The 130161-nt window shown below is 32.7% G+C and overlaps 3 protein-coding genes across 5 annotated transcripts; 2 read left to right on the top strand and 1 right to left on the bottom strand.

Moving 5' to 3' along the window:
* The first annotated feature begins 18125 nt into the window (after positions 1 to 18125).
* LOC114324895 (lipase member H-like) lies at positions 18126 to 39930 on the top strand. Its single transcript, XM_028272801.2, has 7 exons — positions 18126 to 18455; positions 20841 to 20952; positions 23014 to 23162; positions 30466 to 30714; positions 32033 to 32242; positions 38029 to 38185; positions 39675 to 39930. Exons 1-7 carry the CDS (start codon positions 18398 to 18400, stop codon positions 39724 to 39726), a joined length of 987 nt encoding a protein of 328 aa, XP_028128602.2. The 5' UTR covers positions 18126 to 18397; the 3' UTR covers positions 39727 to 39930.
* A 10486-nt stretch (positions 39931 to 50416) lies between these two features.
* On the top strand, positions 50417 to 73295 carry LOC114324894 (lipase member H-like). Of its 2 annotated transcripts, none has more exons than XM_028272799.2 (8): positions 50417 to 50522; positions 51993 to 52098; positions 55010 to 55123; positions 55181 to 55329; positions 59566 to 59808; positions 61514 to 61732; positions 71964 to 72120; positions 73179 to 73295. In XM_028272799.2, exons 4-8 carry the CDS (start codon positions 55287 to 55289, stop codon positions 73243 to 73245), a joined length of 729 nt encoding a protein of 242 aa, XP_028128600.2. In that variant the 5' UTR covers positions 50417 to 50522; positions 51993 to 52098; positions 55010 to 55123; positions 55181 to 55286; the 3' UTR covers positions 73246 to 73295. The 2 variants fall into 2 exon arrangements, with proteins under 2 accessions (XP_028128600.2, XP_028128601.2); XM_028272800.2 differs by having other exon boundaries at positions 50418 to 50517.
* Positions 73296 to 80565: 7270 nt separating this feature from the next.
* On the bottom strand, positions 80566 to 129723 carry LOC114324893 (pyrokinin-1 receptor-like). Of its 2 annotated transcripts, XM_028272797.2 has the most exons (5): positions 128900 to 129723; positions 90615 to 90835; positions 87319 to 87432; positions 86393 to 86610; positions 80566 to 80688 (listed from the first exon to the last, which is right to left on the bottom strand). In XM_028272797.2, exons 1-5 carry the CDS (start codon positions 129600 to 129602, stop codon positions 80643 to 80645), a joined length of 1302 nt encoding a protein of 433 aa, XP_028128598.2. In that variant the 5' UTR covers positions 129603 to 129723; the 3' UTR covers positions 80566 to 80642. The 2 variants fall into 2 exon arrangements, with proteins under 2 accessions (XP_028128598.2, XP_028128599.2); XM_028272798.2 differs by lacking the exon at positions 87319 to 87432.
* Positions 129724 to 130161: the final 438 nt, after the last annotated feature.

Here is a 130161-nt window from a genome sequence, read left to right as displayed (position 1 = left end):
AACAAACCATTCCTTTTTCTGTTTTAAATTGGCTGGAACGGTAATAAAAATCTTGTCAGAACTGTTTTTTGATGTATTTACACACCCAGGAACCAAACACCACTTATTTGGCTTTATTTTTAATAATTAACTACATAAAAAATTGCGCACATTCAAATACACTGAGTAAATAAGTATACAAAACTAGTCATCGATCAAAGACGCTACGACTGCTGACGTCACAGACCGTAGCCTCGCTGCAGGGTACCGTTTTTCTAGCCTCCAAGAAAATCAACATTATGAACTCATTTATCTTAAAAAATATACATTTTTAAACAGTTTTATGATTGTTACGTTTTTATATACCTTGTAATCTATTGAATTTAACTATATTTAAAAATTAGTGAACATCCCTATTATTTTAATTGCTACTTATGGAAACAAAACCAAAAAATTTAATAAAACTTTCAAATAAAAATATTCTCAGGGCTAATTAATTTTAATGTATCACCTTTAGTTTGTGGTTTCTAGTATTTCTCGTTACTTACTTCATCCATGACAAAACAGGGAAAATAAATATATTCAAAATCATATAAATTTTATAAATATTATTTATTTATATACTATACCATAAATATAAGATTCAAACTGTATGCTAAAACTTTATTCTCTTGTCAAAATTTCTTATCTAATAAAAATAATCTTTAATTCTACTATCTCCTTTTTCTTTTAACAAATTTGCATTTAAATGATTCTTTAGACTGTTGTTATTATTATAAAAAAAAACAATATTTGAATGAATAAATTATGCTGTAAAAAACTGTTAAATTGACAAAAAACAAATATGGTATGTAATATACAATAACTCTCTCCTTTTCACAAATAATCTGACTAACCTTTTTTTATCTTCTTTAGTTCTTCTCATGGATTGTGTTGTCCTCGGTTCTCCCACCCGTGCTCCTCGGATGCTGCTACGTTCTTTCTCTTCCAAATTGTTTCATAAACAAAAAACAGCACACGCTCGAAAACTCTCCTCTATTTAGTCTCTGACTCGATACAAACAATATTAATCTTTATAATTCCAAGATTTTTTCTCTCAGCTCAATATTTTGTGCAAAATTGATACAAACCGACTACTCGTTCCAGACAGAAAACTGGAATCTATTCGAACACGAGGAGATTGTACTTCTCGACTCGATCACGATTTCGTCTCAACAGGAATCTACTTACACGGCCACCAAATTCACCACTTTACACAAAATTACTCTTTTTCAAACTGGACTGCTCCTTTCCGATCTTAATTACACAGTAAATATTTTTCCTTTATCAATCTGAGACTCAACCACTCTGTTCTCCCTCCTTCAATCTCTTCACCAATCACAAGCATTCTCTCTATACATTACATCCCTACTTTCCTTTCTTAATAACAAATAGTGTTGTATACAAATTTTCTGTCTTGTCAAATTTCCAGGAGATATTAAAATTAAATGTTTTCTTATATCCTAGAAAAACCCTATATCCTGAAACTAAAAAAATTGTTTACCGTCGTTTTCTTTCTAGGAACCCATTTAGAAACATTCTTTTGTCTATTCCAAAGCGGCACATTAACTTTCTAAAACCGACCGTAATTTAGTTCATTGTTTGAATTGCATAAATCCGTACGTAGAATCTTTATCACTAACGTTTTTCTCTTTCCACGAAAACACTGCTTACGGCTAAATCATATTATGTACAAATTTTGGCTATATACAGGGCGATGAAAATGTATGATCTCCTGGTCTTTGACATAAAATTAATTCTCTAAATTTTCCCCATAAAAATTATTTAACAATACTAAGGTGAATCTACGAGAGAATCCTCAAAAGTTCATAGACATCGCATATGCCAAACGAAGAAGTGCTGCATAGGCAAGGAAAGACATTCAACAAAGTGAAAGTTAGAAAAACATCATACCTAGGCCACATACTGAGAAATATTAAGTACCAATATGCTCAACTTATACTGAAAGAAGATCGAGGGAAAGAGAGTACTAGAAAGAAAAAGACTATCGTGGCTCAAAAATATTCGACAATGGACATGGCTAAGTTTTGAACAGCTATTAAGAACAGCTGAAGACAGAGAAAATTTGCAAATCTAGTAGCCAACCTAGATTGAGGAGAGAGTACTTTAGGAAGAAGGAAAAGAAGGATTTCCACAGTTTTCACTATATTTCTTCACTCAACCATTCTCTCCAGTTCTTTCTGTTTGTCAATCTCCTTTCTGAATATTTCTTCTCTCCATTGCTTCATCCACTTCATCTCTGAAGGATCTTTGGGTCTGCCTCTCTTCCTTCTTCCTATGGGGCTCCACTCTGTTATTCTGTTTATCCAACGATTTTTTTCTGCTCTTCTGACATGTCCGTACCAGGTTAATCTCTTCTGTTGTTTGTAGTCTATTATATCTGAGTTCATTCTCATTATTTTCTTAATCTCTATGTTATGTATTCTATCTCTTCTTGTTATTTGCAGCTTCTCCTTAAGAATTTCATCTTTGTTTTTCTTGTTTTGGTTTTGGTTTTGGTTTTCTTATTTATTGTCAAATTTTCACACCCATAAGTGACGATACTTCTTGTCATGGTGTTCTATAGTTTTCTTTTTGTTTTTATATTTATGTTCTTATCCCACTGTACCGGGTTCAATTTTCGTATGCAGGTTCTTGTTTATTCTAGTCAATTTATTATATCTACTTCTGTTGTTCCTTTGTTTGATATTATGAAACCTAAATACTTGTCTTTTCTGCTCCTTCAATTTGTTTACCTTCTTCTATTTCCGGCTGTTTTATTTATGTATTCCCCGTGGTTAGGTATTAAGTTTTTTTTAGGTTTATTTCCAGTTTGGTATATTCCTGTCCCAGTTTTTTCATCATAAATCTGAGGTCATCTTCATCTTGTGCGAATCAGCTTTTAATTATTGTTAAAGTTTTCGAAAGCTTTTGACAACCGTAATAACCTAAGGGATTAGCAAATACTGTTTTTATAACAAGAAGTGATAGCATTCAAGCTGCATGTTTAAACGTTTAACATTTGATTCAAATCTTGTTATTTTTGCATTGAAACGAGTTAAGTGATGGACTAACCCAGCTAATTGAAATAATATTCGAAAATATTACCTCAATCATCTAAGATAGCCATCGTTACACCCTTAGCTTAGCTCAGTCACTCAGGTGTGTGTTCGTCTTGTCCTAATCTTAGAAATGAACTCTGAAAATTTAGAATGGAAGCAAACAAAACAGTATTTTTAACTAATCATGTTTATTGTTCATAAAAATATAATAAAAATATGACTTGTAAAATTGCATTAACAAATATATTCAAATTCTTGCCAAAAACTAAAATTCTGGATTATACTTATGGCTTTTGGGTATTGATGGTAACTTCTTGATGTTAAATGGTACTGCTGTAGACTTCTTGTAGGCCTGGGCGGATGTTCGGCCCTAGGCCCCTGCATCTGAAGATGTTGGGTGCTGTAGTCTAGACGATCTATCCATGAAGTCCTGCCTTTGTAGTTCCATCACCGGTGATGAGGATGGCTTGAAGCCCACGAAGGGAGAGAGGTTGATCTTTATCCCAAAAACTGTAACAGTAAAACACATATCAACAATCAAGAAGAAAAACCAAAATGTACCTTTGCCAAATAGTATTCAGAAACCAGTAGATGGCTAGGGTAAATTAAATGGAATTTAGATGAGGAGAATAGTTAAAATTTTGATTACTAAACGTGCATACACGTAACTTAGAAAGAAATATTTAAAACTAAAATATCAGAACACATGGTTTGACATTGGGGTTAGGTTAGATATAACAAAAACATTAGAAAAACTGTAAGATGTAAAAATGTAATTAAAATATGGTACGTAATACTCTTACCCCAAGAGAGTTGATTGTTGAAATAAAAATGTTTTAATTTTCAAATTACATGCCTATTTAAGAAATAATTTTTCCCTTCCATTTTGTGTCTTCTGGTAGGGAGCAAGTGACACTTTCATGACAGTGCGACTTTTGAAATGACAACCAATTACTAGTTCAGTACAAGCATGTTCCGTATTGAAAGACAGATACTTACAGAGTAAGAACGTATGGGGTACGTTCAGTATGTTCAATCGATGATTTAAATGAAAAGAGATATATTAAATAGAAGATAATAAAAGAGGGTAATAAAAGAGGATAATAAAAGAGGATAATAAAAGAAAATAATCAAAGAGAATAATCAAAGAGGGCGCCAACGAGTTTTTAACGAAGAAAACTGGTAAAACAAATAGAAGAAAATAATTACTAATGAAATATTAAAGTAAATAAAGTAAAATAATTATTTAAAAATAAAATATGTTAAATAAAGCATGTTAAATGTTATTTTTTTTAAATAAAATGGTGGATGCTCTGGCTCCTTCGCCAAATATTTAAAAATAATGTTTTGATTAAATAAAACATTCCAATTACATTAGTCAAAGTTACATAGTAACAACAAAAAAAGTAATCAGTAAAAAAGTGGTTTAAAGACCTAACTAACGAGTTGTAAGACCAAGGTTAAGGCATTTTGGCTACGCAATAATAAAAAAGTTGATTTGATCTAAAAAAATGCATTCATTTCCCATTGTATTACCTCATCGATTCAATATATTGATATTCTATTCAAGGTTTTTTAGTAATTATTTAACTGAATTATAATTTTTAATGAGAGACTCGCAAATAATGAGAAATAACAGAAATACTAGAAGAAGAATAGAAAAATACAGCAAAACTACTATGTGAAACCAAAAGAAATAATAGACAAGAGAAACGAACATTATGGGGGAACACTGTATTACTTGTAATTAACAGGAAATTTTGTCTGAACTGTGTAAAATCCACAAATATGATATATTATGTATACAAGAGATTCACCGTGGCATATTATAGCACATAGACCTAGCGTTGAGGGAATCCAGCTTATCATTGAACATCCAAGTGCAAAACATGGAAGCGACATATTGGTGAGGAGAGATGTTGATGTAACACCTGCTGAAAAAACATGCTACAACGACAATGAAATTCCGACCGTTGAAATAGGAGCCTACACAGTGACATTTGTATATAAACCACCCTGGAGAGACTTTGTTTTCTCCCTCCAAAAAATTTTCGCTTCTCAAAACCCAGATTTATTCTTGGGGATTTTAATAGTCATAATGTTCATTGGGGCTATGCTTCAACGGATAAAAATGGAGATCTTGTGGAATCTTGGGCTGAACAAATCAACCTGGCACTGCTACATGACCCAAAACTGCCCTATTCGTTCCATAGCAAAATATGAAAGCAAAGTTACAACCCGGATCTCACCTTCTTCATGCATATCTTTCGAGGACCGTTGCTTTAGAAAGGTATATAAGCCTATACCATAGACACAACATAGGCCCGTGGGAATAACCGTATACAGTGCTATAAAAGCTCTCAAAATATCTTTCAAACGAAGGTTTAATTTCAAAAAAGCCAACTAGAAAAATATACTGGTGAAGTGGAAACACAAGTGAAAAACATAGTCCCGATCCCCAAAAAATTTGATGCGTTGTGTCTCCCAAATTAAAATGCATCTTTTGGAAGACGCCCTCTGTAGGGGTCAAAAACAACTAAAAATACCATTTTTTTAGTATATCTCAAAACCTGAACAATTAAAAAAATTATAAGTATAATAGTCTTTTCTTTAAAATATCTCAAAATTGTCTTTTTTCAATTTAGGAAGTAAGTCTCCTTAATTTCTATTTTCTTTATTGGTATTTTTCCTTCTTCATTTAAAACTAATTTTAGTTCTAAGTCTAAATCTAGTATATTTTAAAGTTAATTTCTTAATATTATTTCAAAACAATTGTATAGAATCTACATTATTAGTGCAGTCAGTGAAGGTTTTCACCTCTGATTTCGTTGAACCTCCATAGATCTTTATGAAAATTGGTGAGTAGTTAGAAGATACCTCAAGAAAGAAAGGTGACATGGTACCAATTTGCGCTTTTACCTTGAGGGGGGATGTCCCCCTTTTTGTGGGTGGAAATTATTTTAGTAAAAATACCCCCAGAAATCTATAGAAGGCTCAATTTTAAGTAAAATTTGTGATATAAAGTTATTTAAATAAACCAATAATTTTTGTGTTGTTAAAGTAAAATAAAGTTAAAAATCAAAGAAATGCATATTTTAACACGGTTTTTCGTAAATAACTCAAAAACAGTAAGTTTTTTCAGAAAAGTCGTCATTACCAAAATTGAAGCCAATAAAAAAACAAATAAACATATTATTATAAAAACGTTTTAATATATACATAAAGTGAGTTATAGATAATTGTATGAATGTTTTTTATCGGCTAGTACTTAAATCTAAGTATTTAAGCTTAAACAACAGGAAAACAATGCATTTTCATAACTATAGCTACTAAACTTTTTTTTAAAGTACATAGAAATACCTATCAAAAAAGCTGTAGAACAAGTCGATAGCGTTAAAATAAACAAGTTATGATGAAAATAAGAGGACCCTTTCGAATGTTTTAGGAAAAAATGAAAAGTAAAGCATACGTCATTTCAACAAAAATTAAAAGTTATAGTAATCCATATTAAACTTTTAGACCGGGCAGTATCGTCGCCTCCGCTAGCGAAATTATTCCGATTCGATTTTTTTGCGCAAACTTACTCAAAAAGACATATCCACAGGGTGCCGGGCGGTGCCGTGGTCGAAAACTTGTTTAAATAATTTTTTTTAAACAAATTCACAAAAATAATTTTTTTATTTCGAACATAATTTTTTTAGATAAATTGGCTTATTCTTAGCAAAAAAGGTTTCTTGTCATTTTTTTCTAAAATTGATCGTTGTCGAGTTATATGCGGTTAAAAATTTGAAAAATGCGAAAATAGCCATTTTCAAGGCTTAATAACTCGATTAAACATTATTATTATGAAATTCAAAAAGTCACCAAATCAAGTTTCAAATCCCTTCTTCAAGGTCCTGAAGAGGTTTTTGTCATTATTTTATTAGAAAGCTGATATTTTTAATTATTAACAATTAGCGCTATAGTCCAGAATTTATCGTCGCCCCCGTTAGTGAAATTATTCCGATTCCATTTTTTTGCAGAAACTTACTCAAAACGAGGTCCTTATAACATATCCACAGGGTGCCGGGCGGTGACGTGGTCGAAAAATTGTTTAAACAATTTTTTTTAAACAAATTCACAAAAATAATTTTTTCACTTCGAACAAATTTTTCTTAGATAATTTTGGACATTCTAAGCAAACAATGTCTCTTGTGATTTTTTTCTTAAATTGATTGTTGTCGAATTATACGCGATTTATAATTTGAAAAATGCGAAAATGGCCATATAACTCGACAACAATCAATTTTAGAGAAAAATCACAAGAGACCTTTTTTGCTCAGAATAACCCAAATCTTCTAAAAAAAATCGTTCGCAATAAAAAAAATATTTTTGTGAATTTGTTTTAAAAAAAATTGTTTAAACAATTTTTCGACCACGGCATCGCCCGGCACCCTGTGGATATGTTATAAGGACCACGTTTTGAGTAAGTTTCTGCAAAAAAATGGAATCGGAATAATTTCACTAACGGGGCGACGATGCATCCTGGACTATAGCACTAATTGTTAATAATTAAAAATAACAGCTTTCTAATAAAATAATGACAAAAATCTCTTCAGGACCTTGAAGAAGGGATTTGAAACTTGATTTGGTGACTTTTTGAATTTCATAATAATAATGTTTAATCGAGTTATTAAGCCTTGAAAATGGCCATTTTCGCATTTTTCAAATTTTTAATCGCATATAACTCGACAACAATCAATTTAAGAAAAAAATGACAAGAGACCTTTTTGGCTCAGAATAAGCCAATTTATCTAAAAAAATTTTGTTCGAAATGAAAAAATTATTTTTGTGAATTTGTTTAAAAAAAATTTTTAAACAATTTTTCGACCACGGCACCGCCCGGCACCCTGTGAATATGTTATAAGGACCTCTTTTTGAGTAAGTTTGTGCAAAAAAATCGAATCGGAATAATTTCGCCAGCGGGGGCGACGATACTGCCCGGTCTATTTCCTTATTTTAACATGTGTAATAACCTCAAAATTTTTAACTGGTTTAGAATGCATATTATTGAAAAAAAATATGATTTAAAAAAATCATAATTTTTCAAATTTTTGTAAATTTCATTTATTTTGATAATAACAAAAAATACTCGATATGCGTAAAAAATAATACAGAACTAAATATTAGTTTTTTGTTTGATAAATCTTTTCGTATGTATGTACTTATCTTTTAATTTTTGTATGATAAAAAATATCCGAGATAGAAACGTTTAAAATCGAAATTTTACTGTTAGAAGCATGTAACCGGAGCCGTTTAACCTTTTGTCTTTTAAAAAATAATGTATTTAAAAGATTAAGTTTGATACGATGTTATAGCCCTTGCAAATTTATTTGAAATGGTTGTCGGATAAACTTGATATCGTAAAAATTAACGGAGTAATTGTAAAAAAACCAATAACATTTTTTTGGGAAAATTTATGTAGCAGAGATTTTGTATGTATAAAGAGTGCGGAGAAGTCCAATTACTCGTTTGTAGTAAAATATATGAAAAAAAAAATATTTAAATAAGATTGGGGCACAGATAGGATCAGAATTTAAAAATATTTCCAAATATACATGGTCACCCGTATTAAAAGGTTGTAAAAAACTTTTTTTTCAATGAAACACCCTGTATATTTTTACATTTTTGGATTCTCCTCACTATTTTCTCTCTTAAATTATAGGGTTTTTCAATGTTATACGATGTAGTTTAGAAGACAACGTTTTCTTTGTTAATTTCATAGCAATATTCACATCTTGTATTCCAGATACATATTCCACATACCTAACGGCTATTATTTGTGAGATATTGTGGAGGGCGGAGGTAAATTCCTCACCAACCAGTAAAAACATATAATCCGACAGGTATTTTCCTCACCAAATTTAAGGGTTCCTATTAATCCGGTAGGTATTTTCCTCACCAACTCACTCAGGTAATAAAATAAAAAATATAGATGTAATTTAAGAATGATCATTATGAAAGCATCCGAAATCCGAATAAAAGACATTCATTTCCTTACGTTGTAATAATAGTTTATAATATAGATAATGTGCAAAACGTATAACTTATTATTTATTATTTACTATAATAAGAAACACAATTTACAAAATCCATTATAGTCATTTGATTAGACTGATAAGGTATTATTATTTTATTATTATAATACCCGTGATGCCTTCAACGTTTAATGTCCTACTAAATTATTCTTTATATGCAAAACATTTGAATAAATTTTGAATTAATTAGTTTTCGAATAAGTACATTTACCAGAAAGAGTCATAACGTAATTGTGGTAACCGTAGTTTTACTTAGAGTTTTATTTGTCAACTTGACAGTATTTAACTGGTTATTTAAATTTAATAGGCGCTAGGGCGTTATGGACACGCGCCAACTCGTAACTCTTAATGACAAATTTTTTCAAATCAAAATGTACACCGGCCAATTCGTAACTTTTCTACTACCTGGCCCTCCCAACTCACAAATTTATACAGGTGAATTTGAAACCATTGTTTACTTCTAATACTCCAGGTAGATAGGTTAAAATGTAAGAAATAAATTTGAACAGTAACGGATTAAGCCAACACGGGGCATATAGCATATTATGTAAGCGAATGGTTCTTGGTTTGCTCAAAAACATGTTGTGTATTATATCGATACATTTTTGGCAAAGTAACGTAAGTGACATTTTTGAAAATCATGTTTTTCCATTATGAGGCTACAGTAGCGATCAACAGGTAGCAACAAACGCGTTCCAAGATTGCGGCTCTAATTTTGAATATTTTGTCGAGATATTTGGCACACATATTCGTAATATAATAAAGAATGGCGGTACAGAGCCCAATTTCAGAAATATGTTAGTACGTGGAAATTACTCTATAACTAAATAAAATATTGAAAAAAAGAGCCTGTACCGCCATTAAGAAGAAAAAAAAATAAACTTTCTTCAAATAAAATTTTTTATCCCATGCCTAAATTTTGTGTAATCTTGGAACTACTAAAATTTTTTATTTCTAACAAGAAATCGAACATATTATAACTAAATAACTAATTAGGCAACATAGAGAAATTATCACTGTCATTTTGACAAACCTGCGTCAGATTTTCTCTAATCAGCTGTCATCTTTATCGATATCTATTCAGTGCAGTAGTGTGTTAATTTAAGAATTCGTTTTTGTTGTTTCATAGGAACGTAGTGTTTATTGATAGTTAATTTATTATATATTTGTTGTTGTTGTATAAGTTGTTGGCCTCTTTGAAAGAATAGATTGGTGTTAATTGTGAGTTTTAGTTATATGTAGGTAGGTAAGTATATTTTACGTAAAAATCTTTCGAATTCTAATGCGAGTTTATAAACTTTTAGGAGGATTTTTTATTCTAAAAATATTATCAATAGTTTAACAAAATGGAAAAATAAATTAAACGAAAAATAAAGTGAAACCTTCCAAGAAAAAGTCCATTAAAAACCGTGCCAAAATTATGCGAAAAAATCGAAATTTGTTTCGCTTCACAACAAAAAATTATTATTTATTATTGTTTTATTATTAGATATTTCATGCAAATACCTTTCTAAATACCTATCTTAACATAAAATTTTCACCCATGTTGGTTTATTTTTATAAATATCTATTTATTAATAATAGAATCGTTTTCTATTACTTCAATTTAGCCCGACTATGATATTGTCAAAATATTAATCTTAGATAATGTCAAAGATTACCACTGTCGCCAAAGTTTATGATACTATCTCCCGAAGTTATATTTTGTTGCTACCTGTTGATCGCTACTGTTTACTCTTAAGAGGAAACAGTAGCGATCAACAGGTAGCGAAAACGCGTTCCAAGATTGCGGCTGTAATTTTAAATATTTTTTCGAGATATTTGGCACACGTATTCGTAATATAATAAAGAATGGCGGTACAGAGCCCAATTTGAAAAATATATTAATATGTGGAAATTACTCTGTAATTAAATACAATATTAAAAAATGAGCCTGTACCGCCATTAAGAAGAACAAAAAAATACACTTTCTTCAAATAAACTTTTTTATCCGATGCCTAGATTTTGTGTCATTTTGGAACTACTAAAATTTTTTATTTCATTAGTAGTTCCAAAATGACACAAAAATTAATCATCGGATAAAAAAGTTTATTTGAAGAAAGTGTATTTTTTTGTTCTTCTTATTGGCGGTACAGGCTCGTTTTTTTAATATTGTATTTAATTACAGAGTAATTTCCACATATTAATATATTTTTCAAATTGGGCTCTGTACCGCCATTCTTTATTATATTACGAATACGGGTGCCAAATATCTCGAAAAAATATTCAAAATTATAGCCGCAATCATGGAACGCGTTTTGGCTACCTGTTGATCGCTACTGTATCACCTTAAACTAACGCTATTGTTGTTCAGAAGGCACTGCCAAAGTGTAGTAAGCCTATACATATATTATGTTTAAAGTAATTCTAGGCTTACTACACTTTGGCAGTACCTTCTAAACAATAATAGTGTTAGTTTAATGGAAAAACATGATTTTCGAAAAAAATGTTACTTACATTACTTTGCCAAAAATGTATCGATAACATTTCGATAACATCGATAACATATCGATTATTAAAAAATAACAAAAATTGAAATCTCTTAATAAAATAATAGAAACAATATGATATGTATATTAGGTCTGGATCCCGCGTATGAAAAAAAAGTTGATTAATAGCAAGCTGAAAATTTGTTAATAGCTTAAGGGTGTCTAGTCGAATAAACTTTGATATGTGTGAACACTGGAACAGGGGTAGTTTTAATTGTGGAACAGGTTAAAAATTTGGAACGGTCACAGCACGAAAACGGCACATTTATTTTGTCCGACAGAACAGACTTAAACTCTCCGAATAGAGATTAAACTCTCATGAAAAAATCAGACTGCTATTTATTACCTGTCATAATTCCTGTCATTTGACATATTCTACATGTTTCACTCATTAAAACGCCCATTTGGTGATAAATAGCAGTCTGATTTTTGCATGAGAGTTTAATCTCTGTTCAAAGAGTTTAAGTCTGTTCTGTCGGACAAAATAAATGTACCGTTTTCGTGCTGTGACCGTTCCAAATTTTTAACCTGTTCCACAATTAAAACTACCCCTGTTCCAGTGTTCACACATATCAAAGTTTATTCGACTAGACACCCTTAAGCTATTAACAAATTTTCAGCTTGCTATTAATCAACTTTTTTTTCATACGCCGGATCCAGACCTATATAGACCACGGCGGATCTGTAAAAAACGTCTATTTGCGGATGTGCGAGTGGCAAAGTTAGGTGACAACTTCAATAATAATAATTGACTTATGCTCCTTCTCAAATATGCCCGGAACATTAATAAATAAAAAAATTAAAATATTTAGAAATTTCGAAAAACATTGATTTTTTTCTGCTTTCTTTGCTTATAACTTTAAAACGATTCATTTTGGAGCAAAGTCGTAGGGAAATAAAATAAAGATAATTGAATTTTGTATGATATACGACTAGTTAAAAATGTCTTAAATTATTACCCTTTCTGTAAAATATCAATAAATACAAAATAAGGGGGCAAAATAAGCCTCTTCAGTGTTTTTCAACAACATATGTACTTAAATCGTCCACCAAATTTCATTAAAATCGACCTGATAGATTTTGCATAATAATTTTGCAATCTAAATTTTTTAAAAAACGTTTAAATTTTTTTAAAACTTTCTGAACAAAAAGTAGATCATTTAGAAGTTTGCTAATTTTTTTACATATAAAGAGGCACTCTACCTATCCAATACACTTTACATAATTAAAATCGGATTATCTAAGCGGCCTCAGCACTGTTTCAAAGTTATAAACAATTCTTTGGCATCCACGTTCACTCATTACGAAATCTGTTACAACTATTTCAGCCATTTTAACAAAATTTATTTCGACTTTCTCATGTAACTCGTCTAAGAGACAATACATAAATGATGAATAACTTTTACACCACCTTCAAAGAGGGTAATTTATACAAGTACATACCTGGAATACCAGTATTAGATTATCAACATCGTTAGTAATTACTAAGAAAAGAAAGTTACAAATTCACCGGTACTTGGTGGGTTACCGAATAATTAACTGCGCGCCAGAGTTACCAATTGGCCTGTAATTAGGATGGGGGATTAAAATAGTTACGAATTCACCGGGACCCGGCGTTATTTTTCTAAAACATTTCCTTGGGCGTTATATCGTACTTAATTGACTTCGAAATAATGTCATTATTTGTCAAATAATAGACCAGTCGTACGTAAATTTTCTACATTTTTCTCAGCTTACTTGCAGACTGCAGTAATAAAAAAAATTCATTTTATAGTTTGCATGACATTAAATCAAACACAAAACAATCTGATACGTCTTCCGGTTTTATATAATGTAAGGCCAAAAGTATGTTTGAGCCTACTTCAGAATCATTTTTATATTCTGATGTTAAATCAAGAGACTGAATTTTCTAATAAGTTTGGTGTACTTAGGTGAAATCTTCAATAATGTATTTCAGTGTTTGGACACATTTGAATGATTGCATTATGTATAAATATAGCCTTTTCAAAATCTACAAAAACTTTACTAGGATTAAACTCAATTTAGAGAGCTTTAAAAATTTCTGATTTTAACAAATAAAAAACATTGTTTTAAGTTTCTGTTTTTTTCTTGTTTGACAGTAAACAGTATAATAATAGTATATTATTCAACGAGCATGTAATGATGAATTACGACACTCGCCTACGGCTCGTGTCGCAAACTTCATCATCGTGAGTAATAGCCATTACATGCGAGTAAAATACGATACTTTTTCTACGACCTTTTTTTAAATGTAATTAGTAAAAAATGTAGTTATCAACTACTTGAGATTTAAATTATAATAATTTACAAAAATACCTAAATGCTATTTACCCCTATTACGTGGCTGAATAATTGGTTGCCTACTATTACCAAATTATTATTTATTGTAAAAATACAACTAGAAATAGTCAATATAAGTTCTATTCGTTTCCGAAAAATTATAAGCTTAAATTTGTACCTACTGTCAGTGAATCTACTAAATAGGAAATGGCTGTTGTCGGTGGTCATATAAAAGGTAGTTATATTGTATATTTACATTTAACTATAATATATAATATAATAATATAACTATACTAATATGTTATAACATATTTAACACAATATAACTTGAAAAATAAACACAATATTAGTTATAAAGTCCAATTAACATAAACAAAATGTGCTAATGTCACTGTCACTAAAATAAATGATAAACGTCAAAATTTGTAGTAAACAAGATATAAACGTAAAAAATATACTGACATTGCTACAGTTAAAATTATTTTAAAAATTTTTTGAAGTTAATTATTGATATAAATTACAATAATTATTGTATTAAATAAACAAGTTTAAGTAATTTTATTTGCAGTTTATATACGACTAATATTAAAAGTGGCATGCGCCCTTAAATCTAACTTCAGCCCGTGAGTAATGAATTATTACTCACGGGTACAGTAATGGGTGCTATTATCTATGAAAAAATAGCGAATAAAGAGCATGTTATTAAACGGTCGTAGAAAAAGAAATATAATGCCCATTAATTGGCCCATGAATAGTGAATAATTGCTAATAATATGTGGTACGATAATTGTGCCATACATATAATATACGAGAGGGGCAAAATTATGTAATAAATTAATTTTCTCTAAAACGGACGATTTTGGAGAAAAACCCCGAAACAGGTCGATTTTTATTTTTAAATTACAATTTTTTGGCCTATATTTTCATAGTAGTAACGTCATCTAACTGTGCGTGATCACGTAATCAATGATTTTTTTAAATGGGAGTAGGGGTCGTGTGGTAGCTTATTTGAAAGGGTGTTATATTCCCTATTTAGTAATATAAACATTAATGTAATTATTGATTGATTGATTGATTGATGACGTCACTAATATGAAATATAGATATACCAAAAAATTGTGATTTAAAAATAAAAATCGACGTGGTTCGGGATTTTTTGTCCAAAATCGTCCATTTTAGAGAAAATGAATATGTTCCATAATTTTGCCCCTCTCTATATAAAATTCAATGTTGCTAAAAATCTTATATTTGTTTCACATTCACAACTAAATACAGTTATCTTACTTTTGACACAGTTTATGAAGAGAAAATTTTCCTCCTTGGTTGTTTTTTGAGCACAGCTTTTCACAAATTCTTGAACCTCATAAATATTGGAAGAAAGTCGACCAGGCATCATTTTCGTCGATAACTATATTATATTTTTTCTTATGTAACAGACATCAATCGTAGTAATTGTTTCAGGCAAATTAGCTGCAAGCTCTTGGCGAATGATTTTTGGCGGGTTTTCAGTATATTCTCTTCGGCTTTACGTTTACAAGAGTTAGAAACAATTTTTCGATCTATCTTCTGCAGATCTGGTTCATGATTATGTTGTAGGCTACTTCTAGTTATTGTAAAATTTGCCCCAATAGTATTCAATTTCGCACTAAAAGTTATTTTATTGCCTCCAGAACACTTCTTCACTTTCTAAAACTTTCACCTTATAAAAAATAAAATTTTCAAATACCGTGATTACTTTCTATTAAACATGCCATTTTTGTCAAAATTCCAATTATGACTAAAAAATAAAATATTATAAAATAATTAATTAATTATTATAGGTACCTACTGTAATTTTATAGTAGATAAATAATTTCCTTGAATGATTTTTAGTAAAATCTACCTGAAACAACCATTTCAGTTTTGGTGAGGAAAATACCTGTCGGATTATGACATACCCCTCCAAACTCAGGTATAAGATTATTTTGGTGAGAAAATTACACCCGCCGTTTGTGGATTCTTGCCAAACATTAATTGCAACAACAATATATTACGTGAAATTTTATTAGATTGCCTGCGAAAATATTCAATCAAAAATATTTTTTTCATGATTTTCGATTACAGGGGTGGTTGCTAAAAGGGCTGAAAAATGAATTAAAATTATAAATTATGCATATAAATGTTAAAAATATTTATTTTGTTCAATTAAACGAGATTACTTCCGATAAAGAGCTGAGATCTGCATTTTTACCATTAAAAAAAGCGTGTAATTCACCCCTAAAATGCAAAAAGCGCAAGTTGGCACCATATCACTTTTGTTTTTGGAGGTATCATCTAACTACTCACTAATTTTCATGAAAATCGATGGAGGTTCAATGAAATCGGAGGTAGAAACCTTCATTGACTGCACTTTCAGAAATATAAAAAACAATTAAAAAGATGGTGGATTTCACTCCTAAAATGCAAAAAACGAAAGTTAGCCCTATATCACTTTTGTTTTTTGAGGTATTCTCTAACTCGTCACCAATATTCATGAAAATCGATGGAGGTTCAGTGAAATTGGAGGTGAAAATACTTAACTGACTGCACTATCAGAAATATAAAAAATAATAAAAAGGGTGAATTTCTCCCCTAAAATGATGAAAGCGCAAGTTTTCACCATATAAATTTTGTTTCTTGAGGTATCTTCTAACTACTCATCAATTTTCATGAACATCGATGAAGGTTCAACGAAATCTGAGGTAAAAACCTTCAGTGATTGCACTTTCAGAAATATAACAAATAATTAAAAAAAGGGGTGGATTTCACCCTTAAAATGTAAAAAGCGCAAGTTGGCACTACGTCACCTTTGTTCTTTAAGGCATCCTTTAACCACTCACCAACTTTTATAAAAATCGATGGAGGTTCAACGAAATCGGAGGTAATAGTTCATAACTACCTCCGCCGACTGCACTATATATTAAAAATAATACATATAGTCCGTCCGCTATAACTTTTCCCATGCGGTACGATTCATTTTCAATCAAATTAAGTCAAAACAGAAAGTGAAACGTACGCCGATGTGTGTAGTATATAGTATACAGTATACAAAATGTATACAGGGTGGTGAATTGCAAAACGGGCCATAGGAAACTCAATATAAAATTCGAAACTGTTGAATTCCTGCTTCCCTAATTATTCTACATCAAAAGACATGAGAAACTATTTGTAGAGGATTGAAATCTTTATTGAAAACAATTGTTAAAATTGTTCTACGAATTAAACACATTCCAAAATTTTGTAAAATATAATAAATTTTATCAAAGTATTTGCCAAATTTAGGCCACACACAGTGCAAGAATGTGCACTTAAGGTTGCCTTCAGTCACAATGAAATTATTGTATTAACAATGTTTTGAACTGTCAGTATTTTTATTTTATCGTTTTTATTGTTTAAAAAACAATAAAGTCGAAAAGATGTCCTCAGTTGAGGAGAAAGTAGTAATAATAAATATGTTTTATTCAGTCAAACGTTTGCGTACTGTCAGAAATAGTAACGTGTGGCCTTACTTTTACGCACTTACTTAGGTATGGCAAATGTATCCTATTTTTCAAAATTTTGGACTCTGTTTAAATCGTAAAACAATTTTAACTTTTGTTTTTAATACAGATTTTAATCCTCTACAAATATTTTAATCCTCTACAAAATAATTAGGGAAGCAGGATTTCAACAATTTAGAATTTTACATTGAGTTTCCTATGGCCCGTTTTCTAATTCACCACCCGGTATAAACATCGACGTTCGTTTCAATTTATGTTTTGTTTTAATTTGATTGAAAATGAATCGTACCGCATGGGAAAAGTTATAGCAGACGGACTATACCTACCATTGCCTCATTAGAAAATTTTAAGTTTCAAAATTGCGTTATTTTTTGCCATAACAGGTTACTTTGTTTTGATTGGAATTATATCCCGAAATATTTTTTAAATCATTTTATTTGAGTTAAGTATATTGATCTCGTTTGGATTCCCCGTGTTTTTAAAATAAATAAAATAAATATGCAAATTAGCTACAAAATGTATTAAATTTTTCAATGAATTGGTACGCTGACCCCAGAAGAATTGGTATATAAAGCGTTACAAAAATCTTAACCGAAATTTCTTAATATAAATTCAAAGCAATTGTACAGTACCTACTACTCACTCATACTTGAAAGTCCAAGAATTTTTTCTGTGATACTTTTTGAAGTGTTCTATTATTTTCCTCCTTAAATTGAAGTTGTGTCAAGATTTTTGTCTCTGTACCCAGATAAGGTCATGGAGAAACAACTCTGGGTTTGTATATGGTAGACTTGTATATATGTAAGATTTCAGGTCCTTCTCCTGATTTTAAGTGTAATTGATTCGGTAAGAAAAAATTAAGAAAACGGAAATACCTTTTAAAAAATTTCAAAATGTTTATGCGAGGAATGTTAAATGTCACCACCCTTTGTGCACTTTACGCACTTCCAGGTAAGATTTTTTAAAATTCTGGCATTATTTAATATTGTTAATAATATAGTACTAACTTATTTTATTACTAAGTTTGCTAGCGAGCTCATTTTCTACGATTATATTTGAGGTAGATTTTTCTAGGTTTTCTTTTATATTTTCACTTATAACCTGCCCTTACATGCTATATGACTAATGCTCCTGTACTTTTTACATTTCTTTCCATCTCCCTTTTTACCTCTCTCTTTAATCCTTACCACTGGAGGGAGTGTAGTGGAAGTGATGTCATGTATTGTCCGTCTCCAAAGATCTTTGTCACTGGTCATTTCTTCTTAAATCATGCATAGGTCTTTTGCATATTCCAGTAATTTGATCGATCCATCTTGTTAGAGATCTTCATTGTGATTTTCGACCTTTTACCTTTCCTTGTATAATGAGTCTTTCCATGTTTTCTGTGTTTGCTCTCATAACATGTTTAAAGTATTTTATTTGTTGGAGATGGACTTTACTGGAGAGTCGTTGGCTAACTTTTAGTTCTCTTAAAATTAAATTATTTGACTTACGGTCGAAAGGTCCAAGAAAGAATCATGTAGTAACCCTGTGTGTGTGTGATCAATGATCTCAGATATAAGTATTAGCTCACAACCTCAAACCTATTATGATGATTGTTATATAGTCTATCCACTATCATGATTTTTGTCTTTGATATGTTTAATTGCAGACCAAATATTTGACTTTCATTTTCAACCAATCGTATAAGATCAATCAGCTCTGCTTGACAATTTGCAAGAAGGGCTGTGCCATCTTCGAAACGTAGTTTGTTTATTTTATGACCGTTTATTGAGATGCTTATTCCCATCCTTCAAGTGCTCTTCTCATAAAATGCTCCCAATATATGATATGTATATTGAATAATTGTGGAGATAGTATACATCCTTGTCTGACACCCCGTTCTGGATTAAATTCGTTTGAAAGTGTCAAGTACTTTAACTGATCCAGTAGTGTGCTCGTATAGTTCAGTTATAAGTGAAATAAGGTATTGTGGTGCGCCTATTTCTTTTAGTATTCACCATAAGTATCTCCACTTGACCCTGTCGAACGCTTTACGATAATCTATAAAGCATATATGTACAGTGGATTATTGACTTCACAGGGTGGTCAGAAACTCTACCGACAAACAAAGACAGGAGATTCCTCAAATAATTTTAAGACAATTTAACCCAATGCATCTGGTCCGAAAATGCTTCCTAAAGGAGCTAGAGCTATTTGAAGATGGCGTCTGGTAATTAGTTTTTCTTAAATATCTTCAGAACTCTTCTATTTAGAAAAACTAAAATTGGTACACGTATTTATCTTCCAAAGATAAATTGATTCCATCTATTGGAAATTTCTAGTACTGGTCATAGGCATCCGTTTTGGGTAGGGCAACAGTTATGTTATCGCATAACTTTTTTGTTTTTTATTTTTAAGCATTTTTGAGCCTGGATTATTAAAATGTAAGGTATTATAGTACTAAAAGGTACTCTTACTTTAAGTCGATAGGATACATCGTTTTCTACAAAAATCGATTTGAAAATTTTTCGTTTTTTGAATATCAAAAAAAATTTCAAAAAACACTATTTAGAAAAACGAAAATTGGTACGTTTATTTATATTCCAGAGATGAATCGATTTCATTAATTGCTAATTTCTTAGTACCGGTCGTATGCGTCCGTTTTCGGTAGGTCAACGGTTATTTTTTCGCATAACTTTTTTGTCTTTAAGTTTTAAGATTTTTTGACACTAGATTATTAAATTTTGAGGTATTCTAGTACTAAAAGTTACTCTTTCTGTAAGTTGGTAAAATAGACCGTTTTTTAATTTGAAATTTTTTTTCATTTTTTTTTCAAATTTAGGCAACGAAAAATTTTCAAATCGATTTTTTTAAGAAACGGTGTATCCTACCGACTTAAAGCAAAAGTACCTTTTAGTACTAGAATACCTCATAATTTGATAATCCAGTATCAACAATGCTTAAAAGGTAAATAAAAAAAAGTTATGTGATAAAATAACCGTTGCTCCACCCAAAACGGACGCCTATATCTGGTACTAGACATTCACAATGGATGGAATCGATTTATCTCCGGAAGATAAATATGTGTACCAATTTTCGCTTTTCTAACTAGAAACATTCTGGACGTATTTAAGAAAAACTAATTACAAGACGCCATCTCCAAAGAGCTCTAGCTTCCTTAGGAAGCATTTTCGGGCTAGTTGAATTTGGTTAAATTGTCCTAAAATTATCTGAGGAATCTCCTGTCTTCGTTTGTGGGTAGAGTTTCTGGACACCCTGTATACAATCTTCTAAGATAAATTTAAATTTTACCTAAAATAATGGATTTTTGTTATTGTTGAACTATTTTTTAAGGTCCAGCAAAAATTAAAATAGAAAACAAAACATTCCAATCGTATTCTATAAATAGAAGACTCTGTCCTGAAATAGATCCTTTTAGGGATACAATCTTTGAACTGTATACAAGGTAATGTTTTGTTTTTATATTATGTATATGTTACAGTTCAAGTTGATTCTCAGTTAGAGTTGACTTTTCCTAGTTCGAGTCAACTCCAACTGAAACGAGCAGTAAAAGTTGATTTGAAAAATTTAAATCAACTTTTACTAGTTGCAGTTGACTCTTCCTAACTCTTGTTAGTAAAAGTAGATTATACAATTTATACGAGTATAATCTCACGTGCATTTTTGATGAGTTTGCGTCTCTTTGTTTTGACCGTTTCAACTACTTATTAGTCCAGGCTGTAACGTCGCCCCCGTTAGGTAAATTATTCTGATTCGATTTTTTTGCACAAACTTACTCAAACAAATACATCCTTATAACAAATACACAGTGCCAGGCGGTACCGCGGTCGAAAAATTGTTTAACCAATTTTTGTTAACCAAATCACAAAAATAATTCTTATCTACTCTACCTCATATTTTGCATAAGTTTTTATTGTGTGAAAATTGTAAATATAGGTAGCAGTTCATGAAGGGTTTAAAGTGTGCCTGAAGTAATAATGTATTTTAAATGGGATTTATTTTTTCGCAGTGTTTTTTAGCACACTTTCATATAATCAAATATCCTTAACTTTCGCCTTGTCATGGTGATGACATGTGAGTAATAAATTCCAAAAAAGATTTTGACAGTTTTGTGGTTTGACAGAAGTTTGAATTTTTAAATGTCAAAGTTCTAAAAAATTGTAAAATAGGAATGTATTCCAGTGACGAAGAGTTGCAGTGTTTTTATTTGTTTTTTGGTAGATAAAATATTATATGAAACTGTGCGTGAAGTACTTTTTGAGCACTTAGGCGATGTATAGCACTCGGCCCGCTCGTGCTCTAAACATCTCGTGCGTGCGCAAAAAGCATACTTCACGAACTGTTTTATAAATAACTGAGTATCTCACTCCGGACAAATTTTTTTAGATTATTTTGGTCATTCGAAGCAAAAAAGGTCTCTTGTGATTTTTCTCTAAAATTGATAGTTTTCGAGTTATACGCGATTTAAAGTTTGAAAAATGCGAAATAACCATTCTTAAGGCTTAATAACTCGATTAAAAACTATTATTATGAAAGTCAGAAAGTCACCTAATCAATGTTTAAAGCCCCCCAACAAGATCCTGAAGAAGTTTTTGTCATTATTTTATTACTAAGCTGTTATTTTTAATTATCAACAATGAGCGCTAAAAGCGCATTGAAGCGGCCGTCAATGTGAGTGCGAGTAAGATCCTCCATTCCGACCGTCCAATGGTGTATCTCAGTCGCACTCACATTGACAGCCGCCTCAATACGCTCCTAGCGCTCATTGTTAATAATTAAAAATAACAGCTTAGTAATACAATAATGACAAATATTTCTTCAGTACCTTGTAGGGGGGTCGTTACGATTTGATTTGGTGACTTTCTGACTTTCATAATAATAATTTTTAACTGAGTTATTAAGCCTTGAAAATGGTCATTTTCGCATTTTTCAAATTTTAAATCGCGTATAACTCGAGAACCATAAATTTTACAGAAAAATCACAAAAGACCTCTTTTGCTCCGAATGACGATGTAAAAAAAATGTGCGAAGTGAATTTTTTTTGTGAATTTGTTTAAAAAAACGTATTTAAACAATTTTTCGATTACGGTACCACCTGACACCCTGTGGATTCGTTATAAGGACCTCTTTTTGAGTAAGTTTGTGCAAAAAAATCGAACTGGAATAATTTACCTAACGGGGGCAACGATACAGCCTGGACTATAAATATCACGATTTGAACATAATATACAGTAACATTTAATTTCTAGAATCGGTTGTTTGTGTGAATCAACTTTTACTAAATGGCATTGGGAAGAGTATACTTTAACTAGTTAAAGTCTACTTTTACTAGTAAATGTTGAATAAAAATCTTCATTTTATATGTATAATCAACTTTTACTAAAACCAGCCGTTTGAGTCGACTCGAACTAGGAAAAGTTAACTCCAACTGGATAATCAACTTGAACTGTAACATATACATGTATATGGAGAGCAGAACAATATTATAGACATGTATTAATTGTAGAACAAATCGTAAAGAAGCACAGATTCTACGTACTAATAATATTGCAGCATTAAAAAAATCAAATATTGATTATAGTCGATCTACAGTTATCTTCTTCCACGGGTTTATGGATTCTTCACATTCCAATAATGCAATAACATTCAAAGATGGTAAGTATATCTCTATATGGTAAATATATCTAAAGTTTCTATTAAGCGTGGTGTCAGACAGGGATGTGTTACGTCACCGACATTGTTCAATGCTTACAATGAATGAATTTTTGATAAAGCGTTAGATAATCGTCGCGAAGGTGTTAAAATCAGTGTTGAAATCATTAATAAGATCAGATACGCAGATGACACCACCATAATGGCAGAGTGTAGAAGAATGTACTGCAAAGGTCTCAACAATCAGCGCAAAGAAAATAAACTGGATGGTGGTCTAAGCACTAAAATTAAATAACAAAATCTTGGAAAGAGTGGAAGACTTTGAGTATCTGGGTAGATGGATTGACTGCGGTGTTGAAAGTGATGTGAAGTGAAGATTGCGACCTGAATAGAACTTGCACGAAAGAACTTTATTAGCTGGAGTTCTTTATTATTGACAACACGTCTATGAGTATTGAAGTGCTATGTCTGTCTGTTTTGTTCTATGAAGGTGAAACCTGGACAACAATAATAAAAAAAAATTAGAAGCGTTTGAGTTTAGGTGTTATTATACCTTCGAATGCTCGGAATCCCGTAGGCAGTATAAATATCTAAAGAACGTGTGCTGGAGACCATGCACAAAGACCGACAATTGATCAACATAATAAAAATAAAATAAATACCTAGGCATCACACTATCTAGCTACGGAAAGCTCGAAACAGAAGTGGAAGATCAAGCGAATAGAGCAAACAGAGCCGCAGGTTGCCTGAATGACACAATATGGAGAAATAAAAATATCGGAAAAGAAATGAAAGACAGAATTTACCAAACAGTCATCAGACCAATAATGACATACGTGGCAGAAACACGACCCGACACAGAGAGGACAAGAAGATTGCTCTAAACAGCGGTGATGAAAACCCTTCGAAAAATCGATGGTAAGACTCTAAGGGACAGAGCTGGAAGTACAAATATACGACGGAGATACAAGGTGTATAACATTAATAACTGGGTAAGAAACAGAAGAATATAATGGAATGGAAACCACATCAGCCGAATGACAACAAATAGGATAGTCAGGACAGCGAGAGGCGGTTCCCCAATAGGAAAACGATCAGTGGGAAGACCACGAAAACGATGGAACTACAACTTACTAGAGGCACATTGAAAAAACAGACAGAATATGTATAGACATATCTATACAAAAAGAAGAAGAAGAATAAAAATAAGAAAGGTTCAATACTTCGGTCATATAATGAGAGGACCTAAATATCGCTTACTTTAGTTGATCATTCAGTGAAAAATCGAAGGAAAACGCTGGGTTGGAAGAAAACAACTGATCTAGGTAATATTAGAGAATGGGCAGGTGGAATGGTCTAGGAATTGCTTCATCTAGCTGCCGATCGAGAAACATTTGATCAACTTGTTAATGCTACAATAACCAACGTCTCAAAACAAGCACCACACACAAAAAAAGAAGAAGTATATCTCTTTTTAGTATCCTAAACAACTATAGTCCACAGTACATCGTCCTTTTTGAAGTTGTTTTCTTCTTCTTCATGTACCACGTTTTTTCAGAACGTTGGTTACCATCATAGCTATCTTAATTTTATTCACTGCCACCCTAAATAGCATGCTTTTATCAACACCATACCAATCTCGCAAGTTCTTCAACCATGAGGTTCTTCTTCGTCCTGGACTGCGTTTGCCTGCTATTTTTCCTTGCATGATATTTTGTAGCAACCTATATTTGGGACCTCTCATTATATGTCCGAAATACTCCAGCTTTCTCTGCTTGGTGCTTTTTATGATCTCAGTGGTCTTGCTGAGACGTTCTAGTATTGTGGAGTTTCGAATCTACTCCACCCAGTAAACTTTTAAAATTCTTCTATTCTATAGCACCACATTTCGAAAGCCTCCAGGCGGTTTAGATCGAGTGTATTCACAGTCCAGGACTCGACACCGTAAAGTAAGACCGAGAACACGTAGCAGAGAAGTAGACGGATCCTCAATGCCAATTTTAGGTCTCTGTTACATAACACCTTGAACATCCTTCTAAAAGCGGCTCTAGCCTGCTCTATCCTAGATCTAATTTCGCCGTGACATTCTGCGTTACAATTTAATTGCTGTCCAAGGTAAACGATTTTATCAACTTGCTCAAGTTTGGTATTATTTACATATATAAACGGTTTTATATGCTGTTGTTTACTTTTAACGAGTATTTTGGATTTTCGTATGTTCAGATCCAGACCAGCCTCCCTACAACTCTCAACGACACTATCAAGTAGTGTTTGCAGATCTTCTTGAGTAGAAGCTAGGAGTACTGTATCGTCTGCATATCGCAAATTATTGATGACTTCACCGTTCACAAGTATTCCGTCTTGTTTTTCAGAAAGTGCTTTGAAGACGATTACCAAAGTCTTAAAAATGGTCTTAACTGCTTTGTTTGAGCGAGTCTACCTACCACTTTCTGAAAAATTTCAGTGCAGGTTGGACGCGTTTCCGCGTCCCGTGTCATTAACATATTTACGTTGTCGGACTAACGAAACGCGGCTGTAAATTTGTCGGACAAAAGATCGGCAATCTTTGTTAATTAAATATACAGTCGGAAAAATGAAAGATTAATTACCCATGAACGATCACATCAATCACTCATTTTGTATTTGCTGTCTTTTTCTATAAATAACAAACCTTTGTTATAGAAAAAGACAGCAAATACAAAATAAGTGATTGATGTGATCGTTCATGGGCAATCTTTCATTTTTCCGACTATAAGTACTTTAAACTGAAAATTAAGAGTTTTGTAATAACAAAATCGTAGAGTCCTACGATCGAACAAAATCGTAGTTTTGTTATTACAAAACTCTTAATTTTCAATTTAAAGTATTTATATTTAATTAATAAAGATTGTCGATCCCTTGTCCGACAAGTTTACAGCCGCGTTTCATTAGTCCGACAACGTAAGTGTGTTAATGACGTGGGACGCGGAAACGCGTCCAACCTGCACTCTAAAATTGTTCAGAAAGTGGTTGACTCGCTCAAACGAAGCAGTTTAGACAATTTTTAAGACTTTTTTAATCATCTTTCAAAAATGATAATGTACTGTGGACTACTAGACTACTAGACGATAGTTATGTAAATACTTCCCACAAGTTCACGCTAAATAGATATAGGTCATTAATATTTATTGCAAAATTGGTTCACAGACAACAACAAAAAAATAATCTTTCTAAATTAATCTCTTTCAAATGTAAATAAATATGTTTGTTTAAGTCAACTTTAATTTTAGCTATTATAGGAGTGCAATTAGAACGAAAACATGCATTGTTTCGGAAAAATTCAAACAAGCTTATATTTTTCTAAAACTTTTTTGTTAGTATATATTAATGTTAAAGTAAAAAGTTCTACTCGCAGATTTGGCCGCTAATTGTTTATTAATTGTTTAAACAATAACAATTGTTTTGTATTATTAATTTTAAAAATATCGTTAAATTCATCATTTCACTTTGATCAAATATGTTGATATTTTGTTTTTGATTATGCTGAATCCGAATATGGCATTGCAATTTGAAAATTCTTATACAGAATTCTTATCGGTCACTATACATGCGTAGCTACGAACCACATGGAAAACTTTTTTATTATCAATTTTACGAAAAAAAGTTATTCTTAATAAAATGCTCTGGATATTTAAACATCTAAAGCTCAACCATCAGATATCAAATTTTATCAATTTTATACGAGTTATGACAAAAATATGAAGTTCATTAAAGAGTAAAGTACCTTTATATTCCAGAATATCAAAAAATGCTATTATGAAAACTTGTTTGAAATTAGAAACTATGTCTAAATACACAATTACTTCATTCTCATCGAAAAAAAAAAATTCAATTTTTTCTCAAATTACGGATACTCATCATCATTTCATTACAATTATGATAACTATTTTATTTTTACGAAAAAAAGTTATTCTTTATAAAATGCTCTCCCTGGTCTGAAATCTAAGATACAAGCATCAGATATCAAACTTTTTTAATTTTATACGAGGTATGTAAAAAATATGAATTTTCCTTAAGAGTAAAGTGCCTTTTTTATTCACAATATTTTAATTAGAAGGATGTAATTGAACACTAAAACAAATTTTTAATTCCAAACAACTTTTCTTAATAACAATTTTCGATATTGTGAAATGTAAAGGTACTTTACTCTTGAGTGAAATTCATATTTTTTGACATACCTCGTATATCATTAATTAAATTTGATATTTGATGATTGCATCTTAGATTATATACGATGCAGAGTATTTTATAAGGAATAACTTTTCTTCGTAAAACTGATTATAAAAAAGTTACCAATAGGTTCCAAGTTACGCAGACTTACTACATAAGAGCTAAAAAAAATTTTTTTGCTGAACATTTATTATTGTTGAAGCTTATATTAAATGTATTTTAGGTAAGTTTTACAGAAAAAAGTTTTGATCACTTTGTATAAACATTTTTTAGCTGGTAATTTTCGGTTTTTTATTACATTTTTGTTATCTTTCTTAATTTTCTTAACAAGAAATAGTTTATTTTATTTCTAAAGTAAAATAATTTAGTGCATTTTAAATTTTACATCCTATGCGTTAAAAAAGCACTTATAAAACTGTAATAGATCTGTTCAAACTTGAGTAATACCGTCTTCAATTGGTGGTAATTCTATGAAACTACGAAGATTTCAAACATTACATTTTTTGAGACATCATATCATTTGAATTAAATTTTTGAGATTTCTTTTGAATAAAACATCATCTAGTAAGATGCTTGAAAGGTAAGTTGTGCAAAATTGAGAGTTTTATAAGAAAAATTGTGTTAGTTACAGATTTTTAAATCATTTTTAAACAAAATTTATGTAAGGCTCATTTTCCGCCCACACCGTACTTATGCCCATACATTGATCCATACATTGATCCATGAACCATAAGATAGCTTAACTATTCTTCTTTAATGTTCAATTTGTAAAATTTCATTTGACCTATTGGTTAAAGAATTACATTAAAATAACTCAACCCTGCTCTTCGCTGTACGTTAGTTTGCAGTGAGCAAATGTTTGTGAGAAGGGTGACTTTAGCGTTATAAATAAAAAATTATAGAAGAAAGATACAGATTTAATTTTAGAAAATTCTTTATATAAGGTTTTTTTGTAAAATTTTCTGAATTTTTCAATGGTCAAGTCAGTTTTTTCTAAAATTTATATTTTCGGAGTTATTAAAAAACATCTAATTTCGTAGTTCATTCGTTTAATAAAAAATGAAGCACCCACTTCTCGAGTAGAACTTTTTGATATGTTGTTTATTAAACATTTCTTAAAGAAATCACAAAAAGTTCTATCTTGTTTGATTTTTTCCGAAGTGAAAATCTAAATGCACTCCCCTATATGAACAACTGTTTTTATAATAATTATCAATATTAGCAAAATGTGCAGAGAAATATTGCAAAAATATACCTATTATCCAAAAATTTGATATACACAACTTTTTAAGAAAAATGATTTTCTGATACTTTACTATGGAAAGAAATTCATATTTTTTGACATACCTCGTATAACATTGATACAATTTGATATCTAATGGTTGCATATTAGATTTTAGACAATGCAGAGCAGCATTTTACAGAGAATAACTTTTCTTTGTAAATAAACAATAATTAAAAGTTTCCCATATTGGTTCCAACTTACGCAGACACACTATACAGAGTCAGTCTGTAATTTGGAATAAATTCAATAGTTCAAATACTGTATAGTTCAAATAATGTATACAGGGTGTCCCAATTTAGAGATATGACGTCATCGTTGATTTTCTTAAATGGACATACTGTCATTTTGATAGCTATTTTGATAGGGTGTGTAAAGATATACATAACTGCAAACTATCAAATTTTTATTGTCTACCATTTACAAGATAATGAAAAATAACAAAGTTATCAAAAACAACAGTCTGTAATTTGGATTAAATTCAATAGTTTAAATACTAATTGTTTTTTTTGAAAAATGCTCAGACCCGTCGATTACTACTTCAAATCGAAATTTTGACATAATAATAATGGATACAGAATGTTCCAATTTCCAGATATGACGTCATCGTTGATTTTCTTAAATGGCAACACTGTCATTTTGATAGCTATTTTGATAGGGTGTGCGAAATTATACATAACTGAAAAATATTAAATTTTTATTCCCTACCATTTACAAGATAATAAAAATTAACAAAGTTATGAAAAACAAGTAATCAAATTGAATTTAATTATTTCAATTAAGGAAATGCCCATAATGTTCAAAACGATTTCGATCGTGTTTAGGATATTGTCAAATAGTCAATGGGCAACATTATGAGCATTTGCTTAATTGAAATAACTAAATTCAATTATTTGACTACTTTTTTCATAACTTTGTTATCTTTTATTATCTTGTAAATGGTAGGGAATAAAAATTTGATATTTTGCCGTTATATATAACTTTACACACCATATCAAAATAGCTATCAAAATGACAGTGTTGCCATTTAAGAAAATCAACGATGACGTCTTATCTCTAAATTGGGACACCCTGTATACATTATTATTGTAAGTAAAAATGTCGATTTGAAATACTAATCGACAGGTTTAAGCATTTTACAAAAAAAATAGTTAGTATTTGAATTATTGAATTTATTCCAAATTACAGACTCACTCTGTAGATACTTTGAATCAGTAAAGAGGCAGTAAACGCGGTATAAATAACGTGTTCTGATTCTGGCCTTTGCTTACTAGTTTATATTTCATGCTCTCCCATATAATTTTCCTTTCGATTGAATCGAATGATTGTGTTTCATTTGTTTCATTTTTCATCAGTGTTTTCCTCTGATCCTCCATCAATTACGTTGCTTTCAGTTCCCTTTGCTCCTCCTTGGGCTCCGTTTAATATTTATTCAAAATGTTGCCTCCATGTTTCCATTCTATATTCGTCGTCGGTTCTTATTGTTCCGAGTTTAGTTATTATTTTTCTCCGTGTATTTTTTTGTTGTTTCGTAGGTTTTTCAGTGTACCATAAAATAATTTTACACTTTTTTACCCTTTTCTTAAATTTTTTCTTCCAGGTTGTCCCTGCTTCCCCTTTTCTCATTTTTAAGTATTTCTTCCACCATTGCATCCTTTTCTCTGGTCTATTATTTCTTCTGTTCTCACATAGTAGTTTAGCTGTACTTATCTTAGCATTTCTAAATTTTCCTCATTCTTCTTCTCCCATTTTTGTAAGACATGCCCTGTCTATAAGACACGTCAAATGATGTAATAATATTTTTTTTAACTTCAGCTTATCTGCATAGGGGTGATTACAACATTATCCTAGTAAACAACGAAAGATTGTTAGCAGGTATGGATTATGTAACAGCAGTTCAAAATTGCAAACCGATAGGCCAGTTTTCCGCAAAATTTATAGATTTTTTATTAATCCAAGGTTTAAGACTGTCTTCATTGCATCTTATTGGGATGAGCTTGGGGGCTCAGATAGCTGGTTTGACGAGCAAAAGTATGAAATCTGGAAAGCCTCAACGAGTGACTGGTAAGTAGGTATACATATCGTTGATGAAACAGTTTGTTCTTAAAAGTTCTTGAATGAAATTTCTTTCAAAATGTTTCGTTATTTTCCACTTTATTTTCGTTTATTCCTTTCTGACTCTATCCGTTGCCATGATCTACATCTAGTTTACTCTTAGCTTATCTTTTCAAAAAAAAAATAAATGTTGTTCTGAAGCTATTTTCTTGTGGCATTTTTGTAATTAACTATTTTTATTGGGATATAAGCCACAATTTTACTAAAAAAATGATTTTATTAACGTTTTGGCGTACAAATCGGATGCCGTTGTCAAAATACAAAAAATATTAATGAATTAACCAAAAATGTTGTTGCTTAGTAAAAAATTCTTCTAATAATTAATTTAATCTGACTCATTTATATCAGCAATTCAGACATATATTATACATTTTAAAGTAGAAGACTTTAAAATGAGATTGCCAATATTTATGAATTGCGCTCCTGGGACGACTTTACCGAAAGATAGTTCATTAGATTACATGAAATCAATCCCAACTCAAGAATTACCATCACAAAAAAATCATAGCATGTGATCTGTCTTTAAAAAGACAACCACATGCAACGGTGACAGTAAAATTCTCGCGTTAGAGATTCCATAGTAAATCACGACGGAAAACCAGAAAAAAACCTCGTAAGTATAATTTATATTAGGTCTTACTTTAGCTTACTCTCAAAACTAATACCAAATTCTAAATTAAATTAGTAAGTCAATAACATATAGAGTTAGTACATATTTTATATTTTAGTATTATTTTTATATCTATGTATTATTAATATTATTTAGAATTTTAAATAACATATGTACATACATTAAGGTAGAATTTGGTATTAGTTTTGAGACTAAATAGAGAAAAGCTTGGTCATTTGAAATTCGCAGATGACGTCGTCCTTATAGCCGATCGTATGGATGATGCAATAATAATGTTGAACAAAAAATTATATCACGCTTTCTTAGAGGCCGGACTAAAGATTAACATGAACAAGACGCAAATAATGACTAATCTGGTGCTAAATCGTGATATTGTTGTTAATGGAAGGGATATTGAGCAAACTGCATCTTATAAGTACTTGGGATATAATCGCTAATATTTATCACGAATAGGCACATCCAAAAGGTGAAGAATTTGGCTTTTGATGTGTGTTCCTTTTTATGATTATGATTCTTTTTTTTAATGCTCAGGCTTATCGTTTTGTTATTCTTAGTGCTCAAGAATATCTCTACACAATGTTTATGTATATGTATATAAAATAAAAAATATGTCAGTCAAAAAACAAATTCTTTTAGGTCTAGACCCAGCTGGACTGCTTTTTAATTCTCTCCCAAAATCCGAAAGAATTAGTGTTGGAGATGGTAAATTTGTTGATATTATACACACCAACGCTGGTTTTATTGGAGACGACAGAGCTGTTGGAGATTTGGATATATGGGTTAATGGTGGAATGAAACAACCTGGTTGTTTCAAGCAATCGGCAAATGCTCCTTTACTTAAGTATGGTAAGTGTGGTTTTCATCATCATCATCATAATCATCATTATCATCATCATCATTCAGCTTCTTTTCTTGTCCACTGCAGGATATAAGCCTTAACACGTCTCCAGGAAGTTCAATCTTATGCTAATTGCATCCATCTACCATCTATTCTTTTTATTTCGGGTGTCCAGAGTGTTGGTGGTCTACCCCTGCTTCTCTTATCCCTGCGAGATCTCTATTCTAACAGTATTTTTGTCCATCTGTCATCCTGCAGTCTCGCTATATGTCCATCGAAACTCCATTTTAATCTGGTAATTCTTTCTACGATATTTTGCCCACCCGTTGTTTACCTTATTTCTAAATTTCTCACTAGATCCACAAGTCTTACTCCTAGAATAGATCTTTCCATTTTTCGCTGTGCTATTCTAAGTTTTGACATCCTTGTACCTGCTAACGCTTCAAGTATGTACTACATTTTTGAAGATTTTAGTACACTTACAAAGCATTACTATACTTACAAATGCTTTTTGGTTAATGTTTGTGTTTCAGCTCTGTACGTAATGACTAGAAGAACACATTGAGGTATCATTTCCTTTTAAGGCTTAAAGGAATTTCACTGCTGAATATGTCTTTCAATCTGTCGTGTTCATATTGATAATGATATATCGAATTCATCTCCAAATGCCAACATTGGACCAAGAAACAAATTCGACATAACATCACCAACACCAACACGGCGAGCATGAGACTTTATGTGGGTCCTTGTATTCTACTCCTCTACATTCCCCAGGCATACGGTACACTACCTTCTTTGGTTATAATTCAGGATCTACATTATAGCCATTGTGAAGTTACTTTATATAAAAAACTGTCTCTGCTGACAGGCAAATACGATTCAATTAAAAACTTAGCTTGTGGTGTGAAGGCTTCTTCCGGTGCTGTCCTAGGTTATCTACAGCTCCAGATCTTCTTCGGGAGGCGTCAGGTGGAAATTTGATGAACGGGGTTGCCTCCGGAGCTAATTAACTGTTCGTCGAACCCATGGGTGACTGTCTTGAGGAACTGGTACTCTACTATTCACGAGGTTACTTATCTGGGGAACATACTAATCTCTGGTCCAAAACGGACGTGTTAAGGCTAGGGCCACGCCCTTCTCCTGGGTGCCATTTAGGTCTGTAGTTACTTGATGCTACCTACTTGGCCGATATTATAGAAATCAACCAAGAAGGAACCAGCATGGTATTTATGAAAGTAAAAAAAAATTAATTGAAGGTCAGTATTAACTGATAACGAAAAAGACACTCTTATTGAAACTGGAAAAGTTGAACGTTTTAAAATTACAAAAAATTAATGGCTTGATAAATAATTTTGCTTCGGAATAAAATATTTAGAAAGAACGACTACTGGACATAATTAAAGGGTTTAAAATAGTGTTGCCAGGTTCGATTTGTTTTTAATCGGTACATAAGCAAAAACAAATCGGGATTTAGGGTTGTAGATCGGGACAAATAAACAACAATAGCTCAGTAAATGGCCGTTTTGGAGTGTAATTTTCAGAGTCAATTCCGAATTGCATGAAAATCTGGTTTTAGGTTCTACTTACTGTCTACTTCAAAGTTGAATTTGTACCGTTGGTTGCTTTTACTTGGGGGGTGACAGTTCCAGTTACCCCTTCTCGGGGGTAAGAAAAACGCGCGTTTAAAGTAAGTCCCAAAATGGATTAACTGACTAACTCTAAAAAACTTTTGTTCTATATAATTTTTAAACTAAGTCAATACTTTTCGAGTAATTTTATCGAAAAAAATATTCTTAGCAAAAATGTAGTAGCTTTTAAAAAAGTAAAATAAATTGTATGTTCAGAAAGTCTATAAAACCAGTAAAAGCAAAGTTGTAGCTCATCAAAAATACGTTCTTTTTCGTCAAATTTCAAATCGAATTTTTCAACTTGAAATAACCAAAAAATTAAGCAATTTTCGAGCAAAATTTTTTTAAAACTTTTTAAAGTGTTAATGTAAAATCTTTAATCTTGTTTTATATAAAAGTCTCTAGCATTAAAACTAAGCGAGTTACGCTCAAAATAAAGTTGGCTCCTTTTTTTGGTAAAAAAAATTGTGAAAATCTCTCCCTATTTATGTAGCACCGTAAATAAAATTAATCGTTATCGCTGTACCATTTACTTTATATGTGTATTGTTTATACGATCTGTAAGGTTTACCGGTTGGGAGTGCTTAGTTTTGAAAAAAAAATGGTTTTATAGTAAAAAAAATTTTCCTAAAATATTGGAAACTGCCCTTTTTTCAAACTAACTTAAAAAGTATTAGGGATACTAAAAATCTCAAGGAATAAAAACTAGGTAGGTTTTGCTTTTATAAATATGATAGATTCATTTTGTTTTTCTGTGAGACAAAAATTGGTTCAAATATGGCTGTTCATATTTTGCATAGGTACACTCGTGATTAGTAACTCGTTCAGGCCCTTTCAATCATGTAAAAAATACATAAGTAAAGTAAATTGTTTGTAAAGCAGTAAGAATTAATTTCATTTGGGGTGCTAAGTAGGGGGATATTTTGACGATTTTTTTACCACAAAAAAGGAATCAACTTGATTTTGAGCATAACCTTCTTAGTTTACATAACATAACATAACATAAAAATAAATTTATAAATAAAAATAAATAAATTTATTAAGTAGAAAAGTTTAAATTGTTTTTTCCCGAAAAGTGCTTCATTTATTGGATATTTCACGTTGAAATATTTAATTTGGAATTTGACGAATAAGAACGTATTTTTCATGAGTTACAACTTTGCATTTGCTGGATCTATAGACTTTACGTGTTCACAATTTTTTTCATTTTTTTATGTTATGCTACATTTTTGCTAAGAATATTTTTTTCGATCAAATACTTACTATTTGAGATATTTGTGAAAATCGCCTGAAAACGTGATTTTTTTGTCAAAAAATAAACATTTTCAATCGTAAATATCTCGAACAGTATTAACTAGGTTAAAATTCTATAGAACTAAAATTGCTTAGAATTAGTCAATTTATACGTCTCAGACCTTATTTTAAACGCGCGGTTCCCCCCCCCCCTAAGAAGGGGCGAATGTCACCTCCCTAGTAAAAGCAACCAACGGCGCAAGCCGTCCAAATTTTTATGCAATTCGGAGTTGATCCTGAAAATTACACGGTATCGCCGTATTTTCAGTTCATTTACTGGACTACAAGGTGTTTCTATAATCTGTATTTAATTCTACATAATAATACATATTAATCAGACGAAATTACAAAAAAAATCGTAGATTAAGTAAATTATTTATTTTTTATTAAAATTATATTTTTCGTTCGATTTTGCCGCTTTTTGGAGTGCCTTGTTTTTATAACATATATATAATATTCACTGCAAGTCCTCCTGAAATTGGTTTTCGTGGGTGAAAATCGGGACATTTAGTGTCCCGATCAGGTACAAATCGGTACGCGTCCCCAGACCCTGAAAATCGGGACATCCCGCGCAAATCGGGACACCTGGTAACGCTAGTTTAAAATGAAAATGACAATAATATTTTCTCAATAAATACTATTCGAGATAATGGAAATAACTTTTGTAATTTAAATCAGGCATCACTAATTTCATTATAGAATTGAAAATGTATATAAAGGGTGCACAAGAAGAATATAAATGGACCGACTAATAAATATTTGCTAAAAATGAAGATCAACAGCTATCTGAGAGGACCTCCTCTAAATGCAGAGTGGGTCTTATTAAAATAAATTCTACAAAGTAGCGGGTTTGCACGCTACAAATCTACCTATGATGCCTAGCCGAGACCAATCCTTCTATCTCTCTTGGGTCTGATTGTCTCTAGAAATTTTGATGTCGTGTCCGAGATATTGATATTGATTTAAAAATGAATAACCATTTTCAATTTCGTTGCAAAACGAAAATACAGCCGAACCATATTCCAGTCCAATCAGAGAGTGCTGCAAGCACCTCTACCGGTTTCGAAACTTATTAGTCTCTCATCAGGAGGCACATATGCTGCTCTCCCTGATCCAACCAAAACATACCCCAGCGTGCAGTCCCGAATTGCAACGAACGAAATGGCATAGATGCCCTAGTAGGTCTGGATCCCGCGTATGAAAAAAAAGTTGATTAATAGCAAGCTGGAAATTTGTTAATAGCTTAAGGGTGTCTAATCGGATAAACTTTGATATATGGGAACACTGGAACAGGGGCAGTTTTAATTGTGGAACAGGTTAAAAATTTGAAACGGTCACACCACGAAAACGGCACATTTATTTTGTCCGACAGAACAGACTTAAACTCTACGAACAGAGATTAAACCCTCGTGAAAAAATCAGACTGCTATTTATAATCTGTCATAATTCCTGTCATTTGACATATTCTACCTGTTCCACTCATTTAAACGCCCATTTGGTGATAAATAGCAGTCTGATTTTTGCATGAGAGTTTAATCTCTGTTCGTAGAGTTTAAGTCTGTTCTGTCGGACAAAATACATGTGCCGTTTTCGTGGTCTGACCGTTTCAAATTTTTAACCTGTTCCACAATTAAATCTTCCCCTGTTCCAGTGTTCCCATATATCAAAGTTTGTCCGACTAGACCCCCTTAAGCTATTAACAAATTTTCAGCTTGCTATTAATCAACTTTTTTTTCATACGCGGGATCCAGACCTATAGCGGCAACTGCTAGCAAAAGACTAAGTTTTCACTCTAATGGCACATAACATATCCCACCAGAATGAAAACAATGGGAACCTTCTCTGGTTACACCTCCGAGGCTTCTACAATTTGCAAGCCATACGGATGCTGAGACTAAGGAAGATGAGGGAATTCTACAATTTACAATTCACGTCACATCTGCTCAGCGCGGTAAAGTTCCAACGAGATTGAAAATGGTTATTCATTTTTGATTTACATTTACTCTGTGTGGAGTATGAAGGGAACCAGTCTCGTTGGAACTTTACCGCGCTGAGCAGATGTGACGTGAATTGTAAATTGTAGAATTCCCTCATCTTCCTTAGTCTCAGCATCCGTATGGCTTGCAAATTGTAGAAGCCTCGGAGGTGTAACCAGAGAAGGTTCCCATTGTTTTCATTCTGGTGGGATATGTTATGTGCCATTAGAGTGAAAACTTAGTCTGATATTGATTTATTTCTTCTATGATATTGTCTTCGAGTGTTATTGATCCTCCTAACACCAAGTTAGTCATCACTTTGGTTTTGTCTTTATTTATTTGGAAACCAACCTCTTCAACTGTTTTCGCATTCTTAAGCTTTCACTTTCTTGATTTTTATTATGGATTACACATACACACATCAATAAAAGTATAATTCTTCTTCTTCTTGTAATTCCTTCTCCTATCGGAGGATGGCTATCCTCACAGCTATCCGTACCTTGTTGGCGGCTGCTATGAAAAGATTTATTGAGCTGCAACTATACCACTATCTTAAGTTTCTTAGGGTGGAATTTCTTCGGCTTCCTATGGGTCTTTTACCCTTAATTACCTTACGTTATGAGTCTTAATATCTCATATTTCGCACGTCTGGTAATTTTAATTAAATATGTTTTAATATTCTTTATGACCTCGCAATTATTTTGTATTCTTTTGTTCTTGACACTTCTGCATTTGTAACTCGTTGCATTCATGGCATTTTTATAATCCTTCTATAGCACCACATCTCAAATGCTTCCAACTTCTTTATACTATTCTTTTAGTGTCCAGTTTTCCATTTCATACAACAAAGTCGAGAAGTTGAGTATAATTATATTTGTGTTTTATGACTTTTTTTAGTATTTTGTAGTCATTCAACGTCATTCAGGATTTATATAAAATCACTCTATGAACCAAAACGCTTTTTAATAACAAAATGCAGGAACTATCCTGCATATATTAGTGGAGCCTGTTCGAATGGAAATACAACCTACATTGGTGAATATATCAACCAAACGTAAGTTTACAAAAAAATCTGCAGTATGTGTAAAAATATAAAATGTTTTACTGTCATTTTACAAATTTTTACATTTGCCTCTTGATTAAGGATTACAATATTTTCACGTTTTCATAATCAAACTGTTGTTTAGGTTGCCAGGGATGTTATATTGGACAAATCGATCAGTGGTTGAAACAGCGTATCACTCAGAACAAAAGTAATTGCAACAGAAGAAATAACACATACGCTGTTATTGAATACTTTATAAAAACATGTCACCACTTTGATTACGAAAACGTGAAAATATTGCGATTATTAACTAATTAAAAAATATGTTGTTTCTCGAGATGTGTCATATCAATTGAACTAAAAATGCCATTAAGAATAAAACTGAGACTAGTAATTTAGTAATATAGATTATGATATTTTAAACACTTTATAGTAACAACTAAAATAATATAAGGTTATCTCTCTGTGTAATTTAAGCTTTAATATCTAAGCAAAAAGTTAATGTATTTTAAAAATCGTATCAGTAATTATTTTAGTGTAATTTAGAACGTCTTTTGATGTGTTGTTTTAATTTTTAATGAATCCACTCTGTGAGTTTTTATTTGTTTGCAAGTATGTTCTATTTATTAATTGTTTTTAATTAAAATTTTTGGTCACTCCTTATTAAGCCATAACTCCCTCTTAAAATCCATTGTAGTAATTCCGTCTTTAAATGAACATTCCAAATACTCTGTTTTTGTTCTATTTAAGTTTTATATATTTTTCTTCAAGAGCTTGTGTCCACTGTTACAGTTTTTGTTCTAAGTCGTTTTCACTATTTCCTACTAACAATATATCATCAGCATACATTAAGCACCAAGTAGTGTTACTCCAAGTAAAGAATAAAAAAATACAACAATACTTAAAAACAAGAGTGTTTGATCAGTGCATACTCTCAATTCTCACATACTCATTTCAACATGGACCTTGACCAAATCAAACATGGATAAAATAATGATCTCTCTATGTATTTCCGGTAATTCTTCACAGTACTCTTATTTCTACCGTTTCCAGTAGTATTTGTGTTGTGGCTGTATCGGATCTTGTTTCTAATGCATATTATGTCATTATTGGTATTACACTGGCTTTAAAAATTCTTGACTTTATCTCAGAGTTAATATGTCGGGTTCGCCATATTTAGCGTTATTAAGGCACCCTATTATAAGTCTATTTGCTTTTTGTACTTGATTTCTCACTTCTTTGTCCAGGTCTTCGTAACTTGACAATGTAATTCCAAGGTATTTTATTTTCATTACCTACTTGTTCAATACTGATGCCATCAAATTCTACGTGTCTCCCACAGTCTTTACATATTCACTGGGGACTTCTTTCTGCTTGAGTGTTTTTTTATTTTGATATTAACTTATTTAGATTAACATTAGAGATACATAAAACACAAAATAAAATTGTATATAAATTTTCATAAATACAACAAACTATTGATATTTTTTTCTTTCAGATTAAGAGGAAACTTCTTCATAAATACTATGGATACATCTCTAACTGTTTAATAACAGTTTTGCACAACAATTTAACAACAATTGAACAACAATTTGTCTCATACTTTGGTAAACTTACATCTAATTTACTAATTTATTTAAACAAAAAAAAAATCAAGCCCGGCCTTAAAAATGAGTTTGTTTTGTTCATGTAAAAAATTTCACCCTGTATATAGTTTTAGAAAACACTAATAAGGCTGTTATAAAGTACACAAATAGACAACAAAAATTGCTTATTTATTTTTTCTCCAAGACGCAAACTAATCTTTGATTGATAGGGCAGTCACTGAAGGTTTTCACCTCCGATTTCGTTGAACCTCCATAGATTTTCGTGAAAATTGGTGAATAATTAGAGGATACCTCAAGGAACAAAGGTGACATAATGCCAACCTGCGCTTTTACCCTGGGGGTGGATGTCACCCCTTCTCGGGAGTGAAAATTATTTTATTAAAAATAATACCGTAAGTCGATAGAGGGACAAATTATAAGCAAAATTTGTTATATAAATTTATTAAAATAAATCAACACTTTTTGAGTTATTAAAGACCAAAGATTTTATTTTTTTCGTAAAAAAAATGCATGTTTTAAATCGGTTTTTCACGTATAAATCAAAAACTATAAGCTTTTACAAAAAAGTTGTTATTACTGAAATTAAAGATAATAAAAAATTGAATTCATTCCTCACATAAAGAACTAAAGTAATGTTAGTTCAAAGTGTGTTATTGGCAATTGAATGTGTATTTTTTTCGACGAGTACTCAAATCTAAGTATTCAAGCTTAAATTACGGGAAAACGATGCAATATATAAAATATTCCTGCTAAACATTTGTCAAAGTACTTCGGAATATCTATCAAATGAGCTTCAGTACAAGGTAATAGCGTCAAAATTAAGTAAGTTATAATGAAAATAAAAGAACCGTTTCGAATTTTTTAGGAAAAAGTGAAAAATAAAACATACGCCATTTCCACAAAAATTAAAATTTATAGTAATCCTTACAAGAACTTCTTTATATTAGCATAAGTAAGGTTTTCGATAATTTTGACCGGTTTAGAATGCATATTTTTGAAAAAAGATATAATTTAAAAAAATCATATTTTAAAATTATTGTAATTCTCATATTCTTTTGATAATACTCAAAAAATACTCAATACACGTAAAAAATTATATATAACGAACTTTTAGTTTTTTCTGTGCCAGATATTTTACCTGTTTTACTATTTCTATAGGGTAAAAAATAACCGAGATAGAAACGTTTAAATTTTAAATTTTTGCTGTGGGAACCATGCAACCGGGGCCATTTAACCTTTTATTTTTAAAAAAGTAAGGGGTTTAGAAGATTAGGTTCAATGTGCTTAAATAGCACTTGAAATTTGCTTTCAAACAATTTTTAGATGAACCTGATATCGTAAACACGAACGGAGTTATTAAAAAAAACAATAACATTTTTTGGAAAAATTATTAAAAGATAAATTTTGAAAAAATTTTGGAGCATAAATTTTAACGCTATCACTATGTTCGGGGGCTCATTTGATAGATATTTTTAAGTACTTTGACAAATGTTTAATAAGTTTATGTTATAATTTGCATCAATGTCCCGTTATTTCAGCTTGAATACTTAAAGTTTTTTACTCGCCGAAAAAAATATACATTCAATTATCTACAACTCACTTTTAGTTAACATTAAAAGGTTTTTCTAGTAAGAGGTTTATTTAATGTTTTTATTAGCTTCAATTTTGATAATAATAAGTTTTTTGTAAAAACTTACATTTTTTGAGTTATTGATGAAAAATTGGTTAAAAACATGCATTTTTCTTAAGAAAAATTAAAATCTTTGACCTTTAATAACTTAAAAGTTTTGATTTATTTTAATAACTTTATAACAAATTTTGCTTGAAATTTGTCCCTCTACCGAATTATGGGGTTATTTTTAATAAAATAATTTTCACCCCCGAGAAGGGGTGGCATCCACCCCCAGGGTAAAAACGCAAGTTGGCACCATGTCACCTTTGGTCCTTGAGATATCCTCTAACTACTCACCAACTTTCATGCAAATCGGTGGAGGTTCAACGAAATCGGAGGTAATAGCTCATATTCACCTTCAGTGACTCCACTATGAGAAACGCCTAATTGTCTGCTTATCCTCCTGGTACTTATTTCTACATCTGCTTGTCTCTTAATTCTTCTAAGACATTTTTAACCATCCTTCGAACGCTGGTAATATTATCTCTAAGTAATCTTAAAATGGCAGTTCAAGGCAAACATTTTGCTTTAAGTAACCACACAAGAAAAAAAAAGTGTGTGTACTTTATACGCACGTAATATTATATGATTTCAACGAAATAAATATACTTTCGAACAGTATATTTATATTTTATTTAAGGATTAAACTAATTTTTACTTAGTACTTTCCAATAATTTTTATTAAAACAATACCAAAAATAAAAAAAGAATAGAGACCACCCGGACTCAAACCGGGGACCTCTTGATCTCCAGTCGAACGCTCCACCACTGAGCTATACTCCTTTTGTTTGTGCGGTTGCGGACTACAATATTTCTCAGACATAGTCTCAAATAGGCCAAGTGAAGTACCTATAAAAATACTAGTACCTATAAAATACTTTAAGTATTACTTATTATCTTATTTCCGAGCTAGACAAAATCAAAGATACAAAAATTATAATAAATATATTTACTGAAACACTAATATATTCTTTCCACACCTTTTTTGGACTACTACATACATAACTTAAAACATTTAGCAACGAACTCACTCCCGAAAAATTCACTCCCAATCGTGCCTTAAGAAGTATAACTTCAAAAATCGAACCCGTTTAAATCTGGAGATTGCGGAGGCCAAGGAATTTCCCAGATGCTATAAAAAACTCTTCCGTACATCCAATCTGCTGTGTCAATTGCTGAATCGTTCTATTTACAACAGAATACAAATCATCTATTATTATTTTATAAAAGAAACCAATGTGACCAACTCTACATAACAGAATAAGAAGTGAAGACATCAGACAAAACTGTGGAATACAGGACATAGGAAGGTGGGTGAGAGACAATGATATTGGAACAAACATATAAAGAAAATGGAGGACAGCAAACTTGCAAAAACAAATAACCCAGTAGGTAAAAAACACAGGGTTGACCACAAAAACGATCGCGATAATGCTGGACCTCATCGTCCGGAGAAGACTTGAGGGCAATGAACAGGCCGTAGCCTACTAGCATGATCGATCATGCTACAAAGAAGAAAAAGAAGAAGAAAAACCAATGTATAATGGGTCAACAAAAATGCACATTTTGGAACTATGATTAACTCCACAAATGATTTCTTGCAGGAAATCAAAATAGACCAGGGCGCATCTGTAAAAATATTAGTACATTTGGACGTTGAGAGGTGACTCAAATTTTTTTGCAGAAATTGCTTGAAAATAACTCAAATAACAATATTTAAAATGAATTCAAAATTCATTTCGCTTATTCCCCGTTAGAAGGCGTTCTAACCACACTTCTATATAAATTATTTTAATTTATATCGAGAATCTACGGTCGTGATGCTAAAAATCTGTCTTCCTCAGAGCCTCCTTGACAACAGGTAGACCTAGAAATAGTACTATCGGGTGATGGAGAAAGACATATTTTAATCAAAACGATACCGTAGATTTTTTTATTTTAATAATATTTGAGTTATCCTCCCTCTCAAAAAGGTCCGGAACATAGTTTAAATAACCAAAATGTCAAAAAATAAAGGAAAAATTCGATTTTTTTCTTCGTTTTTTTGATTATAACTTTAAAAGTATTCATTTTCGAGAAAAGTTGTACTAATATAAAAGTTGCGTAATTAAATTTACTACAATATAGAATTGGTTAAAAATTTAAATAATAGTCACCCTTGTTGAAAAATAGAAATAATTGCGAAAAAACCATACAAAAACAAGTATTGGCATTTTACGCTTTTCAACCATTTATGCTACACTTAGGACCTTCATATTTCACCCAGAAAAACTTTATGATACAGTAAAACAATACTGTAAATTTCATTAAGATCAGTTCAATAAATTTTGCAATCCAGCTTTTGCAAAAAAAATTTATTTTTTCAAAATGTAACAGGACTGAAAATAAAGCAGATAGCAAGTTGAATTTTTGTTTTGCTTATAGAAGTGTACTGTACCTTTTATTTCCAATTTACAAAACTAAAATCGATTACTTCCACGGCGTCAGGAATTTTTTTAAATAAACAATAATTATTGGTGCTACGCGCAGGACAGCGGATAGTTTGCTCTGATTGGACATTCCATTGACCTTTGATAATGATTAATACATTTTAATTTTTATTACATTTCGACCTAAATAAATAAATTTGTTTATTGCAAAATAAAAACACATACTCTATCCTTTGAAATAACACTTTTTTTAGCAAAAACTTTTTTGTTCATATATTTTAACTTAGTGAATAAAAGTTTATTATTTTTAAACATATGCAATTGTTTAAATAATATTTTACAAACATAAATAAAATTAGTTTGATTTTTGTGAAATTAAAATATTAAAATACAACAAAATATAGAGTAAGAAAACAATATATTAGATAAAGATTGGAAGAAATTTTAGTGGAAATCAACTTGTGTGAATCGAACACCGCTGTCCTGCGCGTAGCACCAAAAATTAATGTTTATTTAAAAAATTTCCTGACGCCGTGGTAATTAATCGATTTTAATTTTGCAAATTTCAAATGAAAGGTACAGTACACTTCTATAAGCAAAAAAAATTCAACTTGCTATCTGCTTTATTTTCAGTCCTGCAACATTAAAAAATTTTTTTTTTTGCGAAAGCTGGATTGCAAAATTTATTTTGCAAAATCTATTGAACCGATCTTAATGAAATTTACAGTATTGTTTTACTACATCATAAAGTTTTTGTGGGTAAAATATGAAGGTCCTAAGTGTACCATAAATGGTTGAAAAACGTAAAATGCCAATACTTGTTTTTGTATGGTTTTTTCGCAATTATTGCTATTTTGCAACAAGGGTGACTATTTTTTAAATGTTTAACTCATTCTATATTGTAGGAAATTTAATTATGCAACTTTTATGTTAAAACAACTTTTTTCAGAAATAAATAGTTTTAAAGTTATAATCAAAGAACCAATAAAACAATCGAATTTTTCCTTCATATTTTGACATTTTGATTATTTAAACAATGTTCAGGACCATTTTGTGTGGGAGGATAACTCAAATATTATTATTTGAGTTATTTTCAAGCAATTTTTGCAAAAAAATTTGAGTCACCTCTCAACGTCCATCTCAAAACAGATGCGCCTTGGACTAAAATCAGTGTACACAAAATGCTAGAGAAAATGTCATCAAAATGAGACAATAACTCTGCACAAGAGATTTAAGGTTGGGCCTAAGAGTCAGGTTGGCGAGGTGCTACGTTTTCTCGACTTTGTTTTACGGAATGCCCCATCAATGAAAAAACTGGAATCATTTGAATTATGGGTGTATCATAACTATAATAAAAACAAGAAAATTAGAATATCTGATATTAGTCCTGTCGCCAGTGGGGGTACAACGGCCTCCTTAATTGAGATGGACTTACCCAAGTTTTTTTTACGTATTTTGACCCGTAGAACACGAATTTTTTGGGTAACAGTCGATCCGGATGTCGATAAGATTGTTATAAACAAAGAACTTGAGGAATCACATAACAGCGATTTTTTGCAAAACAAAACATTTTTTTGTATTTTTTGGGTCATTCTAAGCAAAAAATGTTTTTACAAGTTTTTTCGTAGTATGCATAGTTTTCGACATAAACGCGGTTGAACTTCCAAAAAATCGAAAAATTTCAATTTTTGAATCCGAATAACTTTTGATTGATAAATAAAATAGCAATTATGCTTACCGCATTTGAAATTTCAAGTCAAATTCTATCGGGTTTGATTACTTTCATTGCTAAAAATTAATTTTTTTATTGTTAAACAAAGCTATAAATACATAGTGATTGAATGATGTTTTCAATGCATTTCTCATTTGAAATCGAACGAGTAGGCGCGCATATAAGCTAAACTCAAACAAAACTGGCTAGTGATTTTAGTAAGTAATTTTGCCAATTTAGTCAAATTGGTAAAAAAATCATTACTAAATATTTAATAATTACTAAATAATTAGTAATTTTGACAATTTTTGGCAAAATTGGCCAAAAACAAAAAATTACCTACTAAGATCACTAGCCAGTTGTGTCTGAGTTAACCGACTATAAACACAATTTCTACGTAGATTACGTACATTAAAACGCATGCATTGGGTACGGGAAACACTATGTGTTTATGGCTTTGTTTAACAAATAAGAACTTAATTTTTAGCAATGCAAATAATCAAAACTGATAGAATTTGACTTGAACTTTCAAATGCAGTAAGCAGAATTGCTATTATATTTTTTAGTCAAAAGTTATTCGGGTTCAAAAATTGCACTTTTTTGATTTTTTTTAAGTTAAACCGCATTTATCTCGAAAACTATGCACCCTACGGAAAAACTTGTAGGACCATTTTTTGCTGAGAATCACCCAAAAAATACAAAAAATGTTTTGTTTTGCGAAAAATCGCTGTTATGTAATTCCTCAAGTTCTTTGTTTATAACAATCTTATCGACATCCGGATCAATTGTTACCCAAAAAATTCATGTTCTACGGGTCAAAATACATAAAAAAAACTTGGGTAAGTCCATCTGAATTAAGGAGGCCGTTGTGCCCCCCTGGCGACAGGACTATCTATTACACGTGGAGAGAGATACAACTTGGTCCAACTGATTATACTTGCTCCAACTAAGAAAAGACGTAGAATATCATCGCATATTAAGATGTATGGCTATGATGATTGCCGACCTTGGTCTTGGAGATGGTACTTGAAGAAGAAGATCACTATCTTCTGGTCTTAAAGAGTGAACTTTTAGGTTTGTAACTGTGATTTTAGTGGTTTTTACTTTATCGTACTACATACGTAGTATGAGTATAATAGATAAAGTTATAGGATCGTGCAAAAAATTTTTTACAGATTTCACTTTTTTTTGACGTTTTGAGTCCCCCTCAGTGTAAAAAGCAAATAAAAAAATCATGTCGGAAGTATGTACGTATGTCTGTACGTATGTCTGTACGTACGTATGTACGTACGTATGTCGCCACCGCCCAGCAAAAACTACCGGACCGATTTCGATAATTTTTTTGAGAAGCTAAGCTTTTGAAAAAAACCTCTCAAAGGGGGGCCGAAATAGGGGGGTTATTTGGGGCCCATTTTTGCAAATTTTGACCGAAACGAATGAAATTTAACTTAAAGTTAGCTCATCGATAGGTGAATAGAAATACGGAATTTGACATTTCCAAATCCAAAATGGCGGCCAGCATGGCCGACCTCCCACCCGATACATTTCCCTACCAATCTAAAAACTTGTTTAAGATAAATTTAATTTGAAAAAACATTTATATAGCCTAAAGATGGGCCTATAACAAGAATATTATCGTTTTTCAGAAAAAGTTATGGGTTGCCTATATTTAAGGGGTCAAAATTTGACATAACTTTGAACTAGATTTTCTCAAAAATGGCTCCAAGGAATTTTTTTATTTTTTGATATATTTTTGATATCTTATCGGTTAATTCAATAACATTAGTCAGATTTCTTATCTCCTCATAGGAGGGGAGTTATAAATTTTTTATAAAAAAATATTCGAGTGCCCGTAACTTCCTCTGTAATAGAAACTATAATTTGAAATTTGGCAGACATATGGAGTACTTTATTATCTATCAGTTCAATAAATTTTATCCACAATATGGCTTCCGGTTGAACCGGAAATGAAAAAAAAATCTTAATTTTTTAGATACACCCTGTATATTTTTACATATTTTAAAAGAATACAAAAAATTACCTTTCCAATGTCATAAAACTCGTTACTGTAGCTCAAAAACTCGAAAATTTACAGAAAATAGAAATTTTGCTAGAATCTTGTGTATGTCCCCTCTCACGCGATCATAGCAGAGCATTATTATAGGGCAGTCAATGAGGGTATTTGGCTCCGAATTCCATCCTACTACATCGATGTACTTGATATTTTCACAGTAAGTAGGGAATAGCTCAAGAAACAAAATCTACCCTATATAATATGGCGCTTTTATCTTGGGGCAATTCACACCCCTTCAAGGGGGTGGAAAATTTGTTGGTCAAAATAAGCATGGAGGTGGCTAGAGAACCTATTTTTAAGCAAAAACTGATCTATACTTTTTTTTGAGAACTCAATACTTTTTGAGTTATGTAGTTGAAAATTGGCCATTTTCATTTAAAAATGACACGTTTTCGGACGGTTTTTTGTGAATACCTTAAAAACTATGCATCAAACTAAAAACAGTATATAAATTTTTTTAGATTATAAATAATAAAGAGATTCGTTCCTTCGTAAATTTTCTATTTATAATACAAAAAGAGATATTGTAGGTAAAAAGAGTTTGTTTTTTTGGTGCATGCCCAAAGTACTCATGCTTTTGTAGTGTTTGAAAAGGCATTTAAAACGAGCACCGTTAAAATGTCGGTTACATTCAAACTAAGCGAGATATGGTGCAAAAGAATATATGACTAATGTACTTTAAGGAAAAATGAGAAGTACATACATTTAACCCATCATCCACCAGAATTTAAATGCATTGTTTTTCTTTTGCAATACCTCTTAATATAGTGTTATTTCTATTTTCAAACAGTTGGACGGGTGAAAAAAATAAGATCAAATTATAGAGAGCATTTTTAACTTTTCTTAAAATTCTTCCTTTTGCTCCATGCAGTTCGAAAATAAAAATGTTCTATCCCCGAGAAGTGGTGGGAACCGCCCCCATGATAAAAGCGCCATAGTATATAGGATAGACTTTGAATTAGGAGATTGGGCTTTGGGCTACTCCCAAAATCTCATTAAAATCCATGCAGTAAAATGCAAATATTGTAAACTATTAATTTCTCAGAAAAATGAACTAATTTGAAATGAAAGTATGGCTAATAGTCTATTGATTTAGGTATGCAATAATCTATAGTGTGTCCCCGAACATTCTCTCAAATGCAGGAATTAATGATGCGTAGAACCATAAAATATTTTCAAGTATACAAGGTGTTTCTAAAATATCAAAATAACGAGTAACTTTGTTATTTTTATAGAATGCCAGTATCTAGTACGATAAAGATAATAGATCGGTACGATAAAGTTCTCGGGCGGCCCTTCCGTCCAGCGTTTTTAGAATCTTTTAAAGCTCTATATATTTTTATATCATTTGGTAATGAAGTTCCACTTTTTCGCAAAGAATAGTCAGGATGTTCAATTGTAGAGACCACTATTTGCAAGGCAGGGTCGATATAGTCTACGACGTTTTGATGTTTTTGGCTCAATTTATTATACATATACTTACATCTTCAGAAGTCTCCATCTTACAATTTCATTGTGAATATGTTTACCTGTATATTATCTACTAGAGTGTCATGTCATACAAGTCCTGAAAAATATAGATATTGATCACAAAATATACAGATTTTAAAATATTTACCAAACAAGTCACAGGCCATTTGGACGATATTTTGCAATAACCAATCAACCAATAAAATTACATTTTGAGAAAATTGCAAATGAACGTGTCAGTTACATTATAATCGATTACACTTTTTTAAAACAATATATCCTGTAAGTCTTTTGATAGTATTGATGTAAAATATGTTTCCCTATGGTTCTAAATAAAAAAAAACTATTTAAATTTGCCGTTTATTTCACAAAATATAAAAAATTAGAAATAACAAAATATTATATGGCACATTAAAATTTGTAACAACAGATCAAGGCACTTAACACATTCTTGCTTATTAACAAAACTAAGGAACTTTGCACATTGGGCATGTGTTATGGAACTTAATATATTATTGCAAATAGTCACAATATAGTTTTACCGAAAAAAGAACAGTTTATGTTACTGAAATATCGAAGTCCTTTACAATAAAATTAATATATTACGATCATGTTTGCGAATTTAGTTAGGTAAGCACAGTATTCGCTATTATCAATAGAATAATACACATCATAAATATTTGTAGGACATTTTAGGAACTTTAGGAATGTTTTAGAAATTTTAAGAAGTTTAGTTTTCTTATAATACTAAGTTAAAGTCTGCATTTTTAAATCTATAGGTATAATAAGTATTCACTCTTCTTCCAGTTCAAAATCAATATTTTCACCGAATCCTTCTGCATCGTCAATAAAATCTCTTGATTCGGTATTTTTCAAAAAATTATAAAACAGCTTTGAGTCGGATGGAATCAGCTTCATCATTTCCTTTAAGTCTGTGACCTTTGCTGGAGATAATTATTTTCCATTGGGCCAAAGACGGGGCAACTCGGTATCAAAATCCGGTTTTACTTTTCTACCCTTCACCCTTTTTGTAAATTTTAGAAGAGAAAGACAACAGACCATGAAATGATAAAACTTTAAAATACTTTTTATTATTCATCTTATTCCTTTTAAAACTATAATTTTTGTCAACTATTCAAAAATATATTTGAACTATTTAAATCAATACAATTTTGATATGTATGTATTATACATAAAAGATTTTGCAAGTTATCTACATTATTAAAATTTTGCAGTGAAGTGAAACGATGACGATGAAACTACCTATATATTCAGAAAACTCCAAATATTTTAACTAGATCAACTCACATTCAAAATAAAAAAAGTAGTACTAAGTACCAAGAAGTTTTGTGATTTTCCTTGAATTTTCCTCTGCTAGGTAACGTATGTACTAAATCCACAAATAAACATATTTTCTAATCTTAAACTAAATATTCAACTAAAATGCATATGAATCAATTATTTCTTAAAGGGACTAAGTGATATTAGGAAGTTTTGAGAAAAACAGAAAAATGTTTATTTTTTAACCTCCTGATATTTTAAAATTTTTATTTTTTTTTATTAGTATGGTTCGGATAAAGGTGTGTATTAATCAAATCAATCTAGAATTTTGGATTTTCTTTATTGAACAGATTTTTCAAAAAAATTAACTTAGGTTCTTTTAGAAATATACATTTTATAAAACAGATTTAATATTTTGGGTTTTGTTGTGCAAGTTTTCTGTACATTGCTATTTCGGTAGTAAACTGATGGGTCTATAATTTTCCAATTTGGTTTTATCTCCCTTTTTATGTAAAGGTTTCACTAGGTTTCAACTTTAGTTTGTTAGGGAAAATGCCATACTTAAAAGAGTTATTAATAATGTGTCACAATGGTTCTGCAATCTCTTCTCCACAATGTTTCAACAGATTCGCTGAGATCCCATCATAACCTGCACTCTTTTTATTTTTTAGCTTTGATATGATATTAAGAATTTCAGAAATAGTTACTGGTATAAGAAAAAAAGATTTATTGTTATATGGAATACTGCATGAAAAAGTGGCTTGAGGTTGAGTTTTTATTAAATTAGGACCTGCATGAAGTACAAATTTGTTAAAGTTATTACAAATATCCTCAGGCTTACCACTAATATTCGAAGTTTGATCGACATATTCTGTAACTGTACCATTAATTTCCCTAACAATCTGCCAAACACATTTTTATTTGCTTTCACTGTTATTTATACGTTCTTCATAATGAGCACTTTTTGCATCGCTCAGGAGACGATTGTATTCCTGCTTCTTTGTTTTGTAAGCCTCACTATACACTCTGTCAGACCTACTAAGCACTAGAAGGATGTCTAGCTCATTCTTACATGCAACAACCTGCTGATTAGGTTTTGGTATTTTTTTGCCGTACATTTTTGCTGAACTGAGACTATAGGAAAGCAATAATCAAAGGTAGACCCAACAATGCCGACAAAAGCATCCCATTGCTCATTTACCAGTGATTCAGGGGTCCATTATTCCTCTTGTCCTCCTCTAGCAAAGTGCCCTGCCCAGTTCCACTTAAGCGTCGTAGCTCTTTCGATCTTGAACTCCTGATCTTTGCATGATTTGTTGGTTTGTTATGTGGTCTCGAAGGCTCACGTTCAGCATTGCACGTTCCATGGCTCGTTGTGTAACTCGCGGTTTATTCATGGATTTTTGCGTCAGTGTTAAAGTCTCTGCTCTACGGGCAAAACACATTTGTTCTAAACCTTCCTCTTGAGACACATGGGAATTTAACTTTTTAGAAAAAGATGTAATTGATCCTCTAAAATTTTATTTATCTAACAAAATATGTAATTTATTATCTACTATTAAAATCTTTTAGGTCAAGAAATTCAAATAAAGAATTTTGGAAAAGAAATATTAAAAAATGAGTGCGTTGATACCATTACAATTCCTGAATATTATTTCTCCTTATTATTGCACAATAGGTAAGATTTTATATTTTTAAATCTGGATTTTTTCTGACTAATTTGTTAAATATTTAAAACTTTTGATAGACAGGATTATCAGTTTGGCTTAAGAAGGGTGGGAGAAGCGTAGGCAAGAAGTGCAAGAAGAGAAAGAGACACGTGGACAAGAAGAGAAAGGAGCGAAGGAGAAGCGTAAAAAGGAAGAACAAAATCGTAGATAAAATGACAAGAAGCGTAGGAAAGAAGAAAAAGAGGAAAAAGAGAAACGTAGGCAAGAAGAACAAGAAGATAAAGAGAAACGTAAACAAGAAGAGAAAGAGGCAAAGGAGAAGTGTAGACATGAAGACAAGAGGGGTGGGAGAAGTGTAGAAAAAAGAGAAAGAGGAGGTGTAGCTCAAGCTTCCTAGTACCGAATCATGACAAAATAACTCGATATGGATGCCGTGGCGATATCTGCCTAAAACAATTGGAATTTTTCCACTCTGAATAGGCAGGAAATGAGGTGGAAATTATAGACCTCCCCGTACTTTCTTTTATTTAGCATTCGTTTTGTTTGCAAGTAATAGAAACCGTAAAGGCGTGTCCAGAAGCTTGGTCTCATTAGAAGTTTTATTTCTCCGGAAATAATTCGAATTGAAACATTTTGAACATAGTACGTTCTTTAAAGGTAAAATATTGCAAAAACTCTAAATTTTAAAGAACCGCTTGGATTGACATGAAATTTGGCATACACATAGCTAACAAGTCAAAGAAAAAAAGTGATATTGTGCCGATGTGTGCTTTTGCCCTAGGGGTAACTTTCACCCCCTTTCGTGGGTGAAAAATATATGTTTGAAATAAGTCCGGAAATGGGTAAAATGACTAATTCTAAGCAAATTTCGTTCTATAAAGTTTTTTCACGAAGTTAATACTTTTCCAGTTATTTGCGAGTGAATATGTTCATTTTTCTACAAAATAGCCACGTTCTCAAACAGTTTTTCGCAAATAACTCAAAAAGTAAGTATTTGGTCGAAAAAAAAATTCTTATCAAAAATATAGCACGTAAAAAAGTGAAAAACATGGTGTATATGTTAGGTCACTTTACCTAGTAGAAGCAGTTATAGCTAATGAAAAATAGGTTCATATTCATAACCAAGAAACGAAGCACTATTTTGAGGAAAACTCGATTTAACTTTTTTAACGTGTTTAAAAATGCCTATTTTTGTTTAAAAAAAAAATAGCATCAAAAGTAAACAAGTTACGCTCAAAATAAAGTTGGTCCCTTTTTTGGTAAGAACTTGGGAAAATCACCCCCTAATTAGCATTTCTAATGAACTTAATTGTTACCACTTCACAAGTTTTTTACTCGCGTATGTATTGATAATATGATCTGTAAGTTTCATCGGTTCAAAGTCCTTATTTTTGAAAGAGCTGTAATTAAAAGGGCTTGAACGAGTCACTTATCACGAGTGTATGAAAATTTAGAAACACCGAATCTTAACCAATTTTTGTCTTACAGAAAAACAAAAAACACAAAATATTCAGAAAAGTAAAGCCGACTTTTCTTATTGTTTAAGATTTTTGGTACCTCTAACAATTTTTAAGTTATTTAAAAAAAAACATTTTTTCAAAATTAAAATTTTTAAAAAATTTACTTTAAAACCAAATTTTTTCAAAACTAAGCACTTTAAATCAATGAAACTTACAGATTATATAAACACAACATAAGGAAAGGAACTTGTGAAGCGGTAACGATTAATTTCATTTAAGTTGCTAATTGGGGGGTGATCTTCCTGATTTTTTTGTCAAAACAAAAGGACTAACTTTATTTTGAGCGTAACTTGCTTACATTTGATGCTAGAATTTTTTTTATAAAAACAGAAATAAACCTTTTTTTAAACACTTTAAAAAAGTTGTAATGTATTTTCCCCAAGAATGCTTCATTATTTGGATATTTCACATTGAATTATTCTATTTGGAATTTTTCGAATATGAACCTATTTTTTATTAGTTATAACTCTGCTTTTGCTAGGGATAGAGACCGAATATATACACCGTTTTTTTTCACTTTTTTATAGGCTATAGTTTTGCTAAGAATATTTTTTTCGAAAAAAATGCTTACGTTTTGAGTTATTTGCGAAAAACCATTTAAAAACGTGGTTATTTTGTTAAAAAATGAACATATTCACTTGCAAATAACTCGAAAAGTATTCATTTGGTGGAAAAACTCTATTGAACAAAAATTGCTTAAAATTAGTCAGTTTATTCATTTCGGGACTTATCTTGGACATATATTTTTTCACCCCCGAGATGGGGTGAAGCTCACCCTCAGGGCAAAAGCACACATCGGCACCATATCACTTTTTTCTTTGACATGTTAGCTATGCGTATGCCGAATTTTATGTCAATCCAAGCGGTTCTTTAAAATATACAGCAAAAACCGTGAAAATATGTACTAACAATTTAACAAGCGTTTCATCGTTGAGTTTATCACATACCGCTTTTGCTTATAATGAATTAAGGGGGAAGGCGCAAAATCTTGGTCCAATGCCATTTAAATGCATTTATTTTTCACGAATCCTGAGAAAACTAATAAGTATTTTTGAAAAATTTAAACGCAATCTGAAAGATTACATTATTACCGAGGGCTGAAAGTCTCTGAAAATTTCTCTAATGTTTATTTTAATAAGTTACACGGTTACAGGGGTGAAAAAAAGAGAAAATTTAGTGTGATTTTAATTTTAAATATTTCACTCATACGTTTTGTTTATTATAAGGGACTCGGCCCTCGGTAATAACGTAATATTTCATTCTGCTTTTAAATTTTTCAAAAATACTTATTAGTTTTCTCAGATTTCGAAAAAAAAAATGAATTCCTTTAAAATAGCATTGGACCAAGAATTTGCGTCTACCTTCCTTAAAAATATTATTGTTTAAATATTATTTTAAGATCCAACTACGATGCAATATAATGTTCAAAATCTCGTACTTCAACCATTTAATCAAAATAAGATTTATGCCCAATAAACCCAAACAAGGATACAATATTTAGAGCATATACCAGGTAATGTTGTTTCTACACATAAATATAGGAAAACAATCTCAAATGCATTACTTTTAGTGCCAATCCTGATACACCTACAATTCTGCGTACTGGGGATGTTGCAGCGTTACAACAGTCGGGTATAACGAATAGTAAATGTCTAGTTGTTTACTTGCATGGATTTATGGCATCGCCAGATTCTCCTAATTCACAAAATTTTAAAAATGGTAAGTATTCTGTTGTTTACGGCGTTTTAGGTTGAAACGGTGCCAAAGATACGATAATTTCACCTCTTATTTTTTATTATATCTGAGTTTAAAAGACTTTATTAGTAGATTTCGTTTGTTTATAAGGCTCCGCCAAGATCTAATATACCGTAAACTCTTATTTTCGTATTTTAAAACCGCTAGTTTTCTCACACTCAAAGAAAAGTAAATATGAGTTAAGTTTTTTCTTGTGAATTACAACGTGTTAAAATGTGTATTAAAATGTATGAAAATCGTCACTGTTTACTTTAACATTTAAATTGTATGTTTAATTGGCTCATTTCCTTCCAATGCGTTTATGTGGAATATCCTTTCTAAGGTTTGCCGAAAAGAGATAATATGAGATCGCACTCAAGTGTCGCAGCGATAAAGTCTGTGCAGCTGCTGTATTATTTTGTGTTGAGTTAATGTTGAGCTTTTAAGAAGGCAGATCTGAACGTATATGGCATTAACATAAATGAAGAGAAGCTTAGTCATTTGAGATTCGCAGATAGTATCGGCCTTATAGCAGATCGTATGAATGATGCAATAATAATGTTAAATAAGTCACGCTTCCTTAGAGGTCGAACTAAAGATTAACATCAATAAGAGGTAAATAATGACTAATCTGTTATTAAAGTGTAGTATTGTTGTTGATGGAATGGATATTGAGCAGACTGCATATTTAAAGTACTTGGAACATGAAATTCGGTTGGGAAGAGAAAACCAGACATGCTAACTCCCACGTCGCATAGACGAAGAAATACATCGTAGAACGTCAGTAATACGTCAGTAGTTTATTTTGCAGCTGAATCATCATGATTCGATCATTGAAGGGGAAGAAATTTCGGATACAGTTACGAATTTCTTCTTTGATAATGATTGCGACTCCGTTACGTCTGGGTCCTTCTGCCTTTCCCGAGTGGTATAGGGCCGTCCATTAATCACGTGATGTTTTTTTTGGCATTTTTTAACCCCCCACCCCCTTGGTGATACATAGTGAGGTTTAAGGCTAACCACCCCCACCCCTATATCACGTGTATTTTTTAGTATCTACAAAAAATCTATTCTTAGGTATTTATAAAATACACGTATCTATAAGTATCATCTAATTTTAGTATACAAAATTAAAACTACTGAAGAATTAAAACTGACCTAGCAACCCTGTTTGCCCATGTATTCAGTGCTAAAACAACAGAATAACTGACAAGACTACCAATTCATCAGATATAAAGAGGAAAACTGACAGAGCGTGTTGCGACATTATGAGTGAAATAAAAAAATGTAACAGAAAAAGATAAAAACTGAAGACGGAATTCAACCCAACGTGAAAAAGATTAAACGTAAGAAGAGATAGAGAAATTTCTGTCAAAATTTGGTATTTATGACCCTTAAAATAACACCAAATGCTAAAATTTATTAGCCTGTAGATAGTGTGGATGTCTCGTCAGCCGAGGGTATGATCAGTGGCGTGGTAATTTTATGGTCAAACTACGTTTCGTTCTAATTTTTATCATTGTGAGAATTAAAAAAACCAACTAATATTTTTATCTCCACCACTGAGAGCGGTCAACTTTTTGGTTGCCTGTATTCTTCGGGACATATTCGGGACATTTTATCACAAAGTGTAAATATTACTAATTTTACCGTCTTGTAGGGTATCTGCGTTCTCTTTCTTTTCTACTATTATATATATTATATCTCTCTTTGCCGACGTTTAAATTAGGACCCACTTGAATCTCGCTTCAACACGCGCCTCGACCTCGTCGTGAGAATTCCCCATATAGGTATAATACATCATGTACAGACTAAAACCTCATAAATAAAATAGGAGACAGCAACAGGGTCAGTATTACTAGTGGAAACACATGGTAAGAAACAAAACACTTCGTAAGTGTCCCTTCTTATCTTAAGAATTTAAGATAATTTACCATGAAGAGTAGGTATCCCATGTCGCTTTTAACATTAACATCCAATATTAATAAATTAATGTGTTGTATTCTAGAATATTGTGAATGAAAAATTAATTTTTTTTATCAGTCACACCAATGCCGCTTACGATTTTTGAACACGTGTGACGAAAAAATAAATACACGTGATGTATTACTACACCCACCTCCCCCTTGTGATGTTTCGTGATTTTTTATGGACCCCACCCCCCCTTTCGAGCCTCACGTGATTAATGGACAGCCCCTATACAATGTATCTATTACTCTCAAATATGTTTGACCCTAGCCATTTCGTCTCGCATATACCTAGGATAGGAATGTCTAGTCTAGCCATTTCTAGCTGAATATTTTTTAATTTCGCACCTTCAAACATAGTTGTCACGATCCACGTAGCTATCTTGTGGATTTCCACGACACGGGGTTTTCGTGTGTTGACGACTTGAGAGGCCCCGTGGTCTGGTTGTGATCTTACTCCCCTGCCGGATCTTGGATTCCGAAGTCCATGATCATTAAATGTATGTATAGTTTCCTTATCTGTCATGGAAAGCTGTACTAGAGATATCCAGAAAAATCTTTAATGTAGTGGTTTCTCCTGACCTTCTACATCCTGATGCCGTTGACCATTTCCTGGTTCCTCCGCCTTTGAGACCGATTTCTCGGTCTCAGGACAACAGAAGGCCCTACCACTCACCAACTTATCGTTGCCCATCGAAGCCGTTGGTCAGTAAGTGGGGGATTGCTTATACCGGCAATCATTCGGTGAGAAGTATTAGTAGAAGAAGTGATAGAAGTAGAAAATAGCAACCCGGCTGCCCTCGGAAACCTAATAGCCATTCTGGGTCGGAAAAAGTAAGAATTGGCCAAGTGAGGCCGATAGGAAAGATTAAAGAAATTTTACTCAAGACAAGTTAAAAGAGAGTAAAATGTGAAGGTCCTCATGACTCTCCAGGTGCGACTCATGAGAGTATGAGTATTTTTCACGTTTTGTCCCCGCTCATACATCGGGTTGTTGACTACAGACTGTATGGCTCGTCCAGCGTACCATAGCATGATGTAACGAAATGCATGCACTCCCATATAATTTTGGAGCCCACACATTTCGGAACATCATGGCCTGACCTGGAAGTCATGGTCGATATTACATGAACTTAAAATATCTATTAGCTTATCATGTTTCATCATGAAGCCTTCAGAAAGTCTATAGACACAACCCAGCTCAGTGAACGAAAATCAAAAAGGCTAACGCGTTAGTATAAAATTCATAGGAATATGAAACTTACGCTGGAATAGTCGGATAGTGGAATCAGCCTATGAGGGAGCAGTACAGTGATACTCCCCCATAGATCCCTACCGGAAGGGCGTTGACGCCTAAATACCAATGTATAAATGTATAGAACTATTATATCCTTAATATCTTCTTCTTCTTCTTCTTCTTCTCCTTCTTCTTCTTCTTCTTCTTCTTCCTTCTTATATGTAGGCTTTAAAGCCTGTTTCTTCTTCAATATTAGCCTCCTAAATTGTTTAAATTATCGCACCATCTTTTTCTTGGTCTGCCAATATTTCTTTGTCCATTTGGTGACTTATCTCGTGCTATTCATACTATCTTATCCTCTGCCATTCTACTAATGTGTCCGTTTCACTCCTGTTTCCGTTTTGTCACCCATCCGTTTGTCTTGCATGATTGCATGATCTTCTTATGTTTTCGCTTCTCTTTATATCCAGCAGACTTTTCCCTGATATTCGTCGAAGTATTTTCATCTCTGTTGTTTCTAGTAGTCGTCTCGTTTTAGATGTGTCAGGTCTTGTCTCTGCCGTGCATGTTAATATAGGTCTGATTGCTGCTTTATAGATCCTTGCTTTTGTGTCTTGTCTTCCAGATTGTGTCATTACGAGATCCCGCCTCTTTACTTGCTTTCAAGCTTTGTTGTAGTACTTCCACTTCCCCATCTCCGTAACTGGTTATATCTATTCCCAGATATCTAAACCTTGCTTCCTGATTTATTATTTTCCCATCAATTTCGATTTTACATCGTAGTGGGTATTTAGATGTTGTCATACATTTGTTTTTTTCTGCTGATATTATCATATTGTATTTCTTGGCTGTTGTATTGAAGATGTGTGTTAATCTTTGGAGATCGTCTTCTGTCTCGGCGTCATCTGCATAACATAATATTCGGATTTATTTGCTCCCCATTTTGTAACCATGACCTTAACGTACTTAATATAACTTATCTCCTTAATATAACTTATTATTTTCTGTGAATTTTAGCAATTTTGAACAGTGCTGGTTGCAATGTTATTCTGGTAGATAATAAAGGGTTGTTATCTGCACCCGATTACTTCACAGCAATCGGAAACATTAAACCAATTGCAGAATTTACCGCAACATTTTTGGACGATTTAATAAGCAAAGTCGGACAGATGCCTCTATTTCTTGTTGGGACGAGTATCGGAGGTCATATCGCCGGAGTGACGAGCAGAAAAATGACAGGAACAGTTTCAATAGCGTATGGTAAGTATATTCATTCATCCATTAAGCATTACAATCCCTAGGGATTATAGTTTGTGAGGTGGGAATCTTGACGAGCCGCCTACCGACTAAACCCACCCCCTCTTTCTCCAACCGACGGGCCTGGGACCGCTTAGCGAGCATATTTGACCCGTCGACCTTACTCATAGCTCTCCTCTGACACTCTTAGCGTGCATTCCATGGATTAGTTGGCCCCCGCCAACGTCTCGCACCAGGCCGTCAGCGAAGTCACGAACGTCAGCGAAGCGACCGTCCGGCACAACCCGTGCGCAAGTAGGATTATAGCTAACTTCATGGCGTTCAAAATCCTATTCTTGGGTGAGGTGGATTACTCATCTGTCATTTATAGCTTGCTGTCGTGATTCTTTTTTGTTTCTTTCTGTCTTTGCTCTAAACTTTCCAGTCTTTCACATCCATTGCTCTTATTTCTTCTTCTACATCATCATAGGTCTTTCTCTACACCTGGACTATAATGGTGTCCAATTTGTTATTCTTCTCAACATATCTGAGTGTGGGAGTCTCTTTTTATGTATGTCCTCTATTCTAAGCGAAGAAATTTTAAATATCTGGCTATATTTTCTCTCTTTAGTTCTTCTTCAATTCTTCAATTTCGGCATTTGTTTTCATTCTTATTTCTCCCTCTGTTGTTACATTGTGGTCCAGTATTGTTCTCATTATTTTTCTTTCAAATTTCAGATTATCTTCTTCTTTCTTGTTCATCGTCGTTGTTTCCATCTCATATGTAACAACAGGTCTTATTAAGGTCTTATATAAGTTCAACTTTGTGCTCTTATTTAGAGTCTTGTTTCTCAGAAGGTTTATATTCATTTCATATGTTTTTTTGCCCTTCAGAATTCTTTCCTTGGTTCTCTTTTTCCCGGTTTCCCCTATTGTTACTCCCAAGTAGCTAAAGGTGGATACAATTTCAAATTTATGGATCTGTGTTATTAGATATTTCTGAGTTGTTGTGTCTTCCATTCCTCTCGTTATATATTTTGTTTTGTGCTGGTTGATCTCTATCTATCTTCTCAATATTATATTACGCAGTTGAATCCTGGACATTCACAGAAGCGGTGGAGAAATAACTTGAAGCCTTCGAGATGTGGATATATAGGCGAATCCTAAGGATATCATGGCCGGACAAGATAACCAACGAGACCGTATTACGAAGAATGGGGAAAGAAAGAGAGGTGATGTATACCATTAAAAGAAGAAAGTCAGAATATCCCAAACACATAATGAGGAACGGCACTAAATACAAATTACTGAAGGTAACCCTTCAAGGAAAAGTATTCGGATAGCGAGGAATTGGGAGAATAAGAATATCATGGTTACCTCAAAGAACCTGAGGAAATGGTGCATAATGGGAGAGTCATACTGTATCCAAGGGCCTAATTCTCTATAAATATTTTCCACCCTATGGAAATTTAAGCAAATATGCGATTATAACATATTTTTATACCATTTGAAATTTAAAGTGTTCTCACCTTGGTATTTCTTTGGTAACTCAGTTTGCAATTAACCTGTTCTTTACACTGATGATGACTTTGTTAAAAATCGAAAACGTTTTGTGATGTAGCCTTTGAAGGATTTTAATAAAAAATTGTATACATTTTACAAAGGATTTTTCATTAAATTTTTATATAATAAGTAACAGAATTACAGCGAAACAAATTATTTATTTTAGGTCTGGACGTGGCTGGACCAATACTTGATTTCCTCCCAGAGGACAGCACAATTGCTAAAGGGGATGCTAAGTTCGTTGTACTTGTACACTCAAATATGTTCTTTTTTGGATCGTTTAGACTAGCTGGAGATCTGGACATATTTGTTAATAACGGAATAATACAACTTAATTGTTTCATAGCCTTCATAACCACACCAACTACACCTCTTCCAAAAGTTGGTAAGATCATTTTAAATTATTTGTTATACAGGGTGTCCAGAAACTCTACCGACAGACGAAGACAGGAGATTCCTCAGATAATTTTAAGACAACAACCCAATTCTCCTAGTCCGAAAATGTTTCCTAAAGGAGCTAGAGCTATTTGAAGGTGGCGTCTGGTAATTAGTTTTTCTTAAATATCTCCAGAACGCTTCTATTTAGAAAAACGAAAATTGGTACACATATTTATCTTCTAGAGATAAATGATTTCATCTATTGCAAATTTCTAATACCGGACATAGGCGTCCGTTTTGGGCAGGGAAACAATTATATTATCGCATAGGTACGTTCCATGTCAAATCACTCAGGCAAAAAATTTTGCATCTCCGATTTGTCTGAAAATTGGTATATAGCTTCTGCGGGACGTAAAAATAAGATATTTAAGGTCAAAACATCTTCTTTTTTCTCAAAATGTTATTTTATGCGATTTTACAGTGATTTGGTGTTTATTTAAACAAATTTGCATTTTCTGTCATAAAGTATCAATGAAAAACATAATATTTTAATAGAAAGGACTCAAAAATGTCATTATATGGCATTATAACAAGTTATTTTGAATCAAAACAAGTTTTTGATCAAATTTTGTAGTGTAAAAAACGTTAAAATACCGTTTTTTACATTTTCCTCCATACCCAAAATACATTATCATCGATTTGGCTGAAAATTTGCCCACACATAGCCAAAAGACAGGACTTTAAGTGGTTAGAAGGATTTGAATTATAATGCAATACCAAATGGAGTATTACATGCAGTAATATCAGACTCAAAAGTATATATTAGTCCAGTCGGGATAGCATTTGACCTTGAATGCCAAGCTGCCCAAAATTTTATTTTTCTGATCTTTAGGGGAGTCAATAGTAGCCTAAATTTAAAATCACGAATGAATTCCTCTGTTACGTTAGCCGCCATCTTGATTTTAAAGGAGAACCTGTTTTGCTCAATATCTCCGCCATTTTTACCTTTTCGACAAAAATGGTAGGAACTGAAATTGTTCCAAATAAATTGTATTTACAATTATTACAATTTCTTTTTAACAATTTTTGTCGTGATGTCGATATTTTCGAGTTAATTGTACTTACAGTAGACGCCTATATTTTTGACTATAATATTGCATGTAACTTTTTTGGTATTGTAATATAATTCAAATCCTTCTGACCACTTAAAGTCCTATGTTTTGTCTATCCGTGAGCAAATTTTCAGCCAAATCGATTGTGATGTATTTTGGGAATGGAAAAAAAATGGAAAAAACGGTATTTTAACGTTTTCTACACTATAAAATTTGATCAAAAGCTTGTTTTGAATCAAAGTAACTTGTTATAATGCCATATAATGACATTTTTGAGTCCCTTCCATTAAAATATTATGTTTTCCATTGATACTTTACGATAGAAAATGCAAATTTGTATAAATAAACACCAAATCACTGTAAAATCGCATAAAATAACATTTTGAGAAAAAACGAAGAAGAAGATTTTTGACCTTAAATATCTTATTTTTACGTCCCGCAGAAGTTATATACCAATTTTCAGACAAACCGGAGGCCCAAAATTTTTTTTGCTCAAAAATTGAGTGATTTGAAATGGAATGAATGACCCCATAACTTTTTTGTTTCTAACTTTTTCAGCATTTTGGAGTCTAGATTCTAGATTATTAAAGTGTAAGGTATTATAGTACTAAAAGATAGATACTCTTACTTTAAGTCGAGAAGAAACACCGTTTTCTAAAAAATCGATTTGAAAATTTTTCGTTTTTTGAATACCAAAAAAAAAAAATAAAATATTAAAAATTTAAAAAACAAAAACTGGTACTTTTATTTATATTTCAGCGATAAATCGATTTCATTAATTGCGAATTTCTAGTACAGGTCATATGCATCCGTTTTGGGTAGGTCAACGGTTATTTTATCGCATCACTTTTTTGTCTTTAATTTTTAAGAATTTTTGATACTAGATTGTTAAATTATGAGGTATTCTAGTACTAAAAATTACTCTTGCTTTAAGTTGGTAAATTACACCGTTTTTTTTAATTTTTTTTTTCAAATTCAGGAAAATCTTCAAATCGATTTTTCTAGAAAACGGTGTGTCCTACCGACTTAAAGCAAGAGTGCCTTTTAGTACTATAATATCTCACAATTTATTAATCCAGTATCAAAAATGCTTACAAGTTAAAGACAAAAAATTTATGCGATAAAATAACCGTTGCCCCACCCAAAACGGACGCCTATGACTGGTACTAGAAATTCACAGTCAATGTAATCGATTTATTTCTGGAAGATAAATATGTGTGCCAATTTTCATTTTTCTTACTGGAAGCTTTCTGGAGGTATTTAAGAAAAACTAATTACAAGACGCCATCTTCGAAGAGCTCTAGCTCCCTTAGGAAGCATTTTCGGACTATTTGGTTAAATTGTCTTAAAATTATCTGAGGAATCTCCTGTCTGCGTTTGTCGGTATAGTTTCTGGACACCCTGTATAAAGATACCTGAAAGTTAATGTCAGACAAAAACTTGATGTATGTTTGTGTTATAGGAAACTTGTTATCTTCGAAACTCTAGAAGATGTGGAACTAATCTAATTTGACCAAAGCAAGTGTTACATTTCCGAAACGTCAACAAAACAATCTTCATCTAGTGCCGACTTCACTAATGAATGTTATCTATAACCATTGCAAATTCGTCTCAATATCTTCTAGACCTCTCATCAGCGGTAGAAAACTGTAAAACCGTGGAATTTTGAGAACCAACACCGATTTTAATGAAAATTGGGGTTTTAGCTCTGTTGACACTCTTCTTCAAAATCTACTTTATGCCGAACTGCGCTTTGGCCCTGGGGATGAAAACAACCCCATCTAGCGGATGAAAATTTTTTAATCAAAATAGCTATGGAAATCGATAGAGTAACAAATTCTGAGTAAATTTTGTTCTATATCATTTTTTTGCAAAATTTACACTTTTCAAGTTATTTTCTATTGAAACTACGCATTTTTCATTGAAAAAACTCCCGTTTTATAACCGCTTTTCAACTTTTCATGAATAACTTTAAAAAAAATTACTTTTATAGAAAAAATCGTTAAGAACAAAATTGTGGCTAATAAAAACACAGAGATTCGCGCAGGAAAGACCTAGGTAAACCCAATAACGACTGAGTTATTGCTCTTTAAAGGGTGGTTATTTTCGAAGAACCTCGAAATGGAGAACCTTCAATTTGTTCGAGAACAAATAACTCAAATGTAGTGTAATTTTTTGGGAAAACTTAAGAAACATCTTTTACAGTTGAAATGCTCTCTCTGCTTTTTTCTTTTTGACATTTAAAAAACCTCGTCGTTACAATCCTCATATAAATGAATCGCTTCCCACTTAAAATTAACTTTATTTAGATATAATTAAATAAAATTAACATGAAGTAAAACTCCCTAGTGTAGTTGGTATATTTAATAAAAATTATAAAAATTTTTAAAAATCCAAACGGATTACGTTCAAAACGTTTTCGGACTTATCAGTCCATCATCAGTGAACCTAAAAGTAAGTAATCTCACTTAGTAGTTATTTTAGATATAATTAATACGATCCATGTGATTCGACCGGTTTGGAATGCTTAGTTTAGAAAAAATAGTTGATTAAATCGAAAGTGACAATATTATAATTTAAAAAGGTGCATTTTTCTTAAATAAACCTAAAAGTATTCATGATACAAAATCAGAAAAAAAATCAAAATTTTCAGTAAAAGAAATTTTACAATTAATATTTGAATTTTTTTTTATATTATGAATACTTTTAGATTTATTTAAGAAAAATGCAGTTTTTTTTTAATTTGAAAATGTCATTTTCGGTTTAATCAACTATTTTTTCTAAACTAAGCATTCCAAACCGGTCAAATCACATGTATTGTATCAATTATGCCTAATTAAAGTCAATTTCAAGTGTGAAGTTATTTAGTTCTATTAGGATTGTAACGACAAGGGTTTAATTTTTACATTTCAAGAAGAAAAAAGTAGAGAGTGACATTATTTTCGTAATAGTCAGACAGTTCTTATGCACAAAACTTTTATCGAACTTATTTGAAAGGTATTCTTAATGAACTTTAAAAGATAGTCCTTAAGTTTTCCCAAAAAATTGCACCACATTCGAGTTATTTGAGATTAAAGGCTTTCCATTTCGATGTTCTTCGAAAATAACCATCTTCTAAAGAGCAATAACTCAGTTGTTATTAGGTTTGCATAGGTCTCTCAGACGCGAATCTCTTTGTTTTTTTATTAGCTACAACTTTGTTTTTAATTATTTTTTTAATTAAATTTTTTTAAGTTATTTATGAAAAACTGTTCTAAAACGTGGTTTTTTTTTTCAATGAAAAATGCATAGTTTCAATCGCAAATAACTTGGTAAGTGTCAATTCTGCAAAAAAAATTTATACAACAAAATTTACTCAGAATTGATCACTCTATCGTTTCCCATAGTTATTTTGATTAAAACATTTTCATTCACTAGATAGGGTTGTTTTCACCACCAGGGCAAAAGCGCAGTTCGACATAGGTATATTTTAACAAAGGTTATAATTATGTACTACCTAAGTAAAAATTTTCAAGGAAATCGACTTTGGTTCTCAAAATTCCACGAGAAAATGGCTGTTGATTGGACTATTCTGCTTTTCTAAAAAACGTCTGTGTGTTTAATCCGGTCCAGTCGGGAATATTTTTCAGCCAGGATATTTGTCGTCTACTAGGACCCCTTTTTCCTTCGATCTTCCCCTTCATGATCAGCTGTAATAACTCATACTTGGCATTTCTAAGTAAGTGCCCAAATATGCTGTTTGCTGTTTTTCTCTTTTTACTGGTGGTCAAAGTTCTCTGTCTCTTCCCATTCTGTGCAACACCATTTCGTTCATAATATGAGCGGTCCACGGTATTTTCACAATTCTCCTGAAAAGCCATATCTCAAAAGCTTCTAGCTTTCTTATTAAGTCAACGTTAACAGTTCAAGCTTCAACATCATAAAAAAATAGAACGAATATAACATTTTACTATCCGATATTGAGTCTTTGCTTACTCAAAAGTTTCTTCATATTCAAAAAGACTCCTCTTCATTGCTCTATTCTTGATCGAATTTCTGATTTCGGATTTAGATCTTCCCTAATCCAGATAATCCAGACTCATAATCATTTTTTATAGGAATCCTTGTTATGACTTCACCCCTCTTGCTGATTGGCAAGGTTTTTGTTTTCTTTTTGTTTTTTGTTCAACCAAACTGTTTCTGTATCACAAATTGTGTTTAGAAGCGTCTGCAGGTCTTTCTCACTTTTAGAGATAATGAGTGTATCGGCGGCATAACGAATGTTATTTATATTTATTTCAATAAGTTTTGCTTTATACTTTTTTAAAAGCATCCTCAGTTTAACTTCTACTTGAGGAGCCGTCTTCCAATCGTAGGTTCGATATCATCATCATTATCTTTACTTTATCTACCGCTGCTCTGAAGAGCTCTATAGAACTGCAGTTTAATCAGTCCTTTAAATTCTTCAACCAGGGCACTCTTTTTCTTCCTATATTCCTTCCTCCTCTTAGCTTTCCCTGTATTATCAGTCTTGGCATTTCATATCGCTGTCCCCTCTTTATTAATCCCAGATATTGTATTTTTCTTATTTTTATTGTGTTTATTGTTTTAAGTTAATTTTGAAAAAATGTGACAACTTTGAATTATGCACGTCCGTCTGTCCGTCTGTCTGTCTGTGATGACAACTCCTCCGACATTATACCAGGTAGAAAGCTTATAATCTAAGGATGGTACTAAAGGTGAAAAATTTAACCTAGACTGTCTGTCCGTCCGACCGCGAATATAACTCCTCCGTCATTATACCAGGTAGAATGACAAATGAGGTGTCAAATGAAAGCTTATAATCCAAGGATGGTACTAAAGGTGAGAGATTTGACCTAGGTTATCTCTCCGTCTGTCCGTCTGACCGCGAATATAACTCCTCCGTCATTATACCAGGTAGAATGACAAATGAGATGTCGAATGAAAGCTTATAATCCAACGATTGTACTAATGGTGAGAAATTTGACCTAGGACGTCCGGTTTGAGAAAAGCAACCGGAAGTACTGTTTTAAAGTCACCGGAATAGTACATGTGATACAGTATTCGACGCGTCCGATTACTTTGGGTGAAAATCTAGGACTTACGAAGTCCAATTACTTGTTTTTTCGTATTCATCTTTCTGTAACGCCACATTTCAAATGACTGTAGCTTATTTATGTGTTCTTGCTTCAATGTCCAGCTTTCAAGTCCATATTGCAGTATCGAGAACACGTACCATCTTAGCTCTTACTCTCAGTTTTAATACAAGGTCTTTGTTGCATAGAATTGTTTTCATTTTTACAAACGCATTTCTTGCTATTTATATTCTGGCTTTTATTTATGTTGTTGGTGTTGTTGTCTGTTCAACTACAAAGAGTAATTGGTGTAGGTTTGTAAGTAAAAACCAACAATGGTATAATAATACTTCTACTTTCGACCATCATCATTCAACTTGGATCTATCCACTGCTGGATATAGGTCTCCCTCAGTCTTTTCCATGCATTTCTGTTTTGTGCTGTTTGCATCCAGTTTTTGTCGATCCGTTTTATGTCATCAGACCATTTGGTTGGCGGACGACCTCTACTTCGATATGCTTCTTGTCTTGGTCTCCATTGTGTTATTCGCTGTGTCCACCTGTTGTCCGACATTCTAGCTATGTATCCAGCCCAGTTCCACTTTAGAGTTATAATTCGTTCTATGGCATCCGTCACTCCTGTTCTTCGTCTTATCTCCCTGTTCGTAATTCGATCCCGACGAGAAATGCCTAACATTGAGCATCCATGGCTCTTTGGGTAACACAAATTTTATTTCTTACTTTCTTGGTTATTGTTACAGTTTCTGTACTACTGGCAACACACACTGATCAAAGACTTTTCTTTTGAGACATATTCTGATTATTTGAGACATGTTCTGATTTAAGGACATAGCTCAGCTAGCCGAATGCCATCCAATATACGGCGGCTTAGTTCGCACGTTTGATTATCTCTTCCTATGCGTATCCCAAGTAGCACCGAACGGGTTTATTAAGTCTTTTAAGGATGCTTTAAAACTGTAGAATAAAACTAAAATTAAAACCATTTGGTTTTTAAGTAAACCTTAAGGTTGCAATATAACCGCTTTCAGCATAAAAAGGCCCACTCTGAAAGAGGTCAATAAAACCAAAAATAAAAACTTTCTTAAAACTTTGTTTTCTTAAGCAACTGGTTTTAAAGCTGCTGTGGAGGTGCTTTTAAAACCACGTTAAAAGACACTTTAAGTGCAGGCAGTTTTATAGGAAACTTAAAAAGGTTTCTTAAGTGGAGGTTTTTAAAGACAATTTACCATATTAAATGATTCTTTAAACCCATATACTCCATATAGGCCAACAAATTTTTACATGTGTTATGATAGGTAGATACAGTAGGAAAAATAAAGAATACCCATGAACGAACATTATAAAACACGCTGTATTTTCCTATCACCGTGTCACAAAGAAAATTGCCCTGTAATAATAATTATTATATGTACTTGCGCTGGCCAATTTTTTGTGTGACACGGTGACAGGAAAATACAGCGTGTTTTATATGTTCGTTCATGGGTATTCTTTCATTTTTCCTACTGTACGTATTGTAACCATAAAATAATAAAAAATACTTAGTAGTTTCGGACTGTCAAGGTAGAAAAAGACTTGTGCGCCCAACTTTATTGATAATGCTAACAAAAATAGGACTAAATAACTCACACTCACTAAAATTTCTGACTTTTGGTGATTAAAAAAATAAAAATAATAAAAAAATTTAAATCCGAAAAATATTAATTTGACGAAAAAATAGTTTTATATACAATTTTAATGTTTTAATGTTAAAATAAATCGAATTTATGTCTCTCATGCCTGGTTGCACCAACAGATCTTAGGCTTAAGCCGAGAATATCATAAGAATTAATGTAATATAATTACAATCAAATATAATAGAAATATCATAATATAATAATAGATATACTTGATAACAAGGTAAGATTCCAAAATTATGGTGCAACGTAAGTGATACTTCCGGTGGTCCTATCTATAAGCAGAGCTTAGCTAAGCTGGAGCTTAAGATCTGTTGGTGCAACCAGGCATAAGTCGCTTATTTATAATTTTTTATGTAAGCCTTATATTGTAATTTATCATGGCTTTCAGCATCTCCAGAAAGCAATATGGCCGAAATTCAAATAGAACTATTTGGTCTATCGATAGAGAATTTTTAAGATCAAATGGTTTTATTTTATACCTTTCCAAGAGCATATATTATATTATCCTACATAAAAGCAAGGTTGCCTTGGAATTAAAACCGTTTAGTTTTAATGCTGCTTTCAATAATGATACTCGGTTTTAACGTGAATCTTACCTAAAATCGAGGCGTCGTAGTGCTGTGTGTTGTATTTTTCCTTTAAAATGACCAGTTCGTTCATATTTTAAGTACTTGCGACTTATTTCGTCCATACTAAATGTACTTCCACTTTTTACAACACACTTTTACAACTTTTTGGACATGAGAGAAAAGGGGATGAGTTTAGTTTTATTGTTTCTAACAAGAAGCATAGTTTAGTCTTGACGATAACCAAATTGATTCAGTTAAGAGCGTTTGGTTTTAATATAGCCTACTAGTTGCTTTTAAGAAAGCAATTTTAAAGAAAACAAAAATAGTTTTAAGGCATATGTTTTACTGACATAATAGTCTTGAGATCAAGTAGTTTTAATAATACGTTTTATTAGTCATATTAGGAGAATCTTTAAAACTGCAATAAAACTAAAAGGTAACAAACTAGAAGCTAATAAAACCAAACAGTCCGGAAGTTCTTCATAAACCTGATTAGTTTTAAAGTGAACTAAGAATAAACCATTTTAAAACTTCTTCTTCTTAAAGGTCCATCTCCTAGCGGAGGTTGGATATCATAACGGCTATGGTCACTTTGTTGGCTGCTACTTTGAACAGTTGTAATGAACTACAGTTAAACCATTCTCTAAGGTTCCTCAGCCAGGAGATGCGTCTTCTTCCTATGCTTCTTTTTCCTTGGATCCTTCCTTGCATAATAACTCTCAGCAGCTCATATTTCTCTCCTCTGGTAATGTGACCCAAATATTCTAGTTTCTTTGTTTTTATACTGTTCATAATTTCTAACTCCTTATTTAAACGTCGTAGCACTTCAACATTGGTAATCCTTTGAACCCACTGAATTTTCAACATTCTTGTGTAACACCACATTTCGAACGCTACTATTTTTCTTATATGTTGCCTTTTCAATGTCCAAGCTTCCATTCCGTATAGTAATATAGAGAATATGTAGCATCTTAGAGCCCTCAATCTGATAGGCAACTGAAGGTCTTTGTTTTTAAGCATTGTCTTCATTTTTATAAATGCTTGCCTTGCAGTTTCAATTCGGACTTTATAACTACAATTTTATAACTTCAATTTTAAAACTACAATAAGATAAATTATCTATTAAGATTAATTAATCTTATTTGATACTCTTATTAGATACTTTAAAACTAGTGACAAATGCTTTAACAGTATTAAAGTTCTGGCAGTATATCTACAAGTTAACTTTAAAGCGATTATCTTCTCATGTACCACAATAAAACCTTTATAAATCTTAAATAAAACTAAAATGTTTTTATTGTGTTACTTGGGATCTCATGTCCTAAGTACTGATAAGAGGTGGTTTCTTCAATAGGCATGCCATTTACTGAAATCTTTTCGCTTAACACAAGATTTGTCATGATTTGTGTTTTTGTATGGTTGATTTTTAATCCAACTTGTAAGGAGGCTAGGTATAGTTTCTCCAGTTGCGACACTGCATCATCGGTGCTGTCAGCAAAAAGAACAATATCGTCAGCGAATCTCAAATGACTAAGTATTTTTCCGTTGATATTAATTCCCCTTTCATCCAGATTTGCGTTCTTAAACATATGCTCTAATAATGTTGTAAACAATTTTGACGAAATTGTGCCTCCCTGTCGAACTCCCCGTTAATTTTAAATGCGTTAGTCTTTTTATCGCAGATGCAGATAAAAAAACCTACTTTCGACCACTTTGGGTGAAAGTCTACTTATGAAGTCTTACTTGTTATAGAAATAAAATTAAAATATACTTAATTATTTTTCAGTACTTTGCTCTCACTTGACATCAGTAGCTATGATGACTAAAGGAATGTCTAATCCAACACGTTATCCAATGACCAAATGCAGTAGTTTTGCAGAACCCATTATGGGACCCTGTGCAGTTCCAAGTTCTGTATACTTTGCAGATTATTTCATCGAAAAGTAAGTGTAATGCAATGTTTATTTTAATTTTTTTAAAGTCTTCTGTGCATCTAACCCTCTGTGTTTGAATCGGTATCAATAGGGTCTTACAACGTTGTTTCAGCATATCCCTGCATCATCAGAGACCCCGACTGATACAAATTCATAAACAAACAGCCGAAGAATTAAAATTAAACGAATCAGGCTTCCGGGTTGAACCACGTCGTTGGTTTTTAGGCCGAGCTTTCGACTTCCTCTCTGAGGCCATCTTCAGGGCTTCCGAGGTCTCAATCTCCTGAGGCTCCAGATACTACACTCACTACTCACTTCTTCAATACTCACTACAGTACTGTTGTAAACTGTAGTACTGTGGGAAACATCGAGTAAAACAGTACTGTAGTGAGTATTGAAGAAGTGAGTAGTGAGTGTAGTGTCTGGAGCCTCAGGAGACTGAGACCCCGGAAGCCCTGAAGATGACGTCAGAGAGAACGTCGAAAGCTCGGCCTAGAAACCAACGACTCGCTTGAACCCGGAAGGCTGGTGAGTTTAATACTCATTCTTCGAAACGCTCCAGAACCTGTGGTTCGAATCGCTGATCAAGGGGCGTAGTAACAGCTTGGCGTAACATTGCTCAAAACATGTTTAAAATTAAAGATCTTCATCCATGTACCATAAATCACCTTAGCATGAGCGGTACCATAAACGCTTTTCTTTGACGAATGTGTTAGATTTTTTCAATTAATTTTATTTTTTACTTTTTAGTTGATTTTTTTATAATATTTTTAATTATAGTCACTCGTAACTAAAGAAAAGCGTTTCTTAAAAAATTTTGTTTTATATTTTTTTGTACTAAATTTGGCGGCAAGGGAGATACGGTGTATACAAAGAGGTCGCTATTTACTCATCTGATAAAAATATGTATTGCCTGCTTTTTAAACGATAAGTAGGCACTTTTTGAAACAGATGGCAGTAATAACTCATTTTCAGCGAATTATGGAGTTAAGCAGCTTTCATATTAGGACGACGTTATGTAGTATTCTTTATAAATTTAGCAAACTAATCACGATATCTTCTTTTAGCTCACCTCTTCTCGGCGAAAGTGGAATCAGGAGGATAGATACTACCGATACAACTCTAAGTGCCTAACTATAATATAAATAAATATAAATATGTATTAAATATAAGTATTAAAAGTATTTGTTTTTGATTTCGCCCATTTTTAAAAAATGTGAAAACCTCGAATTACCTATGTCTGTCTATCCCAGAGATTTTCTAAACACAACTTCTCCGTCAATAGACCACATAGAAATTTAAGCTTAGACTTCCGGTTTTAGAGTTGCAATCGGAGCTGCTATTTTAAAATCGCTGAAACAGTACAACCGATTTCTAGTTTGTATATCGAAAGGCAAAATATTACTACAAACGATCATAACTTCGAAGTGCTTAAAAAATTTAAATTCTAGGAGCAACAATCGCAGATGACAACAAAATAGAGCGATAAGTTGAAACACAAATAATGGAAGGAAACAGATCTTTCCTTGCAATGAAACATCTAATGAAGTCAAAACTTTTTGCATGAGGTGCAAAAATCCTGATATATAAGACTATAATACGACCAGCAGTCGCGTTTGGAAGCGAAACATGGACGCTAGCAAAAATAGATGTAAATAAATTGCTGGTGTGGGAACGAAAAATCCTTCGAATAATATATGGCCCTTGCAGAGATAGCGTGACTAACGAATGGAAGCGCAAATACAATGACGAGTTAGAGTCTCTATTCGGAAATAAAAAGTTAGGCCAATTGTAACAAAAATAAAGAAACTTCTGTTGGAGTGAAATTAAAGGGGATGCTAAACTCCAACAGAAGTAAGGAAAATAAATGAAACTAATATGTAACCCAATGGGAACAAAAATGAAAATAAAAAGAAAATATTACAAAGAAAATAGCTTCTCGTTGAAGAAGCCGAAGTAATAAAAATTGAGGATAGAAAGAAAATACTACTTTGCAGAAGTATGAGAGTAGGGAAACTGATTAGATGAAAGGAGTGATGAACAAATAATATATAGATGAATAGACAGGGGCAAACTGAATAGTGTTGGCTAGCAAGAGATGCAGGAGAACGACAACTTGACACTCAAGGATGGATACGGCCAATTTGCATGCCTGTCGAAGACGGTAGCTCAAAGTAGATAGCGATGATAACTAAAAAGGAAAATATTAAGATAAGAATAGATGCTCAGAAAATAGATAGAATAAATATAATAATATAGTAAAAATAAAAGAATATAGGACATAAATAAAATAAACTAAATTACGGGCGCCAGAAGATCGGAATTGACCAACCTCCCAGGTATCTTACACTGCTGTAAAATATTCAATATATTAAATCAATAAATTCAAAAATAAGGAAACAAAAAAAATAATTGATATAAAAAACAAATAAATATTTATTAAATATAACTACGTAGATTATTGACAACCTCTGAGTTACGACAAGTGAAACTATGTGACTCTTAAATGACAATTCAAAATAATTACCTATCTGAATAATTTAGTCATATTATAATAAAAATAGACGCAGATATATAAACGCCAATAAACTCAGATGGGCAGGGCATGTGATAAGCAGTACCGACAATCGCCTTATAGACAATATGTTCTGAGAAAGGTCAGATGGAAGAAGGTTATAGGACGGCCTATAAAAAGGTGGAAAGATGCAGTCAAATAAGATCTGAAGAAAATAGGAGTGAGAGAATGGAAATTAGTGGCACAGGACCGACAAATAGGAAAGGAAATAGTAAACGCGGGAAAGACTCACGAAGAGTTGTAAGGCCATTGATGATGAGTCTTTATATCACTTCCGGATAAAATGGTGTAATCAGAAGTGCCACATTATAGTCGCAGAAATAGTACATATGATATATTAATGATCGCATAGTGAAAATTAAATAAAAACAGATAAAAACACCTTCCCAAAAGTTCTTTCTAGACAAAGACTCTTATATAAACAAAAATATCTCAACAATAAAAGGTAAAAATAAATGAGCTACACAGTTTTCCTCATGGATTTCTACATTGATATTAGATGACAGAAAAACAAGTAAAAATCCTCTGTTATGCCGACGACGCAATCTTAATCTCCGATAACGAGGATAACCTACAGCTAATGTTACAGACTTTCAATACAGTGCCGAAGAACTACAGCATGAAAATATCAACAACTAAGACAAAATCCCTGGTAGTATAAATGGAACCCATAAGTTGCAAAATAGTAATTAACAATGAACTAACTGAACAAGTCTCGAGATTCGAGTATCTGGGAATAGAAATATGTAGTTATGGAGATGTTAGAGAGAGCGTCCGAAAGCAAGTAAATAAAGCCAATTACGTGTCAGGATGTCTGAGAGATGAGATCTGAGGAATTAAAGATATGAGACTGGAAGGGAAAGTACGCATATACAAATCATGTGTAAGACCGATCATGTCGTATGCCATAGAAACAAGATGTGATACAGCAGAAAGGAAGAGGATACTAAGAACATCAGAAATGAGAACGTTGAGGTCAATAGCTAGGAAAACACTGAGAGACAGAATACCGAACAACAGAATAAGAGTATTCTGTAACATACAAGACATAGTACGAGGGGAAGACAGATAAGACGAGAGTGGAATCAGCGTGTGACGAGAATGGACAGCGAGAGTAACCTATGTAGTCAGATATTCAAAGCCAACAGGCAAGAGACCAATAGGAGCGCCCTTTAAAAGGTGGTGAGATAGCTGACAGTCAGCATCACAGCTACGAATACAAGCTCAAAATCGGATAAGAACCGCTGAAGAGACCTAATATAAGAAGAAGAAGAAGAAGAAGAAGAAGAAGAAGAAGAAGAAGAAGAAGAAGAGAAGAAGATTTCTACATGAGTTTTTCTTTAAAATGGGGCCAAAGCAAGAGAGTCAGCAAGCAAAAAATTCACCATACCAGTACACTCGCCAAAACATTTTAAAAGGCCAAGACAATCGCCATTTTAAAAACTGGCAAACCGAATTACACAAAAAGGTTTAGACCCATATCCCATATCGTTACTGAACTGTACCTACAAACTTTTGGACAAACCTGGTTTTAATGCCAGAATCCCTGGAAGAATCTTGGAAAAGCTACCCGCAGAAAAATCAGGTTTTATTCCCAATCGAAGATATGATCATTACAACTTACGTCGAAGCTTGCTTTCAGAATTTCCTTAAAACATATTATTTACGTAAAAACAAGAGACGTATGTGTTGTTTGCATTTGGCTGAAGTCTCCATTTTTGAAAATACTCTTTTATTTTTTCACGTCTTCTGTTAAGGTTTACTCTGCCTTTTCGATATATTGAGACACCTTATTACAAAAGTATCCAGTCCTCTGCATATATTATTGTGTATCAATTTATCAATCAAAGATAGAATAAAAATTTATTTTTTTTTTAATTTAACGCGGGCACATAAATTTGATACACCATGTATATTGATTTGTAACTAGTTATTAGAGAAGGTAGCTTTTACGCAGTGGGTTCCTCCTTAATGAGTTTTTCCCTGAAGAATTAAAGACATTTGTAAATAAGTGAAGTGAAAGACAATTTATTTCGGATTATAATTTTAAAAAGATTGTTTGTTACGGGAAAGGTAAAATCCACAGGTAATTTTAATTATTAGTTTTTAGAAAAATAAAGGTAGAGAGATTTGGAATTGTAAGGCTGTTTGTTTAAACACAAGAATTTTTGTATAATTTCCGAAAAGTGATTAGTTTGAGTAGAAGTATTGTTTGAAAGAATGCCTGGGTTTTTCGAATGGAAAAGAGAAATGTTTCTGATTGGCTTGGCAATTTGAAAGGGGGAAAGAGAAGTTTGAATGTTGAGACAGTTTTGGAAAAGAAAAATCATTGTGTGGTCGGTATCCGAGATAGGCAGTCGAAAGTTTTCGCGTATAGTTCAGAAGCAAGTACTAGTGGTTGTTTGATAGTGGAAAGTAGCTGAAAAGTGGAACGAGAGACAAATCAAATTGAGAAGAAAAACCTCTTTGATTCTGTAAAGTCCAAGAGAGTAAGTTACAAGAACTATAGTTATTAAAATTATTTATGACACCAAGTAAAAAAGATACTTGGGTCTCAGGAGGTTATTATTGAGAGAAAGAGAGGAGAGAGTTTTGGAGTTTATTGAACGAGTACTGGTCAAAAGCGGCCTGGCCTGTGTTTTGGAGAAATAGTTGCTGGTATGCTGCTGGAATGATGCTGAGAACGGAGAGGACTTTGATTGGTAGCCTAACATAATCAACAAGGAAGAGCTGTTTGGGTCAAGAGGAGACATCATTGTCTGTGAATCAAAAAGGTCAGTCAATAACTTATGTGATAGATGTTCTTTATAATCAAAAGTTAAAATATTTGCGTAAAAGCATATGAATTAAGGTTCCAGCATTTCAATAATTTAATAGGAAGTATAAGTAGTTTTGCAAATACCTAAATTTGTTTGTTTAGTTTATTTTATAGATGGTATCAGGAACAAAGCGATAAATATTTGTTTAAATTAGATTAATTATATGGTAAAAGTTTCATTTGGACAATTATGCCCACAGGATTTAATTGATAGATTTTCAGTGCATTGCTTTTGATAATAAAGGTATTTGTATGTGCTTATTTATGATTTTTCTATTTATTTCTTTTTCCTATTTTATCCCGATAAGGATCAACTAAGAGATTCTGAAGCCACGAGAAAGGATAAGTACATATAACCTAAGATAATTTAGTTAATTTTTGTGACAAAAAGGCACCCTGAGATGTTTTGTTTATTTGGGCACCAGGTATTCCGGAGATCGCTTCCGATGTCATATTCGTCGTTAGCAACCCCAAAAAACCCCCGAGTAATGATTTTTGACTAATTTTTAATGAATTTGCCGAAAACTTCACAAGGCGAGGTAAACAGTAGGTACCATGGGCACTAGGTACACCGGAAATCACTTTTGACGTCATATTCGTTTTCAGCGACCCCAAAAACCCCCGAATAACAAAATTGAACTCATTTCCGCCGATAATTGACGAGTTCTGAATTTTTTTTATTGTCTGTTTGAGATGCACTTTAAGAAGCATTTTTTGTATGCAGTTTTTCAATATTATATCATGGCTCTGGGTCATAAAGTTTCCTGGCGCATTCACGAATCGAATGCAAAAATAATTATTAAGATACGGCTTGTCCTTTTTTTTTCGGAGGTAAGGCCGATTTTAGTGCTTTATTGCTTCGTCTATTTGAATAGATATTTGAATACAGAATGGGTGAAGAAATTATCTCTATAGTATGCTATGCAGATGATGCCTTACTTATTTCAAAGCGTGAAGATGATCTTCAGGGACTTTTATATCAATTTAATATAACAGCAAGAAAGTTCAACATGACAATATCACCAAATAAAACAAAAAGTATGGTAATCTCTAAAGATCCAATAAGGTGCAACCTGGAAGTGGACAGCAAGAGTAAGAAAGAAGTATCAGCTACCTGGAAGTAGGGATGGCGGTTGTTGACAAAACACCGGTTTTCGGTTATACCGGTTTTTTACCTACGGTTTAACCTACGGGTTATAATCGCTCAAAAAAACCAGTTGTTCCAAAAACCGGTGTTCGGTTTTTTTAGTCATAGCCAATACCCAATAAGTTACATTTACATTGCGCTTCAGTTTGCGATACTCCATTCGAATGGATATCAGTCCATATCAGTATAGTAATCAGTCATCATTGTTGTGAAATCGGTTTCAGTCAGCTTAAAATTTCTCATTTTCGCGCGGTAGTCGAAAAATTTTCACATTTTTTCTCTGAATTCAGTATATTTTTCCACTTGCCGGTTTTTACTGGTTATTACTTTAAAAATAAAAAATCGGTTATAACCGTGACCAAAAACAACCAGAAAAACCGATTATTGCAGAAGAAAAAAACCGGCTTTAGGTTATAACCGGTAGGTTTTTCCCATCCCTACCTGGAAGTGCTAATGCACAGTTATGGAGACACAGAATCGGAAGTTGCCCAACAAGAAAACAAAGCCAACAGAATAGCAGGATGTCTTAAACACACTATCTGGCGCAACACACATCTAGGGACAGAAACAAAGGCCAATATTTATAGGACAGTAGTTAGGCCAATTATGACTTACACTGCGAAAACAAGACCTGACACCACAAGGACAAAAAGACTGATAGAAACGTGTGAAATGAAACTAGTCCGAGATATCACAGGAAAATCATTATGGGATGGATAACGTAGCACAGACCTCAGGCAAAGCTGTAATATAAAGAATATAAATGACTGCACATTGAAAAGAAAAAAAGAATGGTATAGCCATATAAGCAGAGTGGGAGAAGGAAGACTAGTAAAAATAGCACGAGATAGATCACCTAACGGCCGAAGGAGTATAGGAAGGCAAAGGAAGAGAAGGAGTGACAACCCGGATATCTGATGAGAAGGCATCCGAAGATGGAACAGGCGCAAGCCTTTTAAGGAAGCAGGAAGAAGAAGAAGAATACTTGTCACAGTTCATTAAAAACTCTGGACACCATCGAAACATGGAGTTTTTGCTTTGAGACCTTTGAGACCATTTGAAATACCTGGGTAGGTGAAGAGGTTGGAGTATTCTCTTTAGGTGGCTACCCTACCTGGAAGGGCTAATGCACAGTTATGGAGACACAGAATCGGAAGTTGCCCAACAAGAAAACAAAGCCAACAGAACAGCAGGATGTCTTAAACACACGATCTGGTGCAACACACATCTAGGGACAGAAACAAAGGCCAATATTTATAGGACAGTAGTTAGGCCAATTATGACTTTCACTGCGAAAACAAGACCTGACACCACAAAGACAAAAAGACTGATAGAGACGTGTGAAATGAAAATAGTCAGAGATATCACAGGAAAATCATTATGGGATAGACAACGTAGCACAGACCTCAGGCAAAGCTGTAATATAGACAATATAAATGACTGCACACTGAAAAGAAAAAAATAATGGTATAGCCATATAAGCAGAATGGGAGAAGGAAGACTAGTAAAGATAGCACGAGATAGGTCACCTAACGGCCGAAGGAGTATAGGAAGGCAAAGGAAGAGAAGGAGTGACAACCTGGATATCTGATGAGGAGGCATCCGAAGATGGAACAGGCGCGAGCCTTTTAAGGAAGTAGGAAGAAGAAGAAGAAGAAGAATACTTGTCAGAGTTCATTAAAAACTCTGGATATCATCGAAACCTGGAGCTTTTGCTGGGTTAAGACCTTTGAGACCATTTGAAATACCTTGGTAGGTGAAGAGGTTGGAGTATTCTCTTTACGTGGCTTTAGAATTAGGGGATGTAAGATCTCATTTGATATTGAATTTGGGATTTGGGACTAACTAAAGGTATATAATTTTACATTTTTTTCAATTTGTCAAATATCTTTTACAATATTAAAACACAATGTCTGGTTTTTTATTTTTTATTTCACTATATTAAAAAACATATAAATAAGTAATAAAATTAAGTTTCACAATGTCCATTTTCATCGATGGGAGTTGCCTAACATTGGGGTAGTTGCATCTTGATAACTAAAAAATAAATAAACCAAATAAATCCAAATTCATATAATATAAAAAAAAATTTTTTTTAATCAAATAAAATGTTAAAAAAGTTGATAAGTAACATGTGAGTTTAAATAAAGGGCTATAAATTCCTTTGTTTTACATATTAAAAATTTCTTCTACCAATAACATGATTCCCATTTTTGATTATACATACATATAATAATTCTGAAATAATTGTGAAAAGCAATAGTTTTAAGTACCTAGGATCGGTATTACAGAGTAATGGAGAAATAGATGGAGATGCATGCAGTAGAATTAGGGCTGGATGGATGAAGTGGAAGGAAGTGAGTGGTGTGCTGTGTGACAGAAAAATTCCAATGAAGCTGAAGGGAAAATTCTATAAAACAGCCATAAGACCGGCTATGATGCACGGAACTGAATGTTGGGCAGTGAAAAAGAAAGAGGAACAACGAGTGCATGCGGCGGGAATGAGAATGCTTAGAGTGGAGTGACAAAGAAGGATAAAATTAGAAATGAGTATATTAGGGGAAGTCTAGGTGTGGCACCAATTGATGCCAAAATGAGAGAGCATAGGTTAAGATGGTTTGATCATGTTCAACGTCGAGACGTTAATCACCCAATACGAAGAATAGCTAAAGTGCAGATTCCTGGAAGGAGTAGGAGAGGAAGACCAAAGAAGACCTGGGGGGAGACGATAAGGCAGGACATGTTGGTAAAGGGGATTAATATTAATATGACCCAAGATAGAATTGTGTGGAGAAATGCAATTAGGGAAGCCGACCCCGCATAGGGATAAGGCAAAGAGAATGATGATAATAATTCTAACTCAGTTTATCCTAACCTACCCTACGCTCTTATCCTTCAAAGATCTATGAAAGTTCTATTTAAGCTATAATGAGAGAATAGACAAATAAATACATATCTAGGTTAATAATATAAATGAATAATTTTTATGTAAAGCAGTGACTTTCCCCAGCTCCTCCGCCAAATATAAAAAAATGTAATCTTAAAAATTTTCCAAAATGTTATGGTATGTACATCGGGACAGGGCCCAATTGTTAGCCCACTATGTCGAGCTTATCCTATCTCAAATCTCTACAACTTGTCCAGAAGTCTTGGAACCTTCACAGAAGAAGCTATTGGAAATAACCCCGACCAGTACTGAAGGATATTCCAATCACAGGATCGAGTCCCACAGGCAGAGTGGATGAGCCACGTCTTGGTCTTGCCAGGGCGTCAGCCCGTCAGTTTCCCTCCACACCTGTGTATCCCGGTACCCATACTAAGTTAACCCTGTTGGTGAGAGCAACATTATTCAGTGCTCTCTTTCACTCGAGAACCAGCTTAGAGCTGACCTTGGGTGCTTCCAAAGCTCTTAGCGTTGTCTGGCTGGCAAAATAGATAGAGATAGTCCTGCCTGAGCAAGCCCTGTCTGTTATGTCTTGAATTCATACCAGGATCGCAAAGATCTCGGCATGAAAGACTGATCTGTATGCCAGGTGAGCCCACTCCGACAGATTAGTGTGTCTCTTTTTCCATCCACTTATTTCAGTCAGGGATGAGTGGATGGAATCTTGATTTCTCTATGAATTAATATTTATTTGTCTGTTTCATGACAGACAGTTTATTGTAAAAGAGAATGATGAATATTCGCAAAACTTCCCAATCAAGGCCGGAGTCCCGCAAGGCAATGTCCTGGGACCCATTCTATATGTATTATTCACATCAGATATTCCTACGTCTCCACACACTGTCGAAGGAACCTTTGCGGATGACACCGTCATCTTAGCAATTCACCAAGATCAAGTAGAAGCTTACAACATCCTACAAAATGACTTATTAATGCTAGAAAATTGGATTAATAAATGAAAAAATAAATGAAACTAAATCCATCCACGTCGACTTCACTATAAGAAAAGAACAGTGTCTAGTGTCTATCACTATACATAAATAACAAAATTATTACTAAAAACATCTCTTCCAAATACCTCGGCATACATCTAGGCTCCAAACTTATTTGGAATGTGCACATAACAAAGAAGAGAAATCAAATTGACACAAAAGTCAAAGAACTCTACTGGTTAATGGTAGAAAATCAAAACTAAGTTTTTAAAATAAACTACTTATATACAACACCATAATCAAACCGATATGGATGTATGGTATCTACGTCAGGATGTGTGCAAGCAAATCTAATATGGCTATTATCCAAAAGAGCCAGTCAAAAATATTACTACAAATGCACCTTGGTTCGTGTCGAATTTAATATTACATGAAGATCTGATGGTTCCATTTATACAGATGTCATTGAAGATAGGTACAACAGACACCACGAGAAAATAGAAACACACTCCAACGCAGTCTTACAGCCGCTACTACAACCACCAATTGCCCGAAGGGTAAAGAGACTGTGACCAGCTAATATGAAGACAATATAGGACTCCTTCACTGGAAGGAATCCCTTCACGTCAATAAGGAGCCCACCTCCCTAGTCAAAACGTTAACTTATAGAATATATTATAATATTCTAAAAATGTAAAGCCTGAAATAGTTTTGTACACACTTATGAATACAGGTACACTCAAAAAAATTTAGTTCATAATATTGATTAACAGTGATTATTGAATAGTATTTCGTTGTAACAACAATTTAATTTTTTGCTTCAACGAACTTTTAGACATTGGCGAATGTATTTGGTTATTGTCACAATAATTGAATAATAATTGTGAAAATAACTAGAGTACATTAATCAATAACACTCAATTTATTCAGCCAATAACTTAGTTTCGTATATTTAATAAATAATGTTAATTCTGGCAGCCACTCAGTTTCTTGATTTCGTAGATGACAAGCAATTACCTTGGTTTATCGTGACAACGTACAGATTTTATTAAAAGAATGTACAAATGTTGTTAATAAAGAGTATTATATTATGATTATTGTATAGATGTAAACTGATTGTTGTGACAACGAATACATTAATCAATCTATACTACTGCGTTTAATAACCACAGTCAATGCGTTTATGGAGACAATAAACGTAGTTGTTGAGACAATAAATGTTTTGCTTGACCATTTGAAATGTAACGGCTTTTCCTAATCGTGTACCCCTAGCTTCTCTGTGTTACCATTGTTTAAAAAAGAATTCTTTGTTAAACAATGCTGTTATCTCTGCCGAAGTGCCGAATAATAATTTCATTTCGTTTCCAAGTGTAGTCCGTAGTAGAAGGAAGTTTTCGTGTGTCTATTATCGTGAAATTTCGGTCGAATTATTTTTAAATTTTTTTCGAATCCTGAGAAAACTAATTAGTATTTTTGATCATTTAAACGCAGAATAAAATATTACAGTATTATCGAGGGTCTGAAGTCCCTGAGAACTTCTATAATGATTATTTTAATAAGTCACAGGGATGAAAAAGAGAAAATTTAGTATGATTTTTAATTTCAAATATACCATTCAAAAGAAACTTTTTGTTTATTCTAGGGGAATTTCAGCCCTCGGTAATAATTTATTCTTTTATTCTCCGTTTAAATCTTTCAAAAATACTTATTAGTTTTCTCAGGATTCCAAAAAAAATGAATACGTTTAAAAAGAATTCGATCGAAATTTTGCACCTGCGCTCTTAGAAAGGATTAAAGTGTTATACATTTTTGGAATCACTATTTCAAACGCTTTTAAATGAGCTGTCACATGATGTACTTTCCTATTTAAAAAAATCAAAGTTATGCCTGTCACCTCAAGAGGGATCGTGTAAAGTTCGAAACATTGATGTTATAATATACTTTGATTATTTTAAAAATCGACCTGTCCGAGCGTTTTGCTCATGTGCTAAAAATAAATAAGTTAACAAGGTTGGGGGGGAGTGTAACACTTACATGATATGATTTCTCATATTATGAGAAATCACACAGTGTAAAGTCCATTAGGTTTAGGAAAAAAACGGGGATTTAAAAAATTATTGAAGTTATACTTCTTTACGGGCGTAATGACGGTGAAATTTTATATGGGAAAACCTAGCGACCGGGCGCATGCGCATTATAACTTTGTTCTGATTGGATGTTCAAATGACATGACAAAAATTATCCAATATGGCAGCTGTGGCACAGCTGTGGGACTGTGCATGGTTTGGTTATAATGTATGCTTGTTGCGTTTTAAAATTTGTAGGAAGAGAAACAACAAACAAAAAGTTAGTTAATGGTTATACTGCCTTTTTAAATAGTTTTCATATTATATTTTTCGACTTATTTACATAGAAGAGATGATTGTTGCATGCCAATGTGAAAGCTCATCAAACTGTGCCTAGTATGAGTGCCGCAGATCTCGCTTATTCAAAGCTAAAGAATCTTTCACTGGTAAGTGTTTTATAAATATTTGATCAAATTTTGTTATGATATTTGAACATAGCCACTTTGCACGACGCAAGTGCTTGCGAAATTTATTAGTCGTTATACGGGCTCCGATACCTACCTTGAACCTACCAAAATACATAAGTAGTATGTAATACTTTTATTTTACACCTTAATATTCACCTAATATATTGTCTTCTTACTCTATGTTTTGTTGTATTTTTTCAATTCTAAATCATTTCAATTCAAAATCAAAATAATTTGATTTACATAAGTTAAAAATGTCAAAAGGTTAATCTGTTTAGTTATACGATCTTCGCACATAATGACAAGCTGTCTCTATGGCGAAGTTTTAATGCGGGTGAATCCCAATACAACGCAAATACCAGCCGCGTGGTAAGTTGGTTCGAATCCCAATAGAAACTTTTATTTTTTTATTTTTTTTTTATACATTTTATGATTGTAAGTATATTTATTATATAATTTTATTTTCAGAAAATACGTATTTAGTTAAAAATTTTTCCGACAATTAATGTTCAGAAATCATTTGTGGCATTTTTAATGTGTTTTTTGGCACTGTTTTAATAAAAATTTTTGAGAAGTAGTAAGTATAAATTAATTTAATATTTAAATAAAATATAAATAAAAAGTATATTAATTTCGTTTATAATCATATAATCATATAATAGAAGTATAACTTCTTACGTGCGTACAAAGTACACACACATTCTTTTTTATTAATCAATATCATACATTGGGCTAATGCATTCAGTAATTATTAATGTAAAATACGTTCATAGTAGGAATGAACGAATCTGATTGTAAGAATGAATATAATTGCTTGTAAGAATAACCGTATTTATTGTGGAAATGAACGGAATTAATTGTAAGAATAAACGGAAATAATTGTAGAAATAAACAATACGTTAGGAGAAATAACACTGTTATTGACACAATGAATAGTCTTCGTCGGTCAATTAACGACGTTGTTGATTCAATGAATAGTGTTCGTTGACTCAATGAACAGAGTTCGTAATATGAATAAAGTGATATTATGGTATACATAATGAATGTTCATCCATTCAATAAACGTAATACATTGGCTCAACTAACGAAAATAATGAATTGATGAACATCGCTTTGTTGTTCCAATAAAACCAAGAATTGGACAAATTTTAAGTATTGCGTTTGTTGTCTGAATTAACATTTTTACTGATATTACGTACCTTTTTCGTTGAGTGTAAATAGGGAAAAGTGTACTTTTGAAGTGTGTAAATGAATTTACACACTTCAAAAGTACACTTACCTATATAATATTCTAATTGTTAAATAAAGTATGATTAAACTGAAATCACTTACATATTGGCTTTCCTTGATTTTTCTCCAAGACAGGTACTGGAGTCGAGATAATTTTTGTTTACTGTAAGTATGGTAAGTGTGACTGACTGCACTGAGTTATCGTGGCTTCCAGAATCACTTGAATCGTGACATCTAGTGAGTGATTTAGACACCACCGACATCGATCTTTTCAGTTTCAGTTTGTGACTGCTGCGAAAGCAACAGGAAGCAAACGTTTCCTAAAAAAGTAAATGTTACAATGATTAATTCATAATTATTATAATTCATTAAAATTTATAAGAATTTAAATATCTAGGAACAGCAAAACAGATCTTCTATTGTAATGCAACATGTAGTGAAGTCGAAGCTTCTCTCACGAAGTGTAAAACTCCAGATATATACGATCATAATACCATCAACAGTTGCGTACGGAAACGAAACATGGACGCTAACAAAACGAGAAGTAAATAAATTGCTGGCGTGGGAACGTAAAATCCCTCTCTTGCAGAGATAGCATGGCAAACGAATGGAGGCCCAGACACAACAACGATTTAGTCTCTCTTCGGAAAGGAAAATATATATTACAATCACCATAATATACAAAAAAAGAGATACCTTTGAATGCTCTAACACTCTAACCAAAGAGAGATTACGCTTCAAAATGCAGCATACAAACCATTCTCCACTATACTATACCACAGTATGGCACCATATATGCAGAACGAATAATAGGAAAATACCAGACTGGTTTTGGAAGTGGTAAATCAAGAAATAATCAGATTGTAAACCTGGGATACATTTTAGAAAAAACACTGGACTATATAGCTAGATACGCACCACATATTAATAGAATACAAGTCAGCCTACGACTGTGCAAATAGAAGAGAAATGGTCAAAGCAATGAAAAAGCTAGGAGACCAAAGCAGTTGATAAGCAACAAAACTAACCTTTAAGAAGTTGAATGTAGAGTACGAATCCAGGGCTAACTGTCTGAACCTTTCAAAACAAATTAAGGGCTGCGCCAGGGAGAGCCCCTCTCCTTTATACCGTTCAATCTGGCTCTGGAAAAAGGAATACGTATTAAATATTTTTAACGGAAAATACGCCACAATTTTACTAAAAAAAATGATTTTATTTATAAAATTTTATAAATAAAATCATTTATATATAATTTGTATTTAATTAATTTTATTTAAAATAAAATCATTTTTTAGTAAAATTGTGGCTTATTTCCGATTAAAAATAGTTAATTACAAAAAAGCCACAACAAAATAGTTTCAGAACATTAGGAATACGTATAATAGCACAAATCACAACCACCGGTTAAGGTAACAGAAAATATAAAGGTAAAACTCTAAAAACAATAATACCCCCAGTCCTAACATATTTTATGATTCAGCGACCTGGACTCTAACAAAACAGTACTAAGGCAAATCTAAGAGTGGTGAATGACAATGAAGTATGGAGAAGACGATAGAACTTCAAGGTTTAGAGAATATGAACCACATATCGGAAAATACATTAAGATAGAACTTCTGAGGTGGGTAAGGCCTGCAATCTGGATGAAACAAACTACCCAGCTAGAAAAATGCTCCTTAATAGAGCCCATGGAGAAGAAGAGGAAGACATAGAACAAGGTTCCTTGATAATATCGATGAAGACATGAGAAATATGAGAATACGTGCTTGGTAGGGGAAGGCGATAGATAGGGACTACTGGAGAGAAACTCTTGAGGAGGCTAAGACCTACACAGAGTTTTTCTTCTTCTTTAAGTGCCGTCTCCTAATCGGAGGTTGGATATCATCATCACTATCTTTACTCTATCCAACGCTGCTCTAAAGAGTTCTATAGAACTGCATTTAAACCAGTCCGTTAAATTTTTCAACCATGACACAGAGGAAAAAGAGACTCCTTTCTATACTCTTTTCTCCTCTTATCTCTGTACAACACAGGGTTGTAAAACCAGAATTATAATGACGAAATACAATATTATTAAGATTGAAAAAGAACGAGATGTGTAAGAAGAAAAGAAAGATATAGCCTTGACTATTTATAAAAAAAAATAAACATTGCGCTACTTTGAAAAACGTACATTGTTAACTTACTTTATTTTACCTTGCCTATTCACTGACACTGACCCTCCCGTGCACCGAATGAACGCAGTTGTTTCCGGTTCTGGGCCTAAAAATGACCTAGGTAATGCTTCCTAGGTACTACCTGTTTCAGGATTAGGTAAAAACAAAGTAAGGTGTTGGCCCCTACCGTGTCTGGGTGTATCCAATTCTATTTACTATTTATTCCAGACCATCTCTAGAATATTAGAGAACAGAGTCGAAGCGTATTTAAATGGAATTGTTTAGATTTTAGATTCATTTTGATTCCATACAGCTCGGGTTTATAGCCGAATTAAATTCTCGGAAACTCAGTATTACATAAATTATTTTTTTCTATTCTCATACTATAATATACTGGGATGCAAAATTAACCGGACACCTTAAAAATGGGTCATTTTTGATATCTCAAATTTAGTGAACCTGCTGTCCGATTTAAGTGATTTTTTTAGTATATTATAGCCTTATTCTTTAGCAATATCGCTGTAATAGTATTGTTGCTAAACAGTTAAAACTAATCAAACTGTGTTTTTTCTCAAAGTTCGCATCACCCTGTGGAACATTTTAGAATTTATAAAATACTGAAATTAAAATCCAACTATAGCCTCATGTTTTTTCAACATTTTGTTTTTTGATTCATTCACTTATGTTGGATAATAAAAAAGTTAGGTACTTTAACAACTAGGCATGTTTTTCATCAATACAGGGTGTTTTTAAATAAGTATGACAAACTTTAAGGGGTAATTCTACATGAAAAAATAATGACAGTTTGCTTTATAAATGGTACGTCCACAAGTGCTTCATTTCCGAGATAGGGGGTGTTAAAAAATTTTCTTACAAACTGACGATTTATTTATTGCTATAAAACCGGTTGATATATGCCAATGCAATTTACTGGGTTTAAAGACGTAGTTATTTTACATTTTTTTCACGTACAAGTAAGAATTTAATATTTACCATGGGCGTGCATACGGGTAATATGACGGCTCATATTACCTGTATGCGCGCCAATGGTGCATATTAAATTCTTACTTGTATGTGAAAAAATGTACATGTACAATAACTACGTCTTAAAACTCACCAAATTTCATTAGAATATCTCAACCGGTTTTAAAGTAATAAATAAATCGTCAGTTTGTAAAAAAAATTTTAACACCCCCTATCTCAAAAACGAAGCATTTGCAGACATATGTTTATAAAGCAAACTATCATTATTTTTTCATGTAGAATTACCCCTTGAAGTTTGCCATACTTATTTAAAAAAATCCTGTATTGATGAAAAACGTGGCTAATTGTTAAAGTACCTAACTTTTTTACGGTCCAACATAAGCGAATGTATCAAAAAACAGAATGTTGAGAAAACATGAGGCTATAGTTGGGTTTTAATTTGAGTATTTTATAAATGCTAGAATATTCCACAGGGTGATGCGAAGTTTGAGAAAAAAACACAGTTTCATGGGTACACCCGGTATACAATGAAAATTTACATGTTTAGCAACAATATTATTACAGCGATATTGTTAAATAATAATGCTATTCTATATTGAAAAACAACAGGTTTAGAAACTTCGAGACATCTAAAATGACCCATTTTTAAGATGTCCGGTTAATTTTGCACCCCAGTGTATATCAATTATGATGTTACTACCTGTATCATAATGAACTTCATTATGATACAGATTTTTAACCAATAGAATCGCGATATGGCATTCGCGATGAAGGTGGCACACGCGCAGTGATCAATGGCGAATCAAATGCATACGCTATGACAGTTCTGAATATGTAAACAAACTGACAAACTACTTAATTTATTTGGGTTACAAAATTAATAAATTTGAATATATTTTTGTTGTGAATGATCATAGAAGAAATCGTGTATACAACTTGCATTATTTTATCATTATGGAGCTCGTACTCTATACTAAACTCGCAGCTAGGCGGCTCGTTTCGTATCGCTCATACTCGCTTCATAATGCCCATCATTAAATGAACGTTGCACTAAATATACTATTTAAGTATAAATAGTAAAGTAAAAATAAATGTATATAAAAAATAAAATAAAAACTAAATAAACTAAGTGTTAAAATTTATTAATAATAAATTAGAAAAAACTACTAAAAGTATTACATTACCTTGAAGGCATCTCTGAACTTCGCAGACATAATATTGTACAAAATCGGATTGATCGTAGCTGACGTATAGAATAATGTACCACTGATATACGTAATGATTCCATATATCTGCATATACATGTCACGCGTCTCTTTGGTAGGAATGGTGGTGTTGTAGATGGCGTACAGCCTTTGAATATGGAACGGTGCCCAACATATAAAGAATGTCACAACTACAGCAACTAAAAAAAATGACTAGAGTTAAATTTATATTTCTATATCTGAAAATGTCATTATTTATATATAAAAATGCTCCCAAACTGTACGGCGTAACGCCCTGTATGGTGCGTCGAGTCTCAAAAGAAAAATTCTATCATCAACTGACATAGACCAGTTATGTTATATGGAAGTAAGAGTTGGGCAATTAAAAACAGGAACAACGAATGTATTTTGGTAATGAGAATGCTTAGATGAGTGGAGGCATAAATAAGGATAAAATTAAGAATGAATATATTAAAGGAAGTCTGGAAGTGGCATCAATGAATGCACAAACATTTGATAAGTTGCCAGTTGCTGAAAGGAGTAGAAAAAAAAGATCATAGCAGATGATGGTAGATGCATAGGCAAAACATATATACATACATAGTTACACAAGACAGCTTTCTGCTCGGTAGATGGCATTGAATATGGAGGTACGAAGGAGCTGAGCTGACCGTACTCTTTACCGTGGATGCACTTGTCGAGGCACTGGGAGCAATCAAGACGTGCAGGTACTCCGAACTGGATCAGATACCACCTGAAGCGCTGAAGGCTTCTGGAGCACATGATTACACTGCTAGAAACACAAATCTTTCCTAACCGCTGGACGACATCAAGGTAGGTACTGCTCTCTAAAGTAGGGGAAAAGTACCATCCCATTTGTCTCCTTCTGTGCATGGGTAAGTTGTGTAAAAGATTCTGGGAGGACGTATCGAGTACATTATTGAGAGATCAGGAGGTGTATCCTCGAGGTAATTTGGTTTTTACCTGATTACTTTTTTACTTTTTTGTGTCTGGATCCGACTACAGTTTTTCTGCCCAATATCGGGCCACGTATACACCCTTTGTATTTGCGAGCCATAAATCATCGAGGGTGTACTGTGATGTGCAAAGTCCGCATACTCTCAGGTGCTCCACATTCAGTATTTCCCCACATTCACAGAGTGCGTCGTTATCTGTCCTTACACCCCATTTAATAAGGTTCTGTTTTACAGGGGCAACACCTGTACGTATGCGGTTGAGTGTCCGCCAGGTCCTCCAGTCCAAGTCCATTCCACCAGGTCGTTCTGGATGTAGGGGGAACAGTTCGGGTGGTTCGACGCTGACATTTCTCATAAACCTTTTCTTTGATTTAAATCGTCTGATTCCTGGCGGTTCGTCAAACCCATGTAATTGGTGCATTTCATCGAAAGTTTGCCTGAACTTCTCTACATATTGTGAGGCGCATCTACGGTGGTCTGATGATGAAAATCCAGCTGCCCGGTACAGTAGGGGTAGAGGGGTAGGCTTCGTACAACCGGTAATTATTCTACATGATTCATTTAACGCCGTGGTGACTTGTTGGGCGTACCCCAGACGGGACAAGCACATTCCCCTATTGAGCAACATAAGGCGACCTGAGGGTTTGCACATTTGCACCCCACTTGCTCCCTACAAGTTTACAGAGAATGTTGTTTCTCGTAGAAACCTTTTGTCTTGTGCTCTGACAGTGGAATTTATACGAGTACGTTAGCGACTGGCCTAGTATCACTCCAAGATATTTGGGCCTATCAGTATGTTCCAAGCGTTGTCCCTTTAAAGAAACATTTAGTTTTACATGCGCCAGATGGTTGTTGAGATGGAATGTTGTTTTAGTAGGATCTGGCTTTAATGAGTTTTGTTTGTAGTAAGTTGACATCATGTTTAAAGCCTCTTCCATTGTCGACTCTACTTGTGTGAGTGTTTTCCCCTTTACGGCGATACCGTAAGGCCGTCAGCGTAAACAAAACTCTCAGTTTGATGGTGCATTGGTTGGTCGTTGGTGTAGATGTTAAATAGGAACGGCGCCATAACGCTTCCTTGAGGTAGGCCATTTTTTTTGGGTTTTTACCTTTGTACCCGATGAATTTTGTGGATGGGTATCTGTCCCATAAAAGTATTATGGTGAAGAAGGGCACGCGTTTGGACGTGGCGGATCTGTCTTGGGTCCGAAGCAATGGATCCTGGCGAAAGCAAGTAACCGGGAGTGACATTGCACAATAATGAATAGTGACAAGAGTAGGCGGGGAAAGTGATCCGGAAGACTGCGAATTTTGTGGCTGCACTGAGAAGGAAACATTCTTCTCTTTATGGTGCCGTGCATTGCTACGTAGGCGTCCATCGTATATTGTCTTATTAGGTGAGGAATTTAGGTTCAGGATTAATTCTATTGCGAAACATTTCATAGCTGTGGATTCCTGTCCTGTTCCTGTACGCAACCATGACATCTTTTTACGTTCCAGATTTTGTACGCCCCAGACCTACATTGAAAAACCTAAATACAAAATGAGGTGGATATTTGCAGTGGATATTGGGTAGACTGTGGTCACAGGTGACTGAATTATTTCATAACGCAGGTACTCAGAGGACCCAGGTGTTTTAGGAACTATCTCTATAGGTTCGGAAAAGCTGACACGGATGAATGCCTATATTGCGGACATCCGGACACTCTGACATATACGATGTTATTGAAGTGCAACATATGGAGAGTATAAGGAATCAGGATGGGAAGAGGACAAGGTTTTAATTTTGAAAAAGGGAAATGATTGAGACAACTACATCAAATGCAGTGATCAAGAAGAAATAAAAGGAAGAAAGACAGTTGTACCAACGACGAAAGTAAGAGGAACAGATGTTTTATACTATGGGGAAGGAGAAATACCCAGCTGGGACTAATCCCCTTCTAGGAATGATGAGTGTCTTCCAAGCCCTATCTTGAACGGGGTTCCTTTCAAAAAAAGCTCAATTTTTAGGATCAAAATAAAAGTGGCAACAGGGAAAAGGGACAGAGACAGGGAACCTCCTTGCTGATAGTCTGTGGATAAATGAAGGTAATTCTTCTGAAGTGTTCCTCAGCTTTACAGAGGCCATTCCGTTTCCGGTGCACTGGATGACACAAGAGGGTTCGTTTTGGCAGGTAAGTGTCCGGCGTAGGGGCGTAGCCTCGGTGATGAAAAGACATTTTTTTAAAGTACCGGGAGAACTATCACCGGGGCTACGAAGAAAGAATCTTGCGCTACGAAGAATGAATCTTGCGAATCAGGCGGTGTCCTGGAATGAGATGTCTTTTGAATATTTCAGCCTTCCCTTCTTAAATACGAAAAAAAGGCGCAAGGCCTAAATACATGAAGGGAATTGATATTGAAGAACTATGAAGAGATATAATTAAAAAAGAGGATCGAGAAAAACAACTAAAAAACAAAACACCATAGGTAAACAAATAGTTAAAAGCAACGTTGAATATTTAAAAAAGGCAAATTATACCATGTTTACTAAATTGAGGGCAAAGTTTAGATTTCATTAGTGGTACCGTGTTTTATGCAAATTAAGCCAAAGTCATTTTGTTTAATTTCACTTTTAAACCGCAACATAATTAATTTGATGATATTTTTCGAGTGATAATGTAAAAAATACAACTTGTTTTTACAATGATCCACAAAAATGGCTACTTAAACAAAACAAACTATCAAAACGACTTAATACAGGTCTCTTAAACGAGTAATAACAGTTAAATTAACTATAATTATTTTGTCGAATTTGTTTTACCGGTAGTAAAATTATGATTAACAGGTTATAGTATTAACAGGTTATAGTATTACGCTATTACATTTGTATTGCTTATATTGTAGATTGTAGAGTGTAGTGTATTCACGAATATAGTGACTTAAGAAAAATTATTTTTTTACTTAATTTGTTACTGAAAGTGTTCACAAAAACATTGATTTTATTTTTAATTAAAACATTATTTTCGTCATTAGTTTCTATTATCTTCTATTACTAAGATAATATTGGTAAATGGAGCCATCACGATGTTAATAATGATAACGGTTAAGATATTAGTATGGTAGTTGCCAAAAACATGATTGTGGGAAGCACATGTTTTTGTCAGAAGAATATGCCTAAAACAACTTGGATATCACCAAATGGAAACACCAAATGGAAACATCGCATTAGAAATGAGGAAATAAAAAGAACTCTAACATGAAGTAACAACCACTTCTGTGTAATAGGTATATTTACTAAAATTTTAAAAATCCCAATGGATTGAATAAAATATGTCCAATTCAGAACGTTTTCGGACCTATCAGTCCATCATCAGTGAATTCGAATACTTGCTAAATAGCCCCAGAACCAAACAATGGCTGTAAATATAATTCAATCTACATTATTTTGAAGTAAAATTGAAAAGGCTAAAAGCCGATGTTGAAAGATAAAACCTCCGGGAACATGGTGAAACCCTATCACGAAACTTAATCAACCATCTTAGGCCAACGTTGATACCAAGTGAACTAACGTTGACTACCATTTGGTAGTCAACGTTGGCCTAAGATGTTTGATTAAGTTTCGTAATAGGGTGTCACCATGTTCCCGGAGGTTTTATCTTTCAACATCGGCTTTTAGCCTTTTCGATTTTACTTCAAAATAATGTAGATTGAATTATATTTACAACCATTGTTTGGTTCTGGGGCTATTTAGCAAGTATTCGAATTCACTGATGATGGACTGATAGGTCCGAAAACGTTCTGAATTGGACATATTTTATTCAATCTATTGGGATTTTTAAAATTTTAGTAAATATACCTATTACATAGAAGTGATTTTTACTTTATGTTAGAGTTTTTAACTATATGGTATACAGCCAACCTAGGGAACTACCCCTTTTTATAAATAAAAAGAAGATTTTATTTATTTAGCGTATGATTTACATCACAGAATAGGTAATTATTTAGATTTATGCCTTATAGCCTAATAAAATAAAAAAAAAAGTCAAAATGTAAATTCGTACAGGTTAAAACAAATTTTATATCAAAGTTTAGGTGGGTACAAAAGGTATTTTCAAGAAAGTATCCAAATCATACAAGGGGACCATTGTTTAAAAAATTAAAAAGGGGTCATTTTTGCAAAAAATATACTTTTTTAACTGCTGAGGTAATTCACTTATTAATGAAGGTCTATGGGATTTTTTCTGCAAAGTTGAAGGGTAAATCTTTCACATAAGCTTACTAAATTAAATTTGACCCCCTATTTATTTAAATAGTTGTATATAAAACTTTAAAAACAAATTTGCAAAAAATTATTTTTAGCGTCTTAAATAAGCACTATAAAATATCTTATTTTACAGACTAAGTTGCACTATGCTATCAGTATTAAGCAAAAAAAATTAGTCCAAAAATATTTAATATTTTTTGAGATATTGAATTTGTTTATTAAATGTTACTATATTTTAAATTGCAAAAACGCGGTTGTTGCCAAAGAAATATTCACCTGTTTAAGATGTCATTATTTTTATTTTTATGGATGTTTTCGATAAATGTATTGATTAATTCAAATTTCAATTAAACTCCCCCCTAAAATGGCATTTGAAAATTATTCAAATTTGTTTATAATTTGTTTTTTTAATAACGTCGCGGGGATTAAGTATTTTGAAATGTCGTTTCGATAATTGGGTTCCTGGGAATTTTTTACTAATTAACAAAATTTTTCGTCGATTTTTCTTCTTCTTTTTTTTCTTGGAGTTACATTACTACGGGCCCTTTTAGGGTTAAATTTTATTAAGAATATCGAATCTCTGAGTTGTAGATTCTAGACCTAAAAATATTAAGATTTAACTAAAATCTCTTAAATAAAATGTGGCTACTTACTGAGTTACAAGGTGTTTTATTTAAAAATTTAAAAATTATTGTTACCAAGTACTTTAAAACTATTTGACGTATCCTTATCATACTTGGCAGAAAGTGTGGCTATTATACACCCTACTAAACTGTGATTAATAAACGTTTCTAGCTAGTGCCAGAGGCGTACGACAGGGGATAGTGAATGATTGACCCTTCCCAAATTCTACGCCACTGACTGAATTACTATTTTAGCGAAATTTTTCGATTCTCCAATACTTTGTATGTAAATAACTTTATTGGTATTGATAAAGCCATCAGTTTGAGAGATATTGGAAGTTCAAAATGAATGAATGAATGAATCAAAATAACTATGCCGTTTCATTTTTAACGTCCAATATCTCGAAAACTAATGACTTAATCGTTACCAGTAGAGTATATTATTTACATAGAAAGTATTGGAGAATCGAAATATTTCGCTAAAATAGTAATTTCCTCAGTGGCGTAGAATTTGGGAAGGGTCAACCATTAACTATTCCCTGTAGTACGCCTCTGGTAGTAGCTAGAAACATTTATTTATCACAATTTAGTAGACTGTATAGTACATACACTTTCTGCCAAGTATGATAAGGATACGTCAAATAGTTTGAAAGTAATTGGTAAAAATAATTTTTAAATTTTTAAATAAAACACCCTGTAACTCAGTAAGTAGCCACATTTTATTTAAGTGATTTTAGACCAATCTTAATATTTTTATGTCTAGAATCTACGACTTAGAGATTCGACATTCTTAATGAAACTTAACCCTAAAAGGGCCCGTAATAATATAACTCCAAGAAAAAAAAAAGAAGAGGAAAAAAAGACAAAAAAATTTGTTAATTAGTGAAAAATTCCCAGGGACCCAATTATTGAAACGGCATTTCAAAATATTTAATCCCCGCGACGTTATTAAAAAAACAAATTATAAACAAATTTGAATAATTTTCAAATGCCATTTTAGGGGGAAGTTTAATTGAAATTTCAATTTATCAATACATTTGTCAAAAATATACATAAAAATAAAAATAATAAGATTTAATACAGGTACATATTTCTTTGGCAACAACCGCGTTTTTGCAATAGAAAATAGAGTAACATTTAAAAAACAACTTCAATATCTCAAAAAATATTAAATATTTTTGGACCAATTTTTTTTTACTTAATACTGATAACATAGCGCAACTTAGTCTGTAAAATAAGATATTTTATAGTGCTTATTTAAAACGCTAAAAATAATTTTTTGCAAATTTGTTTTTAAAGTTTTGTATACAATTATTTAAATAAATAGGGGGTGAAATTTAATTTAGTAAGTCTTATGTGAAATATTTACCCTTCAACTTTGCAGAAAAAAATCCCATAGACCTTCATTGGTAATTGGATTACCTCAGCAGTTAAAAAAGTAATTTTTTTGCAAAAATGACCCCTTTTTAATTATTTAAACAATGATCCCCTTGTATGATTTGGATACTTTCTTGTAAATATCTTTTGTACCCACCTAAACTTTGATATAAAATTTGTTTCAACCTGTAAGAATTTACATTTTGATTTACATGTAGTTTAATTTTATTTTACTAGACTATTATACAATACATCACAAGCAGATGTCAATTTTTTTATATATTCGATAGTTCCTTCGGTTGCTGTTACGAAGAATGTACGGTCGCCTGTGTATGCCCTGCTTGGTCGCCTGTGTAGACCCAGTCCTGAGTTATGTGTCTGATCGTCTGTCTTGCAGCGCCGCAGTCACAAGAAAGCGAGGGAAGTTTACCCCATCTGTAAAGGGGGTCTGCTTGTCTTCCACGAAAAAGAATGGCAGTAGAACAAGACATGCCAAACTACATTAAAGAAAATCGTTTAATTTGGTATGAACACGTGAGAAGAGCAAATCGTACAAGGTGGATATTAAAGACTTCAGATGGGAGCCCCATAGGAAAGAGAAAAAGAGGTAGACTCCGAAGATTATGGAGGGATGGAGAGGATGAGGACATGGAAAGACGATACCTCAGAGAAATACTTTCAAACATTTCAGTCTTTGTCTAAAAATTCAGATCAATGGCTCACTTTGCAACTTCGGTGCATTTTTAGGTGCACTTAAATCTTCTTCTTCAAGTGCCTTTTCCTCGAAGGAGGTCGGCAATTATCAAAGCTATTTGGACTTTAGAGACGGCTGCTCTGAAAAATTCATTTGATGTACATCCGTATCCGTACCATTCTCTCAGGTTGGGCAGCCATGATATTTTAAGTCTCCCTACGCTTTTTTTCCTTAGACCATTCCCTACATAACGAGTTGGAGCAATGTGTATCTCTCTCCACTTGTATTATGACCGAGATATTCCAGTTTTCTGGTTTTGATTGTATTTAAGACTTCCATTTCTCTATTCATCTTTCTCAGAACATCTTTGTTTGTGACGTGTTCTGTCACAAATTTTGTTAAAATTTGCTCTAGCCTTGTCTATTGTAATTTTAATTTCCTGGAAGTAAACATTTGTGGAGTTGATTATTGTTCCAAGATATGCATATCGGTCCTTTGCATTCGACATTGGTTCCTTTTATGAGGTGATTCTCGCACCTAAATATGTATATAGAAAAAAATAATTCACAAAAAAGTAATTTAAAATGTCTTTAATAAAGGAATAAACCAAGATCTGTAGACTTCCAATACATATCGAAAATCTCACTTTTAGTTAAATAAAATTCTTCTTCTTCTTCTTGCAGTTCCTTCTCTTACCGGTGGTTGGCTATCATCTTAGTATCCGTACCTTATTAGCGGCTGCTTTGAAAAGATCTACTAAGCTGCAATCATACCACCCTCTTAGGCTTCTCAGCCAGGAAATTATTCGTCTTCCTATGTATCATTTACCTTTCATTTTACCTTGCATTGTGAGCCTTAATAACTCATATTTCGCGCCTCTGGTAATATGGTCTAAATAGTCCAACTTTCTTGTTTTGATGTTCTTTATGACCCCGCAATGCTTTTGTAGCATTCTTACTACTTCTGCATTTGTAACTCGTTGAATCCATGGTGTTTTCAAAATACTTATATAGCACCACATCTCAAATGCTTCTAACTTCTTTATATGATCTACTTTTAATGTCCAGATTTACATTACATTCAACAAAGAGTAACATCTTAAAGCTCTTATCCTCAGCTCCAGTGGGAAGTCTTGATTAACAAACATTTTATTCATTTTTATAAATGTTTGTCTTGTAATTTCAAAATTATAGAAAGTACTTACAAAGAGGTAAAAGGAAGAGTACAAATAGCAGGGGAACGATCAGAAGTACTTAATTGGAATAGAGGTATTAAACAAGGAGATAGTCTCAGCCCTTTGCTATTCATAATCGTAATGAACGAATTAATAAGAAAAACTAGAGCAAGAACCAACCAACTACAGACAATAATAGGATACCATAGATTACAACCGGTAACAATATAGTCCTTAATGTATGCGGACGACATAGTACTAATAGCAGATTCTGAGAACAAAATGCAGAAACTAATGGATATGTAGGTAGAGGAAATAGAAGAGCTAAAAACAGAAATAAACGAGGAAAAAAGTAAGATAATGATAATCAACGGCAATGAAGATAATGAAATAAAGATAAAATGCAAAAACTCAGAACTGGAAATAGTTACAACTTACGAATACCTGGGAAGTATCATTACTAACGACGGAAAAATAGACTGGGAAATAACAAATAGAGCAAAGAAATCAAACAAGTTATACTATGCCTTAGCCCCAATACTGGGGAAAAGAGAACTTGCAAGAGAGACAAAAATAAACATATATAACACAATAGTGATACCGACTGTGCTCTATGCAAGTGAAAACTGGACAATTCTGGAAAAACATAAGAGCAGAATAAATGCAATGGAGATGAGACATTTAAGAAGGATAGTTGGAAAGACAAAATGGGATAGATTAAGCAACGAGACTATCAGGAGAATGGCCAACCAAGAACCAATAATGAATAAACTAAAAAAGAGACAAATGAATTGGTATGGGCAGTTGATGATGATGCAACCCAACAGAATTACGAGAAGAGTCCACGAAGCAACGAACATTGTTAAAAGAAAAAGAGGCAGACCAAGAAAAAAATGGATACAGCAAATAGTAGAGGCGGGAAAAGTTAAAGGAAAATCACTCGAGGAATTAAAAATAATGGCAGAAAACAGAAAAGAATGGAAGAGATGGGTGAGTGCACCCTGATAGGGTACAAGGAAGGGGAGAAAGAAAGAAAGAAAGTCTTGTAATTTTAATGAGTGTCCTGATTTCTCTACCTTGGTCATTATTTTCATTTACCTAGGTTCCTGGGTAATATGATTTTAGAACCGACAATATAGAAATGTCATATTAGATCTGTTCCTCTCATAGTTCACACAGGATCATATCTTTTGCGTCGTTAAAACGAAAAAAATCTAACAATAAAACACTGAAAACGTTTGTTTTCTATACTTCCACAAAATTTATTATAACTATGTGACTACAGCTGTTTCGGCAGAGTGCCTTTCTCAAGTGATATAGTTTACAATGTGTTTGCCTTTTTAAGTCTTTAACTGAAGGGGTTGAGGCGTGGGGAGCTGTTTGTCTCGAGTTGGTCATTCAGAATTATATCTGTATTTTTCAGTTTATTAATTTCCATAGATTCTAATAAAGATAGCTTAAGGCCTTTATTTTAAATATGAATTTGAAACTGTTCATTAAAATAATGATTATGGTCTAGAAGGTGAAGTGGGTATGTAGAAGTGTCTGTTTTTCTATTGTTGAAAGCCCTTTTGTGTTCTGCTGTCCGTTTGTCAAAGGTTCTGTCAGTTTGACCGATGTAAGTTTTCAGACAGTCACCACAAGTTAGTTTGTAAACACTACTCTGTAGTTGCTTTCTCTTTCGGCTCTTATTGTTTTTAATATATTTGCTTAAGTTGTTGTTAGTTCTGAAAGCTGGTGTTATTCCTTTCTTTTTTATGTATCTGGCTATTTTTGTTGTTATCTTGCCTGTATATGTGATAGAGCTAAAAGTACTAAGTTCTTTCTGTGGTGGTGGATAGACTAATTTCAGCTCTTTCTTATGGAGTTTTTGGTTTAAATCCAATCCATCAATTATGAAAAAAAAATATAGATTGTTTACATTAAGATTGACACATCAGCTGCTTAAAATAATAATAATTGTATGCGATAACAATACATTTACAGAAACAAGTCACAAATACGAATTTATAATTGATTTATGTCACCTTAAAAATCTAAAACTCAAAGTTCAAGGCGCTAAAAATTGTGGATTATAAAGATTTGTTTACAAAAAGATAGATAAACTATTCCAACATTGTTTTTGTTAAACTTCTTCTGTCTATATTCTTTCTATAGGTAAATTTCCATATTTCATCGAGATGAAAAGTACATAATAGGTATATAGTCTTACTTCTTCTTCTTCTTCTTCTTCTTCTTCTTCTTCTTCTTCTTCTTCTTCTTCTTCTTTTTCTTCTTCTTCTTCTTCTTCTTCTTCTTTTTCTTCTTATTATTTTTCTTCTTTTTCTTCTTCTTCTTCTTCCTGCTTCCTTAATAGGCTTGCGCCTGCTCCATCTTCGGATTCCTCCTCATCAGATATCCAGGTTGTTACTCCATCTCTTCTTAGGCCTTTCTATACTCCTTCGGCCGTTTGGTGATCTGTCTCGTGATATCTTTACCAGTCTTCCTTCTTCCATTCTACTTATATGGCTATACCATCTTTTTTCTTTTCAGTGTCCAGTCATTTATATTCTCTATAGTACAGCTTTGCCTGAGGTCTGTACTACGTTGTCTACCCCATAATAATTTTCCTGTGATATCTCGGACTACTTTCATTTAACATGTTTCCATCAGTCTTCTTGTCCTTGTTGTGTCAGATTTTTTTCCACAGTGTACGTCATAATTGGCCTAACTACTGTCTGAGATAGTCTTACAAGATCATAAAATGATAATATGATAAATATTAAATAGATATTATATTTGCTGGAGTGTTCTTTCTGTTGAAATTGTCGGTGATAAGTGACAGTGCTAGAATTACATTCTAGGGCCAGAAAAACCACCATCACGCAATGACTGGTTCGATGCTGAGTGTGAAGACATTTCAAGAAGAAAGAACGATGCATATAAACTGATGCAGCAAAGAAGAACCCGAGAAAAATAACTTCTCCTTCTTTCTCATAATCTTTAGTGCCCTTCAGGTATGTCCCCTGGGTCAGGGGACCTATGTCCAGTTCAGGTTCGGATGTCGGGTTCCGCCTCTTATCCATTTCTTCCAAGCGCTTCTATTGGTGGCCAGGTTCTTCATATCTCTCATACTCATGTGTCTCCTTTCACCCACATCCTGGATCTGGTCCATCCATGTCTTCCGCGGCCTTCTCTTTTTTCTTTTGTTTCCCATTTTGGCTTCATGTACCTTCTTTGTAAGTCTCTTTTGCTCCATTCGTTGTATGTGGCCAAACCAGCCTAATTGTTTGTTTTCGATCTTCCTCATCATCGGTTCTTGCTCCAGATCACTTCTTATATCTTCATTTCTGAGTCTATCAAACTTCGTAACTCCAGCTATTCTTCTCATATATTTCAATCCATGTTTCAATCTTCTCAATCCATGTTTCCGCCCCATATGTCATTATCGGATTTACTATGCTGTTATATACTCTGAGTTTAGTTTTGTTGTTTATTTCTGACTTTCCAAGAATTGTATTATTTAAATAGTAATACACGTTAGTTGCCTTCTTCAGTTTATTACTTATTGCCAAGTCCGTTTTCTCATCATCTGTTATTATATTTCCCAAATATTCAAAAGTAGATACGTGTTCTATTACTTGTTTCCTTACTATTATATTAGTTTTCCTTTCTTTTTTCTCATCTTCATTTATTATCATAAATTTTGTTTTGTTGAGATTCATTTCCATTTTTAAATTCTGTATCTCTTTTTGCCAAATATCTATTAGTTTCTGCATTTTCTCTACTGTGTCTGTGATTAAAACTATGTCATCAGCGTATAGAAGGGAGTTGATCTTTATTGCATTTAAGTTTTTATATCCTACTATACATATATTGAAGGTTTCCCGTTTGATCTTTGGTATTTTTTATTAAAGTATCCATGACTATTATAAACAAGAGGGGGCTTAGTCTATCTCCTTGTTTAATTCCCTTATCTCATTTAAAAGTGCCTGATATTTCTCCGTTTATTTGTACTTGGCCTTCTACTTCCATATATATAGATTTTATGACTTTTATCATCTTTCTTGGTATATTATAACTTTCCAATATTTTCCACATTATTTCTCTGTTTATCGTATCAAATGCCGCCTTCAGATCAACGAACATGAGAATTAGTTTATCCCTTTTACGGCATTGTCTCTCTATTATATTCCTTATAATGTAGACGTTATCGTTTGTTTGACGGTTTGATCTGAATGCAGCCTGTTCGTCTTCCAATTCTTTCTCTATCACTGATCTTGAGAAAAACAACAAAAAGAACATAAAGACCTTAGAAGAGAAGAGAAGTGCATTCATAGAAGAAAAAAGCGAATCTATGAAAATAGAATACTGGAAGAACTTGAGACATTAAAACAGGAAAATCAAACAAGAAAATTCTATAAAACTCTGAATAATGCAAGAAAGGAATTCAAACCAAGGCTAAGACTATGTAAGGATAAGGATGGGCACATACTCAATACAAAAGAGGGAATATTGAAAAGGTAGGTGGAACACTATAAAAAAACTACTTACTATCGAAGTAGAAGATCCAAATCAACCACCCCTAGGAGCAAGCAACAATACACCATTAGTGCCTCCATCAATTCAAGAAGTATGGGATGCAATAAAACACCTAAAAAATAATAAATCTCCAGGAATTGATGGTATACCTGCGGAATTTATTAAATATATAGGTGCTGCTCTGGCCAATCAAATATATAAAATAATACTGAGAGCCTGGAATGAGGAACAAATCCCGGAAGAGTGGTGTATATCAATTGGAATGTAATAACTATAGGGGAATAGCCCTCCTTAATCTTCTTCTTCTTTAGGTGCCGTGTCTGTATTCAGACGTTGGCCGTCATCATGTTTACAATTTCCTGAAATCTCTCTCTATCGGCTGCTGCGCGAAATAATTCTTCTACTGTGCAGCCACACCATTATCTAATATTACGCAGCCATGAAAGTTTCTTTCGACCAATCCATCTCTTTCCCTCCACTTTTCCTTGTATTATAAGGCGAAGCAGATGGTATTTAGGTCCTCTAATTATATGGCCGAAGTATTCTGTTTTTCTCCTCTTTATGATGCTTATGAGCAGACGTTCCGAATTCATCATTTGAAGAACATCTTCATTGGAAGTGTGCGAAACCCACGATATCTTTAGGATTCGTCGATAGCACCACAATTCGAATGCTTCTATTTTGTTTAGCATTGTGGTTTTTAACGTCCATGTCTCACAACCATACAATAGGACAGACCACACATAACATTTCAGTACCTCCTTAATACAGCCTACAAAATATTTTCGAGTATCTTATATAGTCGCTTAAGTGCACATTCAGAGGAGCTTCTTGGAGAATATCAAAGTGGTTTTAGGCCTGGTCGATCAACAACAGACCAGATCTTTGTGCTAAGGCAAATACTGGAAAAAACTAATGAATTCAATATCGACACATACCATCTTTTCGTAGATCTTAAATCGGCCTATGATAGTGTTCTAAGAAATAAATTGTATGAAGCCATGGATGAATTCCACATCCCTGATAAACTAATTTGATTGGTTAAGGCTACAATGCGTAAAGTTGTTTGCAAAGTCGAAATACAGGGCGAACAATCACAGGCGTTTGAAACGCATGTTGGGCTGCGACAGGGAGATGCGCTGGCGTGTCTCCTCTTCAACATAGCTCTGGAAAAGGCGGTCAGAGATGTCCGTATAGACAACAGAGGAAATATTTTTAATAAATCATCCCAAATTTTGGCATATGCAGATGACGTGGACCTAGTTGCCCGCACAACACGCAAGCTAGAAGAAATGTATACCACCACCTTCTCAAATGCCTCAAAAAATATGAGCCTGCAAGTAAACGAGGAGAAAACTAAGATGATAGCATCAACACCCAACAATAGAGTCAGAAACATCGGTCACCAATTCACGGTTGATAACTCTACCTTTGAAGTGGTGGACAAATTTACATACTTAGGCTCCTTGATCACCAAGGAGAACGTCATGACGGAAGAAATCAAGCGAAGGATAATCCTAGCAAACAAATGCTATTTTGGACTGAGTAGACATATGAGAAGCAGAAACTTAAGCCAAAAAACAAAAATAACCATATACAAAACCCTTATACAACTAGTGTTGACATATGGATCGGAAACATGGACCATCTCCAAGGCAAACGAAAACGTTCTGCTTATATTTGAATGAAGGATCCTGAGAGGAATATTCGGTGGTATTTGTGAATTTGGAGTTTGGAGGAGGAGGAGGTACAAATACCACAGGTATACCACAGATATAAACAAAAATTTGGTGGTAAAGATGTAGTATCTCTTATAAGAATAGGAAGTTTAAGATGGGCATGGCATCTAGCAAGATCACAGCAGAACAACCCTCCTAGAAGAATCCTTATGTTATGGCTTCAGCATCGGGGATGTAGAGCATCCCTGCAGTAACCCTTTTGTGGTTTTAAATTCGTTTGAGTATTTATTGTCGGTTTTAACTCTTACTCTGTTGTTGTATAGGTTTTTTACGGCTTGTTCTAATCTTTGCGTTATCCCGATTTCCTCCATCGTTTTCGATAGTTGTTTTCTGATAACTATGTCATACGCCTTTTTTAAATCGATGAATGAAATGTGCACCGATTGATCTCTTGTCATACTTTTCTCAGGAAAGTATATGAAGTGTTTATATACGGTCTGTGCAGGACCTTCCTGCAATAGTATCCTGCCTGATCATCTCCGATTGTATTTGAGTATACTTGAGTATGACTTTTTATATAAACTTTTTTATGTATCTTTGTTATATAAAACTTCATAAAAACAGTTCGGGTATCTAATATTAAAATATGAAGAAACCAAATAGAAGGATGAATACGTTCTCTAGTTCTAGTTCAATGTGTTTCATTTTAGCTCTATTTACTCTGTCAATAAGTACATAGTAATTTTGAGACTACTGTTTTCAAATTTAATCATGCACTACTTTTAAGTGGAAAAAGTAGGATAAATATTTTAAAATATTTTCATCGGCATATGCAAAATGCATATATTTAAGTTGATTTTGTTTAAATGTGCTATAAAGTGACGCCAAGTGACCAGCTACTGTTTATATAAATATGAAAGTGCAGTTAAAATTAGACTATTTATATTACTTTAAGTAAATAAAAATTTAAGTAAACAATTTTCTGTCACCAGGAAAATAGCTTGCATTATATAAACAGAAAATGCGGTATAGTCAAGGTCAAGCATTAAAAAACACATTAGGACAATATTAGTCTTCTTCTTCTTAAGGTAGCTACCGTCTTCATTTGAAAGTTGGCGATCACCACGACTATTTATATTCTAAAAAACTCAAACATGAAGTAAAAACCACTTCTACGTAGTTGGTATATTTATTAAAAATTTTAAAAAATCCCAATGGATTGAAAAAATGTGTCCAATTCAGAACGTTTTCGGACCTATCAGTCCATCATCAGTGAATCTAAAATAGAATAAGTAATCCCACTAATAAAATTGAAAGACGGTTGAAATTTTAAAAGTTAAAAAATGTGGTTATGATTACTTACTCGAATACTTGCTAAATAGCCCTAGAACCAAACAATGGTTGAAATTATAATTCAATCTACATTACGTTGTAGTGAAATTGAACAGGCTAAACGCCGGTGTTAAAAGATATAACCTCCGGGAACATGGTAAAACTCTACCAGGAAACTTAATCAACCATCTTAGGCCAACGTTGACTACCAAGTGTCAAAAAGTTTGTAAGGAACTGTTTGGAGTGACATTGAGAGTAGAGAAGAAGGTAGTCGATTTTCAAAGGTTTAAACAAAAGGTCATGATCCAAAACAATCGTTAACAATTATCATTACCATTATTAATTACCATTAACAATTATCATTATTAATAGCAGCTCATACTTCCTTTTTAATAAATTTGATCAGTTTAATTTTATAGTAAACAGTCAAAATAAAATAATTTTATATTTTAAAAATTTTTTAAAACACAATTTTCTTTTAAAAAAACAGTAGATTTAAATGTTAGACATTTTCAGATATTAAAATCATTATCATAATATTATTGTTTTGGATCATGACCTGTTGTTAAGACCTTTGAAAATCGACTACCTTCTTCTCTACTGTCAATGTCACTCCAAACAGTTTATTAACAGATTGATTAAGTTTCCTGGTAGAGCTTCACTATGTTCCCGGAGGTTATATCTTTTAACATCGGCGTTTAGCCTGTTCAATTTCAGTACAACATAATGTAGATTAAATTAAAATTTCAAACATTGTTTGGTTCTGGGGCTATTTAGCAAGTGTTCGAGTAAGTAATCATAACCTCATTTTTCAACTTTTAAAATTTCAACCATCTTTCAATTTTATTAGTGGGATTACTTATTCTATTTTAGATTCACTGATGATGGACTGATAGGTCCGAAAACGTTCTGAATTGGACACATTTTTTCAATCCATTGGGATTTTTAAAAAATTTTAATAAATATACACATTACATAGAAGTGGTTTTTACTTCATGTTTGAGTTTTTTAACTATATGGTATACAGCCAACCTAGGGAACTACCCTTTTTAGTTTATTTATATTCTGTTTACAGCGCTGCTTTTAAAAGTAGATTTGAAGATCACCTGAACCATTCTCTGGGTTATGAAACCAATACTCTGGAATTATGGAGCCAATAGTCTTGCTCAAACTTTTTTCTTATGTTTTCTTTTTCCTAGAATCTTTCCTTGAATGATAACTTACACAAGCTGGCATTTTACCCAAACGACCTAGATATTGTAATTTTGGTATCCTTATTTCATTGTTTAATTCTGTTTCTTTCGAGAGTCTTCGCAAAAAAATTTCATCGCTAATATTTATTGCAAAGCGGGTCTTGCAGATATTATTTTTATACAGTGATGAACGCACTAATAACCGGCAAAATAACGCAAGAGATGGAAAACATATTAAGTTGTGAGATAAAAAGAGATGAACCTAGAGGAGGTGTTAAATTTAGCGATAGTAACTCAAAAATTGACATTATATTGATTGTTTCCCACCTTTAGACGTATCGAACGAATTTGAGAAATGCCACTGTCACAGTGACAGTTTTAGTTGACACACTCCTCTGATACGTCTAAAGTGGGAAACAATCAATATAATGTCAATTTATATGTTACTATCGCTAAATTTAACAAATCTACTAGTTGTATTTCTTTTTATCTCACAATTTAATATGTTTTCCATCTTTTGCGCTATTTTGCCGGTTATTAGCACGCTCATCACTGTATTCTCTCCCAAATTAAAATAACAGTGGAATAAAATCATTATTTTTTTTAAATATTGTAAATTTTTACTATAAATGACACTGTAAAATAATAAGATTGATAAATGTACTCATGCATTTTTAAATGTTAATATTCATAATTAAAAAAATATGAAACTTTAAAGTTGGGAGAGCTATCTCGGCAAAAAATGGTCCTAGAAAATATTTTATCTACTCTATGTCATATTATGTATAAGTTTTTAGTTTGTGAAAACTGTCATTATAGATAGCAGTGCGTGAAGTGTTTAAAGTGTGCTTGAGGTAACAATGTATTTTAAATGTGACTTACTTTTTCGCACTGTTTTTGACACACTTTCATATAATTAAATATCCTTAACTTTCACGTTGTCATGGTGATGACATAATGAGCAATAAATTACGACAAAAGTTTTGACAGTTTTGTGGTTTGAAAGAAGTTAAAATTTTTAAATGTCAAAGTTCTAAAAATTGTAGAATAGAAATGAATTCCAGTGACGGAGAATTATAATTTTTTATTTGTTTATGGTAGAGTAGATAAAATATTGTATGAAACTGTGCGTGAAGTACTTTTTGCGAACTTACGCGATGTATAGCACTCGCTCCGGCTGTCTCTCGTGCCCTAAATATCGCGTGCTTCGCAAAAAGCATACTTCACGAACTGTTTCATAAATAACTATTTTAAATGTGTGAAAAATTGTCAGGAATTCGAATGTCGAATTTTATTATATTTGATCAGGCTAAAGTAGCAGAAGAAAAAGAACGGTTTACTAACCACAACTTATTAATATTTATATATGTATATCTGTAAATAAATTCATTTTAAAACCATTCAAAGCAATCATAAAACTATTTACGAGAAAAAAGTTCATAATAAACGAGGTCAATGTCCTTAATTTCACTTTGTTTTGAATGTAGTTTTCACTAATAGAACACAAAATACTATTGTTTATACAGGGTGTAACAAAAAGGAAGGGACACATATTCTGGGACCAAAAATAGTTCGGATGAACGTAACTTACCTTATGTAGTACAAATGTGCACGTAAAAAAGCCCTTTGAAGTTGCGTAATGAAAATGGATTTTTTCTAATTATCGAAAACTATTGGAGATTTTTTATTAATATGGACATGTGGCATTATTATGCCAGGAACATTTAAAAAAATAACAGTGAAATTTGTGCACCCCATAAAAATGTAATGAGGTTTTGGTCCCTTAAACCCCCGGTACGTTTCAATTAAATTGAGGGGATTAGATGCTAAGGGGTGCAAGTGATAAAATGGTGTAGTTGAGAAAAACGAAGTCAAAGTTAAATTTACATAGTAAATTCTACAGCCAATTAATCACTTATGGACTAATTTTGAATTAATTTGTAAAGTTAGTATTTATTTTAGTTCAAAATATTTGAAATTTTGAAAAAACGTTCGCACTTGTACCCCTTTGCTTCAAAATTTGCACTTGTTTATCTTTGTCACTTAATACTTTGTCACTTTTTAATATCCAATACCATACAGGCAAAGGGATACAAGTGTAGTTATACCTGTTTGCCGCATACTCTTTTTAAATATTTCGTAGATAAGTATTCAAACCAGAACCTGCAATATGTCACCATCAGTAGTTTAATTCTCCTGTATCTCTTTGTCACTACATTTTTAGTACTATCTAGTATTATTTTGTGCACTTAACTCAGTTTACAATATTTTGTCACTTGTGCCCCTTAACATCTAATCCCCTCAATTACTATTATGGCAACCTCAAGAGATAAGGTAGGTTCAATCGAACTATTTTTAGTCCCAGAATACCTGATTTAATTTATGACCTGCCTTTCTGTTACACCCTGTAGAATTAATTAATTTTGTAACACCCTTTGTTTTTTAATTTAGTTCACTAATATAACAAAAATTGTATTGTTTATATTTTATTTTTCAGTTTTTTATGCCGTGTCTGGTTTATAACTACCTTTATAACCACTTAATGATTATGAGTATAATTGGGTTAAAATATTAGCAGTAAACACAATAATAAACATTAAACGTAATAAACAACATTGTCAAGTTGTGGCACCTCAAGGTACACCACTTCAAAAGAGACAACTAAATAGACAACTTAATTAGGAATTTAGGCATCTTATTAACATAATGACAATCGGTACATATAGTTATTTTACAGTATAAAAAAAAATTAATCCTAAACGAAGTTTTGTTCTATTTTTAGGTATTGAAACAAATGTAAATCACTAGGGGCCAAATATGGCGAATAAGGTGGATTCTTCTTCTTGATGTGCATATCCGTGACGAATGTTGGCAATAATCATGGCAATCTTCACTTTATCTGCAGCAACGGCGAAAAGCTGCATATATGTTGTATTGAACCAGGTTCTGAGGTTCTTTAACCAGGATGTTCTTCTTTCTTCCTGGACCTCGCTTTCAAAATATTTTTCCTTGCAGGATGGCTTGTAGGAGGGCATATCTGGATTCATTTCGCATAATGTGTCCAAGGTATTCCAACTTTCGAGATTTTATGGTGCTTAGTACTTCTCGATTCTTCCCCATTCTTCTAAGGACCTCCTTATTTGTGACCCGATCAGTCCATGGGATTTTAAGAATTTTCCGATATAGCCACATCTCAAATGCTTCCAGTTTTCGGCACATATCTTGGTTCAAGGTCCATGATTCAACACCATAAAAAGGGACAGAGCAGACGTAGCATCTCAGCATTCTTACTTTTATACCGAGAGAAGGGTTGTGGCTCTTGAAAAATGCCCCCATACAGTTGAAGATTGATCTAGCTTTTCCGATGCGCGCTCTTATCTCTTGGTTGTTGGTCCATTTTTCATTTATTATGGTGCCGAGGTAGTTGTAGTGCCTCACACTTTCTACAGGGGTTTGGTTGATATAGAGTTGGCCTTCTGTTATCTTTTTCTTGCTGACGATCATAAGCTTTGTCTTCTTTACGTTTATATTGAGTCCATATTGTTGACTGTAATGCATGATTTTGTTCATGAGGATAAGGTGGATGCTCCAACAATTCGAACTTAAGGATTTTTTTTAAACCTAGGTCTTTTTTCACGAATGTTTTCCTTCAATCGGTCTAAAAGATTACAATATTATTCAGAAATAATTATTTCTTTCTTTCGGATCCTACAAAATTGATTAACACCTGCTTTACCGATTTCAGGATACGAACTCGTTTCGGACCCGAAGAACCAGGTTCACACACACTTTATCCTCTTGTTTTGATTCAAGACCATGGTGAGAGACCCAAATCTCATCCGTAGTGATGAATCCACCCTTTTGGAAACGCTCTACATGTTACTGATTAAGTCGCATCCGAGTGTGTTTTTGCACTATTATTAGCGAATGTGGCCTCCATTGTGAACACAGCTTTCTGAAAGGCAATACTTTGTCAAAATATTGATTGATAAGACACTGTCCAATGACTGCCCATGATACTGCATCAGGAGTGTTTGGGCAAACGTCTAACTACAATAAATTTTACAGCCTAGGTCAACATACGGTGTTTCAGGCTGAAGTTTTCGCTTTGGTGGCCTGCATTGATGGAATTATTGATGAAGACCCTAAAGCTAAGAGAATCAACATTTACACAGATAGCCAATCGGCTATTCTAGCTGTAAAGAACCCTCTCACCAAATCATAACTGGTGAGAAACTGCAAAGATCTCCTCAATAACCTGACAAAAGACAATAAAGTGTCTTTAATATAGGTGCCGGGTCATTAAGGGGTGCACGGGAAGGAACGAGCAGATATGTTAGCGAAACAAGGCACGAGAGAAACTTTTGAAGGCCCAGAACCTTTCTGTGGCATCACTAAAGATGGTACGAAAAACGAGGTTCAGAAATGGCTGATAAAGATTAATCAAAATAAATGGAGAACCACTCAAGAGCAAATCCAGACTAAAAAAATAATGAATATTGATAAAAAAACTCTCGAACAATTTGATGAACCTCAGGAAACGAGAGATCAAAATGGTCACTGAAATGGTAACTGGACATTGTCGCTTAAGAAATCACCTATAGGTACAAACTAGGTAAGGTGAATGAACCATGGTGCAGAAAGTGTGAAATGGAAGAAGAGACTGTCATACACATACTATGCCATTGCAGTGTGCTAGGTGATGTAAGGCAGGACTTCACTAGTCAAACGAGGTTTGAATTAGAAGAGATCCTAAAACTACCAATAAGAAAACTGTTGGCCTTCGTTGAGGCCACAGGACTTATTAGAGTTTAAAGAGAAGAACAGGGTTTGGTGCAAAGGTCTTATGGGCATGTGCCAGAGACTAACGTGTCGCGCCTGAGTTAAGAAGAAGAAGAAGACTATCCAATGAGATTCCTAGGGCTTCAACTAAATCTCTTTCAGTCACTCGATGAATTTCCAATACGATATCCTGAACCATCCTTGAACGTGCTTTACGTGGATGGCCTTCAAGGCTTGTAGGGCAGTTTAAAATTCGGCAACCCATCTGGGACTGATCCCAGAAAAATCTGGAACTTTTCTCTTTTCTTTAAGAGATGTCGCTACAGAGTCCTAAAATTGGATATTAAACTATTTTTTAAATTACATCACCATTTGAAATTTCAGTAAATATACAGTTTGGTTTCGTTTTGATTAAAAGGTGTGCACGCAGCTCCACTGAGGACGTCGTAAGACAGAAACAGCTGTCTGGATATTGTGTATCGCCTCTAATAGACCAGGGTAATAAGACAAAAATATACCCTGTTCGTAACACTTCAGCAGCCAGGGTAATGAAGCGTTTTTTCGACAGGTAATACCTATAAGAACAAATTATAACTATTTCCTACGTAGAATCTGGCGGCCATTTTTATTTATAAACAATTAACTGTCAAAAAATGGCATTTCCCCCTTTTTTAATCAACGAAAAACAGTGAAACTTATGATTTTTTTAGTACAAATATCTTCGAGACTATGGAAAAAGCTTTAAAATGACGTATTACAAAGTTTGATATACTCATTTATTGTTAACATATTTGAGAAAAAAGTCGGAATTGCAAAAAAAATATTTTTCCACCTACCTCTACCGAAAGTATACTTTTCCGGACCTGATTGTAGGGAGCAAAGTTGTACTTTTCCTCCCTAGGGAGGAAAATATTTTTCCTCCCTAGGGAGGAAAAGTAAAAGTGACGTCATGGTATTTCATTCATGAAATGTAACTTATTGACGCCCTGTACAATATCTATTTTCTATTACGTAAGTTTCTATACATTTTAACGTTTATTTATAAAACACTCTGTATTTTGCAGAATGGTAAAAAACAGTAAATTGTTATTTTGATTTAACAATGTTTACATTATTAATTTGACTTATATTTGACAGTTGACAGTTATATTGTACGTACTTGTTAGTTTTAGTTCTAATAAATGTTTTTGGTTAGTTACATAAATAAATTAAGTAAAAATGAAAACATGACTTGTTATTTGAGGAAGGTGGAAAAACCATATGTATAACATGGAAGTAAAGTGCCTTTTCCTCCCTTGAATGATTACTGCCCTCCGCTACGCGTCGGGCAGTAAACTTCATTCTCGGGAGGAAAAGTAGCACTTTCCTCCCTTGTTATACAAATAGCTATTTCCACCTACCTCTACCGAAAGTATACTTTTCCTGATCTGATTGTAGGGAGCAAAGTTGTACTTTTCCTCCCTAGGGAGGAAAAGTAAAAGTGACCTCATGGTATTTCATTCATGAAATATAACTTATTGACGCCCTGTACAATATCTATTTTCTATTACGTAAGTATCTATACATTTTAACGTTTGTTTATAAAGCATCCTGTATTTTGCAGAATGGTAAAAAACAGTAAATTGTTATTTTGATTTAACAATGTTTGCATTATTAATTTGACTTATATTTGACAGTTGACAGATATATTTATACCTACTCGTTAGTTTTAGTTTTAATAAATTTTGTTGGTTAGTTACATAAATAAATTAAGGAAAAATGACTTGTTATTAATTTGAGGAAGGTAGAAAAACCATATGTATAACATGGGAGTAAAGTGCCTTTTCCTCCCTTGAATGATTACTGCCCTCCGCTAAGCGTCGGGCAGCAAACTTCATTCTCGGGAGGAAAAGTAGCACTTTCTTCCCTTGTTATACAAATAGCTATTCTCAATAACTGTTGTAAAAATTAGTGTACAGCTTTGAAATTTTTGTCAAATAAGGGTTCTTTGGTGCTTAATATGTGATACAAAGCGATCCATTCAATTGTTTAATTTACCCTGTTTTAAGTGCACAACTACCAAGTAATGTTATCTATATCATAATTGATAAAAAATTGTAATAAATATGTATAATTTCTTATATAACAAAATAATAAGTTTATAAGGAAAGATTTACGATACTTTTGCATAATTATTTATTACTAATAAATGCATTTTTTATTTACTTTTTTAAACCAAGTTGAAAAAATAGCTCATGCTCTTTCATTTGACACCTGTGGAAAGGTTCTAACGTCATTTTCTTCTGACTTATATTATTGCAAAAAATGCTCTCTGGGATAAACAATTTGAACAAAATTTAAATAATTGAATGAATCGCTTTTAAATTTTTATCACATAGTAAGCACCAAAGAACCCTTATTTGACAAAAATTTCAAAGCTGTACACTAATTTTTACAGCAGTTATTGCGTAAATATTTTTTTTGCAATTCTGACCTTTTTTCGCAATTATATTAAGAATAAATGAGTATATCAAACTTTGATATACGTCATTTTAAAGCTTTTTCCATAATCTCGAAGATATTTGTACTAAAAAAACCATAAGTTTCCCTGTTTTCCATTGATTTGAAAAAAAAGTGAAAAATGCCATTTTTGGACACTTAATTGTTTATAAATAAAAATGGCCGCCAGATCGTACCCAGGAAATAATTAAAATTTGCTCTTATAGGTATTATGGCTATTCAAGTGTCATGGAAAAAACCTTGATTAATTATTTATATGGGAAATAAGCCACAATTAAAATGAAAAAAATAATTTTATTAACGTTTCGACGCCCAAATCGGGTGCCGTTGTCAAAATACAAAATATTACTGTATTTTGTATTTTGACAACGGCACCCGATTTGGGCGTCGAAACGTTAATAAAATTATTTTTTTCATTTTAATTGTGGCTTATTTCCCATATAAATAATTAATCATAAAAATGCCACAAGGAAATAGCTTCAGAACAACAGGAAAAAACCTTATTACCCTGGACTATAAATCGAAGGGAAGCATAAACTGTCTTTCCTTTTTACTTTTACCTTTACGCAGACTTTGAGTAGGTACATATTAGGAAGTTTCTTTCTGACCTTTTCCTAGACGGATGAAAGCGGAATGTGACTGCATATTGTAGAGTCCTGTTCGCTTTCTTTATTCGTCGTCTCTTGTCTTATAAATTGTAAAAGTCAGAGATTAAGAATTTTACCAGAAAGGGTTTCCAATAAGAAAAGTTTTAGATTTAAATAGTTATTTGTTATTATTTTAATAATGAATTTTGTATCTGGACTTTTCTCTTTTCTTTAGCCAAATTAAAATTTTAAAAACCAAATTTAGAAATAAATTTCTTGAAATTTGTTGCAGTATCTGTTTTCACAGATTTTTCACAATTATTATATTTGACAAAAACACATTCAGTCAGTGTCATGAAATTACTGCATGTATTGCAAAAATATGCATTTCCACGTGAAATTGCTGGTGAAATGAATGTATATTATTAGAAATATGCTTATTAACCATTAATTGTTATTAATTATGATTTGATACAATGAAGATAACAACGGAAACTTCCTATTATCGACTGATATGATAAATTACCAGTAATTGTTGTTAAATGGTTTAATGTTTAAATTAACATTGTACAATTTTACATTTTTTTTAAACGATCAAATAACTGTTATGATGAGCTTTTTAGATTCTTCTTAAAAATAATATTTTAACAAAAGCGTTGGACTATGATAATTCATAAACCAGATATGTCTTGGATGTTCAATTCTCTCTAAAACGCTAATAAAGCCCAAATAGAGCCTTAGCCTTCTCCATACTATGCCTCTAACACTGCTGGTCCTGTGTTGATCTTTTCCAGGTTCTCACGTCTAGCATATTTTGTGCATCTACTGCCACTTTATCCTCCACCTTTTCCGTGACCTTCCTTTTGGTCCTGAGCCCTGTATTTCGGTAATCTTTAGGCCTCATCTCTCACTACATGATCGGTTCATCTAAGAATTCTGATCTGTTTTCTGTCGTCACACATGTTTAGCATCCATAACATAACCATTTCTTTATTTCCCTTTATTATTCTCTGTGCGAAATAACGGTACTATTACAAAAATGCAAGGAATATAATAAAAATGTATTTATATGTTATATAGATTTCCTAAAAGTGTTTGACATACTTCAACACGGTAAACTCATACATGCATTGAAACTGATACACCTTGATCCCAAGAATATTAATATAATCAAAAATCTATACCACAATCAAACAGCGGTCGTGCGGGTAGAAGATAGTAAGACAAAACAAGTGAAATTAAAATAGGAGTCAGACAGGGATGCGTGCTTTCGCCACAATTATTTAATGTGTACTTCCAACTAATATTTCAGGAGGCACTATGGGAAATAACTGAAGACGTATGGATTAGAGAGAGCATCATTAATAACATAAGATTTGCAGACGGAATATCGCAATTATTATGGCAGAAAATTTAGACAATTTACAAATTCTCCTAGAAATCATTAACAGAGAAAGCCAAAAGATGTGACTAACAATGAATGTAGATAAAACCAAATACATGGTGATCTCAAAAATCCCTGTTGACAACATACATCTGACATTTGAGGGTAAACCGTTAGAGAGGATCGACAAGAAGTATAAATACCTCGAAGCAATTAAGTATAAACTCACAGTTAGCTCAAGATGAGGAGATAAAGATCAGAATAGAAATAGCTCGAATAACGGAGAAAACACAAAAAATCCCCGATATAACATAATTAACCTATTAAATGCCAATGGTGTAAAATTTTCATAAATGTCAATAGTGTCAAAATTCCACAACAGTGGAGTAAACTTGCCTGATGTTGGACCAATTACAAACAAGCATTACGGCGCGGTAAATTTGAATTACTCCTTCTAGTTTAAAAACAGCGTATATGTATACCATATTTTATATTTTGTAAAAATTACAACAAAAAAAAGAAGGCATTAGAAAGAGCATGTGAGAAAAAGATCGTGTGAATTGCACCTTTGTCTTAAGTAATTCACCGTTAACAGTTTAGGTATTACATTTTAAATAATTGTATGGTAATTAATCATTTGGTGTAATTATTTACAAACAGGTCTCTTATTTAGAAGCAACCATTATCTACTGATTAATTCTTAATTGCCACGTAATTAGTAAGTTACACTTTAAACTTAATAGAAATTAATTATTCACAAAACTGGTTTAGTGAAATTTTACAATACAGTTTTTATAACAGATCAAAGCCAGTTTACTATTTAAACATTGGAGGTACGAAAACCGTTTCTTCTTCTTCTTCTTAGGGTGCCTGTCCGTTCCGAACGTTGGTGATTATTCTCGCTACGATGATTTTGTTGGTTGCTACATGGAATAATTGTATTGAGGTCTTTCTATACCATGCTCTCAGGTTAGCTAGCCAGGATATTCTTCTTCGTACTAGGGCCCTTTTTCCTTTAATTTTACCTTGCAAAATGCATTGGAGTAGCTCGTATCTGTATTGATTTCTCATTATATATCTCAAGTACTGCAGCTTATGACCCTTCACGATGTTGACCAAATCTGTAGTTGTTGTCATCCTTTGTAGTACTTCTTCATTGGTGACTTTGTCTCTCCATGGTATCTTCAGGATCCTTCTGTACAACCATAGATAAAAAACCTGAAGTTTCGGTAGAGTTTCCGCCTTCAATGCCCACGTTTCTACTCCGTATAGAAGCACTGAGTACACTTAACATTTAAGGAGCCTTATTTTTGTTTCTAGGGAGTTTCTAGGGTACTTTTTGCCTTTCCGATGCGATATCTAATATCTTAGTTATTGTCCCACGACTCATTAATTATAATTCCCAAGTAGTTGTATTGCGAGACACGTTCAATTCTCATTTGGTTCACATACAGATTTGCTCCAGTTATGGTTTCCTTGCTGATGGTCATTAGCTTGGTTTTTCTAGTGTGTATGTCCAGTCCATATGTTCTACTTGTTTCCGTTATTTTGTTCATTAAGTTTTGCAGTCCTTCTATGGTATTAGGAAACACTATTACATATTATCTGCATATCGCAGGTTACTGAGCTTGACTCCATTTATTGAAATGCCTTCATCAATATCTTTTAGAGCCTCTTCAAAAATGTGCTCCGAGTACAGATTAAATATCAGCGGTGAAATTATGCACTATTGTCTCACTCTCCTTAATATTTTGACCTGAGCTTTATATTCTCCATCTATTCAGAGCACTGCTGATTGATTCCAATACAGGTGAGCTATTATTTTCAGGTTTCAAAACCGTTTCAAATATATAGTCCGTCTAGAAAGTATCCGGAAAAAAGAAAGCAGAATTATAATTTTACGGTGTTTATTTTTATCACTTGAAATATAAAATTTTAACAAATAATTCATCTCATTTACTTATACAACCTCCATTTAAATCTAAACGTCCAGGTACACCCGAAACTAGATCAAGGCCATAATTTTCGGTAATGGTGTTCCAGGCCTGTAAAACTGACCGAATCAAACCTTCTTTATCTCGTGGCGCTGCTCGTTCGATTTCAATCTTCATCAGTCCCCATATGATTTCAATGGGGATAAGATCTGGAGATGCTGCTGGCCACGGAATTGTTGCCAATTCGTGTTCTTGCATCCAAGCTTGAGTATAAGCAGAAGTATGGCATCTTGAATTATGTTACTGAATACGCCACACCTCTGGATATAAAACATGATCCGTTTCAAGAAGAGAGCCATTTAGGATGTCACAATATTTCGCACTATCAACAGTACCATTAACTATATAGAGAGGTGATACATTGCTCCCCAAACCATTATTTTAGTGGGAAATTTGGAAATTTGAACGGTAATATTTTCTCTTGATAGGACTTTTAGATGATTTGCACCAAGCTGGAAACAACTTTCATCAGATATAAAGACATTATTAAAATTATCTTCTCGAAAACGTTGACAAAAATCCATTCTTCGTTGCCTTTGCAGAGATGTCATTGTAGGGATTTTTTTTTGGATTCCTTGATATGTAGCCTTGCTTTTTCAGTGACATGCGGACAGTTTCTGGGCACACTTTTATTCTTCGTTGATTTCCAAATCTGTTCGCTAATTTTCGAAACCCTAGGCGCGGATTTTGTCGTCCTAAAGCCACTAAAGCATTTAAATTGTTTCCGCGAATCTTACGCGGTCTACCCGAAACTGGTCTATGTCTCATACCTATGCCATTTTTTATCCTCTTTATTGTCTCATACACTGCAATTTTTCCGAGTTCAGTCAATTGCACTAATTTTTCAACGTTTCAGACACCCTTTCTATACAAATATTCCATCACTTTTCTTTTTTCTACTTGCAACATTATTTCACAAATCTTAAGTCTGCTTACAAACAACAATATTTGACAGATTGTGTTGTCATGCGATTTTGTCCATAACCTACTATCGGCACAACCTACTTGATGCATTACTTTTGTCTTAAAAGTTGCAAAAAGGAAATCTATTAAAATTAGGAAAAATGCTTTTGTCCCTAGCTATGTGACGGGGGACGGGGGATCCAATTAATTGTCATCTACAGTCATTCAACTCAATTTTTCTGACTCCATCCAATGTTATCGTGTCTTCCTCCAATTTTATAGTGCCTTGCTCTAATTTCTGCTGACTGCCTCTATTCTTTTATATTCTCTCTCTAATATTTCCTGACTCCGACTAATTTTTACTGATCCTCTAGTTGTTTCTGACCTCTAATTTTTCCTGACTTTCACTTATTTCATCATTCCTCCTCTCATATTTTATCTTCTCTTCCTCTAATTTTTCCTGACAATTTGTTCAATTAACAGACAAAAGTTATATCACATATTGCATATTTTTAGAACCCCCCAAAAATACTTCCGATTAGTCAACAGCAACTGTCAGAACACAAATGAGCTCACTGAAAACTTTTCAATAGTCAAAGGATTAAAACAAGTAGATTGGCTGGCAACCACACTATTCAACCTGTCCCTTGAATATGTGATAAAAATGTTTAATGTAGGAAGAGCCAATCTCCTAACAAATAAATCATTATAGATTGCCGCCTATGCCGATGACATCAGCATTATGTCTCGCAAAACGAAAGAGAAAGCAGAAATATATTTAAAATAACAAATAGGGGCAAAATAGACCAGAAAAGCAATAAATGTTCATAAGATCAAAAGGCTAACACATGCAAGAGCTAGATGAAGCAGATACATAGTTGAATTAGAGGACATATTAAAACTGTAGAAAGCTTCACATATCTGGGAGTTGCAATAAGCATTGATGACACAGAAGATCCAGAAATTCATAAAATAATTCTTCTTCTTCTTGTGCGAAGGTTGTTATAAACTATAACTATAACTTGTTATAAATTATAACTATACTAAATTTACAATAAAGATGCAATAGAAATAGACAAAACAAGACAAGGTAGAATGCTACTAGGAGCACACCCGAATCATAATTTACAATGTATAAACTTTGGAAATCATGATTTGGGATTTACAATGTATATACATTGTAAATATTATGATTCGATAGTGCTCCTAGTAGGATTTAACGTGTCTTGGTTTGTTCATTTCTACTGCATCTTGATTGTAAATTTAGTATAGTTATAATTTACACCAAGGTTCAGAAGTTCTATTTTTGTTCCATAATTACAAAAATTTACATGAAAAATGTGATCGGTGATAGTGAAGTTGGGTGTAAATTTTGCATTCAAGAAATATATATAGAGCAACCTTTGTTAATGAATGCTAATGTATCTAAATGCTTACAATTATAGAATAGTTGTCGGTTCATATGAATTTAAAAACACCAAGAGAAAATATTTAGAGTTTATAAGTACCTATACGACCAAATTGCATTGTTTCTTCTTTTATGAAATGTAGTCGAATTTGGTTGCCTTTAGAATAGATTATAAATGTAAATTTATGGTAAAATGACAAATGGTAATGGCCTTTGAGGTACCTAAAAGCAAAAGTTGTTCCCAAAATAGGTTTAGATAAATTCTGAATACAAAAATTCTTGACACTTTTTATGTCTTAATTGAAGACACGAGTAGAAGATGGTGTTATCGAACATTTCTGATTTGATCGGGATTATTTGCTTATTTGCTTATAGTCCAGGAACTGAAGCTTTTCACCTCGCAATTATTACAGAATGGATCGATTTGCTTAAAAATTTGAGAATATGTAGTGGATAGTTCAAAGATTAAAATCTATATGACGCCGAAAGCGGCTTTTACTATGGGGGTGGTTGCCACCCCATCTCGGGGGTGGAAATTTTTTGTTATATTTTGACCCCAAACGTTGGTAAAAACATTCATTCTAAGCAAAAAACGTTCTATGCATTTTTTTGATAAAATTAATAGTTTTCGATTTATGCGCTATCAAAAGTGTTAGTTTTATATCGAAAAAATCAATGATTTTCGATGGTATACTTATTTACGATTTACTCAATTTTTGCCATAGAAAAAATTTTTTCAAACCAAGTTCTTGGAAATTAAATAACCTACAATTTCATATTTAAACATTTTTTCATATCTCTGATAATAATCTTTCTATTCTGAAGAGAATGACATTTTTTACCAAATTACAAAAATTTGTTATTCGCTTTAAACTCCAGTTTTTTAAAAACTAATCATTCTATGCCATTCAAACTTCTAGAATCTAATACTCATTCTTCTTTATTTATGTATGATTAAGGCCAATGACTAAAAACATCGCCAACTTACATTATTATGCTTCCAATTGGATTTCTATTTTTTTTTTCAAAAAAGTATATTGATTTTTTAACCTTAACTTTTTTATTTTTTATCTTAGAACGTTTGGTAAAAAAGAAATTTGTAGGTTTTTACAAGATCTATAAGACTATTAATATTAAATACTTTTAAAATCCGAGTCACAAAAAGAGGTGACATTGAAAGGGTTAGTAAAGGTGGTTTTTGCATGTTATTACAAGTTTAAATTGTCAATAGGCTCACTCAATTTTTGCCTTAGAAAAATTTTTTTTAAACCAAATTCTTGGGAAATTAATAAGTTACAATTTCATATTTAAATATTTTTTCGTATCTCTGATGCTAATCTTTCTATTCTGGAGAAAAAGGCATTTTTTACCAAACTACAAAAACTCGTTATTTGCTTTTAACTCCATTTTTTTTAAACTAATCATTCTAAGCCGATAGAACTTCTACAACCTATTAATAATACATAAATAAAGAAGACCAGGTCAATAACTAATTTTACTTAGTGTGGTGAGTAGGGGTTTGTTTCCGATCACTTTTTGCCGAGAAAAAATAGGGACTGACATTCTTTTCATTATAAGTCACTTAATTTATAGCATAAAATTTAGTAAGCATTATTGGCTTCTAGGGCGTAAGTCTAAGCTCACGACAAGAAATAAACTGCTAGTCTACAACACAATATTCAAATCAGTATGGGCATATGGTCTGCAGCTCTGGGAAACAGCATCCAAGTCGAATGTATCCATAATTGAGAGATTCCAGTCCAAGGTGTTACGTTCAATAATCGATGCTCCGTGGTTTGTTACTAACAGGGATATTTACAATGATCTGGAAACGAAAACCGTCAGTGAAGTGATAGTGGAGTTAAGTGCAAAATACATCGTACGTCTTGAAAGCCACGCGAATGTGCTTGCAATTAATTTGTTAGACAATAGTCAGGAAACAAAACGGTTAAAGAGACAGACACCATTAGATTTACCGCACAGACATTAACATTGTTACAGTAGCTAAGTTAATATATTTATGTAATACAGTAATTTAATATTATCTCTATAGAGATGTGTGGCGCTGGTCACAATCCCTCTTCATGTCATTATTTCTCAGATAAAATGTGCCTATTGTTATATGTTATAACAGATTGCCTAATAAACATAAAAAAAAATTATAAGTCACTTAATTTATGAGCTAGAGACTTTTGGTTTATTTCTGGAGATAGATATTTTTGAATACTTTAAATTAGTTCGACCAAGTTATCATCGAAAAATGCATAATTTTCCCGTCTTTTGACTTTAAAAATACAATATTTAGCATTTGACGAAGAAGAGCATAATAAAGTATAGCTCCATTACTATTGGTCTTAAAAAAATAAATAAAAAACTGTTTTATTTATTTTTTCAAAAGATACATTTTTGTTAAGTAAAGTTGTTTTGATGAAACGGAAACTTTTTGAGTTATTAGCAGAAAACTGACTAAAAACATTGATTTTTTCGATATAAAACAAACCCTTTCGATAGCGAATAAATCGAAAACTATTAGTTTTATCAAAAAAATGTATAGAACGTTTTTTGCTTATAATCAACGTTTTTATCAACTTTTGTAGTCAAAATGTAATAGAAAAATTCCACCCCCGAGATGGGGTGGCAACCACCCCCATGGTAAAAGCGCCTTTCGGCATTATATAGATTTTAATCCTTGGACTATCCACTACTTATTTTCGAATGTTCAAGCAAATCGATCCATTCTGTATTTTAAGCTTCATTACTTGGACTATTAGTAGTAATTTTTTGACCTTTTTCCCTATATATAAACATTTGTCTATTCAATCTAATAATAATCTCCGCCGAACAACTCCAATTAGGTACTACTAAACAAAACAAATAGTTTTTGTGAAAAATATAGACTAATAATGAGTATAAAAAAGACCAAATACATGATAATAGCAAAGAAATCAAATCTACAAACAAATGTACATTTAGGAAATGTACCGATAGAAAGGGTTGATAAATATAAATACCTAGGAACCTCAATTTCAGACAATAATGATCTAACAGAAATAAGAGCCATGATAGAAATAGCAAGAAATGCGTTTATAAAAATGAAAACAATTCTCTGTAACAAATATGCCTTAAATTAGAACTCATAATAAGAGCTCTCAAAATGCTACCTACGTGTTTTCGATACTGCAATATGAACTCGCACTACTTTCAAGGGAAGCACTTGAGGAATCGCTAGAGACATAGCCACTAACCAGATGATGAAAATCAGTTTGATTGACCGAGAAAGATTAGACATAGTGTGGGAAAGAAAGGGGTGACATATTGCTAAGTACATTTCTACGGTAAAGGCTGTGATGATGAGCATTGTAGCGTTACTTGATGTTTCGTTGAATAGTCCCCGCACAAAACAGAAATTGCTACCAACACTCAAAAAAATTTAGTTCGTAATATTGATTAACAGTGATTATTGAATAGTATTTCGTTGTAACAACAATTTAATTTTAACTATTTGTAATGGGAAATAAGCCACAATATTATTAAAAAATGATTTTTATTAACGTTTCGACGCCCAAATCGGGTGCCGTTGTCAAAATAAAAAATACTATTAACATAAACAAAAATGTTGTTGCTTAGTAAAAAAATTCTTCTAATAATTTCATTTTTGTTTATGTTAATAGTATTTTGTATTTTGACAACGGCACCCGATTTGGGCGTCGAAACGTTAATAAAAATCATTTTTTAATAATATTGTGGCTTATTTCCTATTATAAATAGTTAAAATTGTAAAAATGCCACAAGAAAATAGCTTCAGAACAACATTCACAATTTAATTTGTTGTTTCAACGAACTTTTAGACATTTACGAATGTATTTGGTTATTGTCACAATTATTGAATAATAATTGTGAAAATAACTAGAGTACATTAATCAATAACACTCAAATTATTCAGCCAATAACTTAGTTTCGTATATTTAATAAATGTTAATTCTGGCAGCAACTCACTTTCTTGATATCGTAGATGACAAGCAATTACCTTGGTTTATCGTGACAACGTACAGACTTCATTAAAACAATGTACAAATGTTGTTAATATAGAGTAATATATGATTATTATATAGATGTAAACTGATTGTTGTGACAACGAATAACCACAATCAATGCGTTCATGGTGGCAATAAACGTAGTTGTTGAGACAATAAATGTTTTACTTGACCATTTGAAATGTAACGGCTTTTCCTTATCGTGATACCCCTAGCTTCTCTGTGTTACCATTGTTTAAAAAAGAATTCTTTGTTAAACAATGCTGTTACCTCTGCCGAAGTGCCGAATAATAATTTCATTTCATTTTCAAGTGTATTCCGTAACACAAAGAAGTTTTCGTGTGTCTATTATCGTGAAATTTCGGTCGAATTATTTTTAAATTTTTTTCGAATCCTGAGAAAACTAATTAGTATTTTTAAAAATTTAAAAGCAGAATAAAATATTACAGTATTATCGAGGGTCTGAAGTCCCTGAGAACTTCTATAATGATTATTTTGATAAGTCACAGGGGTGAAAAAGAGAAAATTTAGTATGATTTTTATTTGCAAATATACCATTCAAAAGAAACTTTTTGTTTATTCTAAGGGACTTTCAGCCCTCGGTAATAATGTAATCTTTTATTCTGCGTTTAAAAAGGATTCGATCGAAATTTTGCACCTGCGCTCTCAAAAAGTATTAAAGTGATATACATTTTTGGAATCACTATTTCAAACGCTTGCTTATGCGCTAAAAATAAATAAGTTAATAAGGGGGGGGGGGGAGTGTAACACTTATTCCAGCGCACTGTATAAGTAAAATCATAATATAATTTCTCATATTATGATAAATCACACAGTGTAAAGTCCATTACGTTTAGGAAAAATAAGGAGTATTTAAAAAATTATTATTAATCAATATCATACATTGGGCTAATGCATTTAGTAATTATTAATATAAAATACGTTCATAGCAGGAATTAACGAAACTGATTGTAAGAATGAATAGAATTGCTTGTAAGAATAACCGTATTTATTGTGGAAATGAACGGAATTAATTGTAAGAATAAACGGAAATAATTGTAGAAATAAACGAAATACGTTAGGAGAAATAACACTGTTATTGACACAACGAATAGTCTTCGTCGGTCAATTAACGACGTTGTTGTTTCAATGAATAGTGTTCGTTGACTCAATGAACAGAGTTTGTAATATCAATAAAGTGATATTATGGTATAAATAATGAATGTTCATCCATTCAATAAACGTAATACATTGGCTCAACTAACGAAAATAATGAATTGATGAACATCGCTTTGTTGTTCCAATACAACCAAGAATTGGACAAAATTTAAGTATTGCGTTTGTTTGAATTAACATTTTTATTGATATTACGTACCTTTTTCGTTGAGTGAAAGATATACGGATATCTCGACCAAAAAATAGTATTTTTTTTAGGCACTCCCGTTAAAAGCAGCAACTGGTCAGATATAGCTAAACTAAACAAATAATAGTTCATAACTGTGTGCATGGATTTGTTTTTGGCTATTAGTATACAGGTACTTACGTTGCCGGTTGAACCGGTCAAGAAAATGATGATGAAAAGGATGATGATGTGCCAAACTTTTACTTAGGTGCGAGGTTTATGAGGGCGAAATTGGAAAACCAAGGCAAGGATAGGAAGGAATGGAAGCTAATTCTTGAACAGGCCAAAACCTACCGTGAGTTGTAGAGCCAATGATGATGATAATTTTTGCTTCATACTGAAATGAGAAGGCTATTTAAATGGTACTGCTTAAAAGGATTTAAGGACTGTTGGATAGTCTTAGCGATTTTTTAAGCGACAAACCTAAAATGAACTATCTGTTAACAATCGATGGTAAAGCATTTGAGAGTGATTTAGTAATATATCTTTAAACAACTAAATACCGGGTGTCCACTTATATTTTCCCCCATTTTAACTGCTTATAACTTCTAAACGACTCAAGATAGAAATATGCGGTATTCGCTGAAATGTTTTATTTTTAGTAAAAGTTTTGTTTGAATTAATTGAATTTAAATAAAAAATGACGGATTTAAAAAAAACGTTGTTGACTTTTTTTATTAAAATATTGAGTATATTTTCTTGTAAATTCAAGGAACGGTTATTTACCTATCCAGTGATATAAAGTTTTTTTTAAATCGGTTGTAAAATGACTGAGCAATTAATTTTTAAAATGAGAGATGCAATGTGTATATCACATAACAATAATATCAATTTGCTTAGTTATGTTATTTAGTTATGTGATATACACGTTGTACCTCTCATTTTAAAAATTAATTACTCAGTCACTTGACAACCGATTTTAAAAAACTTTATATCGCTGGATAGGTGAATGGCAGTTATTTTAATTTACAAAAAAATATACTGGTTGTTCCATTAAAAAAAAGTCAACTAAGTTTTTTTCAAAAATCCGTCATTTTTTTTTCGTAATTGAAAGCGATATAAAAAAAAACTCAATCCATTCAGACAAAACTTTTACTAAAATAAAACATTTCAGCGAAAACCGCATATTTCTATCTTGAGCCTTTTAGAAGTTATAGGCAATTAAAATGAGGGAAAATATAAGTGGACACCCGGTATATTAAATAAACAACTTCCAGAAACAAATAAATCTCTTGTGAAAATGATCATTTAAGTTTCTTAAGTGAACAATTCAATGTTTTAATACCAAAAATTATGTATTTTACGTAGGGGGCATAAAACTTTTAGAAATGGTAAGTTGGAGCATTGCACAAAAAAAAGATTGCCAAACACTGGGTCAGAACATATTCTGAAAAGAAAAATCCTTGAGACTTTTTATGTCTTAATTATTACCAATTGAATAATTTATATGCTTACCTAGCATCTTAATTACTTTCCTAGAAGACTTCCTAATGACCCTATTGTTGACACTAATCCTCCTTTCCACTGTACTTGAAGACTTTAGCTTCAGTCCTATCAAAATATAAAGCACTGTGATGACTGTCATTGGCATCACAAAGAACAACAAAGTGGACAGTTCAAAGTTGTAGTTGATGATAGGATCCTGCATAACACACATTGGACACTTTCCCACCACTTTCAAGGGAAGCACTTGAGGAATCGCTAGAGATATAGCAACTAACCAGATTATGAAGATCAGTTTGATTGCGCGGGAGAGATTGGACATCGTGTGGGAAAGAAAGGGATGACATATTGCTAAGTACCTTTCTACGGTAAAGGCTGTGATGATGAGCACTGTAGCGTTACTTGATGTTTCATTGAATAGTCCTCGCACGAAACAAAAGTTACTGCCGAAAATGTACGGATATCTCGACCAAAAAAAGTATATTTCTTGAGGCACTCCCGTTAAGAGCAGTAACTGATCAGATACAGCTAAACTAAACAAATAATAGTTCGTAGCTGTGTGCATGGATTTGTTTTTAGCTATCACTATACAGGTACTCACGTTCCCGGTTGAACCGGTCAAGAATATGATTATGTATAATACTGTCAGGGGTATCACTACGTATAAAGAATCACGACTGGGTCCGAATATCTCCTCACTGCATTCTTCGTCCATTTTACAGCGAAACCGCGAACATATAAATATATGTAGTACCGCTAATTTGAGAAGAAATTTAACGTTGGACCGCGACCTCACATCGGGATGGTAAACATCAACAAGTCTATGCTCTGTGCCACTAAATATCGGGATCCTAACTTGTTTTTTACGCGGTTGTCACAACGTTTAAAATGCAGATAGTAGGGGAGCTGATAGATATATTTGGATATGCATTTGAGGCATTCTGTAATTTTTTCCATAATATCCTAATACAAAAATGCAGACCTGGCTGTCATTAAACCGCTATGCTGGATGATAGCGGTCATTAAACCCTAAAATTAACCCCCTAAATTAATGTATAATGTAAACATGTACACAATTTTATTACAAAAAATATCTTTGAGGTGACTTGTAATTATTTTTCTTCTTCTAAAGTATCTTCTTCTCGATGAAGGTTGGCTACTACAATTGCAAACTTTTCTGTCTTCAGCTGTTCTTATTAGCTGTTCAAAATTTAGCCCTGTCCATTGTCAGGAACAGGGCTAACGACACGTTTCTTAGGCATGATAGTCTTTTT

The sequence above is a fragment of the Diabrotica virgifera genome, chromosome 9, assembly GCF_917563875.1.
Source record: "Diabrotica virgifera virgifera chromosome 9, PGI_DIABVI_V3a".
Lineage (NCBI taxonomy): Eukaryota > Metazoa > Arthropoda > Insecta > Coleoptera > Chrysomelidae > Diabrotica > Diabrotica virgifera.
Note: the sequence above shows the minus strand (reverse complement) of the source record. Positions and strands in the feature narration are given on the sequence as shown.

Excerpts from the sequence above, each read along its gene's own strand:
- LOC114324894 (XM_028272799.2), top strand. The coding sequence starts at position 55,287 with ATGGCATCGCCAGATTCTCCTAATTCACAAAATTTTAAAAATG. Across the intron at positions 59,809-61,513 it reads AACAGTTTCAATAGCGTATG|GTCTGGACGTGGCTGGACCA; the intron begins GTAAGTATATTC and ends TATTTATTTTAG. Across the intron at positions 61,733-71,963 it reads TACACCTCTTCCAAAAGTTG|TACTTTGCTCTCACTTGACA; the intron begins GTAAGATCATTT and ends ATTATTTTTCAG.
- LOC114324895 (XM_028272801.2), top strand. The coding sequence starts at position 18,398 with ATGTTTATGCGAGGAATGTTAAATGTCACCACCCTTTGTGCACTTTAC. Across the intron at positions 18,456-20,840 it reads TGCACTTTACGCACTTCCAG|GTCCAGCAAAAATTAAAATA; the intron begins GTAAGATTTTTT and ends CTATTTTTTAAG. Across the intron at positions 32,243-38,028 it reads TGCTCCTTTACTTAAGTATG|TATTTTGTAGTCATTCAACG; the intron begins GTAAGTGTGGTT and ends GACTTTTTTTAG.
- LOC114324893 (XM_028272797.2), bottom strand. The coding sequence starts at position 129,602 with ATGGACGAAGAATGCAGTGAGGAGATATTCGGACCCAGTCGTGATTCT. Across the intron at positions 87,433-90,614 it reads AGTTCAGAGATGCCTTCAAG|AGCCAGATTGAACGGTATAA; the intron begins GTAATGTAATAC and ends TCCTTTTTCCAG. Across the intron at positions 86,611-87,318 it reads CTACATTCAACTTCTTAAAG|GAAACGTTTGCTTCCTGTTG; the intron begins GTTAGTTTTGTT and ends TTACTTTTTTAG.